This window comes from Miscanthus floridulus, chromosome 4, assembly GCF_019320115.1.
Source record: "Miscanthus floridulus cultivar M001 chromosome 4, ASM1932011v1, whole genome shotgun sequence".
Lineage (NCBI taxonomy): Eukaryota > Viridiplantae > Streptophyta > Magnoliopsida > Poales > Poaceae > Miscanthus > Miscanthus floridulus.
Window position 1 is genome coordinate 29313193 of NC_089583.1, and position 144179 is coordinate 29457371.

The following is a 144179-nucleotide window of genomic DNA, read 5'->3' on the forward strand; positions in this document are numbered from 1 at the left end:
AGTACCGGCCGCCCCTACAAACAGGTATTTGTAGAGGCGGTTCAATCTAGAACCGCCCCTACAGTACGTTTTCCCGTAAAAAAAATTCAAATTTATAATTCAAAATCTCATTGCCGAACGTCCCGCGACCAACGTTCCGAACCGCATTCGCATTGCCAAATGCCCCGCGACCAACATTATGAACCGCGTTCGTGTTGCCGAATGCCCCGCGACTGCGACTACAAGCACAAGAGTATTCTATAAACTACAATTACAAGTTCAATTCACAAGAATATATACAATCCATCATTATATATACAAATTCCATACACATTGTTATCAACGTCCTAGAGCTAGCCTTTCAGTCTCACAAAGGTGTTGGTACTGAGGATTTGTACCTAACTCAGACTCTCGGTCATGGTAGGTGCCTCTGACGTGTACAATCTGGTCCAATATGAAGTTGCAAAGGTCGCCGATGAGCTCTAAGAGTTGGTCATCCTTGTATGGGTCTCTTTTTATTCTTTTCTCTTCTCTCCACTACAAGAGAACAAGTTTTGGTTTAGTATTTCATACCATGTATGAAGTTTTTATACTATGGGTGAAGAGGTTCAAACTTACCCTTAAGGGGTGTCTCCTGTAGGCACCGGTGTTACTCATCATAGAACATATATAGTATCCACAATGTACACTCCCAAGCTTCTGCTTGGGGCACTGTGTGTTTTGCATATGAAAATATTAAGTAATGCTTTTGACAGCCATGTAACGGAGGACTGAAGAAGTAAGTTACACTTACCGCACATAGTGTTTTTATAGCCAGCTTTTCCTTCCTTGCTGGATCATGCCTTCCATGATGATTAGTGACATAGAACCTAAATGCCCTGTTCGAATTATTTTAGCAAATACAACTTGTTAGTATCCAAAAGTGAACGTTACAAGTATATATACAAACATATAAGCTAATGAGGATTGTCGATATGTATACGTCTTGAGAATCGATATGAAGTCTTTGTATGTCACCGTGTCCCTATCTAATGAATCAAAGACCCATGCCATGCTCCTCCTGACATCGATGGCTATACAAATCCAGTGGTTGCTGCATGGATTTAATCATAGAACTAGATAACCTCTTTTGCATCGAATAAAATATATCGAACAAAGCTTTAAGTATAGAGTTGAACTTACTCGAAGTTGTATGGTATCCATATAGTAGAGTGCTGTTGGAGATTTTTGAAAGCAAGGGCAATGTATGCCGCAACCTTAAGGGACACTTCCCTTAGTTTCACCGTATGGATGCGCTCTTTCTCCCGAAGAGTCTTTGCAGCAGCTGGCTCTTTGGCATCCAGTGTCCACCATTTAGGGTAATTAAAATTTGTTTGGGCTATAGCTTGAGGGTCTACATACCTGGCTTTCACACTTGGCATTTGTTTGACAATGTGCACTTGCATTCTACAAATCATGGTGTGGGTTAGTTATAACAAAATTCAAAGATTACATTCATATCATATCGGGAGGACAAGGACTTACAGGCACCACGTGCGAATTAGATTCATCTCCATTGCTCTGAGGTGAAAGCATGTCTGCATGTCATTGAAGTCAAAGACAATTTTCTTGGCTGGGCTTCCAAATGTGCCGGCGGGGAAGCATGCTTGTACGAGGTCTATGCTCATTGGGAGAACACGCAAGTACCAATCATAGAAACTTCTCATTCCAAGTGGTAGGCGCTGGATATCCCGGTTTGGTAGGAAGGGCTTGCCTCTTTCATATGTTTTTGGGCAATCCTTTGACCATTTGATGGCATCAATATTTGGATACTGCTTTGCAGTTTGGTGGAGTTTGCTAGTGACGTCCTCCTCAAAAGCTCATGATGGGACTTTTTTAACTTGGTTCTCAGGCTTGAACTAGTCATGGGAATACCACTTGTGCACCGATGAGACATCTTTCATCAGAACATAAATTAGTCTTATGGTGATTGGATGCTTCTTTCGAAGTTCCCATTTAGACACGTCCTCATCTTCTTGTGCATCACCTTCTTTAGGAGGCACTCATTGTTCATGTATCGGCTGTACTTGTTGAGAAGACTATGGCATCTTATGATGCACTTGCTCGGTACGAGCTGGAGAAGGTTGTGGCATCTCATCAGGCACATGCTCGCTAGGAGGCGGGGAAGAATGTTGCATCTCAGGAATGTGGGGGTCACGAGATGGTGAAAATATCTCCCCGACCTCAACAACTCGCTCCAAATTTGGGAGAGGGGGAGGCGGCGAAGCAGCAGTCAATATAATGTCCTATTTGTGCCAGAGGATGAACTGCCTGATAACGTCTTTGAGTAACACCAGCCCCTCAGGAGTTGCATAGTCTATCCTCCACTGCATGAACTCGGGCTTCACTGTATGCACCTCAACCCTAGTGTGGTCCGACGGTATCTTATTATTGTGGTGTAAGCCACCGAGAGGATGTGCTACACCCGTTGCCACCTCCATCATAGTGTTCTGCCGGCTGCTGAGAAACATCAAGGTGCAACTAGCTGGTTCTCGTATGCAATCGACGGAGGTTGTGGCTGTAGTGGAACCTTGGCTGCTAGGAACTTTCGGAGGGCTGCCAACTAATGCCAGTTCTCCCAACAATGTCACTAATATCTGTGGCTCCATAGATAGTCCTTGCTCCTCCAGTGCCTTCGCAACTAGAGCCTTCACATGGAGCTCAAGACTAGTCTCCCGGTCTCTGCCATGTTTCTTGTACATGTGCCTGTCCTCTTCAAATCCTTTCTTCCATGTCATCCTTTTCCCTAGCCCCCTGGTGCGGCCTGTGTGCTCCTTGTTTCCCAAGCAAGGCTAAGCTCGTCCCTCTCTCTAGAAGGATTGAATGAGCCCTTCTCCTTGTCTTCAGCATATTTCAGTATCCTTGATACTGCCTCTTGGGTCTTTGGCTTATCAAACTTAAGATTCCCGTCGGATGATTCTGTACTCCTCGTATATATCTAGTTCCTTGAGCGTACCTTCAAATTCATCACATCGATATTCCCAGTAGCTATGGCCTCTTCGTCCATCTTCCTAAACTACTCTTCCTTGGCATAGTAGCCACCGAGGCCTAGATGATGGTGGTGTTTGTTCCTCTTTCGCCAGCTTGGTGTTACGGGCACTGAGCTCCAATGCCTCCGGTGAAGTCTTCTGAGCCACGAGCTCCTCTCATTGACTAGGAGTTATTTTGCCGAACTCGTTGAAGGGAGTTAACCCCTTTTGGATATAATTCATGTTGAGCTCCGACCTCCAACGTCGGAATGACTCTCCCATCATCCTGATAGCATTTTTTACCAGTTCGTGCTTACCCTCCAGAAATCTAAAATTGAGCTTCAACTACCTATCCCATAGTGCATTCTTTGTGTTCTCTGGTACCTCTTTCTAGTTAGGGATTGCTGGGTTCAATTTATCTCTTACTAGGGCCCCGATCGCATTACAGAATCATCCTCTTAATTCCTTCGGCTCAAGGATCTCCCCTGCTGGCTCGACCTCCGTTATCACATAGCATGCCTTATCTGGATATAGATTTCCTTTTCTATCCCCTCGTTTCCTCTTAGGCTTGGTAGTCGTGGTTGTGTCTTGAGGTTGTGGAGCAGAGGCATCATGATCCGTCTCTGTGGCTATTGCCTTTGCTCTCCTTTCCTCTACCCCGTCTTGTCCAGCAAGATGTCGCGGACGTCGACATCGTCTTTTCCGAGTTTCAGGAGGGACCTGTATATACGACAGGTCAAAGTGTTAGCAGAGGTAACACAACCAAAGCTTTAGCAAAATTTATAAGCTAAGGCTTTTCCCTACCTCCTCGTTCGGGTCAAAATCCTTGTCCAAATCTTCCTCCGTTGGCCTCCTTCTGGCTTCACGTGGGAAAGGATCCTTAGGACTTTCATATCCCTCTTCTGAGTCATCATCATCATCCTCTTCTTCTTCGCCTTCAGCAGCCTCTCCTGCTCCCCCTTTCTCCTCGTCACACAGCTCCTGAGTAAGCATCACTTCTAGATCCTTTTCTACCTCATTATTGAACTGCTCCTGAGTAACCTGGTCCTCTAGTACTTGCTCCTCATAGGTTGGCTGCTCATCTTGCTCGGGGCATCGGGCTGCACTGTCTGGTGTCCGCGACATTATTTCGCGCTTTGTTCTAATAGATGCAAGAAAGTGTGTTTTAGGTACGCGAGAATGTATAAGAAATCAAAAAGGTCTATAAACCAAAGTAGTCCTATAAAACAATAATATATAAAAAACGAGAAGTAGGAGTGGTAGAGGCCTCAGAAACATGTCAATCATCATCTGATTTTGAACTTGGAGCATCAAGGCATCATAACAGAGAAGAGAGGAGAAGGTAATGTAGGGGCGGCTGCTAATGATGCCAAGTTCCTCATAAGTTCTTGATCATCAGCTCGTATTCCATATAATGTATGGACTTAGACAATTTTATCATCGGCAAAACAAAGGAGAGGAGAGGAGAGGGGAGATTTGGCAAAAAAAGGCAACAACTGCTTAATAAACATAGAGAGGAAAAGGTGTAAAAATAAGCAGTTGCTGCTTCCCAAACATAGAGGATAGGAAAAATAGCCAAAAAACAGTTGACTGCTGCCACATGGTTGGAAGACCCCTACAGATCAAAATCTGGTAACTTAGATAGCCAGCTAGTAGTAGTAGGAGAATAGCTAGCAGTAAGTAGAGTAGCTAGCAGCCAACTAGTACCAGTAGTAGTTTCTAAGAGTATAGGGAAGAGGGCAGAGCAGCAGCCAACACTAGAGTAGTATACAGTAGTAGTAGAACAGCAGCAGCAGTAGGAGGACAGTAGTTTCTAAGAGTATAGGGAAGAGGACAATAGCAGTAGTAGAGCAGAGTATAGGGAAGAGGACAGCAGCAGAGTAGTAGTAGTTTCTAAGAGTATAGGGAAGAGGACAGCAGCAGTAGAGCAGCAGCAAGAAGACTCACTATGCATATATAAAACAGTGGGCATATATAAGCATATATTAAAACAGTTGACATATATAAAACAGTCTATTTTCAAGAATTCAAGAGCCATCTAAGTTTCATGCTGGAATTAATAATACAGCAAGCAATCAATTTCTTAGTAATACAGCTCAGTAATATATCCCAGTTCCAACCTAGCAGACCTATCTTATAATCATCAAGATCACACAAGCCAACTTGAGACAGTTTACACTGGGACCGATTAGAACTCAATACCTCACACGGAAGCAAAACAACAGTTCACAATTTCCAAAAGATTTGACTGTATGCTATGGCAGCAATTGGACTGCTACCTACATAGACAAATGACAACAACAACAGTTCAGGTCACAAATATTTAGCAATGAGGACCAGATACATGTTCACTTAATCATGCAAAAGAAATAGACTAATCCTTCAAATATCAGCTAATGATTACTTGAATAGAGTATTCACAGTTGCACAAAAGTGACACTTCACTTCACAAATTCAAGCCAAGCTGCTGCACCATCAAATTGCAATAAAACATTGTTACTCCTAACTTTCACATAAAAAAAAGACAAACTGCTATTGCTACTGCACAGCCTAAAAGTTAAGCAACAGGTAAAACTATTGTCAACACTAGCTCAAGTAAAATGGATTTAACTAATCAACTCATGATTAGCTAATGATGATTTAAATAGTTGATACATTATTGCTTGATAGCTGGGGCCCCTAGTAGGAAATTTTCAGGTATTTCTACTCTCTGGGAATAATTCAAACTTCCTTGTTTTCTGAACCAGAACAGATTGGTTTTTTTTCTTGAATGCACAGGAGGGTTGTGTATCATTTTATTAAAGAATAGAGTTCTTATTTATATAGTGATTTGCAAATAAAGTTGTATATAGTGAATTAAAAAAATGTGTCATGTCTTCTTTTTCGAACTTCATGTTTACTTCTCTCTGTTGTCATGCTTCACCTTACTGTTCTGTTGACATCTTTTTTTCTAATTTGATTCTTCTTGAGCACACGACAACACCAAAAAGTCAGTTTTGAGGATCTCAAACTACAACATCTGCTACCGGTACTAATTCACCGCATCTGAATCAGTTGATTTAGTAAAACTACCACTACTATTTTTCGTTACTGAGGTTCACTCCATTTGTTTTCTTCTTAGTTCTTATCGTTTTTTCCCCTTCCATGCTCTTGTTAAGGCCATCGCTTAATTTGCTACTAAGCTACTGGTCCCAATCGTGATGGGAATACAGATGGGGCATATACATCCGGGTGCAGTTTAGTTATATACGACCTATGAAAATATAATCTAGGCGAGCAACAGAAAAGATATACATCCTGAGAAACAGAAAAGATATTTTTTTCTTTTGAGGGTCTCAAACTGAGAAACAGAAAAGATATTGATGGCACACCGAGATTGCTCCGCAAAGGAAGGAAGGGGAGAGAAGGGAGCGGGCATACTTGATGGGTGATCATCGCCGGTGAAGAGGTGGCGATGTGGGGCGGGGTTCGCCCAGCCGTTGGAGGGGGTGCGCGGGTGCCGAGATGGGGCGCACGGGTGTGCCGCCGGATTTTTAGATGTATCAGGAGCTTACCCGGAGATGAACAGCCCGTTGATTGCGTTAACCATCTTGTCTGTGCTCTGGACAGGAAAACTACCTGATTATATTGCCAAACAACAATAATGCAGTTGGAGTAGCAAGCAGCACAAGGACTACAAACTTTCGCAGAAAGCCAGACTATATAAAGGTGATAAACTGGTAATGCAGTGATTGTGGATCCAGCTGTAAACATAGTACTTAGGAACAAAGATTTATTAAGGACCAAATAAAGGGTTAACAAAATGCTCCTTGTACTGCGACAGGATTATGAGGCATCATGATCACACGAGGACCAAACTAAACTAAACTACCCGGCCATGAGCTCACGATTCCTGCAACTACCATGATACAACTACAAGTTGCAAGGATGCTATTTTGGCATTTTCAGAATAGCGGAACCATATGTAACTACCTATGAGCAGTAAAAACTCTGTCCTGCCTTGTTGACCACAAAATTAGCACAGTGTGTGCCTTTTGTATGTCTTTTCCTCCCTGAGCATAAGTGCAGAATGCCAGTTTGCTACATTTTCTACCTCTGACAACATGAGCAGCAGTAGAAAAATCCATTTTTTTAATTGCCAGGTAAGCGGGGAAAAAAGTCGGCAAAATTCTTTTCGGCACATAATTTCAGCAAGGATCTTGTAATTCCGAGCACGAATTACACCGAACATCTGCAGAACACACTGGAATTCCATCCAGTAGCACATACTTGGCAAACAACAAACATAATCTCTCTCTATAGCAGCAAGTAGGCCAATCATCAACCGAGGTCAGTTGAATCGGAGGAGGAAGTGGCCCTTGGGGGGTTCCATGATCCATCTCGATTCCCAACTCTCTCTTGCTGTCACCATGTCGCTTGAGAACGAGGGGGGGGGGGGGGACAAAAACAAAAAAGTTCAGATCAGGGACGACCTCACCGTTGCTTGCGCGTCGACGACGCTCATTGTGGTCCTGTGTCCCTCGCAGCCGCAGGTTTCAGGTCTCTCGCTTCGGATTGGATCCTCCACCAAGGCTGGACCGCTGGAGGCTGAAGGCTCCTCGCTCGCCGGCGGCGTCGCCACTCCTCTGGAAACCCTAGGGCCGGGAGGAGCAGGCGCGCGGGTGCAGAGATGGGGCGCGTAGGTGCGGGGAAGAGGCGTAGGCCGGCGCCGGCGGGGAAGGGGCGTGGGGCGGCATTGGCGGGGTAGCCTGACGGCGTCGGAGGAGAAGAGAGCGCCCAACAGCAGACAACATCCGTGCACCCGTGGTTTTATAGTCGGGATGATTTGTAGGGGCGGTTCCTGATCCAGCCACCCCTACAAATGCATTTGTAGGGGCGGTTCCTGATCCAACCGCCCCTACAAATATTTTTATTTATTTTTAATTATTAATTCTATATTATAAAAACAATTGTGACCAAAATAAAAGTAATATAAAAACAATTGTGTATATGCACAAATATAATATTTTCTATTATTCTATATATGAAGAAATATATATATAAACAATTATAGTCAAAACAATATAGAAAACAAAAAAACAAAAATTAAGAATTTAAATTTTAAAACTTGAACTATAATTTTATGACATTAAATGAAATAAAACGAAAATGTTGTAAACATAAAAGTTGTATAACTTATCAACATGTACAACTTTTAGTTTGGTCATCTTGTCATGTGACTTTGTTTGAACGATTCAATTTTGAAATTCAAACAATTTCAACTTGAAACAATATTTTGAAAGAGTAAATGATTTCAGATGAAAAACTCATGAATACCAAAGTTGTAGAACTCATCAATATGTACAATTTTTATTTTGATCATATTTTTATTTGACCAAATTTGAACCGTTGAAATTTTGAATTTCAATAATTGACAACTTCAAACAAGATTTTGAAACCTTAAATGATTTCAAGAATAAAAGTCGTGAACATAAATTTTAGAAAATGACAGCTTCAAACCTGATTTTCAAGTACTAAATGATTTCAGCTGTAAAGATGATGAATATAAAAGTTGTATAACTCGTCAAGATCTCCTACTTTTATTTTGGTGATTTCTTCATTTCATAAAGTGTTAAGTGATTTCATAAAGTTTTAGTAGTAATAGAGTGGATGTTCAAATAGAGTCATCTGGATGTTGCAAAGGCTAGTCTCACACACATGCATAAATGTAGTCTCACACACATACAAAAATATGTAGTCTTACATACGTACATAAATATATAGTCTCACACGCATCCATAAATGAAGTCTTACAAACACACACTTACATAAACACTCCACGTTCAACAACTAGCTAGCCCACTGTAACGACCTTTTCCTTGACACCTTTTCGTTCCCATGGCAATATATCTTTGGGAAGGTTCTTTTCCACAACACTGATCTTCTTAGGAAAGTCTGTGAATAGCGGCATCTCATCGTAGTTATTGTAAGCTTCAACATCGTCCACGCCATCAACTCCAATAATGTGATGTTTCCCGGAGACAACCACATGCTTTGTCTTCTTCTTCGGGGGGATGTTACTTTGTGGGTCAGACATATAGAAAACTTGTGCGACACGTGAAGCGAGCACCTAAGGGTCATCTTGGTAGCCTAGATTCTCGAGGTCCAGGACTCTCAATCCGATCTCGTTTAGTTGGTGTTGTTTGATCCAGCGGCATCAAAACAGGGCCACCGTTATATCCCTTCCATAGTCAAGTTCCCATATCTCTTCAATGATGCCAAAGTATTGGATCTTTTGTCCCATTCCATCGAGAGCCTCTATTCGAACGCCGCTGTTTTGGTTCACATATTTACTATCCTTTGCATGGGTATAGTACGTATACCCATTGATGTCATAAGCATTCCAAGATGTCACTTGTCTCAATGGCCCCTCCGCTAACCTACTGATGGTAATAGAGTCTATGGTTTCTCCATGCGGTATGTTTTGGTCCTTCAACTATGTAGTTAGTCATTGCTTATCAATCGTCTTCTGTGAGATCTTCGAAAACAAGTAGCACATGTGGGTGATGGCCATTTTCAAGAACTTTGGCTTTATAGCCCTGATTGCAATAGGTAGAAACACTATCAGCATCACATGGCAATCGTGAGCCTTGCAGTGTGTTATTGACAAGTCCTTCATCGATACTAACTTCTTCACATTTGCTGAAAACACAGTCGGGACTTTGATCCCCCTCAGGAAAGTGCATATAGCTCTCTTCTCGTCTGGTGTTAGGTTGAAGCACGCCGCGGGCAGTGTGTATTTTCCATTAGCCTCAGGTACCAGGAGAAGCTATGGCATCACGTTTAGCTACACCATGTCTTTCCGTGCTTTTAGACCATCCTTTGACTTGCCTGTGTCCATCAAGGTAGCAATGAGACTCTCAAAGACATTCTTCTGCATGTGCATAGCTTCAATGGCATGGGGGACCTCCAAGTCTAGCCAATAATGCAGATACTGAAAGAAGATCGATTGTTTCTTGAATGGTACTCCTTCGACAGGAGGTGTGCTTCTATCTCTGTTCGTCCCCTCTAGTCCCGGTTCCCCACCCGGGAGCAAGCATCCGGGACTAAAGGGGGGGTCCTTTAGTCCCGGGTCAGGAACCGGGACTAAAGGAGGACTTTTAGTCCCGGTGGGTAACACCAACCGGGACTAAAGGTGCCTCCTGACATGCCACGATGGCCGGCACCTTTAGTCCCGGTTGGTAATACGAACCGGGACTAAAGGTTTTTTTCTTTTTTGTTTTCTTTTCATTTTTTTGTTTTCTTTTCAAAATAGGTTTTCGAAGTCGTATTGTACGCTGCTAATTATACATTTATACGCGCATATAGTATGTTTCGGTTCAAGCACAATGAACGTATTAAATCACACAATTCAAGCATAGAAATATATATATATATATATATATATATATATATATATATATATATATATGCATGCATCATATATATATTTACATGCATGCATGCATATGTGTATTTTACATTATATTATTTCATGTGCATATATTACAAAAGATTGCATTATAGTTGTTGTGACATAACAAGTTTCTTCTCATCCTCTAGCTTGGCTTCAATGGCAGTGTTGGGTCGAAGTAGAACTCGCCCTTGGAATCGATGACCTGCTCATTAAAAAATCCGGCTATAGACTCTTGAATTGCTTTGATTTGGTCTTGCCGTATGACCTTTTCCTCCAACCATCGAGTCTACAGGTTTGAATTAAAGGAAAATAAATTAATATATGTACATATATATATATAAAGACATAGTAACACAATCAATAATAATAATTAAATGAATATATAGTGTATTTTTAACGTACTTTGAGTCTCTCTGTAGGAGTTCTTTGGGAGAGCACCTTGATAAACTTGAAAACATAGTAACCATAGTAGTTGTTCCCCTGTTCCTGCCTCAGACACCACTTTACGAGAAAAAGATTTGTCATCCAATCTGGTGATCCGGTGAAAGCTATATGTTTAATTAATAAAGATGATGCGATTCAGGGGACTTACTTTCAATGGGATTACATTCAGTGGCGCTTTGCATTTTTCCATGTGTTGCTTCTCAATAAAGGTTTTCCAAACACTGCTCAATAAAAAATTTGCCACGTCATCAGATATAGTTAATCATCATGTTTGTGTGTATATATAGTTGCTAGAGATCCCGAAATTACCTCTGGATAATATCTATCATATCTTGGTAGTCTTGTTGTGGTTTTCTCATCGAGTCATAGATTATCAAGTGACTTTTCACCAGATCGATGTCCATCAATATCCAGTGATTGCTGCATGTGTTTATAGGATATAACGCATAACACTCATTAATTAACTAGAATCAACATATGAGCCATTAAGGCTATGATCGACATGATTAACACTCACTTGAAGTTATAGGGAAAGAGTATATCCTTCTTGTGGCGTTGGTTCACTAAGAAGTTCATGAGGTTACTCTCTGACTCAGACTTCCAATTAGTTATTGGAGTAATTGGGTCTTTGAATACTATATGGGGATCAACAAAACCAATTTCATTGCAGCCTTCCTTTCTGAGCTCTGTCATTGTAAATCTGCATATATATAGTACTTGTTAGGATAATTTATATGCATATACACACATATGATGAGTTTAATAATAGATCGAAAGAATTATTACTTACAGGCAATAGCAGCTAATGATAACTTTGTCCAGAGAGGTCAGGTGGCATAGTTGATGAAATTCTGCAAAGTCAACATACATAACATCATCGCCACGGAACCAATGTTCGTCTCTAATTCTGACACCAACGCAGAAGTCTCCACTGGTAGACGCCTGCATGTACCACTTGTTTAGCAGGTACATTTGCGTCCCCAGATCAGATAAGGCTTGAGGGTTGTATAGACTCTGGCCTAGTACAAATTTTTTCTTCCAAATATCAACCTCCGCCGCACTCTCAATGTTTCCATCACCAAACATCTGGTAAAGGTCGAGACCAGTCTCATCAAGAAATTCACCAAGGTGATCCAAATCGACATCCGGAGGTATGTTTGCCTGATGCATTAATCCTAAATTCGAACCATATTCATTACCAACAACTAGCGGGGGGATTGATTGGTGCGCTTGTTGTCCGAGTTGGGCAACTCCTTTCCCTGCCCGCTTCTTTTTCTGTGCCGCCTCAATTGACTTGGTGAGAGTGCGGTCATAGTCTGATAACGTTGATTTGGACGGCTTACGAGATTCCCGCTGTTGATGCTGGTAAGAAGTCACCTTTTTTCTTAAAATATCCGGAGCTACGAAGAAGTACGGTTTCTCTGGGTTTCTCCTTGCTTCTTGATTCATTTTAAGTTTGTCATAGAATCTAGACATGTCTTTTTTATATGCATCAGTTCCTTCTTCCTTCTCTTCAGATATTATTTTGGGAATAGCCCTTGGTTTCACGGTGGCTTTCTTTGCAGGCGGGGACTGGTTCTTCGTTTGAGGGGCTGGCCTCTTGCTAGGCTTCTTGGTAGGCGGGGGCGGGGGAGGCGTTGGAGACCTCCTTGGAGGTGTTGGCAGCGGCGTTGGAGACCTCCTTGGAGGTGTTGGCAGCGGCGTTGGAGACCTCCTTGGAGGTGGCGGCTGCGGCGTTGGAGACCTCCTTGGAGAGGGTGTGGATGCAGCCTCGTCTTCCAACACAATGTCATCGTATAGAGCACTATGATGATCTGGCGATTGAACAATTGGATTTAGGTTGGGGGAGGATCTGCTACAAAAAAAGGAATGACATATTATTATGAGCAGATTGTTAATTATTTAAGCCAATACAAATTAATGATGTAGTGTTTTCATCCGCACGTACCTATGGTGAGGTAGTTCAGAAGGAGGTGGAGCCGACATCCCTGGAATGATGATGTAGCGCTTGCGCCATAGAATGAATGTCTTCTCCGCTTCTCCTAGAGTCTTCTCGCCATCACCTCCAGGAATGTCAAGAGGCAAATCACTAAAACCTTTTTCAGCTTTATCTACCGAGATGGTGGCATATCCTTCTTGGATTATATTCCCATGAATCCTTGGTGTCTTGGTTCGGTCGATAAGATTAACAAGACCGATAGCCACCTTGATTGTGGAATTCTCCTTCGGAATGTGTAGCTCACACGTTGTACAAGGTTCAGTGACGTCATCCACAGGGAAGCGCAGTCCTGTGTCCCCTTGATTTGGTATCTCCGTGGAAGCGCAGCTGCTTTTCAACTGAACAGATTGGCTAATGTTGATTCCTGGCTCTGATGCCTGCTTGCTTGCACTCACTGCTATTTGCACTTGCCTTTTGATTTCCTCCTGCATTCTCGCTTCAAGGTTTTTTTCCCGCTCCTGTGCTTCACGCACCGCTTCCTCCAACCTCTGGAGCCGGTGTGCCTCTTCTTCCTTCTTTCTCTGGCGACTTCTGTAGGAAGGTCTGTCCTGAGGGAATCCATGCTCCCACGAGACACTTCCTTTGCCTCTAGTTCGGCCACCATGTTCAATAGTCCCGATGGCGTATGTCAGCTCATCCTTCTCTCTGTTGGGCCTGAACGCACCACTAGCAGTAGCTCTCTGAGCATAAAACAATCTTTCTGCTGCTTCTTGCAGTCTTGCGCCATAAACGCACTTCCCTGTCTCCTGGTCTAGTGTTCCCCCATGAGCGAAAAACCAATTCTTTGCACGTTCTCCCCACTCGAGTGATTCTGGTCTGATACCCTTGGCAAGAAGGTCTGCTTCCATTTTGTTCCACTTCTTAATGGCAGTCGGGTAGCCACCTGATCCCAAGGTATGGTGGTATGTCTTCTGTTGGGCATTACGTTGGTTCTTTATCACCCGACTCACACCCTCTTCTGAAGTCTTGTACTGTACAAACTCATCCCAATAGGGCCTCTGCTTTGAGATCGGGCCTGGGACAGTAAAATCTGGTGCTATGTTCTTCTTGACATACGTCGTGTATAGGTGTTTCTTCCAAGTCTGAAACTGGGTGGCCATCTTCTTCATTGCCCAATCCCTAACTCGCTCCTTCAATTCATCACCATCTATTATATCATCATAATCATCTGTTTGGAGCGTGAAATGTACCAAGACATCATTCCAAATTAACGCCTTGTCACGATCGGAGACAAAACTGATATGAGGAGCATTGGTCTTCTTCTTCCATTCACGGGTACTAATCGGGAGCCGGTCCCGTACAAGGTAACCACAGTGGTGCACAAATTTCATTTTATTCGGCCCCCCCGGTTCTCCTGTATCCACATTGAACTCCGAGATGATGAAGCGACCCTCCAATGGCTTTTTGGGACCTCGAACATTTTTACTCTTCGTTGTAGTTGTTGATGTCGATCCAGAGGGCTACAAAACATAAACATTATTTTTAATGTCATGAGCACACATAAGACATATGATAATATATATATATAGCTAATAATAAAAAATATATACTTGGCCAATATGTTGTTGCTCATTTTGTTCAAGAGCTAAGTACTGACTCCCGTCATCTACATCCTCTTGCACGTTATTTTTAGCACCATCATCGCCGGCAACTTGAGTGCCAGTGTTGATCAAATTCATCATCAACTCCTCCTCATCCATATTTCTCGGGTCGGCCATCTAGCTTCAAAAAACAAAACCAATATATAGTACGTCAAATCTTTGCTTATTACATGCGTAAAATCTACAAACAATATGCATTATTAAATCTTGCCCCTCGATCACGGACGCAATTCGCCACACTAGGACGAACTACGTCGGTACTAGGGCGAATTAGGGCACGAGAAAGGGCGGTGTGACAAGAGTGGCGGTGCTCCACTCCGCCGTATATATGTCTGTACACATGGGTGAACGAGGGCGGCGGTGCTCCGCCATATACATAGAAACGCATGGACGAAATGCATATGAATACAAATGACGTATATATACGTGTCGGCGCGGTGGCCGGTGTGCTGACGACGATGACGTGAGGCGGGCCGGCGTGCTGACGACGACGACGACGTGAGGCGGGCCGGGGCGGTGTCGGTGCGTGATGTTGTGATCCTATGTACCATGTGATCAACCATGTAGTCATTCATCATATGAGAAAATTCTATGTTAATAATATAAGTATAAGTCATTATGAAATGTAAGTATATGTGTCTTATTGCTCATATAACCATTACTATTTCCAAAATGATAAGAATTTATTTTCTTCTTCTACAGGCGATCTCTGATGCTATGATATAAAGTTTGAAGATAGTCTTCCCGGAAAAAAATATGTAATGCTCATATTACTTTAGCAACATTAATATATTATATCTGTATATTCAAAGTTCACAAATGAAGAAACATGTGATATTTTTGATAAACTAAAAAACGCATCTTGAAATAATGGCATATCATATAGTGATGAATATATGGCGGTTGATGGGCTGGATCATTAGCGGATGGTTCGTAGCGTTGTTTCCAAATAATATATAGCGTGTTTATTATACAAGCCATGGATTTACATCGATCTAATTAATTTCTAAAGTAATTTCATTGGTGATCCTTAATTATACTTGTCATTTAGAGTTCCAAATATTCAAAACTTGCCTTAAGATATGTTTTTATTTAAAATCATTTAGAGTTCCAAATATTTATTTTTAGTTTCTAGATTTTGTGATTCAAAATTTGGAATTTTCAATCGACCTCGACCGTTGACACATGGCTTACACCAAAGTTGTAGTTTTCGACGTGATCTATAACTCGGCAGTGGAGGGCTCGGACGAATGTACAAAGAGATCGACGAATATATCACCTCGAAGCTCGGCAGTGTACGTACTGGAGGGCCTCGGGCCGTCGCGGTGGGGCAACCCGCGGTGGAGGGCCTCGGGCGCGGAGGAGGGCGCGGTGGAGGGCCACGGGCAAGCGCGGAGGAGGGGCACGGGCGCGCGCGGTGGAGGCCGCACGAGGAAGAAGACGGCGGCGCCGGTGTCACGGAAGGCGAACGGACGCGGCGCGAGGAAAAAGAGGGCGGCGGTGTTCGACGAGGAAGAAGACGAGCAGATCGATCTGCCAGGCGCTGGAGGTTATATAGCAGAGGAGAATTACTCCCGGTGCCAGCCACCAACCGGGAGTAAAAACCCTTTACTCCCGGTGCGTATTACCAACCGGGAGTAAAGGTGCCTTTACTCCCGGTGCGTGTTACCAACCGGGAGTAAAGGTATACCTTTACTCCCGGTTGGTAACACGCACCGGGAGTAAAGGCTTTTTTTTGGCGGGCCACGAAACTGCAGCCCACCTTTACTCCCGGGTGGGCTTCCCACCCGGGAGTAAAGGTGGCCTGCAGTTTCGTTTCCCGCCTGTTTTAAGCAATAGTCTTGTTAAATACAATAGAAATGCAATAGTTTTTATTAAATACATAGTAAATTAAATAAAAGGCATAAAATTATTTTGTTAAAAATATGAATTTTATTTTTGTTTATTGCACATAGGAAAAATCGATAACCAAACTTTTTTTATTTTTTGTTAGAATTATAAAACATAATGTAACTAATATTTATTATTTCGTTAATGCAAAAATGTAGTGTTTAATTAAAATTATTAAAATTATTGGTTTTGGACAGGAAATTTGTTTTCACATCATTTTAACGTTAATATTTTAATTTTTCATCACTCAGTATCCTAATTTACCTTTTTGAGAGAGAAATCCCACCAAATCAAACATTGATTTAATTTGAAACATGACATAATAAACATCTGAATTCACAATTATTACATAATATCTCAAACACACACTATATTAAATCACTATATCATCAAGTGGGCACAGCAGTGAACTTCTTCTTTACGTATGTCCCTTGGTTATGATCGCTTCGTAACCATGGAGTGTCCTCATCATTTACCAAGATGCTAGGGTCTTTGTTCACTTTGAAGGGCGGAATTCGGTCATCCTTTTCATATTCTTCTGACATGTCTGACTTGTCCTCAATTCCCACGATGACTCTTTTCCCTGAAAGAACTATGTGGCGCTTTGGCTCTTTGGTTGAGTCATTATCGTTTTTTCCTCTTTTTGGTTTGGTAGACATATCATTGACATAGAACACCTGATTCACATCCTTGGCAAGGACGAATGGTTCGTCTTTGTACCCAATATTACTAAGGTCTACTGTTGTCATTCCATACTCATTGTCTACTGTTACTCCGCCTCCGGTCACCTTGACCCATTGGCACTTGAACAATGGGATCTTCAAAGTAGGTGCATATTCTAGTTCCCATATTTCATCTATGCGTCCATAATATGTCTGCTTATTCCCATTCGGGTCTGTGGCATCTATGCGGACACCACTGTTTTGGTTGGTACTCCTTTTATCTTGGGCTACTGTGTAGAATATGTTCCCATTTATCTCGTACCCTTTGTATGTGACGATATGCCATGATGGTTGCATAGCCAATAAATACAGTTGCTCATGGATGCTCTCATCACCTTGACATTTTTTTCGCAACCAACCGCCGAAAGTTTCCATGTGCTTATGCGTAATCCAAGCTTCAGTCTTCCCTGGAAACTCGGATCGTAAGAGATCCTTGTGTGTCTCAATATACGGATCTACCAAAGAGGAGTTCTGTAGAACTGTGTAGTGCGCTTTATTGAAATAATCATCATCCGTACCAATATATGTTTTCCTCCCTAGTGTCCCCTTTCCGCTTAGTCTCCCCTCATGTCTCGATTCAGGAACACCAATCGAGTCAAGGTCGGGAATAAAGTCAACACAGAACTCAATGACCTCTTCTGTTCCATAGCCCTTGGCGATGCTTCCTTCTGGGCGAGCACGGTTGTGAACATATTTCTTTAGGACTCCCATGAATCTCTCTAAGGGGAACATGTTGTGTAGGAACACAGGACCGAGAGTGAAAATCTCCTTGACTAGGTGAACTAGGAGGTGTGTCATAATATCAAAGAAGGAAGGAGGGAACACTAACTCAAAGCTGACGAGACATTGAACCACATCATTCTGTAGTTTAGCTAGATCAGTTGGATCAATTGCCTTCTGAGAAATTGCATTGAGGAATGCACATAGCTTTACGGTGGCTAGACGTACATTTGGAGGTAGAATTCCTCTTAATGCAACTGGAAGTAATTGCGTCATGAGAACGTGACAGTCATGGGACTTTAAGTTACAGAATTTCTTCTCTGTCACATTTATAATACCCTTTATATTCGAGGAGAATCCAGATGGTACCTTGATGTTGTTTAAGCATTCAAACATGATTTCCTTCTCCTCTTTGCTTAGAGTGTAGCTAGCAGGACGTAAGTAATGGCGTCCATCATCTGTCTTCTCTGGATGCAGGTTGTCTCTTTCTCTCAAACAACGCAGGTCCTGTCGTGCTTCAAATGTGTCCTTAGGCTTTCCATACACACCCATAAAGCCTAGCAGGTTCACACAAAGATTCTTCGTCAGGTGCATCACGTCGATCGAGCTACGGACCTCCAGGACTTGCCAATAGGGTAGGTCCCAAAATATGGACTTTTTCTTCCACATGGGTGCGTGACCGTTAGCGTCTTTCGGAATAGGTTGGCTTCCATGTCCTTTTCCAAAGACGACTTTCACATCATTGACCATATCGAGTACATCCTCACCGGTTCGGTTGCGAGGCTTGGTCAGGTGGTCTGCTTTCCCTTTAAAATGCTTACATTTCTTTCTTACGGGGTGATTTGCAGGAAGAAATCGACGATGGCCAAGGTACACGACCTTTCGACATTTTTTCAAGAATACACCTCTAATATCACCGAAGCAGTGTGTGCATGCATTATATCCCTTGTTTGACTGTCCTGAAAGATTACTTAGAGCAGGCCAATCATTGATTGTTACGAACAACAATGCTCGCAGATCAAAGTGTTCCTGTTTGTACTCATCCCACACACGTACACCTTCTTTATTCCACAAAATGAGAAGTTCATCAATAAGTGGTCTCAGGTACACATCGATGTCATTGCCAGGTTGCTTCGGGCCTTGGATGAGCACAGGCATCATAATGAACTTCCGCTTCATGCATAACTAAGGAGGAATGTTGTAGATACTTAGAGTAACAGGCCAAGTGCTATGACTACTGTTCTGCTCTCCAAAAGGATTGATACCATCTGTACTTAAAGCAAACCTTAAGTTTCTTGCGTCATTTGCAAACTCCGGGAATTCTCTATCGATTGCTCTCCACTGGGACCCATCAGCAGGGTGTCTCAACATATTGTCTACCTTACGGTCTTCTTTGTGCCATCGTAACAATTTTGCATGTTCTTTGTTTCTGAACAGACGTTTCAAGCGTGGTATTATAGGAGCATACCACATAACCTTGGCAGGGATTTTCTTACGTGGACGTTCCCCCTCAACATCACCAGGGTCATCTCGCCTGATCTTATACCGCGACGCATGGCATACCGGGCATGCATCCAATTTCTCGTACTCTTTGCCACGGTATAGGATGCAGTCATTAGGACATGCATGTATCTTCTCTATTTCTAGCCCCATAGGACAGACAACTTGTTTTGCTTCGTAGGTAGTGGCGGGCAATTCATTGTACTTCGGAAGCATCTTCTTTTGGATTTTTAGTAACTCTCCAAATCCCTTGTCAGATACACCATTCTTTGCCTTCCATTGCAGCAATTCTAGTGTGGTTCCCAACTTTTTCTGCCCTGCATCACAAGTTGGGTACAACAATTTCTTGTGATCTTCTAGCATCCGCTCGAACTTGATCTTCTCCTTTTCACTTTCACATTCTCTTTGTGCATCACGAATGACCTGACAAAGATCATCAGCCGGCTCATCTTCTGCGGTTACCTCTTCTTCAGCTTCTCCCATTGCAGTATCATTGAAGCACGCACCATCAGGAATAATATCATTGTCGTCCCATTGTTCTTCTTCATCTTCTTCCATTACAACACCGGTTTCTCCGTGCTTTGTCCAACAAATATAGTTTGGCATGAAACCCGACTTGAACAAGTGTGAATGAAGAGTCCTTGAGCAAGGATATTCCACCGTATTCTTACATATGGCACATGGGCAGCACATGAAACCGTCGCGTTTGTTTGTCTCGGCCGCACGTAATAAAGAATGCACGCCGTCAATGAACTCTTGTGAGCATTATACATCCAATGACGGCTCATCTGCATTACATGACATAAATATCATATTAAAACCTAGATCATAATTAATTATTTATACAACATGCGTGCCACCACAAAAGATACAAATTTATGAAAGCATCGCTACAATGTAGACAATCCCAACTACCACTAAAAGAACTAAAGCTAAAATACATTTCAGGAGCACAAGGATTTTGCAACCAATCTCAACTAAAACAGACAGATCCCCCGATTGTGCAACATCTTTGGGCTTCTTCGGCTAGATCACTGCCTCATTAGCCGCCGTATCTGCCTGTTGTGCAAGATATTTTTGCACGAGTTCAACATACTCTTCCTCCCAGTAGAAGCCTGAACATCGTCCACTGCCATCCCACTGAAATTAAAACAAAAAACTAGAACTTTAATCACAACCATCATGAAAATAGGTATAAACTAACCATAATCATTAAATACGATAAAATAACTCACATTGCGATCCGGACACTTGTAGAAGATACGATCCTTGTTGGGACCCTCCTTCTTCACTCGGTACTCCATCACAATCTTCATCTCATCACGACACTTGCCGCATGGAATGAGAGGAAGGCCCGGCCTAAGTCGCTTTGGAAACCCATGAGAGGCCGAGGACCCGGAAGCAGTTGCCATCTACTCTCTATACTCATTTTTTAATACACTATAAATTTCTTCTTTTATAAACAAATAAAATTAACAAACTATAAAATTATCTAGATCTCTAAACAATGATATTTTTAATGGTCATTGTGTTCTCGTCTTTTACTGCAGCAGGTAAGTAATTCATATGATATTTCCACAAATTAACAGAAGAATGGGAATGTACACACATAACAGACTACTACGACGATATCGGGACGTGTGAATAAATAACCATCCGTACTAGTTGACCTTGCTTACGTGATCATCTCGGCGAGCATTTCTCCACCGGACAGCACCGTACTTGGTCAAGGAAGAGCTCCGATTCTATGAGGAAGGGAACACGGTCTCCCACGACCGTTGTCGCTCTCCCTCGTAGAATCAAAGCTCCTCCTTGATGTCCGTTACCGCTCGACAGAGAACATGCTTGCCGAGCTGAACACGGTCCGCAAGTTCAACTAGTACGGATTTTCTATAATTTTCTAACTATTTTCTAAGTTTTTATTTATATATACTACGTTTAGGTACGGTGATTGACAGACTACTACGACGATATCGGGACATGTGAATAAATAACCATCCGTACTAGTTGACCTTGCTTACGTGATCAGCTCGGCGAGGATTTCTCCACCGGACGGCACCGTACTTGGTCAAGGAAGAGCTCCGATTCTACGAGGAAGGGAACACGGTCTTCCACGACCGTTATCGCTCTCCCTCGTAGAATCAAAGCTCCTCCTTGACGTCCGTTACCGCTCGGCAGAGAACATCCTCGCCGACCTGAACACGGTCCGCAAGTTCAACTAGTAAGGATTTGCTATAATTTTCTAACTATTTTCTAACTTTATATTTATATATACTTTAACCTTCTTTTCATGTAAATATGCAAGCTTAAAGTGATTTTGAGCTCAAATTGCTTACAAATGAAAAAAAACCACAATAAAGAACCATAAATATATATAGTGAATAAAATGGCATAAGAAAATGGTAAAAAATGAGAGTATGAGATTGGTAACCTTTACAACTGAAGAATCGACGGAGGAATCGAAGAATGGATGGAGGAACAATGGAGGGAGGGAGGAAGCAAGAACACTACTGCAGTGAGCTTCAAAATGTGCTGAGCTCGGGCTCGGGGAGGAAGGAGGAGACGGCCGATTTATAAAGGGGGAACATTTAGTCCCGGTTGATAGATCCAATCGGGACTAAAGGTAACTTTCCAACCCCGGGCGCAGCCACGGCCCGGGAGTGGACCTTTACTCCCGGTTGGAGCCACCAACCGGGAGTAAACGTATACCTTTAGTCCCGGTTGGTGGCTCCAACCGGGACTAAAGGTCCCTGCCACCTCTGTCTGGCGCAGTAGCCGTTGGGCAGGGACCTTTAGTCCCGGTTGGAGCCACCAACCGGGACTAAAGGTATTTCTAGTCCCGGGGGCAAAAAATTCTGGGACTAGAGCCCATTTTGGCCGAGGATCAAAGGTCTGTTCTCTACTAGTGGTATGTTTTTTACCATTCTGTACACGTGTTCTCCGTTGTGACGTCTCTTCGGAGGGGGTTCAATCTCTAGGGCGTTGTCATAAAATCAAAATAATAATTTGCTATGGTACTTGTGACTTGTCTTTAAGAAGCGTCGGTTCCTTAGGTAAACTATCTTCTTGGATGCATCCAGGTACACCCATGTAGTACCATCCAAGCAAACCAAGCATCATGTCTTCCCTTTGATCTGTCCAGACAAAGCAAACAACACGGGATAATCATTGGTAGTTACAAATATTATTGCTCTACATATGAAGTCCTCCTTTCAGAATGCATCATACATCTGCTCCCCATGCTTCCATAGCCTCTCCATTTCTTGCAACAAAGGCTCGAGGAACACGTCTATATCAATGCCTGGTTGTTTAGGGCTAGAAATAAGAATAGTGAGGAGAAGGTACTTTCTCTTCTGACACAACCATGTTGGGATGTTGTACATGGTCAAGATCACTGGCCATGTGCTATGGTCGCTCATCCTCTCATTGAAGGGATTCATTCCATCGGTGCTCAAGCCAAACCGTACATTCCTTGGGTCATCGCTGAATTCTTTGTGCTTCTCATCAAACCTTTGCCATTGACTACAATCAGCGGGGTGTGCAATCTTATCATCATCTACCTTGCGCTCATCATCCCACCATGTCATGAGTGCGGCTTCTTTAGGGTTTAGGAAGATACGTCTCAAGCGGTCGGTCACTGGCAGGTACCACATTACCAAGGCAAGAATTCTTCTCTGCTTTGCATCGTTGCCTAATGGAGTGTCCTCTGGGGGCTGAGATTCTTGTACCACCTTTTTTGTAACCTTGTTATTCCTCTTTTTCCCTGTGGAGGCTTTGTCCCCACCGTAAAGGTTATTGTTCTTGTATCGGCTGGCCCCACATCGAGGACATTTATCCAGTGACTTGAACGTTTCGCCACAAAAAAGTATACAGTGGTTGGGGCATTCATGGATCTTTTCAACCGCTATTGTCAATGGACTTATGACCTTCTTCGCTTGGTATATGTTGGCGGGAACTGAGTTTGGTTGTGGCAGCACCCATGACAGGAGATGCAATAGATCATTGAAACTACAGTCTGAATAGCTGTAGTTAGCCTTCATGATGAGCAACTCAAGCATAAAACATAGCAATGTCCAATATGTCAAACAACCCTTTTCAACATCATACACAGTCTTCTTCGATGCTTTTGTTACCCTTTCCAAAATTTCTAGACTTTTCGGGCTATTTAGTAAAATCTTTGGTCCAAGGGCTCGAATCATGTCCTCCAAATCATCTTCATCCCCAACACGTGCTCCACCATCATTATTGGCACCACCTTCATTGTTACCATCCCAACCACCAGCATCACCACCTTGTTCATTGCCAAACTCCAAATCCATTCGTGCATCAAGCTCTGCCGAATATTGGGACAGGGATTCTATGGTTTTGTCATCGTATTCCTCCTCATCCTCGTCGTTAACAATAATTGTTTCACCATGATGAATCCACACTGTGTAGTCCTCAATAAATCCTCACATAATCAAATGTGATCTGATGATAGTCACACATCTGTCCATGCCATACGGTTCTTGCAATCTTTACAGGGGCAAATAATTGTATCCTTATTCTCTTTCAATATCGTTGCATGCTTCTTTGCGGCTTCAATAAATTTATCCACCTCTTCACAAAAACCTGCCTTGAACCTTAACAAACCATACATCCAAGAGTTCATGTACTCCATCTTTTACAACAACAACAAAATAAACATTAAAGGACTACTTATTCAGATATATATAAAAATGAAACAAATTTATAATTACTTGAGAATAATTATATATACTTCAGATATATATGAATATAAATCTAATATAATTACATGAAGCATACAAACACACCATGGTAGAGGAAAATTAATTAATGGCCCATTTATCCATAAATAATTAAAATACATATTTATTGATTACAATAAACAATTTCAAAGACAACAATTAGCAACAATTATATTTTACCTAATATCTTTCATACAAACCCTAGTCCAATTTCATCAAACATAAACTTACAAAAATGAAATTAATAAAAAAACCAAACCCTAGATCTAGATCCACATGCACATGCACATAAAACTAATTGTTCACTAAAATCAAGAAACATGGACCAAATAAGGGTATGATCTTGTTCCCCTCCCTAGTTTACCCTAGTACATTTAAAACTTGGGTCTAATTTGCTTCATAAGTAGCTCAAGCACCATAGAAGAGAGAGAAAAACAAAGCTCTAATTACTCCCTAACCAACCATTAAAACTTCAATAAAAAGTGTGGAATAACTTTTTCTTACCTTCTACAATCTCTCCATCAAAGGATTTGAGGCCAAAACCTTCCCCCCTTAGTAGAGCAATTTTTGGGAGGTGCCTAAGACCTCCCCACCTTTCTTTCACGGGTTGGAGTGAGTGACCCGAGGAGGAAGAAGGTGCTACAGCTGTTTTATATGTGGGTCATTTGTAGAGGCGGCTGGTGATTGAGCCGCCCCTACAAATATGAGCTATATATACGGGGGCATTTATAGGGGCGGCTCAATCACCAGCCGCCCCTACAAATAACAACTCTAGGGGTGGCTGGTGATTGAGCCGCCCATACAAATCAGACCCCATTTGTGGGGGCGGCTTGTCTCACCAGCCGCCCCTACTGTTCTATTTGTAGGGGTAGCTGATGTTTGGCCACCCAAGCACGCGACTATAGGGGCGGCTCCATCACCAGCCTCCCCTACAAAAAAATCGAACCGTTGCTAAAAATCGTTTTTTACGTAGTGTGTGATTCAATTTGCTTGTTAGCTTGTTGATGTCATGGTGACATCACTCGCATTTATGGCCGTTTTCCTTTGAAAAAATAAATCTAGAAATACAACTCCAAATACACCCTTGTGGACATGGTCCATGGTGGACTGCTCTCACAGCACCTCCACTGGTTCACGGCCCGCAGACTCGGTCCACAGCATAGTGCACGTGCACTTTGCGTTCTAACCCCTGTACTTTTCTGTGATCGATCTACTATTTTGTGAGTCTTGTATATCTTTCAAGCTAGCCCCTGTCATCTACTTTAATTCAAGAATAAGTTTAGTTTATTTATGGAAATGTCATTGCACCTTATTTCATGCGTAACTTCTCTATTTTAACTACCATTTGACCCGTTCAACTTGCGTTAGGTTCGTAATTTCATAATCTGCATGTTCATACTACTATTATATATGTTTTGAACTTTTAAAATTCGAGGTTAGATTTAATCTATTAGTTTAATAAAATAAATCTTGTTTATTTCATATCTTCTACGTTTTAACTCCGTTTTAGCCCATTCAAGTTGCGTTAGATTCATAGCAACGAGATCTACACGTTAGTAACAGTGGTTACCATGTTACTATTTCTAAAATTTCATGGTTTAAATCATATCTTGATTAATAATTGTGCAACTATGTTTTGTAAATAAAATATGATTTGTTTTACTTTAGTTTTGTAATTCAAATCTAAATTTGATTTAATTCAATTTATATAAGCTTTCATATAGTTAAAATAAATGAAGCCTATAGTTTTCTTTTTCGCTTATTAAGAAGATTTATCGGTAGATGTATCTTTTTCACCGTAGCTCCGATTAGAGTGCTTTTCGCGGCTGTGTGTTCGTAGCGAGACGTAGATTTATTTTATAAACTTTTCATCTTGATTTTATGATTGGTGTACTATTCTAATTTAGATCTATTGTTTGCCCGTGTATGATTGTATGGATGCTTGTGTGGTGCTTTATGATTATATCCAGTCGGTGAGATATACGTGGTGATCAAGAAGAAGAAGAACGTGGAAGATTAAAGCTTACCGAAGGATCGGTGTTTAAGGCAAGTATAGCATGGGATCTTCCTTGTTGTCCTATACACCTTTAATCATTTAATTCATACTGCATGTGTCTACCCTGACTACTACTAAGGATTTCCTAGTACTTTGTACCTTGTGCCTTGATACCTATGGGGTATTGCATTGGGTAGTTTGATGCTAGTGCTCAACTACAACCATGATCTTGTAACTTGACTAATGGTATATGCAATAAACATTTAAAAGATGCTTTTTAGCAACATGGAACGAGGGGGCTAGAGCATTGGGCTATTTTTATGGTGCTCTAGATTCCTCTCCCTAAGGACTTATCTGTAAGTGATTATTCGGTACTTACAGTACAATTATGAGGGCTACATGGCTCTGGCTTTAGCTTAGTATGAGGACCTTTTCTAGCTTGTTAGTGGTTACCTTTATTGGCGTAAGAATGGCTTGACGAATCGGGTATAGGACAGCCTCTACTCTTATGTGTATAGCCGTGATGGAATTATGCCATTCGACAGGGGGTTCCTACATCTGTTTGTCGAGTGAATCTAATGACCCTAACTTGTTAGACGAACCTTTGAAAGGCTTCATAGTGAACCCTGCCGACCTTCCTTGGTAGTGGGTCAAGAGGCTGATCACCTCGGGCGAAAGGGTAAATCACGACTCACAGTGAAAGTGTACAAGCTCTGCAGAGTGTAAAACTAGTATATCAGCCGTGCTCACGGTCACGAGCGGTCTTGGAACCCTTATGGAATAGATGATGAACACTGATGATACTGATAATAAAGATGCTCAATAATGATTATTGTTTATGCTATTCATTATTCATGTTTACCTGATCACGTGTTTATGGACTTGTGATGAACTTGTTGCTACTCAATTACTAAAATTGTGACATTTAAAAGCTAATCGCATTAAAACCAGTGTCAGCCTTTTGAGCCTTATGAACCCCATGTTATATTTGTTGAGTACGACATGTACTTACGCTTGCTTTATTTTTCAATTATTTGGATAAAAATCCCGGATGGGTACCAGATTGCTAGTTTGGAGGAATTAGGCTTGTGATCAACCAGTCAGTTGTCCCTGTGGATTTGAAGTACTCGCCTGAAGATCAAAGTTGTCTTTCCGCTGTCTATACTCTGAGGTTATATTCTTTACACTAATACGTTCTGTATTTAAGCATTGTCTATTGATATTACCCTTATTTGTAGCTATATGTGAGATTTGACTTTCTGGGCTCACATATGGTGCGTATCTGGTTTTGTTCTTAAAACCAGGCGCTACACATAACTTTGTCCTTCAAAAATATTTAGTCAAACCTTGAATAATATTACAAACATGGCAATAACTACTACTACAAATCATGAAAACATGTAAGTGTAGATTTGCATTCAAAATATTTTAAAATATCTCAAATTTCGATGAATTTAACAATATATTCTAGAAAAAAGTGGTCAAATATGAGCATCAAAGACCATCCAATTTCAAATGTGAAATATTTCTTTTACCACGTGGTAACATATTTCTAATAAATTTATTTGCAGAAAAGGTTTGATGAAAATCAGTCATCGCGCTTCCCTTCTTGTTCACTTCTGACAACTGTCCATTGAATGGACAGAAAATAGCAGACACCTTTATTGCTATCAACTACAATGTGGTTAATGACACTAGTGGGATGGTGTGTAGCACACATATATATATGCTGCACCAAAAATGAAACTACAATATGTATACGGTATACCAGATCCAAGAGCGCCAAGAGCCAAGAGCGCCACCAAATGAAGAATTCCCCACTGTAGAAACGAACTGTGCTGGTAATTTTCGCAGCTCACATAGGATTGGGAGTAGGGTGCATCAGGATTGTAGCTACGACCTGTTTAAAGGGATGTGCTGTAAAATCCAATCCATTGTCTGGCGAGGCTATCAGAATAGCACCCATGGGATCACAGAGCGGTCTGAAAAGCCTAGTCATGTCACACAAATCTTCTGTCTTTGTTGGACAGTGGATAGTTAACAGAGGGTGAGGAAGTGGGACAAGTCAATGGTTCTCTTGGCTGGCATCATCAAAGGCAACAGCGTGCACGACCTTGGCACTCTCATCAGTCTTTCTTGAAGTTTTCTCTTTAATTTTCGCCGTGGAACTTGACCAGTAATGAGCACATTGATGCCATACTATACCAAAGTATGATCCCTGAACACTGGTCCCAATTGTGCATCATTTGACAGATTCCAATGCCATCTTCTTTCATCAGCTATGCACTAAATAACAGCAGTTCCTATGAAAAATTAACAATGACCAGCGGGTTATGCTCAAAAAAGCTCCCTACCCAGATGCTCCTTCTCCACTGCTTCCCCCTTTTCCCCAGTCTCAAATGTTCTTCAAAATATATTGATTTGTCCATGCTCTAGCCAGATCCTTGCTTTTGGTGGCCAAATCCATGATCGTGGGGTGCGGATCTATGGAGGAATACTGTTGCTTGGTGTCGCGGGGTCAAAACCGCAGCAAACATTGTTGTTCGTCGGATGTCACTGAGTGTGGGTCTCCATTGGCTCGGCTAGACTCAAGAACACAAAGAACACAGAGGGGATGCAACGGTTTATCCTGGTTCGGGCTATCAGGGCCCTACATCCAGTAGCAGATGATCCTTGTACTCAAGAGCACCCAAAATCGAGGGCTACAATAGAGTGTAAGAGAGATTTAGCAGGGGATCGCTCGGAGCTAATCCTAGGCTTGTCAGCGGTGAGGTCTCTTCCTCCTTGGAGAAGAAGAAGACGATGGAATGGGGAGCAGCTCTCAGTACTCCTCTCTGGGTGGCTCTGCTCTCGGTGTATAGCTCTAGCTGTTGGTTGTGAGGACTCGGTTGATCTATTCCATTTTTGTTTGTCCTCCCCCTTCTGTAGGATCCGATCTCCCACATATATCAAGGTAGATCGGGTACATGGAGGTTTGGGGGTTTATTCTATGGTCTAGATGCACCGGAGTCCCAGAAGGCGTTGCTGCGGCGCGGATGGACCTTGTGTTGTTGTGGAGCTGGAGAAGCTCTGGGTGTCGTCTGGCTGCTCTGCTCTAACAATCTGACTGTCAGGCCTTGCCGGCTTGGACCAGCCTCCACTAGGTGCACCTTCTGGAGGCTTCCTTGATGGAGAAGGCATCCGGCTTGATGGGCTGACGAGTGGGCCTAGGAGCCTCTGAGCCCTTGAAGCCAGCGGAGGGTTTTTTGTCCCCTTGTGCACGCCCCATGCATGACCTTATCGGAGGAGTGGTTGACAACGATGCGCCCGTTGGGCAGCGCTAAGGAGCCCCTGGTGCGGGTAGGGCCAACCCTTAGGCACCCCCGGGCACGGACCACTGCCCCCCCTAATTAGGTGTTGCCATTTAGCAATGGCAAAATGGCGGCAATGTTTCTTTTGGGATACGGAGTACGCGATTTCGCCTGGGTGAAGGCATTCTCGCCAAAGCTGGGATATTGTCCGCAGGAGCCATAGACGTTTCGCTGTAGCAGAAGTGACAGCCACATGCACGAAGTCAAGGGGAATCCATATTCAGGCGCCACCCCATTTTGTCTTGGTGAAAAGGCTCGGCGGGGCGAGGAACATCATTTTGTACCGGCGAAATGGCGCTCCCGAGAACACTTACGATGGGAGCTATGACAGAGTGCCGAGCTGCAAGTGTATTTTCGCTTTAGTGAATTGTTAAACCCGTATTTTCAGGTCCATTGTGGCTGCGCATGTGTAAGGCGCTCCGGGACTCCGACTGTTCGCCTTGGTGAATAGTCAGAGCAGTGCATGCTCGCTTGAGTTTGGGGATTGGTACCCGATAACGGTTGCATGTGTGATTGTGCTTGCAGGTTTCATGCTGGAGGAGGCCACCGGGGGACAGGACGTCGACAACTCCTGCCTGGCTGGACCGACAGGGTCGAAAAAGTGACGACACAGCGTGGGAGCTAGCAGGAGCCCAAAGCCCGGTGGCATCTGTGGCAGGAGATATCTGCAAAATGTGACTAGGTCTTGGACAAAGAAGAATATGCCCCGAATATGTAGTAGTTGCGGTGGCATTTAGGTCCATGAAAAGCCTATGGGCGTGTATAATAGCCCCTAAGGCCGGGATTGTAAAAGGGGTTGAAAGAATGATTCCTTGAATCAATTGCACACACTTCGTTCCTTCTATGCTCAATTCGTTTACTTGGCTTATCTATTCATTTGTGCGGCACCCCGTTGTTCGAAGACTGAGGCCTAGAACAACATTGGCGCCCACCATGGTTGTTGCTCGAGCTTATCATGCCACCAAAGAAAGGAGAACCGAAACCACCGCGGATAGAGTGGTGCCGTCCAGGGCAGCAACCACAGCAGCAGTGGAAGCAGCCCCACAATCCGGCGCGACAGGGGCAGCGCCGATGGATCTGACAGCACGACAGCTGCATGGAGATGACACGATGCTGCCCCGTGGTTGAGAAGCTCAAGACGTACAACTTGATCAAGACAGGAACGAGATCGTGGACGAAGATGAAGACAGCAAAATCACCGAACCAGCAAGAGACCTAAGGAAATTGGATTAGTACCAGCAAGAAATCGTGAGGCGACAACAAGAGAAAGAGCAGCTGTTGCAGCAAGCGGTAGTGCAAAACAGAACCGAACAAACCCAACTGGCCATCCACGAAGCCAAAATTCAGAGGGAAAGATTGCTAAGGGAGATCAAGGGGATGCAACGAGCAGGAGCTGCAGGTGCGGTTCAGGGCAGTGAAAATCTAGTTATGCCTGAAGCGATCATACAGGGTGAAGATGCAGAAGCATATGATCTCACTTCGCCCCTGTCAAAAGAACTTCAGCAGTACCCTTGGCCACTAGGTTACAAACCACGCATTCCAGCTTTCGACGGAAAGACAAATCCAAAAGAGTTCTTAGCCAGCTATGAAACCGTTGTGGTTTCCTCCAGAGGAGACACCCAAACTTTGTTGAAATCACTCATCATGGTAGTTGATGACATTGCACATGATTGGTACACCTCATTGAAACCCCTCTCGATCGACTCTTGGCAGCAAATAAAAGCAGAGCTTTTATCAACTTTCCAAAGTTATCAATTAGGGGCAAAAACTACAAGGGACCCTCTTGAACTGCATTCAGCGAGATTATGAGCCCTTATTTGAGTATTTAGAAAGGTTTATTCAGATCAAGGCCCAGGTGCCAAATGTGCCAGAAGCGACAGTGAGAGCAGTGACAATTGAAGGTCCTGGCCATAGGCCAGTGTGTAGCTCATTTCGCCAGAAACCAGCCCTAGACCGTAAAAGAGTTGTTTGAACAGTACAAAAATAAAACTTAACCGAGGCGTTTGGCAAAAGGGATCGGCGGCGGGCGGGGCGGTTGCCCTGCCTCCATTATTCGGTGGCCAGGGCAACCAGCCCAGCAATCACCTCGGTTAATCATTAATGGAGGTGGGCAACCTAGTGCAACCTAATCATTAACGAAGTAATGGGTCAGTATGCAAGATCCGACGATGATCTCAAAAAGCCAAAAGTGTCACAGCAATTCATGTAGGCAAGCAAACAAGGCCTTAAGACCACTGCAGATGCCCACACAACAAGATTTTTGGCCTTTTTGCTCTATTAACAACCTCCAAGATGTGTCAGGGCAATCAACACCAAATCAAGTACTTCCCGAGACACCACCAAACCAACAGTATAGAAGTTTCGATCAACCTGCACGTGGTAGCCGGGGAGGTGCGACTCGCGTGGTGGACAAGATGGCAGAGAAAGGGGCAGAGGCTCAGGCTCTTGACCTGTGCTAGGAGGCCTGGACTATGGATCAGGCTCGAGTTCCTGCTGATCAAGAGCCTAGGGCTCGGGCGAGCAACCGGGCACCGAGCAAAGACCGAGGGCAGGCCTGATCTTTTGCCGGAAGGTGCATGCGAGCACACCTGATGAGTGTAGCCCCCGAGCCCTTGAGCAATCCTAGAGGGATCAGTCAGGAACCTCTTACCCTAGGACTTAACATATCCCTATGTTAGAACATCTCCAACAGTACTACCTAAAATAGACTACCTATTTCTCTATTTGGTAGCCACCCATTTTCATAGTACCCAAATTTTGCTCCCAACTCCAACAGTGGTACCTAAAATAGACTACCCAAATTGATCCTAAGTAGAGGATGACATGTGGGACCCACATGTCATCTCCCTCCCAGTGCCTAACTCGGCGATGTTGGTTGCGTCGGGAGAGGGCAGCCCGCGGCAGTCACTACCTCGTGCTGGGAGGACCTTGCGCCGGGGAGAGCCGCCCCTGCCGGGATATTCGCTGAGGAGTGCCACCCATGGTGGAGATCGCCCCCGCCATGTCGGTGGGGAGCAGAGCCATTTAGGGCAGCGCCAGTTGGGAATAGGGGCCATCAGGGAGCGCCGGTGGGGAGCAGGGTCATTCGCAAATGTGGGGAGCAAGGGGCGATTGCGAACGCTGGGGAAAATGCGCCGAGGAAGGTTTCCTTCATCGATAAAGCTCCTGATGCGGCAGGGATGACCACCGCGAGTGCCAGGGATGGCCGCACTTCCTCCCACGCTAGTGTAGGGATGCCAGTGGCTCCCAAGCGGCGGTGTGGAGGAGGCCCCTGCAGTGAACTGACAATAGTGGTCTTGTGCTCGGTAGAAGAAAGGGTGGTGCGGGAGGAAAACGGACGAAGGAGAAAAATAGGTAGTCATCCTTGGCCCAACAGGAATGGCTAGTGGGAGTGGGGATTTGGGTAGCCAACAAATTTGTTGGGTCTAATAGGTAGTCTGCTAGAGTTGATTTTTTTGCCCCCATTACCTAAATTGGGGATATGTAGTTTATTTGGGTAGTCTGCTAGAGATGCTCTTATGTTCTCATCAAGAGCCCCCGAGCCCTTCATGGCCTCACAGATCGAGTTCGTGATGGCAACGTGGGGCTCAGTCCGATCTTTCGGCAACCAGGACCAGCTACGGCGGGGACGACTTCCACTGAGATAAGTCGGGTGCCCTTCGAAGGGCTCCCAAGCATGGTAAGAGTGCTCGGCTATTGGGGCCGAGCATTTGTGATGGCCCGCGCAGCATTAGTCTAGGGCTCGAGTGAGGGCCCAGTGAACTCGTCTAGGAGGTGTTGGCCTTGGGCCTGGGGGAACCCTCCATTCTTGCCTAGGCCTACCGTGTGCGGGTGATCGAGAGCATCGAGGCTCTGGCTTAGGGCCATCTGATCACCCAGTGTGCCACGCCCTTCTAGGGTCTTAGTAACAGGCCCTGATGGCTCGGGCCAACTTCAGTAGCATTGGTTGCGGTGTGGGCTGCGCACCGAGCGTTGATGGGGCCCTTGTTGGTCCGCTGCACAGTGGATCCAACCCCAACACTAGGGAGTGATTTAGGGGGTGTGCCAGCGGGCGCTCGTCGATCGGGAGCCTGGGATCTCCATCGGAGGAGTTGGGGCAGCCCCTAAGGCCATCGTGGGGCCTACTTGTTAGTGGGTGAGACGGTTTCTCGACGCGCCGCTCCCTTTGACGCTCCGTGCAGGTGGTTGATGGCGCCTGGGTTGCCGTGCCGGTTGCAGGAGTTAAGGCGGGGGGTTCCCGTACGGTCCCGCTTCCTCGGAGAGATGGGACGTCGCACCACGTGGCATGGATCTGATGGAGGAGAGGCTATGGCACTTGGTGTACTCGGATCCGAGCCGTCGGTGAGGCCCGGTGGTACTCGAGGGGAGTTGAATCCCCTCGAATCCTACGAGGAGGCATGCACGGAGTGGGCGGCGCATCTGACAAAAAGTGGAGTGGGAATCATTGGAAGGACCGGACTGGTCTGTTGCTGACGGCATGGTCAGGCGTGTGTGCTGTTGATGGCGTCTCACGGTTGGACCTTGAGGTCCACCAGTTGGACCATCAAGAGAGAGGCATTGACGGGTGGGTCCCCATCCAAAGAGGACCATTAGGGCAGCTCGGGGTGACCATTGGAGCACCCCACGGTTTGACAAGTGGGATTACCGGTCGAGCCGTCAGGACAGAGGAGCTGATGGGTGGGACCAGTGAGCAATGATGATCGTTGGGGGCACAGACGAGAGTTGCTGAGCTCACGGTCAGATTGTTGTTGCTTGCGGTTGGACCACCAGGGTCTGGGCACGGGTAGAACTGCCCAATGGCCATATTGGAGTTAGGAGGCCGTAAATACCTCCTAAACGGGCCCACTGCAAAATGAAAGAGTAGGGAAACAAATCTAAGGTGTTGTTACTTTGTTTTAGAGCTCTTGCCACACATAGTGCTGAAAGATCACTTGGTGATTATTTTAGGTGCTTTGCGAAATGATTAGGATAGTTAGACCACCCCTAAAAGCGCTAGACCTAGGTTTAGACCTAGTGTTAGTGCGGTTTGCATACCTCTTGCTTACTTGGTGCTTGCATGCACCATTGTTGTACATTGGAGGGGCTTGTAATCTTGCAACACCACAACACAACCGCATTTGTAGAGTGGCCGCCACCATGCAGTAGAGTGAATGATCCCCATGGCGGTTCGTCTGGAAACTCAATACTCAAGACGGCGAGGAGGGTCCATGAGAGGCTATCTTGGAGACCCACTTGTGTGTGGGCGAGAGGTAGGCTCTACTGTGGTGGCGCGGGTGAGCATAGAGAGCGCTAGGAGATGATGGGCCCACGTGTTGTCTCGCATGGCTGGGATTCACCTGGCAGAGCGAAGGCGGGGGCGAGGCGAGCGAAGCCGGGGGACGATTGCTCTACATATGTATATCTCTTAAAATCTAGCCTGTGTAAGAGCACGGGTTGATGGACTTGTATCTGAAATTTGGATGAATTTAATAATATATTATAGAAATAAAAATTAGTAGTCAACAATGTAAAATCAAACGTGAAGTATTTTTTACCATACAGGTAGCAACATACTACTATTTCTAATAAATTTATTGGGGGAAGGCCTTGTCAGTGATATCAAGTTTATGCTATCCATTAAATTCACAGAAAATAGCAGAAACAATTTATTGCTATCACGGTAGTTAAGGACTCTAGTGGGCTGGTGTGTAGCGCACACATATATATTACCACACCGGAGCCAAGAGCGCCACAAAATGAAGAATTTCCCACCGTAGAAAGTGCACTATCAAAATGGCTGGTAATCTTCTCAGCTCACATAGGACTGGCCGACTGGGTGTAGGAGGCATCAGGATTGTAGCTGGTACGAGGTGAAATAGACTGTGCTTTAAAATCCGATAGATTGGCTGGCCAGGCTATCAGAATAGCACCCTTGGGAACGAAGCAGGTCTCAAGAGCCTAGTAAGGTAGCTAAAGTCTTCTGTCGTTGCTGGACAGAGGAAAGTAAACAGAGGGTGAGGAAATGTGACATGTCAATGGTGTTCCTGGCTGGCATCTCCAAAGGCAACAGCGTGCACGAAACCTGAACTCCGATCGGTCTTCCATGAAGCTCTTTCCTTTAATTTTCGTCATGGAACCTGACCAGTGATGGGCACATTGAATGTCATCTTTTATCAAAGCTCCATCCATGAACTGTTGTCCCAATGGTACATCTTCTCTTATCAGCTACCTTTGTAAAAATCTTGAAGCTCACTTTCAATAGACAGATAGGTCTGTACTGTTCAATTTGCTACACATCATTATTCTTCAGTACAAGGATTATTGTACCAAAATTTTTGCTACGGATTAGAGAGTTGGTTGTGCATCCATTAGATTGTAATATAGACTAATCAGGGAATCCTTGTGTAATGAAACAGGACAACTCAGGAGTTGACCCTGCGCCTTGTGCCCATGTTGCGCTCAGAGCCCACCTTTCCCCTGAAGCTTGACGATGCCTGCACGATAGCAGTTGTGAAAGCGCCGGCCGGCTCCTCCCCACAGCTACTCCCTACGATCCCTCGTCTCCAACAACTTGGTATCAGAGACCATGCCGGGTTCTTAGGATGGCGACCAACGGCAGCAAGCGGGCCATCGTTCCATCCAAAGTGCTCGAAGACCTGACGAGAATGGTGTCGGATGTCTCACCACACATCTCGGAGATGGATCGAGTGATAGCCGCCTCTTCCGCCTCCTCCGCCTCCCTTGATGCTGCCTCCACTGCCTCAACACGCGGCCGCATATTCCTATGGCATGTTGGCTTCATACGTCTATAGGTTGGCGGCTATGGGTTGGCACTTGGCAGTGGCTTCTGTGAGCCACAGCAACTTCCTTCCACCCTCCACCATACCTCCAAACACCACCTTCTCACAGTCCATCACTCCACTGCCAAATCCAGCACCGACCACGAACCGCCCAGTTCAATCCACCAAATCCAATTTCCCCATCCCCTTCCCAGATCCTTAGGTGGCAGGGACCAACACAGCTGATGCCGCCTGACTTCTCGAAACGCTGGAGTTGCCGTTGCTCGCTATGACAAGCTCAATTGTTCTTCAAGGCCAAACAGAGGACCCAGTGCAGCACCACAACGCTTAGATGGTGGATCGGCACAAGCAAGGACTGTGTCAGAATTGCCATGAGCAGTATGTCCGCGGCCATCGCTACCAGCTCCTGTTCTACATTGAGGTTGCTGATTATGAAGATGAACTGGGTGCTGACTACGATGCAGCTGAAACAAATGTGGAACCAATGGTGTCCCTTCATGCTAGGTATTCGCACCAAAGATACTATGCAGGTTCCTGTCCGCATAACTTCATCAATATAGATGTGGCCTTGGATGTTGGGCTGCCGGTGTCCATGACCGGGGGACTCAACATCAAGGTCGCCAATGGTGACAAGGTCTCCTGTGCTGGCAGAGTTCCTGCAGTAACCATAAATGTTGTCAAGGAGGCGTTCAACACCGACAGCTACGCCATTCTGCTTGATGCCATACTCAGTGTGGCATTCCCCCACACCTTGCGGCCAATCCTCTTGGACTTCAATGAGCTCTGCTTGGCATTCAGGCACGTGAATGTTTTTTTTTTTACGGTATGTCCTTGCTTTGGATGGCATGTGAATGTTTTTTTTGACGGTAGGGATTGAATTATAGACTTGGTGGCTGGAAATTTTCCTGTTGATGCCTAGGAATTTTCCTATTGACGCGGTATCAACTTAGAAATTGGTGTGCCAAAAGGAAGAATAGTCAACCAATAGAGAAATTTTATTTTTCTATCGCTTTATTTCTGTCGATGTTGTTCTATCGGTATACCGACAGAAAAATTAATTGTCCTAATTTCATTTTCTGTCACTTTATTTCTATCGGTGTTTTTCTATTGGTATACCGGCAGAAAAAAAATATTTTTCTAATTTCAGTGTCGGTATTTCTCATTTTCTTATCGGTTTCGCACCGATAGGGAAATTCTTCTTTTGAGTAGTGAAAGATGAGGCCATTTCGCCCTCTACAAGTAACTGGACAAAAGTGGTCTACAGTCAATGCACAAAAGAAGTCTCTTGTCCCTACACATTCACCTTAGATTAATGTCATTGTCTTTAATGTTGTTGCTATGATGAGAAGCAGTTACAACTTCTAGCATGGGATGACTTGGTAACCTACAAGATGATGTAACTGCAAAGAGTGAGTGGCTGAAAAATTGTAGTTTATTAGATGGAGAAATAATTTTGCAGATATGTCCGTGAACTGAAATGGATTGTTTTTTAGGTTCGATAAAGGTAAGGTGACCTCCAACAGCTCATGGTTTCACAATCAGTGATGCGGCTCAAACATTGAATGTCATTGATGTGCCTATATATCAGACACTCGTCTTGGTGGAACGCATCACCGATAAAAACCCTTGTTATCAAAGAGTTGTCTAGTTAGGAAGAGACTTTGGTGTGTGTGTATATGTCAGGAGTTGGCTTAATAATAAACATCTATAATGACTGCCATATAAGCAGAGATTCTATTTATGTACCAAGAGTCTGTGATGTGCTAATATAATAGAGACTCGTCTCGGTGGAACATGTCATTGATAATGTCACACCCGATTTCATAGCGCCAAAATCGGGTGCACATCATATGTGTGCCAGAATCAACTTCCACACGTATGACTTAACATCATCAGTGATAATCAAAAATAGTGTACGAAAAAGAGTATATTATTATTATTACATGGTCATCAGAGTTTGATTACTGGTGAAGCATCTTATTATAGAGAAAATACGAAACATCAATGCCCTCCACTAGAAGGTCGATGATAGCACACGCACCTAAAACTCGGGAATATCCTCCGGATGCCCATCCCAAGCTTCATCTTCTGAGCAGCCTTTAATTTTATTTGAGGAATAGCAAGGGTGAGTACTTGTCATACTCAACAAGTACGGGCGGAAAGTAATACTAAATGCAAGGCTTAAAACAAGGACAAAGCTGACTCGGGCTTACTGCAGGTTCGCATTTTTAGTTGGCAAGTTTTTATTAAAAATAACCTACATTCACTAAGTGATTAAAGAGGTATCCCAAGCCCTTAATTAAATGAGAGTGTCATCATTAAGTTTTAAGAAACCATTCCAAAGATTTTCATCTCCATTATTATACGGCATAGCCATGCCCGAAATCTAACCGATGTAGCCACCTCATCAGCAAAGGACATAGCAATGCCTAGAAAATTCCTAGAAATTCCATTTATAAACATGTGAGATCTATTTCTAATCATGTGAGGGTCCAGGCCGCTCGTATCCGTGAGCCCGGCTGATATATTAGTTTTACACTCTGCAGAGGTTGTACACTTTCACACCAAGTTGTGATTCCCATTTGCCCGGGGCTTGCAAGACCCACAAACACTTCCAAGGTGAGCGGGCAGGGTTTTACTATGAGACTTTTCACAGTTTCTACTAGTAGGAAGCAACCCGCTAGGTTTTAGTCTGGCTCATGGTTAGCCATCCCCGTAAGGTGCCCATGTAGCCACCCACAACATCCCTCACGAGCGAGGACTACCATACTTAGGAACTAAGACCCCCTTTTGTGCCTACCTATTAAGCTGCCGCACTACTAGCAGAAGGTCTGCTAATACGTCAAGCCAGAGCCATAATAGCTTGGGTTGTACGGTATATCCTGGGTGATCGCTCCACGAACCGATCCTTAGGGAGGGCAGACATAAGTACCCAAAACCACATGCACTTATTTCCCCTATGTCGCTAAGAGCCAACTTTTAAATTAACCATCCAATGCAGTGAGCCATTAGTCAGGATTACATTATCATAATATAAGTAACCTGATCCTTTGTGAGTTGCAGCAGCTAAGCATATCTAAAAGTACCCATGTGAAATCCCCAGGTGCAAGGAAGGACTTAAAAGACTAGTCAGAATTCTTAGGGCTTAACAAATTAAGACACATGCATAAAAGTAAAGTGTAATTAAAGTTAAATAGGCAAACAATATGCTTCAAGGAATGTGCCTGTACTTGCATTCTCCAAATGCGGGCTGCTCGGGTTCCTGCAAATCAGGTTCTCCTTCTCCCCCAAAGTGATCCCCGTCTATACGCGCCAATCATCACATACAAGGAAAACATATAATTTTAATGAGAAACATTACACCAATACATGGAACAGGTCAAGACAAGCCTACTAAACTATTCTACGCGTCGAGACGATCTCGTAGGTTCGAGAACCGCTAAAATCGAAGCTAAAACAGAGAAGTTGTCATTTTATGTGACAAGGGCAAACCTATAAATAAGGTAAACTAAATTCGGATTTAAAATGAATAAAAATAGAAATTCATTCTGAATCTAGGACTGCGGTTTAATTTGCGAAAAGTGCAGGGGCATTTTTGCTAAATGACTAGGGCCTGTTGGCAAAACAGCTGGCGGCTGTTCCGTGGATCGCCGTGGACCAGGACTGAGGGTTAATTTGCAAAAAGTGCGGGCGGTGACGGCGCGCGTGGGCACGCGCGGCTGATGGGTGGGGGCGGCGACGGCACATGGTGAGCGAGCAGCAGAGCTGGGCTTGCGCAGGCGTGAGACGTGGGGGGAATGCGCAGGCATAGCTGCTGCATGCCTAGGTGGCCACGCGGCGTGGCCGGGTAGCTCTGGGCGGCCGACGACGGCATGCAGGCGCGCGGGGAGTGGGGAATGGGACGATCTGGGGGAAGGGCCACTGACAGGCGGGCCCCACCTAGCGGTGAGTGCGAGAGGGAGAGGTAGCAGGCTAGATCACGTGGGCGCTGCTGCTGCGGCCTATGGGCTGGCTGGTCATCTGGGCTGCGCAGGCACGAGGGAAGGGGGAGGAGGGCCGCAGCCGCTGGGCCGAGTCGGCGCAGGCGGGCAGGCCGTGGGCCTTGGCCTTCGCGCGGGAAAGGAAAGAGGGGGAGAGGGAGAGGGGAGGTTGGCTGGGCCGGGTTGGTGGAGGGAACGGGCCAAAAGCTAGGGAGAGGGGTGGAGGAGAAAAGAAAAGGGTTTAAACATTTTCCAAAAGGAGTTCGTGAAAGGGATTTCTATCCTAATTTGGTTTAACAAAGCTAAGCACTCATGAGCAAGCAATAAAACTGTGCAGCAACATAAATGCAACAAAACATTGTTTCTACCTTATATTTATTTTTAGTTTATTTATTGTAAATTGTTTATTCATCCCTAGAAAAACAAATACGACTAACCAAAATAAATTCAAATTCATTATAATTTTCAGAATTTAAAAATTAGGGTGTTACAAACCTACCCACTTAAAATGAATCTCGTCCTCGAGATTTGGACGGTGCCTCAAAGAGTTATGTTAAATCTGCTTTTAACTCATCTTCTCTTTCCCATGTGGCTTCCTCCTCTGAGTGGTGCTTCCATTGCACTTTGAACATTCGAATGGCCTTACTCCTGGTGATCCTCTCAGCTATTTCTAAGATCTTGACAGGTTGTTCTTCATAAGTGAGATCATCTTTTACCTCCAGTTCTTCCAGAGGCAATTGTTCCTCTAGAACTCTTAAACACTTCTTGAGTTGTGACACAAGAAACACATCATGCACATCGGACAATCTAGCAGGTAAACCCAATTGGTATGCCACTTCTCTCCTTTCGAGAATTGGGAAAGGACCAATGTACCTTGGTGCTAACTTTCCTCTGACCTTGAATCGTTTGAGTCCCCGGATGGGAGATACTTTGAGATAAACATAATCACCCACCTAGAAAGTCAACTCTCTACGACGCACGTTAGCATAGCCCTTCTATCGAGATTGAGCTGATTTTAGGTTCTCCTAGATAATTTGGACCTGCTCCTCTGCCACCTTTAAGGATTCGGGTCCAAAGACTTTTTTTTACATGTCTGATCCCAAAATAGTGACGTCCTGCATTTCCTGTCGTACAATGCTTCAAATGGGGACATCTCTAGGATGGCCTAATAACTGTTGTTATAGGAGAACTTAGCATAGGGTAAGGTGTCATCCCAACTGTCTTTGAATTGTAAAGCACATGCTCTCAACATGTCTTCTAGTACTTGAATAATTCGTTCCATCTGACCATTCGTCTGCGGGTGATAAGCTGAGCTGAAATATAATTTAGTGCCCATAGCTTCATGTAGCCAAAATCTAGAAGTGAATTGTGTGCCCCTATCTGACACAATTTATTTAGGAACCCCATGCAAGCATATAATCTATTCCATGTATCTCTCCGCCAAACGGGCACCCGTATATGTAGTCTTGATGGGTACGAAGTGAGCGACCTTGGTCAAGCGATACACAATGACCTAGATAGAGTCATATCCTTTTTGAGTGTGGGTCAGCCCAACTATAAAATCCATACCTACCTCATCCCATTTCCATTCGGGTACCTTCAAAGGGTGCAGTAACCTGGCTGGTCTTTGGTGCTTGGCTTTTACCCTTTGGCAAGTGTCACACAGTGCCATGTACTCGGCTATATCCCTCTTCATACCATACCACCAATATCTCTCTTTTAGATCCTGGTACATCTTGGTACTCCTTGGGTGAATGGAATAAGGTGATTCATGAATCTCACTTAGGATCACATTCTTGATGGGTTGGATGTTCGGTATGTAGATTCGATGCTTAAACCATACTGTCCCTTCTTGGTCTAAATGGAAACTAGGTGCCTTGTACTCTTTGATGAGTCCTGCAAACTCCTGGATTTTCTCATCCATTTTCTAACCCCTGCGGATATCCTGTTCAAGGGTAGGTTCTACTTCCAAGGTAGTGCCTTGTGTGTTAGCTACAAACCCCAAGTTCAAGTGCTCAATTTCTGTCAGCAGTTCAGGTGGTAATTCGATAGCTAGCAGCATGTTTACATGGCTCTTCTAGCTAAGGGCATCTGCCACTACATTAGCCTTGCCGAGATGATAGTGGATCTCCAACTCAAAGTCCTTGATCAATTCTAACCATCGCCTCTGCCTTAGGTTCAGCTCGCTTTGCGTGAAAATATACTTTAGGCTTTTATGATCCTTATAGATTTCGCACTTGTGCCAAGAGTGTAATGCCTCCAGATCTTCAGGGCATGAACCAAGGTTGCTAATTCTAGGTCATGGGTAGGGTAATTTTGTTCATGCTTCTTCAATTTCCTTGAGGCATAGGCAATTACTCTACCTTCTTGTATCAATACACATCCCAACCCTAGGCATGAAGCATCACAGTAAACAACAAAACTCTTGCTGAGATCAAGTAGAGTCCAGATAGGTGCTGAGGTTAATATGTTTTTCAACTCCTCAAAACTAACTTGGCTGTCATTCCTTTTTCTAGTAAGGCTGTCATTGGCTTGGCTATGCTGGAAAATCCTTCGATGAACCTCTGGTAGTAACCAGCCATCCTAAAGAAACTCCGGGTCTAACTAACGATCTAGGGTGGCCCCCACTTTAACACATCCTCGACCTTACTAGGGTCAACTGCAACTCCCCCATTAGAGATCACATGCCCAAGAAATGCAACCTCCTTCAACCAAAATTCACACTTGGTAAGTTTGGCATATAATTGGTTTTCCCTTAACTTCTGCAAGACTAGTCTCAAGTGCTCCTTATGTTCCTCCTCATTTTTGGAAAATGTCAATATGTCATCAATAAAGACTACTACAAACTTGTCGAGATACTCCATGAAAACTTTGTTCATAAGGTACATGAAGTATGCGGGGGTATTGGTCAGGCCAAAGGACATAAGAGTGTACTCATATAGCCCATATCTGGTAGTGAAAGCTGTTTTGGGTATATCTCTAGGCCGAATTCTCAATTGATGATAACCCGATCTCAGGTCGATCTTGGAGAACACATAGACACCATTCAGTTGGCTAAACAGATCCTCAATTATAGGGAGTGGGTATTTATTTTTGATGGTCACCTCATTTAGGGATCTATAGTCTACACACATCCATTGAATTCCATCTTTCTTCTCTACAAAGATGACAGGGGATCCCAAAGGTGAAGTGCTAGGGTGGATATACCCCTTATCTTGCAACTCCCTTAGCTATTTCTTTAATTCCTCTAACTCATTGGCGCCATACTATAGGGTCTCTTGGATATGGGTGCAGTGCCAGGTAACAATTCAATAATGAGCTCTATTTCTCATTCAGGTGGCATACCTGGCAGATCATCAAGAAAACATCTGGGAATTCACATACGATCCAAATGTTCTCGGTCATAGTGTCCTCCAAGTGATTAACTTCTCCCTATATAGGTGCAGGTCTGGTGGCCATAACTTCTACTCTCTCCTTGGAGGGTGCTGTCAAAGACACCGTCCTCTCAGCACACTGGATCAACCCCTTCCATCGGGCAAGCCAACTCATCCCAAAAATCACATCAATCCCTTCTGACTCCAGGATAATAGGTGTAGTAGGAAAATTTACCCCCTTATTTTTATGCTAATTTGTGGACACATGAGATTAGTGTTCATCTTTCTCCTAGGTGATGTTACTAGCATATCCTTTTTATGGGGTGGGTGATGTGGCTATGCTTGGCTACAAAATGGGCACCTATGAAGGAATGCGATGCACCTATATCCAACAACTGTAGCTGGTTATGAGTTGACAAGGAACATACCGGGCACCACATCCCGCGCCACCTCTACTGTCTCCACCTTTACATGGTTCACCTTCCTGGCCTACTATGGTGGACTTTGCCATTGGTTTATATTACGGCCTTGTTGTGGTTGGTCGTTTTGTATTTGATGCTGGGGGCAGGCATTAGCATAGTGTCCAATGGCACCACACTTGAAGCAAGCATTGCCTTTAGGAGGATTGTTGGCATTGGCTCTCATTTGGGCATTGTTAGGTGCTTGTTGGCGAGGTGCTCGGTTATTAGGGCATGGAGCTTGGGGATTATAGCGTTGTTGTTGCTGGTACTGTAGCTGCCGGGTTTGTTGTTGTTGTTGGGTGGTTGGGTAGGCAGGATGGTGTTGAGATCCCTGCTGGTAGGTGTATCAAGGGTGATTGCTGCTGGTCTGAGGCTGGGGGGAATTGAACTTCCTCTTTTTCTCCTCTAGCTTGCGGCGTTTACTCTCCACCACAATAGCTTTGTCCACCATCTTCTAGAAGTTATCAAAAGTATGGGCAGTCAGCATGTACTAGATGCCATCATTGAAGCCTTCCAAGAAATGTTCCTATTTCTGTTCATCTTCATCCACTTCATTTAGAACATATCGCGACAATTGTGTGAACTTGTCGCAATACTTGCACACAGACATCGACCCTTACTTCAAGGCCAGAAACTCCTTTTTTAGCTTGATGAGGCCAGCGGGCACGTAGTGCACCCAGAAAGCCTCCTTGAACTGATCCCATGTGATCACATCTGGGTTTTTCTGTGCAAAGTGATAGGCGTCCCACCAATCTGACGTTATGCCCTGCAGCTGTCCTGCCCCATACAAAACCTTCTCCCGATCATTCAACTAAGCTATGTCTTGATGCTTTTCAACAACCTTTAGCCAATTATCAGTGTGAAGTGGCTCAATGGACAATGCATAGATGGGAGGGTGCCCCATCATGAATTCTCCCTTTTTGTCTCTTGGTGGGGATGGTGGGGGTTAGCGTTATGGTTGTGGTTTTGGGTGGGTTCTGGTTTTTGTTCTGGCTTTGCTGTACAGCCATTAATACTTGGGCCATGCTTTGCATGAGCTGGGTCTACATAATCATCATCTACTTCATTGCCATTTGAGGTGGTGGGTTAGGGAGGTTATGGTTGTTGTCGTTGGTGTTGCTAGTGTTGTTGTCGTTGCTGGCATTGGTGTTGCCATTATTGGTGTTGCCTGCTCCACTCCTGGTGTTGGCCTTCTGAAGTAAAGAGAGTGATAGGGCTTATGAGCACAAAGTAGTGAGCAGGAGAAACTTCTTCTTGAAGATAAACTTTCCATGGGACTAGCAGGGTCAAACTAAGAGTGGAAGAAAAGAAGGAACTAGGCAATAATATAGATGAAACCCAACTAAAACTTTTTATTAAACTTATAAAGGGGAAAAAATGTGGACAAAATGCCACATTTCTAGCCGTCATTACAAAAATAAGGAACTCAAAGAAAAATCATAATGACAATCAATCAAACAATTGAAAAGCATAGCCTAATCAACCCCTAGTGATCTCAGCGTACTTCCAAATTCCTTAATCCATTTTATGTGTCGAGCCAATTCTCGTGCGGCCCTAGATGCTACCATAAGGGGGTCCTCATGATGTGGTGGAGAGGAGGCTAGCCAAATAGTCCTTGGGACTTGTTCCTGCTCATTCAAGATGGCCTGGAGATTGTCAAGCGCATCCCAGTCCTGTTCCTGTTGTAGATGCACTCATCTCAGCTCCAACAAGGCAGCATTTAGTTCTGTGTTTAGGATGGCTAAGAGCTCCACTGTGTTTAGGATGGCTAAGAGCTCCACTGTCTTGTCTGCACCCGTGACGGGTGCAATTTGGGCCGCTATTTCCCCTCGGCGTCGATGGGGGTAGTAGCGGTCCTCGTCTTGGCTGATGGTGGCCCAAAAGTTGTCTCAATAGGCGAAAAACGCCTGGCGGGCAGCATCAGCGAGGGCTACCATCTGGGTGGAGCGGGGAGATAGAGTGTTATGTGTGGACATCACCTGAAGGGCCCGAAGATACAGGCTTGGCCTGACAATGTGGATGCTAGCTGTCCAGAACTGCTCATGTCGGGGGGTGGTAGTAGTAAATGCACTCATATTGAATGATATACATGCCAAAGCCATAGTGGTGGAGCAGGGGGTCATGGAGCCTCTAGTGGTAGAAGTCGTCTCTGGTGTCTCAGAAACAGTGGGTGGCGATCCAGCCTCTAGGGGCGTTGGGATGATTTCCCCGCCCCCGAGGTTGTTCCACCATCATTGTTGTCGTTGTCATTTGGGTTGTCACCCCCATCATCGCCGGAATCCCCAGCCGGTGCTAGCAGGGGTGCCCCCTGTGCGGCTGGTACTCCCCCCTAGGGCTACTCCTAGGATGGTGCCTGGGGAGGCACCTCTCCTGCCGATTCCCTGATAGGGAGGCTAGCCTCATTGTCCACTTGCTGGCTGGGGACGTGGAAATCAACTGTCTCACCCATAAGTAGAAACTCGATTGGGCGGTTGCGATGATAGCGAACTGAGCTCCTACGGCGCCATCTATTGATAATAAAACAAGGCAAAGGTCAAAAGATGGTCAAGATGGATGAACATATTTAAAATTGGTGTAAGGAAATGTTATGTGGAAAAATGGGTAAGCTCCACCTAAAAGAAAAGGATGATTAGAACCTGGTAAGAAGCAAAAGTAGTTAGGTAAGACCATTTCTATAAGGTTGCATGTCCTATGGTCAACACCGCTCTGATGCCACTTCTGTCACACCCGATTTTGTAGCCCCAAAATCGGATGCACATCATATGTGTGCTAGGATCAATTTCCTCACATATGACTTGACATCATCAGTGATAATAAAAAACGGTGTACAAAAAATAGTATATTATTATTATTACGTGGTCATCAGAGTTTGATTACAGGTGAAGCATCTTATTATAGAGAAAAGACAAAACATCAATGCCCTCCACAGGAAGGTCGACAATAACACACGCGCCTAACACCCGGGAATATCATCCGAATGCCCATCCCAAGCTTCACCTTCTGAGCAACCTTTAATTTTATTTGAGGAATAGCAAGGGTGAGTACTTGTCGTACTCAGCAAGTATAGACGGAAAGTAATACTAAATGCAAGGCTTAAAACAAGGACAAAGCTGACTCAGGCTGACTACAGGTTCACATTTTTAGTTGCCAAAGTTTTATTAAAAACAACCTATGTTCACTACGTGAGTAAAGAGGTATCCCAAGCCCTTAATTAAATGAGAGTGTCATCATTAAGTTTTAAGAAACCATTCCAAAGATTTTAATCTCCATTATTATACGGCATAGCCAAGTCGAAAATCTAAACCGAGGTAGCCACCTCATCAGCAAAGGTCATATCAATGCCCAGAAAATTTCTAGAACTTCCTTTTTTAAACATGTGAGATCTATTTCTAATCATGTGAGGGTCCAGGCCTCTCATATCCGTGAGCCCGGCTGATATATCAGTTTTACACTCTGTAGAGGTTGTACACTTTCAAACCAAGTCGTGATTCCCATTTGCCCGGGGCTTGCAAGACCCACAAACACTTCCAAGGTGAGCAGACAATGTTTTACTACAAGACTTTTCATAGTTTCTACTAGTAGGAAGCAACCCGCTAGGTTTTAGTCTAGCGCATGGTTAGCCATCCCAGTAGGGAGCCCAAGTAGCCACCCACAGCATCCCTCACGAGCGAGGACTACCATACTTAGGAACCAAAACTCCCCTTTTGCGCCTACCCGGTAAGCTGCCGCACTACTAGCAGAAGGTTTGCTAATACATCAAGCCAGAGCCATAGTAGCTTAGGGTTGTACGGTATATCCTGGGTGATCGCTCCACGAACCGGTCCTTAGGGAGGGCGGACATAAGTACCAAAATCCACATGCACTTATTTCCCCTATGTGGCTAAGAGCCAACTTTTAAATTAACAATCCATTGAGTGAGCCATTAGTTAGGATTACATTACCATAATATAAGTAATCTGATCCTTTGTGGGTTGCAGTAGCTAAGCATGTCTAAAATTACCCATGTGAAACCCTAGGTGCAAGGAAGGACTTAAAAGACTAGTCAAAATTCTTAGGGTTTAACAAATTAAGACACATGCATAAAAGTAAAGTGTAATTAAAGTTAAATAGGTAAACAATATGCTTCAAGGAATGTGCCTATACTTGCCTTCTCCAAATGCGGGCTGCTCGGGTTCCCGCAAATTTGGTTCTCCTTCTCCCCAAAGTGATCCCCGTCTATACACGTCAATCCTCACATACAAGGCAAACATATAATTTTAATGAGAAACATTACACCAATACATGTAACAGGTCAAGACAAGCCTACTAAACTATTCTACGCGCCGAGATGAGCTCATGCGTTCAAGAACCACTGAAATCGGAGCTAAAACGGAGAAGTTATGGTCATTTTATTTGACAAGGGCAAACCTGTAAATAAGGTGAACTAAATTCAGATTTAAAATAAATAAGAATAGAAATTCATTTTGAATCCAGGATTGTGGGTTAATTTGTGAAAAGTGAAGGGCCTTTTTGCAAAATGGTCGGGGCCTATTTGCAAAACAGTCGGCGGTTGTTCCGAGGACCGGCCCTAGGGCACGGTGGTGCGGCGGCGGCCATGGGCGGTGGCGGGAAACTTGCCGGGGAGGTGTTGGGAACCTCCCCAGCCTACGCGGCTGACACGGGGCAGGATCAGGTGACATGGTGCGCCCGATGGGGCACTTGCCCATGGCAGGAGCAGGGAGGCGGTGGTGCAAACCTTGTCATTGAGTAGAAAGTGAGAGAGAGGAAGCAGAGGGCACCGACGGGAAGCTTACCGCGCGACAAAGCTTGGCGGCGGTGGGATCTCGGTGGGCGATGGAGAGAGAGTGAGAGAGAGTGTGAGTTGGAGTGAGGGCGGGCATAGCTGCCTTTTATAGGCACCCAGCTGCCACCAGTGAGCTGGCAAGCGAGCTTGGGGGTGTGGGCGGCGAGTGCAGCTGGCGGGCTAGGGCGGCGACGGCGCATGGCTGGCGAGTGGTAGGGCGAGGTGTGCGTAGGCGCATGACACAGGGGGTGCGCAGGCACGGCTACTGCATGCCTAGGTGGCCATGTGTGCGAGCGCGTGGGGAGCTGGAAAGGTGACGACCAGGGGGAGGGGCCGCTGACGGGCGGGCCCACCTTGCAGTGAGCACAAGAAATGGAGAGGGAGTGGGCTGGGGCACTCAGGCGTTGCCGCTGCGGTCTATGGGATGGCTGGTCATCCGGGCCGCGCGGGAGCGAGGGAAGGGGGAGGAGGGGCCCAGCCGCTAGGCGAAGTCAGCGCTAGTGGACAGGCCACGGGCCTGGGCCTTCGCGCGGTAAAGAAGAAAGGGGGAGAGGGAGAGGGGAGGCCAGCTGGGCTGGATTGGTGGCGGGAACGGGCCAAAAGCTAGGGAGAGTGGTGGAGGAGAAAAGAAAAGTGTTTTAACATTTTCCAAAAGGAGTTTTGAAAGGGATTTCTATCCTAATTTGGTTTAACAAAGCTAAGCACTCATGAGCAAGCAATAAAACTGTGCAGCAGTATGAATGCAACAAAACATTGTTTCTACCTTATATTTATTTTTAGTTTATTTTTTGTGAAATGTTTATTCATCCCAAGAAAAACAAATACGACTAACCAAAATAAATTCAAATAAATTCTAATTTTCAGAATTTTAAAATTAGGGTGTTACAGATAACCCCTAGTTATCAGAGACTTGTCTAGTTGGCAAGAGTTTGTGATAACTTCTCCTTAGTGACATGTTTTGTTCATTGACAGTGGCAACCCATGACATTCTTGTTTACCCATATCTCTAACCTTACATATTGGAGACTCATTTAAAGTTTGTGTCGCTGATTAGTGTCTTCTTTGTGGTCTTTTCACTACAAGAATCTTGTTAACCATGATGAAAATTTTCTGTCACGGATTTCCAAAAAAGCATCACAAAGTTGTGTCCATGATGGTTTCAGATATATCATCATAGATGGAGCATCATGTATTGGTTTGGGTGATAGTTTTTCGAAAATCGCACAACCTATTAATTGTGACGGCGCATGCATGTGGCTGCTCAGTGGGGTCTCTCCTAGTATTCACAAAATCTTTTGCTATTTTTAAGACCATTTGTTAACATCGAAAGTGATCCGAATCACACACCAACAGGGCCTTGGACGTCCGGAGCGCTATGGACCAAAGAATGTAGTGAGGATGTCACGCTTTCATATTGAAGAACGGAGAGGATTACAAGCAAACCACCAAAGGATAACCAACATGCTTGCGTGATGAAGAACTAGATAGTTTTCAGGCAAACTAGCAAAGAAACCATCGAAGCTCTCATCCGAGAGGGACCCCATCAGGGCAAGGACGTCGCTGGGTTGCCCTAGGTCGGCCGGCAAGCCTAGGGCACCATCCTTGGTCATCGGATCAAGAGATGAATAGCATGGGGGTTGGAGAAGAGAGTAAAAGAGTTGGACTAAAGGAAATAGATTGATTTGTTTGTCGATTGGATAGATGGGAACTCAATCGGCCATGATCCTCTCATATATATAGAGGAGGGTGGTCTTATCCTAGGAGGAAACCTCTTCAAGACTTATTTTTTAAGTTTCCCATGAGTTTAGAATAGTTCAGATCGGAATCCAAAAGGCCAGATCCGAATAGGGTTTTAAATTAGGTTCGCCGGAAGTCCCGACTCGGGTCGAAACTCCTGACAGTCGGAACTCCCGATAGTCGGAACTTCCGACCTTTGTCGGAACTCCTAATGTGGGGATAACCTTAGACACCGGAGCTTGTTTCTTTAGGCTTCCTGAAAGTTCCAACACCTGTCGGAAGTCCTGACTTGGGTCGGAACTCCTAACAATGGAGCATCTTTCTGGGGCATAACTATTTCATCCGGACTCCGAATTAGACGTTCCATATATGTTTTTTGACCATATCGACAAGAGGAATGCAATCATGAAGTTTGTTCTATATTTTGACAACTTCACAAAATGGACAATTTTGGTTGTCAACATATATTGAACTAATAAGAGCTGCAATTATTAAACAATGATTAGGCAATGGAATTTAAAAATCCCCCTACAGTTCGAGTTACACTTTACCTGCACACCAAACTGAAATTTAATGATAAAAAAACAGTACATTGCTTCTGAACCAGCAAAGAGAACACAATTCACCCAACCAAAGTGCTGCAACCTAACAGTGAGGAGAACAAGTGAGCCGAGCTGCTGCTGTTGGGATGGATCAGCAGAGAAAGGAGGGGAGGAGATGAGAGTAGAGCATTGTGACTGATAGGGATGTACAGGTGAAGGGGACTACCAGAAACCACCTGGATCCATTGGAGGCTGCCATAGTCGCCGTCCACCTTGACGGATCCGGCTGTGGTTGCCGAATCCCACACTCTCCTGTATGTCTCTGGCCGTGGGCACCGTAATTTGACCCACACACAAGAACTTGCTGAGGGAGAGGCTAGAGAGTGGAGGCCAGCGTGCCATCGGTAGGAAGGCCCAGGCTACATTCCACCTCTAGAGCGACGACCGGATTGGGAAGGGGATTGGGAAGGGGTCAGCTCACTGGATTGAAGGCGCGTGACGGGTCGAAGACAGGAGGCGGCTGCTCACGTCACCACCCCTCGAGCCACCATGGAGTACCAGCTAGCATCCTATCACCGCCATGGAGCTTGCCACCGCCATGCTCGGCCTCTGGATCTAAGAGAGGATAGGAAGCAGGGAGAGAGAAGAGCGGAGAGGGAGGAGTCGAATCTGAGGGAGAGAGATGCGGAGGGCCACGAAGTGGTGGATGGGGCGCTGACGCTCGAGGCGAGGTGGGTCACGCGAGGCTGGAGCTAGCACTAGCCGATGGAGCAGTGATTTGTGGCGGTGCTAATTTAGGGTAGAAACGTTTGCCTCTCTACTCTATGGGCCTGACTAAAATTCACGCTCGAGCTGGGCTCAGGTGGGACCATTTTTTAGCGATAGACTGTATGACGATATAAGTCACTTTAGCAACAGACAAGCAAACGGTGATTGTGAATACGTATACCAACAGACATTGAATCGCTAAATGAGGATTTAGCGTCAGATGGTCTCTGAGTTATCTTTAGCGTCAGATCATCCATCACCAAATATAATTTTTAGCGTCAGATGTCTGACGGTGAAGCGGTGTTGTGGTGTAGTGATTAGCAATCCTCTTTTAGCTAATGACTCAACTGTGATTGGCCTTTTCTCATTGGTCTTTCCAAAATATTGATAGAATTGCTCCTCTAATTGAGACCATGAACCAACAGTATATTGGGGCAAAGATGTAAACCATGCAAAGGCAATACCAGTAAGAGATATATATTTCGCACTCTCATATTGGGGCAAAGATGTAAACCATGCAAAGGAAAATTTCGCACTCTCATATAGTCTTCTTTACCGGCAAAACCCAACTGTGAGAGATATATATTAATGTGTTCCATAGCTATTTTATCATCTTCACCACTAAATTCATAAAAATCAGGTACACACCAGCCATCAGGAGTTTTCAAGTAATCATAACATAATGGGTACGGTCTATGATAAGTGGGCACCTTCCATTTAGAGGAACCATATGGATTCCTATCATGGGCTAAATCTTCATCAATTTGGCTTGATTTGAGAGTAACATATAAAGCTGAATCATGATTGTTTGCACCTGCACACATTGCTGAATTTTCATTGATTTGGCTATAATTATTAGCAATACATGGAGTTGAATCATGAGTTTTAGCACACGAATGCCTTGCTAAAATTTCACTAATTCGGCTATGGTCATGAGCAAAATATGAAGCTAAATTATGGGCATTGATCTTTGCATAAGTTGCTGAATTTTCATTAATTTGGCTATGGTTACTAGTAACACGTGAAGCCGAATCATGAGTATTAGCACTTAAATACCTTGCTGAATTTTCATTGATTCGGCTTGAGTTGGGAGTAACATGTGAAGTAGAATTATAAATATTAGCATTGGCATATGGTGCTAAATTTTGAGAGCAATTGGCTAAATAATTAGCATTATAATAGCTAATTCGCTCATTCATCGGCATGTCATATGGTGCAACCACATATTGTGAACTTATAGCCGATGAATAAGGATCTACATATTGTATGTTGCTAGTAGCATCAAAACTCGAAGAATTTACAAATGACATCGGCCCTTGACCATAATATTCATAATCATAATGTGTATTATGAGGAGCATTAACTAAAGTATTAGCCGATGTAACATATCTAGTATCATTACAGCTAGCAACACCAACATGAGAGCTCATAGAACTTGCAAAATAACTATTGGAATCATAAGATACATTTGCAAGTTGTACCTTAGGGTGATTGTAGTAATATTGTGATGCAACACCTTGGTACTCCATGGTTTATAACTTGACCGCCTTGTTAAATTTTCCAATAAGTAGCGCAACTTGTTGTAAAGTCACAAATGAGATCACAAGGGGTCAAAACCAGATGCGATCAGCCTTTTGGGCCAGATGCAATGGTAATGGCAAGCATGAGAAGATAGATCAATAAGGAGTAAGGCTAGGTCAGAGATATCAGCTATAAGAGATAGCCGAACTAATCATCCCCAGTGGAGTCGCCAAAAAGTGTGTTGACGTCGGAAGTGATCTGAATCACACACCAACAGGTCCTTGGATGCCTAGGCTACTATGGACCAAAGAACACAGCGAGGATATCATGCTTTCATGGTAAGGAATGGAGAGGTTTATAAGCAAACCACCAAAGGATAACCAACGTGCTTGCTTGACAAAGAACCGACAAGTTTTTAGGCAAACTAGCAAAGAAACCATCGAAGCTCTCACCCGAAAGGGACCTCATCAAGGCAAGGACGTTGCCGGGTTGCCCTAGGTCAGGCGGCAAGCCTAGGGCGCCATCCTTGGTCGTTGGATCAAGAGATGAACAGCATGGGGGTTGGAGAAGAGAGTAAAAGGGTTGGAGTAGAGGTAGTAGATTGATTTGTTTGTCGATCGGATAGATGGGAACTCAATCGGCCATGATCCTCTCATATATGGAGGGGGTGGTCTTATCATAGTAGGAAACCTCTCCAAGACTTATTCTTTAAGTTTCCCATGAGTTTAGAATAGTTCAGATTGGAATCCAAAAGGCCAGATCCAAACAGGGTTTTAAATTAGGTCCGCCGGGACAGTCGGAACTTCTGACCTTTGTCGGAACTCCCGACGTGGGGATAACCTTAGACACCCGAGAAGTTTTTTTTCGCTTCCTGGAAGTCCCGACACATGTCAGAACTTCCGACAATCAGAAGTCCCGACTTGGGTCGGAACTCCCGACAACATAGCATCTTTCTGAGGGCATAACTCCTTCATCTAGACTCCGAATTAGACATTCTATATATGTTGTTTTGACTGTCTCGATGAGAGGAACGCAATGGTGAAGTCCATTCCATATTTTGATAAATTCACAAAATGTACAATTTTGGTTGTCAACACCGTTTTTTGGGTTTCCTGGAAACCTCATCACTGTCGACAGTGATGGGGTTTTTGAACCAGCAGTGATGTTAAATTCTATAGTAATGATAGTGCCCTAGTACTCACAGCACGTGTAAGCCAATAATGGCTAGCAATTAAGGCCTCTATTGCCATTCACATATGGCAACAACAACAACAACAAAGTCTTTTAGTCTCAAGCAAGTTGGGGTAGGCTAGAGTTGAAACCCAACATGAGCCCCTAGTCACGGTTCAGGCACGTCAATAGCCGCTTTCCAAGCACTCCTATCCAAACAAACTCTACGTACATCCTAACCCTTTAAATCTCTTTTTATTGTCTCCCCCAAGTCAGCTTCAATCTTCCTCTACCTCTCCTCAGATTGATACCTCGACTTAGAACTCCACAATACACTGGTGCCTCTAAAGGTCTCCGTTGGACGTGGCCAAACCATCTCAACTAATGTTGGACAAGCTTTTCTTTAATTGGTGCTACCTCTAGACGGTCACGAATATCATCGTTCTGAACTTGGTCCATCCTTGTGTGACCATAAATCCAAAGCAACATACGCATTTTCGTGACACTCAGTTGTTGGACAAGTCGTCTTTTTGTAGGCCAGCATTCTGCTCCATATAACATAACGGGTCTAATCGTTGTTCTATAAAACTTGCCTTTAAGCTTTTATGGTACCCTCTTCTCACAGAGAATGCCAGATGCTTGGCGCCACTTCATCCACCCTACTTTGATCCTATGGCAAACGTCTACATCAATATCTCCATCCTTCTGTAGCATCGATCCTAGATAACGGAAGGTATCTTTCTTAGGCACCACTTGACCTTCCAAACTCACATCTTCCTCCTCATATGTAGCGTTGCCAAAGTTGCATCTCAAAGTACACAAAAAATTGTCACCTCGAGAGCTACTCCAGTTTCTAGCTGTGAAACCCTATATATACTCGCTGCTCCATCTCACAAGATAAACTATTCTTGGTGCTGGGCATACTGAAGACTTTGGCCATCAAATAATTAATTGAGTCTACTAAATTAGTTGATCATGCTCACCGCAAACATTGGATCAGGATACCAGCCAGTACCTACATCTGCACTTATGGTGTTGTGAAAAACAGAATAGTGCACTAAGCCTCGAACAGCCGAATTTCACTCCTGTTGCCATCGTCGGGGATGTGATAAGCAGCATCCGAACATGTTGATGTCAGCCGTCCAGCCAACTCACTTGCATTGACCAACTGATCATAGATTTTATTCATTCATGGATCATTTGTCCAGTGATTTTTGGTTTTGTTCGACTTTGATCTTTGGGGAAACAAAAGGTTTATCACTTTACTAACTGCGTTATCAAATCATCTTATGAGCTCTGCAACATACACACATGCACGCATCTGCTTCGCATTGAAATTGCACTGCTCCATATCTTCTGTCAGTACATGCTAACTTTATTACTAGCTTTGTCCCAATATTCTCATGACACCACATTGTAATGAGGTATTCAGGGTTCTTTCATTGGGTGGGTCTCATGACCTGCCATGTGTGAACTAACACGAAAGTTTGAAACCTCACGGAAGGAAGATATTGATGTCATAGTTTGCTGGTGTGCTAGAACATATTGTGGTATTCTAAAAAGCTCAATAATGGAAGGAACCACTGGTGAATATGCAAGGAAAACTAAATTTTGTTAGCTAGTCACTATCCTATGCATTTGCATTGGCTAGTGGAAGTCATGTTGTGATGTTTGATAAGGCAAGGTAGAGCATGGTGATGTTTTAGTGAATATCTTGACTGTAAGCAAAATAACCGACTTGATTATGACGCTTGATTGCCAATGGTCAAATCTATAGTGATATTGTGTTCTACTGTAATGTGGCTGAAATATTGTTTGTAAGCTGAGTTTGGATAAACAGAAAACGAGATATAACATAATTAACATGAGCTTCTGAAACTATTAAATAAAATTACTGGTAATAGAATTCTCATCTATTACTGCCTCATGACACAAAGCTTGTCCTTCAAGATGATATTTTGTCAAACCATAAATATTTGAAATATCAATAACTATTACAAAGCATGAAAACACATGTACGTGTAGGTTCGCATTAAAAGTACTTGAATAATAACACAAATTTGGATGAATTGAATAATATATTCTAGAGAAAAAATAGTCACTAACTCTGCCTATGCATTTGCTCGGGCTAGTTGAAGTCGTTTTCTGAAATGGCAGGAACCCTTTATTGCTCAGAAACTACCAGCACTACCGGAAACAATGAGTTTGCCGTGTGCCACAGGCACTCGGCGAAGACCAAAAAACACTCGGCAAAAGATTTGCTGAGTGTAACACTCGGCAAACAGCACACAGCATCTACAGTGTCGGCAAACGCCTCTTTGCCGAGTGTTTTCTATCGGACACTCGGCAAACACTTTGCCGAAAGCTGAAACCGACGCTCAGCGAAAAAAAGTAACGTGACGGCACAGAGATGGTCACGGCGCCTTTGCCGAGTGTCAACTCCCAAACACTCGGCAAACCTGCATCCTGTGCTAAGTGCCAAATCCCAGACACTCAACAAACTTTCCTCATTTTGCCGTGTGTCAAATTCCAGGCACTCGACAAAGCTTCCTGCTTTGCCGAGTGTCAACTCCTAGACACTCGGCAAAGATTCCTCCTTTTGCCGTGTGTCAAACTCCCCGACACTCGGCAATGTTTTCTTCTTTGCCGAGTGTCAACTCTGAGACACTCGGCAAAGGCTGGCTCAGAACGTACTGATGTTGGCTTATTTGCCGAGTGTCACAGCGCACACTCGACAAAGAAGCCATTTTAGTCCCAGAAAGCACAGATTTTTGCCACATGTCCCTCTTTGCCGAGTGTATTTTCATGGCACTCGGTAAATAGGGCTTTTGCCGAGTGTAACACTCGGCAAAGATGCCACAAATAATCAGTTTATTTGTTTCGGTCACAGCCACGTGTCACATTCAAATAAACATCACATCCATCATAGATAGTTCACAATAGGCATCACAGGCAGTTCATATATATATATCGACAACACATTAATGCAGATAAACTTCAGAATCACTAGTAGGTTCATTCACAACCACAAATAATCACAAGTAATCCACAAATGCAAATGCAAATAAAACCACAAGTCTACTTAGGCCACGAGTTCCACTATGACCACGCTGGGTCATGAGGCTCATTCGATGCCGCCGATTGATGCTGCACAAAGGAGAAGAGATTGCATGTGTGAGTCAAGATTGCACAAAATGGAAGAGATTGCTGCACAACTAGTTGGTAATAAACATATAGCATTAGTCACTAAGTTTCTAGTGTCTGGGCATCTTTGTAAGATTGATTCTGTATAAACTAGAAACGGTGATTATAAGGTTGTAAAGTGACTTAGTGCCTGAAACAGTGTTTGTAGCAGGTTGAGGATGAGGGACTGGCATCGGTGGCGGAGGTTGACAGATTGTAGTGTAAACACCCCTCATATATTCAAACATCTGCTACTCCATCCTCTGCCGCTCTGCCTCCATCTTCACCTCTAGCTCCTCCCGGCGCCTTGTTTCTTGTTCCAGCTGAGCCTACAATATTTCATCCCAATGTTATAATACAATGCAAAAGTATGTAAAAATTAATGAACGATGAATAAAAAAGAAATAACCTGGAGTGCGTTCATTTGGAACCGTGTAGAGTTGGGCCATGGGATTATCGCCGGACTAGAACCCGTGCTCCGTGCTCGAATCTGGAGTGAGAGTGGGAGTACTGGCCATGTCGATTGTGCCGTCACCAATCCAGAACTGGCCATGCTTCTTGCCTCCTCCCGCCCTCATGACCACTTCTCCATCAAGGTCATGGGCGCTCGGATCGTACTCTGGGCCATGGACCACCCTTGACATCGATGTGTATCCATCGAGGCGGCTGTGAATGGACTCATTGCTGTACGCTGAGGGTGGGTCCTCCGGGTTGTAGGCGACGTCGGACGTCGCCTTCCCCTTGTGGGCCAAAGCATATGCCATGAACTAAGTGCAAGGTTCGCCACCTTGTGCCGCCAACTACAAAAAAAGCAATATGATTAGAAATTATGCAGAGTTGAGTGTTAGAATAAAGAAATAAATTCACGTACCCATCTACCCATTCTTGCCTCATACGGGAGGTGCAAAATCAAATGCTGCATCGGATTGAAGAAGCCAGGTGGAAAGATCTTCTCCAACTTGCAGAGCAACACATGCGCCATTCTTTCCATGTCTGCAACCACGGTACGAGATAACTCCATAGCACAAAGTTGGCGGAAGAAATTGCTCAACTCTGCCGGTACTATCTAGACATGCTCAGGGACATAGCCTCAAACCATCACCGGTAGTAGCCGCTCAAGCTATATGTGGTAGTCATGACTCTTGAGCCCATTGATTCGCAAAGTAGCTAAGTTCACTCCCCTCTTCAAATTCGTTGCATACTCATCAGGGAACATTAACGTTTGGAACTATTCTAGTACTTCCCTCCTTTGGGCCCTCGTCAGAACGAAATCGGCCTTAGGCTTTCTCCATGACTTCCTGCCTCCAGGAGGCGCCATGTCTGAAGAGCATAGGGAGCTACTACAAATCTTGCGACTTTCTTGGACAGACCTAAACTACCAGAGGGTCCGGAGATGTACGATGCTAGAATAGAGGAAGTAGAAGTGCCAATGGTATTATCATAGGCAATAGCTTACACATTGTCGGCACTCTTACTAGTCTTCCATCCGTGGGTTATATGTGTCCTTAGAGCTAGAATCTTTTTACTAGGACTAAAGCCCTGCAAACTGGCTCTAAATATCTTCGTTGACCTAAGTGGGAGTTTCATCTGTATTTAATAGGTTTGCCACATAAGCATTTTTTTGGATGTGATAATATTTTTAAAAAGAGAGAAGACGTAACTCTATTGACTGGGTTTGCAACTCTAAATGAGCCATCAAACTAAATGTTTATGAAATAAAAGAATGAACTCAATGTCTTAACTGTTTTTATCTCTACAACGATTAATATTGGGGCTACCAAAGCGTTGATAATTGAACACAATGATTCGAATCATCCATGGAGATGGACCACAGGTGGCACATGCTCAGCACCACAAATCAGCCAAAAGAATGGCTTTTCTCACCTAGGGTTGGAACTTGGCCCTCGTGTGAGTGAGCATCTCCTCTGCTACACTGTAGCCACTCACTTTTTAAAAAATTTATGCATTGAGAATGGATGTACAACCCTATGTTTCATTTAATTTTACATATGTGGCAGTCTTGCAAACAACGCCATGATATTCTCCATTGAGAATGGCCTTAGATGTCTATGCGTGAGAAGGAAAGAACTTGCTGATAGCAACCCAATCTATGGACTATACATGTCTTTAGAGCTAGAGCCTTATTAGTCGGACCAAAGCCCTGCAAACTGGCTCTAAATATCTTGTGGTCATTGAAGTGAGAGTTTTATATGTATCTGATGATGTGACAACTTTTTTTAGAAAGGGAAGATAAAACTTTGATGACTCAATTTTTAACTCTAAACGAGCCATAGAATTAAATATCTACGATATAAAAGAATCGATTCAATGTCTTAACTGTTTTTATCTCTAGTGACAATATGCATGGGATAGTAATTTTGATAAATGTAAGTATTATAAATTCATAAATTTAGTTAGTTCTATGCTAGTACAACAAAGGACATCCAGCTATTCTCTACTCGTCCTAGAATGATTGCATATTTTTAGTTTCTGAGGAGTTAATTAGGTTTGAATTAATAAATATATAAAAAACACCAATATTTATGATATAATAAGCAAGGTTCAATTTACCGGTAGGGAAAAAATACCCGAGGTCACCGAGAAACGGGTTTATCAGTAAATCTAGTGGTTTATCATTTTCTTTTCACACAAATTTAAAAAAAACACCTGAATTTGCACAGGATAACGCATAGATTATGTCCAAATCGGCTAACATTGAAAAATACACATATAGAAATGCAAGAATATCATTTTTCACCCAACACGTCATATAGTCATCTGACTTCTTCCCTTCCATAGTCCATTGGATTAACAGTCCCAAATCCCAACTATTAACCTAACTTAAAAGTAATCCATATCCATAATCCATAGTCCCAAATACTACAGACAGTACATTAATATAAAAGTACATGAACCAAGATAGCACAATATGCTTGTGGTAACTGGTCAGGCACTAAAGCAGTATGTTGTCCAAAATATTACAACCACATGAACCAAAACAACAAATATACTCAAAGTGTGGTCAGCAAAACACCACAGACCTCAGGTGCCCAAATCACTTTAAATGTTGATATATGCTCAAAATTTCGTGAGGAAATTTGTAGTCCAATTGTAGATGAGGGAAGAGATTTATCTAACCTTTCCATAGAGGCCCTTGACAGAGACTTTCTTCAGCCTTGTCGATCTTGGACGGAGAGGGGCTGGTTGCACATCTCTAGCACCTACAAATATGTACAAAATATAAGCCTCCTAGCACACATATGTACATGTACTAGAGCATTCAAGCATAATACTATTGCTTATCATCCAAAACTAAAAATTCTTTAATATCTAGAGTATAACTCATGGACAGAAATAGAACCTACAAACTAAATTTAGACCTGTAACTACATTATTACCAGCTTGACCTCCATTAGAGTCTTCACCATGACTAGGCTGACCAACAACACCAGTATTGCCACAAGAACCACCAGCATCACCACAAGAACCACCAGCATCACCATCACCTTTGACAAATATTTTCGACAAAAGCACATTACATCGAGAAAACTTACGACAGGATATGCCATCAAATTCATTCAAAATTATCATTCAAATAGCTTGGTGGTCATCAACATGTGCACAACAATTGAGAAAGTTAAATATTTACTATGAATCTCCCATAGTCATAAAACAATGTGTTGATTTACCATTTTTTGCAACCACCTCAACCGCAACACTCTGTGTCTATCATCGGCACTCTACCAGCAACACCACTCGACGAAGCATCACCCTCGCCTCGAGTAGCAGGTTGACAAGCTAGAGGGCGTGAACGTGCATCATCATCCCTGCCCCTAGTCACCATCACAGAAGAGATGCACACATCCTGGCAGTACACACACAAAAGCTTGAAATGAACACGTCAAATAGTAGACTCTCAAAATCAAATGGAAATAGAGCTATTGTACCTATGGAAACCGAGCAGTGAGGTCGTGAGGATGGAGGACAACATTGGGGAGGGAGACGAGTGGCACCAGTGCAGCAATGTTGGGGAGGGAGATGAGCAGCAAACAAGAACAAGCAGCATTGAAGCACCAGTGCAGCTCCTGCACGACCAAGCAGCCTTGGTGAGGGAGACGAGTGGCAGGTGGCGGCGATGGCGGCGGCGGCCGCAGCGATGAGTCTGGTGGATGAATGGATAAGCTTTAGGGTTAGAGAAGGACTGAGGAATATATATATGGAGGTGGGTATTTGGGTCGGCCATCCAGCGGGCTTTTTTCGCGGGCCCAAATTCAAAATGGCCGAAAAATTTAAGCGGTAACTGAAATTACCGGGCCCAGGTGCACTACGTAGAATATGATTTTTAGGGGCAGCTCCAGAGGCTCTGTAGGGGCAGTTTGCCCAGCCGCCTCTATGGAAGGGTCTCTACAAATCATGCATTTGTAGGGGCGGTTCCCAGGCCGCCCCTACAAATCGATTTGTAGGGGCAGCTGGTGTTTCCAGCCTCCCCTACAAATCGATTTCCAGGGGCAGCTCGTATTACTAGCCGCCCCTACAAATTGATTTGTAGGGGCGGCTGGAAACACCAGCCGCCCTACAAACAGGTATTTGTAGGGGCGGTTCAACCTAGAACCGCCCCTACAGTACGTTTTCCTGCCAAAAAAATTCAAATTTACAATTCAAAATCGTGTTGCCGAATGCCCAGCAACCAACGTTCCGAACCACGTTCGCGTTGCCGAACGCCCCGCGACCAACATTCCGAACCGCGTTCGCGTTGCCGAACGCCTCGCGACCAGCGTTCCGAACCACGTTTGCGTTGCCGAACGCCCCGCGACCGCGACTACAAGCACAAGAGTATTCTATAAACTACAATTACAAGTCCAATTCACAATAATATATGACGTTTTATTTATGTGATAGACACGTTTTATTTCGTCTCTACAAGATTGTAGGCATGTTTTTATAAAGCGTGTTAGAAGCGTCTTCGCATGGACCGTGTCAGGACTTGTAGAGACGAGTTCTCTATTCATGTCAAGGTGATAAAGAGACGTTTGTTGCATGCCTACGGACATTGATACACTTTTATAGATACATTTGTATAACGTGGTTATTTGTGTTGTTACGTTATATAGCAGCGCTTCATATGTGCTAAGAAATTTAGAGACGTTCTCATAGATACATTCGTATAATGTGTGTACTAATGTAGTAACGGTGTGTAATGATGTTGTATTGTGTATTAAAAAGTGTAGAGACGTTCTCATAGATATATTTATGTTATGTGTGTACTAATGTTGTCACGTTTTGTAATGACATCAAATTGTGTATCAAGAAGTATAGAGACGTTTAAGTAATACATTTATATTATGTGTCTAACAATATAGATACATTTTTTAGTAACATCATTTTGCTTTTCAAGAAAATAGAGACAAGTTTACACACATTTATATTTCGTGTCTACTAATATAGAAACATCATATAGTAACGTTTTATAACGTCATCTAAAAAAAGATATTTATCCATTTTATAATGTGTATATTTTTATTATAGCCATATTTACCTCTGACGTGTACAATCTGATCCAATATGAAGTTGCAAAGGTCGCCGACGAGCTCTAAGAGTTGGTCATCCTTGTATGGGTCTCTTTTCATTCCTTTCTCTTCTCTCCACTACAAGAGAACAAGTTTCGGTTTAGTATTTCATACCATATACGAAGTTCTTATACTACGGGTGAAGAGGTTCAAACTTACCTTTAAGGGGTGTCTCCTATAGGCATCGGTGTTACTCATCATAGAACATATATAATATCCACAATGTACACTCCTAGGCTTCTACTTGAGGCACTGTGTGTTTTGCATATGAAAATGTTAAGTAATGCTTTTGACAGCAATGTAACAGAGTACTGAAGAAGTAAGTTACACTTACCACACATAGTGTTTTTATAGCCAGCTTTTCCTTCCTTGTTAGATCATGCCTTCCATAATGATTAGTGACATAGAACCTAAATGCCCTGTTCGAATTATTTTAATACAACTTGTTAGTATCCAAAAGTGAATGTTACAAGTATGTATACAAACATATAAGCCAATGAGGATTGTCAATATGTATACGTCTTGAGAATCGATATAAAGTCTTTGTATGTCACCGTGTCCCCATCTAATGAATCAAAGACCCATGCCATGCTCCTCTTGACATCAACGGCTATACAAATCCAGTGGTTGTTGCTTGGATTTAATCATAGAACTAGATAAGCTCTTTTGCATCGAATAAAATATATCGAACAAAGCTTTAAGTATAGAGTTGAACTTACTCGAAGTTGTATGGTAGCCATATAGTAGAGTGTTGTTGGAGATTTTTGAAAGCCAGGGCAATGTATGCCGCAACCTTAAGGGACTCTTCCCTTAGTTTTGTCGTACGGATGTGCTCTTTCTCCCAAAGAGTCTTTGCAGCAGCTAGCTCTTTGGCATCCAGTGTCCACCGTTTAGGGTAATTAAAATTTGTTTGGGCTATAGCTTGAGGGTCTACATACCTGGCTTTCACACTTGGCATTTGTTTGACAATGTGCACTTGCATTCTACAAATCACGGCGTGGGTTAGTTACAACAAAATTCAAAGATTACATTCATATCATATCGGGAGGACAAGGACTTATAGGCACCACGTGCGAATTAGATTCATCTCCATTTCTCCTAGGTGAAAGCATGTTTGCATGTCATTGAAGTCAAAGACAATTTTCCTAGCTGGGCTTCCAAATGTGCCGGTGGGGAAGCATGCTTGTATGAGATCTATGCTCGTTGGGAGAACACGCAAGTACCAATCATGGAACCTTCTCATTCCAAGTGGTAGGCGCTGGATGTCCCGGTTTGGTAGGAAGGGCTTGCCTCTTTCATATGTTTTCGAGCAATCCTTTGACCATTTGATGGCATCAACATTTGGATACTGCTTTGCAATTTGGTGGAGTTTGCTAGTGACGGCCTCCTCAGAACCCCGTGATGGGACTTTTTTTAACTTGGTTCTCAGGCTTGAACTGGTCATGGGAATACCACTTGGACACCGACGAGATGTCTTTCATTGGAACATAAACTGGCCTTATGGTGATTGGATGCTTCTTTCGAAGTTCCCATTCAGGCACATCCTCATCTTCTTGTGCTATAGCTTCTTCAGGAGGGTTGTTCATGTATCGGCTGTGGTTGTTGAGAAGACTGTGGTATCTCATGATGCACTTGCTCGGTACGAGCTGGAGAAGGTTGTGGCATCTCATCAGGCACATGCTCGCTAGGAGGTAGGGAAGAATGTGGCATCTTAGGAACATGGGGATCACGAGATGGTGAAAATATCTCCATGACCTCAACAACTCGCTCCAAATTTGGGAGAGGGGGAGGCAGCGAAGAAGAAGTCAATATAATATCCCGTTTGTGCCAGAGGATGAACTGCCCCATAACATCTCCGAGTAACACCAACCCCTCAGGAGTTGCGTAGTCTATCCTCCACTGCATGAACTCAGGCTTCACTGTATGCACCTCAACCCTAGTGTAGTCCGACGGTATCTTATTATTGTGGTGTAAGCCACCGGGAGGATGTGCGACACCCGTTGCCACCTCCATCACAGTGTTCTGTCGGCCACTAAGAAACACCAAGGTGCAACTAGTTGGTTCCCGTATACGATCGAATGGGGTTTGTGGCTGCTATGGAACCTTGGCTGCTAGGAACTTTCGGAGGGCTGCCAACTAATGCTAGTTCTCCTGGCGGTGTCACTAATATCTATGGCTCCATAGACAGACCTTGCTCCTTCAGCACCTTCACAACTAGAGCCTTCACTTGGAGCTCAAGACTAGTCTCCTGGTCTCGACCATGTTTCTTGTACATGTGCCTGTCCTCTTCGAATCCTTGCTTCCAGGTCATCCTTTTCCCTAGCCCCCTAGTGCGGCTTGTGTGCTCCTTGTTTCCCAAGCCAAGGCTAAGCTCGTCCCCCTCTCTGGAAGGATTGAATGAGCCCTTCTCCTTGTCTTCAGCATATTTCAGTATCCTTGATACCGCCTCTTGGGTCTCCGGCTTATCAAACTTAAGATTACCGTCGGATGATTCTATACTCCTCACATATATCCAGTTCCTTGAGCGTACCTTCAAATTCGTCACTTCGATATTCCAAACATCTATGGCCTCTTCGTCCATCTTCCTAAACTGCTCTTCCTTGGCATAGTAGCCACCGAGGCCTAGATGATGGTGGTGTTTGTTGCTCTTCGCCAGCTCGGTGTTACGGGCACTGAGCTCCAATGCCTCCGGTGACGTCTTCTGAGCCATGAGCTCCTCCCATTGACTAGGAGTTATTTTGCCAAACTCATTGAAGGGAGTTAACCCCTTTATATATACTTCGTGTTGAGCTCCAACCTCCAATGTCGGAATGACTCTCCCATCATCCTTATAGCATTTTTTTATCAATTTGTGCTTACCCTCTGGAAATCTAAAATTGACCTTCAGCTGCCTATCCCATAGTGCATTCTTTGTGTTCTCTGGTACCTCTCTCCAGTTAGGGATTGCTGGGTTCAATTTATCTCTTACTAGGGCCCCGATCGCATTACGGAATCGTCCTTTTAATTCCTTCGGCTCAAGGATCTCCCCTGCTGGCCCGACCTTCGTTATCACATAGCATGCCTTATCTGGATATAGATTTCCTTTTCTATCCCCTTGTTTCATCTTACACTTGGTAGTCGTGGTTGTGTCTTGAGTTTGTGGAGTAGAGGCATCGTGATCCGTCTTTGTGGCTGTTGCCTCGGCTCTCCTTTCCTCTACTCCATCTTGTCCAGCGAGATGTCGCGAACGTCGACATCATCTTTTCTGAGTTTTAGGAGGGACTTGTATATATGACAGGTCAAAATGTTAGCAGAGGTAATACAGCCAAAGCTTTAACAAAATTTACAAGCTAAGGCTTTTTCCCTACCTCCTCATTTGGGTCAAAATCCTTATCCAAATCTTCCTCCGTTGGCCTCCTTCTGGCTTCATGTGGGAAAGGATCCTCGGGACTTTCATATCCCTCTTTGGAGTCATCATCATCCTCTTCTTCGTCGCCTTCAGCAGCCTCTCCTTCGGGGCCTTCCTCCTTGTCACACTGCTCCTGAGTAAGCATCACTTCTAGATCCTTTTCTACCTCATTATCGAACTGTTCCTGAGTAAGCTGGTCCTCTAGTGCTTGCTCCTCAAGGGTTGGCTACTCATCATGCTCGAGGCATCGGGCTGCACTGTCTGGTGTCAGCGACATTATTTCGCGCTTTGTTCTAATAGATACAAGAAAGTGTGCTTTAGGTACGCGAGAAGGTATAAGAAATAAAAAAGGTCTATAAAACAAAGTAGTCCTATAAACAACAATATGTCCAAAAAACGAGAAGTAGCAATAGTAGAGGCCTCAGAAACATGTCAATCATCATTTGATCTGAAACTTGGAGCATCAAGGCATCATAACAGAGAAGAGAGGAGAAGGTAATGTAGGGGCGGCTGCTAATGATGCCAAGTTCCTCACAAGTTCTTGATCATCAGCTCATATTCCATATAATGTATAGACTTGGACAATTTCATCATCGGCAAAACAAAGGAGAGGAGAGGGGAGATTTAGAAAAAAAAGCAACAGTTGGTTAGCAAACATAGAGAGGAAAAGGTGTAAAAAAGCAACAGCTGCTGAGTAGAGGAGTAATAGTAGATAGAGTAATAGTAGAGGAGTAGAGTAGAGGAGGAGTAGAGAAGTGTAGCAGCCAGTAGTTAAGAGTAGCAGCCAGCAGCTAGGGAAGAGAGTAGAGTAGCAGCCAGCTAGTAGGAGTAGGAGTAGCTAGCAGTAGCAAGTAGAGTAGTAGTAGTTCAGTAGAGTAGAGTAGTAGTAGTAGTAGTTCAGTAGAGTAGTAGTAGTAGTATATACAAATAGTTGTATCCAAAACAATCAGCTATAAGCACCAGTTCATTAAGAATTACAAGATAAAAACAGTGTCATCCTGGGAAAACATAGGTATTTGGGAAAAATGAAGTGGAGTAAGTAACGAAAATAAAAGGGTTAGAGAGCAGTTAACACGTAAAATGGAACTTATATGTTTTAACCTAAGTTTATATTAACAAAATATTTACATAGGCTAATTTCAATGTGTATGACTCTAAATTGAAATGAATTTGGTCACATAGGCTAATTTATAATGCCAAAGTGGAATAGTAAAGCAAATTGCTTTGCTTATGACAGAAACAATACCACAATGAAAATATATTATTTCCATGCCGTGGCACAATGATAAAATCATGGCATGCCTCTACCGAATATAATCGACAGGTGGTTCCTAAAATTAAAATTGAAGTATTCACAAAAGTGTAAGCAGCGGCTAGCCGATCCTGAGTTTTACTTCTCAGGTATTGCACCAATTTTTACCTTGCAATATACAAGCACTGTATTTGATTTGGTATACGTATGTAAGATGTCAACAAGTTGTTTATATATCTGGCGTAGAACTAGTCTGGAAGAAAAAAAAACTTGTGCGTGCGTAGGTAACATTTTCTTCTCTTGTTCAAGTTCAAATGTCAAGTAAGCTGTCTATTTAAGTAGTGAGGATCCCCATTCAAAAATCAAAAGAAACTGCCGGTATTCAGTTCAGTGTATATGCTGGTTGACCAAATCAAGCTTTATCTAATTTAAGTAATCAGGCTAGCTAGCTAATGTGGAACATTGCTTGCTTGTAGCCGACAGACTGAAATACAACAGATCAACTAAGAGATTCCTGGGCTGACTAATCACCAGCATTTGTAACACGTATGCGAATTAAGATTGATGCATCATCCCAACCGTGCTGCATATCTACAGAGGATATCGAATAATCATCACTAATATTATCCAATTCCCATTTCTCAGCATGAAGAATCCTGATGCAGAATATGCTCACGTCGGAGAGCATGAATGATCCATAGTAAATCACAAAGATTTTCATTCAACAAAATCAAGAGCCCTAGCTACTAGGTACATTTTATTTTGGCTCCTAGCTTGTTCTGGTATCAAGGGCCATTGATCTAGAATGTTTAGCTGAAAATGACAGGCATTCAACAGGAGTGAATTTACCATGTATTTCAATGCCATGATAGTTTTTTGTTAAAGGGCGAGCTGGGTCTGCCCAGACACCTAAGCCTTTGAAACAGATGTTAAACCGTTGAAAATTGAAGTGCATGTTGGAACTTAGCATGCAAATATATGCTCATGACAGTGATTTGGTAAGGGTGGCTCAGATATTGAAAGTAAATAAGCATCACTTCCAATCTTTCATCATTACACAATTTGTTACAGCTAGTTTGAATTAGGGTTCACACCATACTTTTGGATCCGTATTACCCAGATATAGCTAGTTTGAATTAGGGTTCGGGTGCTTAATTTTGCCCAGAAGGAAGGGAAGAGAGGGGGGCGGGCATACCTGGTGTGTGACTGGTGGATGCTCGTTGCCGGCAAAGGGTCTGGCGAAGACCTAGGCAGCTGGGAGTAGGGCAGCGGCGGTCGGCAAGGCTGTGTTCAGCCGGCCAAATCCAGTCCTGGGGCAGGCGAGGTGAATGGGAGCGGGGCGCCGGGAGCCTGCGTCGTCGGCGTGCGGGGGTGGGGCACCGGGAGCCTGCGTCGTCGGTGCGCGGGGGTGGGCGTCGGGGGCCAGGTGCGGGACCGCTGGAGGTTGAAGGCTCCTCGCTCGCCGGCGGCATCGTCTCTCCTCTGGAAACCCTAGGGCAGGTGCGCGGGAGGGGGCGCGGGAGGGGGTGAGGGGGCGTGGGTGTGGGGAGGTGGCGCGGAGATGGGGGTGAGTAAAAGCACAACTGTTCATGATGATCAATGATGAACAAGTGTGATTTCTTTTTTTAATCTATGGCAGAAACTTGTAACTAGTTTTTCTCCCTCATACTAACTCCAAATGTGATGGTTTTATTTCCTAAAATTTTCTAAAATCATGCTCTATCATTTTAGTCTAGTCATATGTCTTTGTCACTAATTTTGAACAATTCAAAGGGTAGTCTCACACACATGCATAAATGTAGTCTCACACACATACAAAAATATGTAGTCTTACACACGTACAAAAATATATAGTCTCACACGCATCCATAAATGAAGTCTTACAAACACACATGTACATAAACACTCCACATTCAACAACTAGCTAGCCCGATGTAACGACTTTCCCTTGACACCTTTTCGTTCCCATGGCAATATGTCTTTGGGGAGGTTCTTTTCCACAACACTGATCTTCTTAGGAAAGTCTGTGAATAGCGGCACGTCATCGTAGTTATTGTAAGCTTCAACATCGTCCACTCCATCAACTCCAATAATATGCTGTTTCCCGGAGGCAACCACGTGCTTTGTCTTCTTCTTCGGGGGGGGGGGGAGGTTACTTTGTGGGTCAGACATATAGAAAACTTGTGCGACACGTGCAGCGAACACCCAAGGGTCATCTTGGTAGCCTAGATTCTCGAGGTCCAGGACTCTCAATCCGATCTCGTTCAGTTGGTGTTGTTTGATCCAGCGGCATCGAAACAGGGCCACCGTTATATCCCTTCCATAGTCAAGTTCCCATATCTCTTCAATGATGCCAAAGTATTGGATCTTTCGCCCCAATCCATCGAGAGCCTCTATTTGAACGCCGTTGTTTTGGTTCACATATTTACTATCCTTTGCGTGGGTATAGTATGTATACCCATTGATGTCATAAGCATTCCAAGATGTCACTTGTCTTGATGGCCCCTCCGCTAACCTATTGATGGTAATAGAGTCTATGATTTCTCCAGGTGGTATGTTTTGGTCCTTCAACCATGTAGTTAGTCGTTGCTTGTGTTGTTTCATGACCCAATCATCTGAACGGTTATTTCTCTCTGCCATAATGATAGACAAGTGTTCATCAATGTACAGTTGCATTAGTTGTGTACTCTGCAAGACACTGTAATGCGCCCAACTCACCTCTTTGTAATCATGGTCGATGAACACTTTTCTACCATTAGTGCCCTTCCCAGCCAGCCTACCCTTGTGACGAGAATTGGGTTTACCAATCCCTTTCTGTACTTTTAGGTACTCTTAACAACACTCGACGACTTCTTCAGTACTGTAACCCTATATCATGGAGCCCTCTGGGTATGCTCGATTATGCACGTATTGACTTAGAACCGACATGAACCGCTCGTAGGACCACATTTCATGCAAGTAGCAAGGGCCCAGCGCCTGTATCTGATGAACCATGTGAATCATGAGATGTGGCATTATATCAAAAAAGTAGGAGGTAAACACCTCTCCAGATGATTTTGTGTCTCCACCACAAATTCATATAGGTCACTCAGCTCTTGCTTATCAATCGTCTTCTGTGAGATCTTCGAAAAGAAGTAGCACATGCGGGTGATGGCCATTTTCAAGAACTCTAGCTTTATAGCCCTGATTGCAATAGGTAGAAACACTGTCAGCATCACATGGCAATCGTGTGCCTTGCAGTGTGTTATTGACAAGTCCTTCATCGACACTAGCTTCTTCACATTTGCTGAAAACCCAGTCGGGACTTTGATCCCCCTTAGGAAAGTGCATATAGCTCTCTTCTTGTCTGGTGTTAGGTTGAAGCACATCGCGGGCAGAGTGTATTTTCCAGTAGCCTCAGGTACCGGGTGAAGCTGTGGCATCACGTTTAGCTGCACCATGTCTTTCTGTGCTTTCAGACCATCCTTTGACTTGCCTGTGTCCATCAAGGTAGCAATGAGACTCTCAAAGACATTCTTCTGCACGTGCATAGCATCAATGGCATGAGGGACCTCCAAGTCTAGCCAATAAGGCATATACTAAAAGAAGATCGATTATTTCTTGAAAGGTACGCCTTCGACAGGAGGTGTGCTTCTATCTCTGTTCGTCCCATCCGGATTCTTCTTTCCATAGATGACGCGTATGTTTTTCACCATTCTATACACGTGTTCTCCGTTATGACGTCTCTTCGGAGGGGGTTCAATCTCTGGGGCGTTGTCATAAAATCTGAAGAACAATTTGCTGTGGTACTTGTGACTTGTCTTTAAGAAGCATCGGTTCCTTAGGTAAACTATCTTCTTGGATGCATTTAGGTACACCCATGTAGTACCATCCAAGCAAACCAAGCATCCCATCTTCCCTTTGATCTGTCCAGACAAAGCAAACAACGTGGGGTAATTAATGGTAGTAACAAATATTATTGCTCTACATATGAAGTCCTCCATTCAGAACGCATCGTACATCTGCTCCCCATGCCTTCATAGCCTCTCCATTTCTTGCATCAAAGGCTCGAGGAACGCGTCTATATCAATGCCTGGTTGTTTAGGGTCAAAAATAAGAATAGTGAGGAGAAGGTACTTTCTCTTCTGACACAACCATGTTGGGATGTTGTACATGGTCAAGATCACTGGCCATGTGTTGTGGTCGCTCATCCTCTCATTGAAGGGATTGATTCCATCGGTACTCAAGCCAAACCATACATTTCTTGGGTCATCACTGAATTCTTTGTGCTTCTCATCAAACCTTTACCACTAACTACAATCAGCCGGGTGTGCAATCTTATCATCATCCACCTTGCGCTCATCATCCCACCAGGTCATGAGTGCGGCTTCTTTAGGGTTTAGGAAGATACGTCTCAAGCGGTCGGTCACTGGCAGGTACCACATTACCAAGGCAGGAATTCTTCTCTGCTTTTCATTGTTGCCTAATGGAGTGTCCTCTAGGGGCTGAGATTCTTGTATCACCTTTTTTGTACCCTTCTTATTCCTCTTTTTTCCCGTGGAGGCTTCGTCCCCATCGTAAAGGTCATTGTTCTTGTACCGGCTCGCCCCACACCGGGGACATTTATCCAGTGACTTGAACGTTTTGTCACGAAAAAGTATACAGTTGTTGGGGCATGCATGGATTTTTTTCAACCCCCATTGTCAATGGACTTATGACCTTCTTCGCTTGGTATGTGTTGGCGGGAACTGAGTTTGGTTGTGGCAGCACCCATGACAGGAGATGCAATAGATCATTGAAACTACAGTCTGACCAGCCATACTTAGCCTTCAGGATGAGCAGCTCAAGCACAAAATGTAGCAATGTCCAATGTGTCGGACAGCCTTTTTCAACACCATACACAGTCTCCTTCGATGCTTTTGTCACCTTTTCCAAATTTTATAGACCTTTTGGACTATTTAGTAAAATATCTGGTCCAAGGGCTCGAATCATGTCCTCCAAATCATCTTCATCCTCGACACGTGCTCCACCATCATTATTGGCACCACCTTCGTCGTTACCATCCCAACCACCAGTATCACCACCTTGTTCATTGTCAAACTCAAAATCTATTCGTGTATCAAGCTCTACTGAATATTGGGACAGGGATTCTATGGTTTCGTCATCGTATTCCTCCTCATCCTCGTCGTTAACAATAACCGTTTCACCATGATGAATCCACACTGTGTAGTCCTCAACAAATCCTCGTATAATCAAATATGATCTGATGATAGTCACATCTGTCCATGCCATACGGTTCTTGCAATCTTTACTGGGATAAATAATTGTATCCTTATTCTCTTTCAATGTCGTTGCATGCTTCTTTGCGGCTTCAATAAATTTATCCACCTCTTCACGGAAATCTGCTTTGAACCTTAATGAACCATACATCCAAGAGTTCCTGTACTCCATCTTTTACAACAACAACAAAACAAACATTAAAGGACTACTTTTTCAGATATATATAAAAATGAATCAAATTAATAATTACTTGAGAATAATTGTATATACTTCAGATATATATGAATATAAATCTAATATATTTACATGAAGCATACAAATACACCATGGTAGAGGAAAATTAATTAATGGCCCATTTATCCATAATTAATTAAAATACATATTTATTGATTACAATTAACAATTTTAAAAACAACAATTAGCAACAATTGTACTTTACCCAATATCTTTCATACAAACCTTAGTCCAAATTTACAAAAATGAAATTAATAAAAAAACCAAACCCTAGATCTAGATCTATATGAATAAAACTAACTAATTGTTCACTAAAATTAAGAAACATGGACCAAATAAGGGTATGATCTTGTTCCCCTCCCTAATTTACCCTAGTACATTTGAAACTTGGGTCTAATTGGCTTCATAAGTAGCTCAAGCACCATGGAAGAGAGAAAAACAAAACTTTAATTACCCTCTAACCAACCATTAAAACTAAAAAAAAGTGTGGAATACTATTTTCTTAGCTTCTACAACCTCTCCACCAAAGGATTTGAGACCAAAACCTCCCCCCTTAGTAGAGCAATTTTGGAGAGGTGCCCAAGGCCTCCCCACCTTTCTTTCACCTGTTGGAGTGAGTGACTTGAGAAGAAAGAAGGTGCTGCAGCTGTTTTATATGTGGGTCATTTGTATATCGGCTGGTGATTGAGCCGCCCCTACAAATCAGAGCTATTTATACGGGGGCCATTTGTAGGGGCGGCTGGTGATTGCGCCGCCCCTACAAATCGGAGCTATTTATACGGGGGTCATTTGTAGGAGCGGCTCAATCACCAGCCGTCCCTACAAATAGAAACGCCGGGGGCGGCTGGTGAGTGAGGCGTCCCTACAAATCAGACCCATTTGTAGACACGGCTCATATCACCAGCCGTCCCTACTGTTCCATTTATAGGGGCGGTTGGTGTCTGGGCACCCGAGCACGGCACTATAAGGGCGGCTCCATCACCAGCCGCCCCTACAAAAAATTCGACCCGTTGCTATAAATCGTTTTTTACGTAGTGGTGAGAAACGGGATTATCGGAAATCTCGTTTTTTTCTGGCCGAGATTTTTTCCGGTGATAATAAGTATTATTATGTTAAAAATAAAAACATATTTTTGTAATTTATAAATCTAATTTATCTGAAAAAATCAGATGTGCACTTCTTTTAATTTGGATCGGAGCCAATAAGCCTATGTCAGCTCTTGGTCTCCATTATTGGAGTGCATGCTTCTTTTCCTGGCAACAATGATGCTTGCTGTCCTCCCTGTCCTCTTGCTCACCAGCACCACCGCCCTGGCAGCAGCATCCTCCCATCCCCACCCGGCACCCGCTCGACCCACTCTCTGCCGCCGAGATCATGGCTGTCCGAGCAGCCGCCGTGCTCGCATCACCGCTGGTCCCCGCCCGCCCGCTGCACTTCCACTACGTCGGCATTGACGAGCACGACAAGGCGGTCGTCTTCACCTACATACGCCTCTGGCGCGGGCGCCTCCACGGCCCACCTCCCGCGGCGCGCGCTCGTGATCGCTCGGGCCGATGGCCAGTCGCACAAGCTCCTCGTCGACGTCACCGACACCTCGGCGCCGTCCGTCCTCTCGCACGCACTCCACTACGACGCGGGCTTCCCGATGATGACGGCGGAGGACCAGGTCGCGGCAATGGCGCTGCCGCCCACGTACCCTCCGTTCGTGGAGTCCGTGCAGCGCCACGGGCTGAACGTCAGCGACGTAGGCTGCGGGGTGCTCTCCAGGGGCTGGTTCAGCACCGGTGGCCAGCCGGACTACGGCGGCGCCAGGGTGGCGAAGATGCAGTGCTTCGTGAGCGCCGGGTCGGCCAACTTCTATGCGCGGCCGCTGGAGGGCGAGACGCTGGTGGTGGACCTCGACCGCGTGGCCATCGTCGGGTACCGGGAAAGGGTGGTGGAGCCGGTGCCCAACGCCGATGGTACGGACTACAGGGCGGAGAAGCTCGGGCCGCCGTTCACCAGGCCGGCCACGAAGCCCGGCGTGGTTGTGCAGCCGGAGGGCAGTGGATTCCGGATTGGTGGCCGTGTTGTCAGGTAAGGTGTCAGAGCCCACACCGTTCGTGATCTACTTGTTCCTCTGGACAGAGCCCACACCGTTCGTGATCTACTTGTTCCTCTGGACCACGCTAGCGTTGCATCATTCAACAGTAATGCGACTTGCAATTTGCAACGAGATAGAAAACCAGTTCGCTGACATCATTGAGATTTTAAAATAATCTATAAATGATATATAATTTTAAACGCTCACTTTTATTATGTCATTGTTTCGAATGACAAGCTAAAGGATGACACTATTTTTTCGTGCCTAAAGTTATATTTTTATTCCGCCCGTTACCATTTAGAAATGGCTGGTCCAAACTACATAAAGAAAAAAAAAAGTGGAGTTCAAACAAGAGAAAATTTCCTAATTGACAGAACAGCTTTCTTATTAGGCACCTAAACTCAAATTCAACGAGATAGAATCATAGAAAAGCTACTTCGCTGACATCATCGAGCTTTTAAAATAATTTATAAATGATCGAGCTTTTAAAATAATTTATAAATGATCTATAATTTAAAATGCTCACTTTTATTATGTCATTGTTTCTAACGATAAGCTAAATAATTGGAGGATAATGCTATTATTTTGTGTGTAATAAAATAATAAAATAATATTTTTATTTTGCACGTTATTAGCATTTAGAAATGGGAGGTCCAAAATCAGATCTAGAAAAAAGTGGAGTCAAATCAAAACAACAAGAACGAATGGGCAACCAACAACTCTAACACCACTACCTAAAATAGGCGCCATACTTTAGTCCTCATATTTTCTACGGGTCTATTTATTAGAGTTGTCTTCTCCATCACTACCTAAAACAAGGCCATCACTACTGGAAACAGAGACTTTGCTGAGTGTAAAATTTTTTGTCGAATGTCAAAAATCGGACACTCGACAAAGATCTTCTTTGCCGAGTGCTACACTCGGCAAAGATTTCTTTGCCGAGTGCCGGGCACTCGGCAAACACGGGCACTCGGCAAAGGACTTCTTTGCCGAGTGCCAGACTCTCGGCAAAATCTCTCCACTCGGCATAGGCTGCCCGCGAAATGGCGCCCTGCCACGACCTTCTTTGCCGAGCGCCTGCGGTTAGGCACTCGGCAAAGATTTGTTTTTTTGTTTTTAATTTCTTTGCCGAGTGCCCCAGATCTGGCACTCGGCAAAGATTTAATTTTTTTTTAAATTCTTTGCCGAGCGTCTCAGATCTGGCGCTCGGCAAAGAAATTTTTTTTATTTTTAAAATACTTTGCCGAGTGCCCCCTGGACGGCACTCGGCAAAGATTTAATTTCTTTTATTATTTCTTTGCCGAGTGCTCCTGTGGATGCACTCGGCAAAGAGGAAATTTTAAAAAAAATTAAAACATTCTTTGTCGAGTGCTTGATGGCTGGCACTCGGCAAAGACACCCTTTGCCAAGTGCCATGCCCCGGCACTCGGCAAAGTTTTTTTGTTTTTTTTTGTTTTTGGCCTCCAATTTTTTTGTGCAGCCTTTTTAAAGCATCAGGAACTCCTAGTTACAATTTGGGGATTTTTTGTGGCTTTTTGTTATATTTAGTTACTTTATTTCGTTTACTTGAATTTTTTCGGAAATTAAAAATTTGAACTGCACGTGGTACGAATAATGGAGTTTAATGATTCGAAAATTAATAGTCATGTTAGTGAGTGTTCTGAGAGGCCGTATCCAGGAACAGACCCGAAATTTCGGACATCTTGTTCACGAAACATGTCCGCAAAATTGCGTGTGAAGTGTTTATAAATTCTATAAAAAGCAAACGAAGTCCGAAAATCATGAAACTTTTTGAGATGTCGTGATATCATATGTGGAGGCTATGATAAAAATTTCAGAAGATTTCATGCACGTTGTCACGTACGATGATTACAAACCAGGACATCTTCTTTGCCGAGCGCCAGATCTGAGACGCTCGGCAAAGAATTTAAAAAAAAAATAAATCTTTGCCGAGTGCCAGATCTGGGGCACTCGGCAAAGAAATTAAAAACAAAAAAACAAAATCTTTGCCGAGTGCCTCCCTAATCCGGCACTCGGCAAAGCCGCGGACTTAGCGGTTTTTGACCGGCCGGGCAGTCACTGCCAGCCATCCCGCGCCCACGCCTGCCCGCCCACGCCTGCCCGCCCTGCTCGCCCGCGCGCCCGCGCCGCCGGCGACGTGCTGCCTGAGCGCCCTGCGCCCGCGCCGCCCGGCCGCGCGCTGACCGCGTGCCGTGTCACCCGGATGCCGCGTTTGCACGCGCGGGGGCCGCGACGCCCGGCCAACCCGCGCGCCATTGCACTACGCCTTGCCCACACCGCCCTGGCCGCATGTCCGCGCGCCATGCCCTCGGCATGGCCCTGCCCCCGGCACAGCGCCGCCCGCTTGCCTTCGCGCCCTACCGCCGGCCGAGCTGCCGTTTGCCCCGGTCCGACACTTACTAACCAGACGCGCCGCACGCTGCCCTGTGCGCCAGGGCCACGCCGTGCCCCCGGCTGGCCCTTCCCTCGGCCGCGCCCGCCCTGACCCCCGGCCGGCCCTGCCGCCCCGGCCGCGCCCCCGTGGACCACCCGCCCCGACGCCATCCGTGCTCGACCCTGTCCCCGACTCCGCCCGATCCCGACGCCGCCCCGCCCCTACCCCGTCGCCTGTCAGGTATCCCTTCTCACTTATTATTGTCGACGTAGTGGTAGTTGTAGTAGTATTAGTTGTACTAGTGGTAGTATTAGTACAACTAGTGGTAGTATTAGTAGTAGAATTAGTGGTAGTAGTAGTAGTACAACTAATGGTATTAGTTGTAGCAATAGTGGTAGTAGTAGAAGAACCAATGGTAGTAGTAGTAGCAATAGTGAAAGTAGTAGTACAAGTAGTGGTACTACTTGGATATATTCTTCTGCATGGATTGATATCCAAACTACATGGCTTCTGTTGAGCCATATGTGCTTGTCGGCCATCATGCCGTTGTTTTTTGCAGGTTTTGGAAACCTCACCGTGCAGGGGAGGTTCTGCCGAATTTTTTTGTAAATAACAGTATTTTGTTCCATTTTTGTAGAGAAGAGCCCGTCAGAGTTGAGTCGGAGTTCTCGCCACCGTGTCGGTCTGCCTGCACTATGTCATCTCGCCACTACACTGACCTGCCACGGCCCCGCTAGCCTGACTCCGTCGCCACCCTAGGTATAACCCCTCTTTTCGTATCATTGTCGTAGATCGCGTAACCCAGTTAGGCATCTCCCGTTCGAAAGAGATACGGTTGGAGGTATGCAGATCTTTGCATATCTATGACCGTATCTATTTCGGATTGTCTACGCTTTTTGGATAGCCCACGGATGCGTAGATGGGTTAGTTTCCATGTTCTTCTCTAGTCCGAGACAGAGTTTCGGCATCACCTCCCTGTTGTTCTTCGGATACACACTCTTCTTTGGCAGGACGTGTATCTGGAGAACAGCGGGGAGGTGCTGCCGAAATTCTATCTCGGATAGGAGTAGAGCATGGAAACTAACCTCATCTACACATCTACGGGTGGGATTAGGACCTATCCTCACCTATTAGACAGTAGGAACACCATGTAGATGCAATTAATGGTTACATTACTCGCCGATACATATGTTAGAGGATGGATGACCGTCAGTGGATGTACACGGGCTGGAGAAGTCAGAGTGATTACACCACGGAATGGATGAACAAGACTGATGCTTTCTTGAACAGTGCATTTGGCAACGCTGCTAAAGGACATTGCCTAGTTTTGTGTCCTGCAGCAAATGTGGAAACAGGAGAAGGGTAAACAAGGTGGAAATGGGTAAACATCTTGTGAAGAATGGATTTACGCTGGACTACACCCGGTGGGTCCACCATGGTGAAGCCCATCGTATGAGAGAGGAGGTGGTGAGACCTCGGGTGGAGGCTTTTGATGCTGATGCGGGGGTAGCAGACATGTTAGATGACTTTCACCAAGGACAATTCGATGAGGGACGTGAGAAGGAGGAGATGGAAGCAGCCACACAGGCGTTCTACGATATGATGGACTCGGCATAGAAACCCCTTCACGATCAGTCAACGGTGTCTCAACTGGATGCCATTGGACGCTTAATGGGGTTGAAGTCCGAGTTAAACTTAAGTCGACCTGGCTTCGATAAGATGTTGGCCGTGTTTGGCACCTTGCTTTCGGAGGGCCACATTCTGCCGAAGAGCATGTATGAGTCACAAAAACTCCTTCGAGCACTTAAGATGACGTGTGAGTAGATACATGCTTGTCCGAAAGGGTGCCTCCTATTTAGGAAAGAACACGAGCATGCAAAGTTCTGTCCAAAGTGTAAATCCTCCAGGTACCTAGAGGTAGACTCTGATGATGGCCAGAAGAGGCAACTTATGATCCCCATGAAAATCCTACGGTACCTTCCGTTCCTACCGAGGATCCAACGGCTATACATGATCGAGGAATCCGTGAAACAGATGACATGGCACAAAAATGGCAAATGGTACAATCCTGACAAGATGGTACATCCATCCGATGGTGAAGCTTGGATCCGCTTTAATGACAAACATCGTGATAAAGCAGATGAGGCTCGTAATGTACGTGTCGCGTTGGCAACAGATGGGTTCAATCCTTACGGAATGATGGCTGCCCCATACACATGTTGGCTCGTCTTTGTTATCCCCCTTAATCTCCCCCCCCCCGTGTCTCCTTTCAACGACATAACGTATTCTTATCGTTGATAATTCCTGGACACCCAGGGAGTAATATGGGTGTGTTCATGGAGCCCGTGTTTGATGAATTGGTCCGTGCTTGGGACGAAGGGGTATGGACATACGATCGAGCTACAAAGACAACCTTCAAAATGCACATTTGGTACAACTACTCCCTGCATGACTTCCTGGCGTATGGGACATTCTGCGCCTGGTGTGTTCACGGGAAGTTCCCATGCCCAATATGCAAGGAAGGTGTGAGGTTTATTTGGTTGCAGAAGGGTGGCAAGTATTCGTCGTTTGATAGACATCGTCAATTCCTACCTCTTGACCATCCATTCAGACAAGACATCAAGAACTTTATGAAAGGCGTCAAAGTGACAAACCCTGCACCGCGGATGATGAATGGTGCCGAGGTTCATGCTCAGATAGGTGCTCTCGTGCCCAATGAAGAAGGTGGTTTTGTGGGATATGACGAGACTCATATCTCGGGCATGACGAGGCTCCCCTATTTCGATGACCTTCTTCTACCACATAACATTGATGTAATGCACACTGAAAAGAATGTCGCCGAGGCACTTTGGGCAACACTCATGGATACTAAAAAGTCTAAGGACAACCCAAAGGCTAGAGTAGACCTAGCAACATTGTGCGATAGACCAAATCAAGAGATGCAACCTCCTAGTCGTGGCAAGACCTAGAGAAGGCCTAAGTCTAATTTCGTCTTGAAAAAGGACCAAAGGAGGGAAGTACTTGAATGGATCAAGAAGCTAATGTTCCCTGATGGGTATGTAGCGAATCTAAAGAGGGGAGTTAACTTAGGCACTCTACGAGTCAACGGGATGAAGAGTCATGACTACCACATATGGATTGAGCGACTTCTTCCAGCGATGGTTCGAGGCTATGTCCCGGAGCATGTCTGGCAAGTGCTGGCAGAGTTGAGCTACTTATTCCGCCAGCTTTGTGCCAAGGAGCTCTCTCGAACCGTCATTGATGACTTGGAAAAAGCGGCACCTGTGTTACTCTGTAAGTTAGAGAAGATCTTTCCACCCGCCTGCTTCTTGTCGATGCATCATTTGATTGTGCACCTCCCGTATGAGGCACGGATGGGGGGCCCGTGCAGAACCGTTGGTGCTATCCAATCGAGAGATGTCTGAAGACTCTTCGCAAAAAATGTAGAAATAAAGCCAGAATTGAGGCTTCCATTGCAGAGGCATACATTCTAGAGGAGGTGTCGAACTTCACAGAGAAATACTACACTGAGAAACTTCCTAACGTTCATAATCCACCCCCTCGTTACAATGCTGGCAAAAATGAATCGAACCTCAGCCTTTTCCAAGGGCAACTTGGAAGCGCAAGTGCATCGACCACTAAGCAATTGAAAAATGAAGAGTGGCGCAGTATCATGCTCTATGTGTTGACCAACCTTGTCGAGGTGCAACCGTTCATTCAGTAAGTTCTAAACGAACTTGTTTCATTTCGCTGTATGTCCTTGTTTCGTCATCCAACCCCCTTGTTTCTCGTTGGTACTGGGAATTTCTTCGTCAATCCTGGCATGGATCAAGGCAACCTACCCCGTTAGAAAATGATACCCTTCTTTCACGGGGTGTGGGACCAAGGAGCCCTGATTTCATTTGTTAGTTCAAACAGAAAGCCCAAACTGATGCGCCTATAAGTGATGAGTTAAGACAGGTTGCAAATGGCTGTGCCATTAGGGTCAAGTCATTTACCGGTTATGACGTGAATGGATATCGTTTTCACATAGCAAGCTACGAGCAGAGTCAGCCCAATCAACAAACCACAAACAGCGGAGTTGTTATGCCCGGCACTGATGGACTTGACTATTATGGAAGAATTGAAGAAATCTATGAACTATCATTTTATGGTTCCAAACCTCTTACTCCTGTCATATTCAAATGCCACTAGTTTCATCCTGGTGTAACGAGATGAACCCCTAAGCTTGGGCTAGTCGAGATTCGACAGGATTCCGTCTATCCAGGAAAAGATGTCTACATTGTGGCTCAACAGGCCGTCCAGGTTTATTATATGTCATACGCATGCAAAGACGTCGAGCATCTTAAGGGTTGGTCTATTGTGCACAAGGTTTCGCCACACGGTAAACTACCTGTCCCAAACGATGAAGATTATAACTTCAACCCAAACACATATGATGGAGAGTTCTATCAAGAAGAGGGGCTACAAGGGAGGTTTGACATAGACTTAACTGAAGAGATAGGAATGGAAGTAGATAATGAAAGGGATGATGATGAGGACGCTGGAGACGAGGTGCGAAATCTGAAGGACATACAAATGCTTGAGCGATTACATTTCGGCAATGACAATGAAGACAACATTCCTCCTTCGGATAATGTTGATGAGTTGGACAATGTTGATAGTGATGACGAGACCTATGATCCAGCTAATTTCAATCATGAAGATTATTTCTAATACATGTAATACTATGTTTTTTGTAATTATGTTTTGTTCATTTTTGCATATATTTCTAATACCTGTAATACTATGTTTTTTGTAATTATGTTTTGTTTATTTTTGCACCTATTTCTAATTATGTCTTGTTTTTCTTTTTTATTGCAGGTGATTGAGCAAAGATGGTGGGCGACCATCATAGGTCTGTGAACTCGATTTACCAAAGACCACGCCGGTCGCAGGAGGGGGCGGAGGGGGCGGCAGAGGGATCGAACAGGAGGAGGAGGACCGCTAGCCACAGAAGGGGGCCGTCTCCTCCCACGCCACGTGAGGAGGACCGCCAGCCGCAGGAGGAGGTGGCGCCCGTGGACGAGTCAGATGAGGAGTTGGTTCGGCAGACGGAGGAGGAGGAGGAGGAGGAGGAGGAGGAGGTGGAGGAGGAGGAGGAGGGGGGAGGTGGTAGGCACGGGTTCCGCTTCCTCCAACTCCTCTTCGAGTGTCTACTTGTGAGGTCCCGCAAGCCTCCCACAGGTTCCGCTTCCTCACCAACGCCCAGTGATTCACCCCGAAGGACAAAAGTAAGTAACTGTATATGTTATCACCACTACTTCATATGATATGATGAAAAAAACTAATATTTTTTCTTAATTACTTGTGCAAGAACTGGGTGGTTGTGTCGGGTGGTAGCGCACGGCTAGTCAACGGCATCCTGGGTCTTCTGTGCAGGCAGCACTTCCCCGGCATTATCACGTACGCATCGAAGACGGAGCCGGCCTACTCGTTTGACCACTACGTCGTCGCCTCCGATGCGGAGTACCCCAACAAGGCAGCGCGGGTGAAGGCAGAGTTTTGGGTAAGTCTCCCTTGCACAACATTGCTCAATACGTCGCATTCATTAGACTTTTCTTGAAATAATGAATCGATACATCGCTTTTGTATGCAGACTTATTACAGATGCGAGGAGGGATTTGAGGCCAGGGCGGAGCAGGCGACTACCAAAGCCTGTAAAAAACTCGTCACCGACATGCATCAAGAGGCGCGCATCCAGGCCATCGTAACCTACTACGGGTCAAAGCTTGGAGAGAGGAAAACCAAGAAAGACGCAAGAGAGATGCAGCTGACCCAGGAGCAGTACCTTGAGGTAAATGAAGAACATCAACATTGATTCGATTTGAGATTAAGTTGGTTTAATTTGATCTTCTTATATGTCCAATACTTGATGACGTGTAGGTGATTCCCTGGTGGTGCCAAGCGTATCCCAAGTGCTGGGCGATGATGGTGGACAGGTGGTTCACGGAGGAGTACCTCAAGATGCACAGGGATGCCCGGGACCGTCGTTTACTGATGCAAGGTCCAGCACACCATCAAGGTAGCCGCAACCTCGCCGGATACAAACAAGCATGGGTACGCGAATTGATTTATCTATTGTCACGCTCAGTTCTGTCTAATTTCTAATCATCGTGCTGTCTTTCTCGTAGTTGGCGTCACATAGTGGCCAGGCTTGCTCGGACTTCCAGGCATGGTGTATGGCCCACAAGGGTAAGGCGATGTCCGACGTCTCCTTCAACCTGGAGGACCCGCCCGAGGCATACACGAACCCGAGCATCCACTCCCGCATCAGTGAGTACACTGAGGTGGCGAGGTCGCTCCATGGGGCAGACCACGATCCGAGCACCCAGGACTTCGATGGAGAGGCCGTCATGAGGGCGGGGCAAGGCAAGAAGCATGGACGGTTCTGGCTTGACGACGGCGTCATCGACACGGCCTCTACTCCCTCTCTCTCCCAGATCCGAGCACGGAGCACAAGCGAGAGCCCGGCCATTCGCACACGGCCGACCGCTGCACAGCACCGGGTCGACGCACTCGAGGTTATTCCTGTTTTACTCGTCATACATTGATCTTTACACACCTTAATTAGCTTTGCATTACTGAAACATTGGAGTGAAATATTGCAGGCCCAGCTGGAACAAGAAATGAAGGAATGTCAGGAGCTGGGGGCCCAGTTGGAGGCCGAGCGGGCCGAGCGGTAGGCCTAGGCGCAGAGGCTGATGGACATTACGGATTTCCTACAAGGGCTTGGGCAACGTATGGGCTTGTCTCTGCCACCTGGGCTGTTGGTTCCACCTCTGCCTCCGCGTCCTGCAGCTGCAGCTACTCCTGTGAGTATCAAAGTTTTTTACTTTCACTTGTGCTTTGCTTGTATGGCCTCTATCGTCCTAGATTAGCTATCAAAATAATCTTGTCTCACATGCAATCTTTTCTCCTTTGTGCAGTCTCCATCTAACGGTGGTTTGAATAATCCACCTCATGCACCTACGAATGATGCATCTGGGCCTTCACCACAGTCGCAGTGGCCGAGATGAGTGCATGTTGTATTTTTTACATTTGTTGTTCACTTGGTGATGGACTTGTGATGCACTTGTGGACTTTGATGGACTTGTAAACTTATTTGGATGGACTTGAGCACTTATTATTATATATTGTGATGGATGTGATATGGGCGGATGGATGTGTGGATGGATGAGATATATATGTGATGGATGAGATATATATATGCGATGGATGAGATATATATGTGATGGATGAGATATATATGTGATATATGTTTGTATGAATGTATTTGTCATGATGGAATGCAAAAATAAAAAAATATTTGCCGTTTTGGGTCACTTTGCCGAGTGTTGCACTCGGCAAAGGACCCCTTTGCCGAGCGCAATGGTCACAACGCTCGGCAAAGCTGGCAAAATGGGCGACCAGAAAATAGATTTTCCAGCTTTGCCGAGTGCTGTGACTCTAACACTCGGCAAAGAAATTTAAAAAAAAAATTTAAACTTTGTCGAGTGCCTGCCGTGTTAGCACTCGGCAAAGAGTTTTAAAAAAAATCTTTGCCGAGTGCCTGGAGTGGTGGCACTCGGCAAAGAAAATTTCCAAAAAAAAATAAAAGCTCTTTGCCGAGTGCCTTCCGGGTTGACGCTCGGCAAAAATTTTTCAAAAAAAAATAAAAAATGTTTGCCGAGTGCCTTCTGGGTTGGCGCTCGGCAAAGAATTTTTTAAAAAAAATAAAAAAGCTTTGCCGAGTGCATGGAGGGTTGGCACTTGGCAAAGAAAATTCTAAAAAAAAATAAAAGCTCTTTGCCGAGTGCCTCACGGATTGGCACTCGGCAAAGTGACCGTCAACGGGACCGGCGCCGTGACGGTTGCTTTTTTTTGCCGAGTGTTTCCGGGGCACTCGGCAAAGCCTTTGCCGAGTGCCCGATAAAATACACTCGGCAAAGAGTGCTTTGCCGATCAATTTTTTGCCGTGTGTGCTTTGCCGAGTGCAATATAGCCTTTGCCGAGTGCCTCAGGCACTCGACAAAGAACCTGAATCCAGTAGTGCATATGGCCGCCATGCCCCTACTCAATGGTACCCTCGATGATGGTTGGAATTCTTTCTCCATATAGGGAATCAAATGGTGAAAATCTTACCGTCATCGGGGACCATGGGGCGATGATGGTATGCATGCCCATGATCGCCTACATAGTACATTGCCTCATGGGGACCTGCCTACATAATCGCTGAAGGCCCGTGAATGCTATTAAAGCATAGTATACCTACATATATACAAGCAAGTTATAACCCTAACCCTTAGCCTCGGTACATCACTCAGCCCTTCACCCACTCCCACAACTATCACCGGCCACACCCAAGTCCAACTCGCCCCAACCCCCTAAACCTCCACCCCATCTCCCCTACTCACAAGCCCTGTACAGTGTCCAGATCTAGCAATTGGACGCTCGGACCACCGTAGGTAGCCACCAGCTAGCACCTAACAACATAGGGCTGGGCGCAGTTGGGAGGGTAGATCGACCACCATGGATTCACCGTGGGCACACTCACCTGCTGGGAGTCCAAGATCGACCACCATGGACTCATCATTCATCCACCTCAGCGGCCATGGTGGATTGGTGGTGGTGGTCTAGTGGAGGAGGAGTAGACAGCAGGAGCTGGTCCAAGCAGATCGCACACGGACTCTCCTACGGGGATCTGAAGCCCAGGTGGGTTCCTAGAGTAGTAGATATGGAGTTCGACCACCATGGCTCCATCCTCCCTGACAAAAGTTGTGGTAAGTGGTAATCTAGCGAAGGAGGAGCAGGCAAGAGGACAGAGGAAGGGTAGGAGGGGTCAGCGGAGATGGAGGAGCCAAAAGAGATATGAATTGTGCCAGATTTAGGTTTAGGGGTTACTTTATGATGCTTTTAAAGGTGGATAATTTTAATTAAAAACAAAATATATCCAACAACTATCATTGAATAATTTATGGCCAGTTCGTTATAGATCAGTATGCTCGTCTCTGTTAATCGTGGTTCTAGAAAACTCAAAAAACCAAAAAAACATTCTATTTCGATCTCAAGACTTCAACTCACGATCTACCACTCAATATTAACACCTCCCTACCACACAATCATTTGTGAGTATATATAAGATGATGTTATTGTTTTGTATCAACCTTTCATAATCTTGTATTGAATATTTTAGCTACTAAATATACTAAAATAAAAGAAGCTTCAACTACAATGTTTTAAATATTGTCAAACAGTACAACTTTGGTATAAGATGTGTGTACACACAAGATTGTTTAAAAAATCAAATATTTGAATCAAAAATCAGTGAATGTTAATTTTGTCTCCTAAAATTATTTACAGAGGCTATCAGATAAATGTGTTGCCTTCTAAAATAAAAACATCTGTCTAATAAAATTATTTCAATTCGATCTTTATTATTTTTGGAACTGCTGGATTTAACTGGACTATATTCGGAAGTGATGGGGAGTACCACTCTACCTCGCTTGCGTGACTGCAGATCGGCCAACTGGGAGTTCCATGTTGGCTTCGACATGCGCGCCAGCATGGTCATCTCACTCACCTCGATCCAAGACGCTGATACCACCGGGGGGCCAGCGGCATCGGCGGGTGCTCTACGGTGGTTTCGTGTTGGAGGTGTTTATCCCTACATGGACACGGTGGAGGAGTGGTACTTCCACACGTTCATAGACTCCGGTGACTACAGCCCGGGCGTCTCGGCGTCGCCGCTCCTTCGTGGCGCCGACTGCCCCACGAATGCGGCCTACTTTCGACGGCTACTACGCCAACGCGGACGGTGAGCCCGTCGAGGCCAAGGACGTCATATGCCTGTTCGAGCGGCATGCCGGCGATGTCGCGTGGCGTCACACCGGGTTTGGGCGGCATGGTGTGGTATGGTGTATATATATAAATATACGTCCTGTCCACCATCTCTCTTGTTGTCCCTTTGCGTCACGTGATGATGGAGCAAATCATGAAACCCAAAACATGCACACTAACCATAAGCATGCGCTGCAGGTGTCACTCAGTGGCATCCTTGAGATGAAGGCGACGTCGTATACACACGTGGAGCAGATCAAGTTGAACGCGCACGGCACGCTGGTGGCCGGTGGGTGTCTACCACGACCACTTCATCACGTACCACCTGGACCTGGACGTGGACGGCACCAACAACTCATTCATCAAGAACACCATCGTCCCCGCGCGCAACACCAGGGACCCGGTCACGGGCGGGGCCGACACGCCGAGAAGGAGCTACTGGACGGTGCGCCGCGAGGTGGCCGAGACCGAGGCGGATGGCCAGGTGGACGTCAACAGCCCACCGGCGGACCTGCTGTTCGTGAACCCGAGCAAGAGGACCGCGGTCGGCAACGAGATCGGGTACCGGCGGGGGCGGGGGCGACGGGTGCGTTGCTGCTGGCGGACGACGACTACCCGCAGCGCCGCGCCAGCTACACCAAGCAGCAGGTGTGGGTGACGCCCTACGAGAAGTGGGCGACGGGGCTGTACGCGGAGCAGGGCACGGGGGAGGACAGCTTGGGAGCCTGGAGCAAGACGAATAGAAGCATCAGGGACGGAGACATTGTGCTGTTGTACACGGTGTGATTCGACCACATCCCGTGCCAGGAGGATTTCCGGTGATGCCCACGCTGAGTGGGGCCTTTCAGCTGCGCCCGGCCCAACTTCTACCAGAGAAATCTGTTGGTTCCGACCAGGTCACCCGGTGATTATAACTACCCAAACTGCTCCTGTGGCATTGCGTCGATGTAATTGTTTTTTTTTTTTTTTGAAAACAGCGTGGATGTGATTGTTACTGATGTGAATGATGCATATGCTGCACGGCTCACGTAAAAGCATCATGTAGTAGCGTTGTTGTATTGACCATGATGGCAGATCTATGCAATGCGGATGCATATGATTTATATAACACTTGTTCTAATCTATCAGTTGCCTGATTTCCTTTAGTCCGTTCAGGCGATGTAGCCGTGCACCATAAAACTCTGTGTGGGGCTGTATATGTGCTTCGGGATTTTATCCACTCAAGCTCAGCCAGACCCGGTACAGCAAACGGCACTTCCTGCTCATCTTCTTTTCTTTAGCCATTAATTTAGCACTTGCCCTATATATTAGGTGTTTAATTTTATTGTTGTTGCACAAGTAACAGGTAATTTTGTCATTGTTTAATTGTAGAAATAATTTAAAATTGTTCTCTTATAGTTTGTCTTTTTAAATTGTACTCGTTATTAACAAGTAATTTTAGTATTCTTTGACTATAGACAAAATTATAAATTGTCGTCTAATGATTTGCTAATTGTCTTTATGTCATAACGTATCAGATTTTTGGCCTTATCTGACTAAAGAAATAATTGTAATTTTGTTAATTGTATTTGTGACAACATAGATCATGTTTTTGTCCTTGGCTGGATATCTTATCTTACTATTACTTGTTAGAGGCCCCAACGGAAGCACCACGTTAACTCTCACTAGACGCGCTAGAAAATAAAGATATATTGTAGAAATTCTCACAATAATTAGAAACATCTGGCCTTTAATTTGGTAGACTCTAATCATCATCTCCGATAATAGCCATTAGATCTATTGTAATTTTTTAAATAAATTACCCACCTCTGCCATTAAGGAAAATACATAATGTAACCCCCATAATTTTACATCGAAATTACCCACATCTGCCACTAAGAAAGATAATTCTAAATAACCCCATAAATTTATATATAAATTACCCACACTTGTCATTATGAAAAGTAATTTAAAATAACCACCTAAGTTTGTATCTAAATTACCCACTTTGCCATTATGAAACATAGTTCTTAATAAACCCCTCACATTGCATCCAAATTACCCCACCTCTCTCAAATCTATATGTAAATGCTAATATATGTTATTTAAAAGATCAATATCCATAAAGTACGAGACATATATATTTGTAAATTACAAACTTCCCAAACTATGAAATTAAATAACCATAATGCTATGTTTGACCATCTATACCAAGTAAAGATATATATACATTAGGATAATTATTTATTTTAATACCTTATAGGCATGGAAAATGTTTAATTAACAAACCACATAACAATGACATAACACTGACAATTCACTTTATATTATACAACAAAAGTAAATAAGCATAATGGTATGTTTAATCATCTATACCAAGTAAACATATATAAATCAGGATAATTATTTACTTTGATAGCTTATAAGCACTGGAAAATGTTTAATTAACAAACCACAAAGCAATAGCATAACATCGACAATTCACTTTAAATTATATTAAGTACTCCGTAATAATCAATTTCATAAGTTTTTATTTTAAATAATTTTATAGATTTTAATTGAAACATTATGTCATATGAATATTGGTAGTTTAATTTTTAGCATTCTATAATATGTAAAGCAATACTACACATATATAACTCTATAATATGACGAATTCAACAAGTTCGTTGCTAAGGTGTAATTTGAGTTTCAACTTAATTAAAACATGAGAAAAACAGCACTACTAGGACCTAACCTCTTCTTAATAAAAAAATAAATTTTAATAAAAAAAATAAACGCACTAGAGTTTGAACTTAACATGTGGAAAAAATTGTACAACTTGATTAAAACTTGAAAGCCAAACAATAATTCGTGTGGTCATAGAAAAGGATGCAATTATATATCTTAAGATTAGATTTCAACTAAATACATATCACACTACAAAAGAAAGAAAAATACTAGAAATGATGACGACATGTCCCTAATTGAGCTTCCACTTTAATACTCATGAGAAACAATACCAAGACAAAAAACTTCGAAATTCTCACAAAAATCTAAAACATTTTACCATCAATTCGATATAATCTAATCACCATTGATAATAATATGTATTGGATCTATTATGTTTTCTAAATAATTACCCACCTTTTTCTATTGCGAAAAACAACATAAAATAATTCATGACTCTATATTTAATCTACCCACATGTACCGTAAAGAAACATGATCTAAAGCACACGAAAATTTGCATCTAATTATCCACATACTCCTATTACAATAGATAATTTATGTAACCCAGTTTTCATCTTATTATTAAAAAAATAATTTTGCTCTCAAATGGACATTTAAAAGATAATCAATATCACCTACTAACAAATTGTTTAAATAACCATACAGAACGTATATTTGAGTAAAAATACGATCATTACAAAGCTTAAGATTTAAAATTCTCTTGAGGTTGGCACTTCTACCCCATCCAAGATCTCATTTCAAGCTCCCTCACTTATCTTAGGTGATATAATGCAAGATTCAAATGATTGAATATGGTATTGTAGTATTTAAGAATATACTAGGACCTAAAATCCTTATTTTAAAACAGTGCAAAACGAGAGTTAGTAAAAGATACAATAAGCACAAGAATTTCAACTTGAGGAAAAAAAAAACTGTAGCAGCCAATAAAATTTTTTCCCCAAAAACAAAAAAAAATTAGATTCACGACTTCGTAAAATATGTGATGCAACAAGGGCCTACCATGATTAATGACAAGGTTTCAAACTAACTGCATATTAAAATACACAGAGATGCCATGCAAATTAAAAATATGAATATGGATGAAAAATATATAAGTCAGTCCCTTGCAAAAAAGTAATAAGTTTATGATATATTGTCTACAATGTATCTATTATGTTTATTTTGTAGAAAATAAACTAAGAAAATACATAGTTAATATAAAGAATTTATTATTAGTCAAATGTATTAAATAGTATATCTTTTATAATTCTAACACGTGCGAGAGCATGTGTTGATGGACTAGTAAAGTAATTATAATTTGTTAATTGTTTTTGTGCGAACACAGATTTTTGTCATTGTTTAACTATAGAAAGAATTGTCATTTGTCAATTGTCTTTGTATCATCACAGATCAAGCTTTTTGTCATTGTTTGAGTACGTGTAGAATCAATTTTAAATTGTTGATTATCTCTGTATCAATATAGATCAAGTTTTTATGATTATCTAACATAGAAAAATTGTTTTTTTTTCTTAATTGCCTCGGTGTCAATACGTATCAGGTTTTAGTTTTTTGCTTAGTATTGTTTGCAGCGATGAGCAGGCCTGGCCAGAGTTAGAGGTAGGTATGGATTCAGCATGGGAGGCGATGGTGCTGCTGGCCAGTCGCAGGCGGCAAGTGGATGACCGGCCATGTCCTTGCCGCACTACTGGAGGCGCATGCTTTGCCGAGGGCTGCCCTCGGCAAAGGCTCCTCGGGGAATTTTTAGACGGCGAAGGGGTCTTTGCTGAGGGCCCTTTATCGGGCACTCGGCAAAGCCTTTGCCGAGGGCCAGGACGGCCCTCGGCAAAGAAAAGAAGCCGTCAGGCGCCGGCGTCGTTGGCGGTTTCTTTGCCGAGGGTCGGGGCCCTCGGCAAAGAAAAGATGCCGTCAGGCGCCGGCGCCGTTGGCGGTTTCTTTGCCGAGGGCCAACCCTCGGCAAAGAAATGGTTTTTTTTTAATTTTTTTGCCGAGGGCCGGCCCTCGGCAAATAATTTTTTTTATTTTTTTTAAAAAACCTTTGCCGAGGGCCTCCTCCCTGGCCCTCGGCAAAGAAATTTTCAGGATTTTTCCAAGAAAAAATTCTTTGCCGAGGGCCGGCCCTCGGCAAAGAAATGGTTTTTTTTGAATTTTTTTTTTAAAAACCTTTGCCGAGGGCCTGCTCCCTAGCCCTCGGCAAAGAAATTTTCAGGATTTTTCCCAAAAAAATCTTTGCCGAGGGCCTTAGTCATTGCCCTCGGCAAAGAGGCAGAAATTTTTTTTTTTGTTTTTTGCATTCCATCGACACAGGCATTTCATATATATATATATATATATATATATATATATATATATATATATATATATATATATATATCACATAGAACCCATTTTCTCACAATATATCACAACCATAATTGTGAACTACAAATCACAATATATTATAACGACAAGTCACATGTTCATCATCATTCACATGTTTATTACGACAAGTTAATGAAATCCAAGCACAAGTCACGACCATAAATCACAAATCACGCTAAAGTCCAACCACATCACCTAGCACGAGTCCTCATCAAGCTAGCCTATGAGACGATGGTGAAGGAAAAGCAAGATCACCCGGTGACGCACTAGCGGGTTGATTGGAACCCACAGACGGAAGCTGCACAAAGGAGCAGAGATTGCATGTGTGAGTCATCCGGGAAAACAGTTTTGGAACTTAGAGATTGCATCTAGTATTCTAGGAATACAAAAAGATTAGACTCAATTGAAAATTTCGGCCGCACCTCCCCTGCACGGGGAGGTTTCCAAAACCTGCAAGAAACGACGGCACGAACGCCGACATCCACAACGGCACAAACGCCGACATCCACAACGGCACGAACGCCGACATCCACAACGGCACGAAGGCCGACATACATGCAAAGCACAAGCGAAAAGTGAACTTTCATACTTACAGGAGTAGCTGCAGGAGTAGGAGGTTGAGGAGCTAAAAACTGCACAGGTACACCCGATGCTTGCCCAAGACTTTGCATGATCACCATCATCTCTGTCATCTGCTTCTGCGTGGCCTCGAACGTGACCTTCTGGGCCTGCAGCTGTGCGGTCATCTCCGCGTTCTGCTCTTGACTTTGCCTTTTTGTTTCTTGCAGCTCGGCCTGCAATATTTCACTCCAATGTATCAGTAATGCAAATCAAATTTAGGTGTGTAAATATCTACGTACGACGAGTAAAACAGGAATTACCTGGAGTGCTTAGACCTGCTGCAGTGCTGAAGAAGGCCGTGGACGTATGGGCTAGGCTGGAGCTCATGCTCCGTGCTCGGATAGCGTCGAGGGAGGGAACAGTGGTGGAGTCGATGGCGCCGTCTGCAATCCACAGCCGCCCGTGCTTCTTGCCTCCTCCGAGCCTCATGATCGCCTCTGCATCAATGGGCTCAGTGCGCACATTGTAATCTTCCCCATAGATCTCCCTTACCGTTGACATGTACTCTTGGACTTTAGTGTACATGTTCGGGTCGGAGTACGCCTGGGGCGGGGCAGTCGGGTCGAAGGAGATAGAGGACGATGCCCTGCCCATGTGGGACATAGCCCACGCAGAGAACTCCGAGACCTCCTCGCCCAGGTGCGCAGCCTCCTGCGAGAAAGACGGGAAGACTGGTGAGAAATCAAGCAGTAATTGAGCATCAAAATAAATGAAAGAAATCACTTATGTATGCTTGTTTGTATCCGGGGAGGCTACAACTGCCTTGATGAATATTATTCGCCTACCTCAAGGTACTGGTCCTAGGTCAGCGTAATCCGTCTTGCTTGAGGCTTGGGGAGGGACTGCCTAAGTACCGACCTGTAGTAGTCTATGTGGGCCTGGACGCGCCCATGGTGGTGCATCTCGGTGATGTACTTCCTACAAGCTGCGGCAGCCGCCCGATCCGCCTGGGCCTCAAGTCCTTCTTCGGCCTTGAAATATTTCTGCATACAAAACCGATGTATCCATTCATTATTTCAATAAAAGATTTAACCAATGAATGCGATGCATTAAGCAATGTTGTGCGAGAGAGACTTACCCAAAACTCTGCCAATACTCACTCCTACTTGTTGCAGTAAGTGTCATCCGTGACCAGCGCGTACCTGTCCCAATTGGAGGTCCGGCTCCCGCACCACCGGCTCTTCAGGACAGTTGCACAATGCTGGGGTACCATTTCCTTGCACAAAACACCAAGGATGCTCGTGGGGGTGCGTGCTGGAGTACCCGACAAAATCAACCAGGCCCTGCACAAGTGATTAAGAAAATTTATCAGTTTCTCTTAAGATTTCCAACATATCTTATGAAGTAGTTGTGATAACATCCATAGTTACTTACCTCTTTGCCATAGGCCAAATCACTGGGTGGTTGTGAGGAAGCGGAACCGGAGGGAGGCTCACGGGACCTCGCTCGTAGAGAGTCTAGGGTAGCGGTACCCTCTCCCTCACCCTCGAGCGCCTTCGCCTCCCTCGCCCTCGAGCGCCTCGTCTCCCTCGCCCATCTGCTGACCCCTCTCATCCTCCGACAAGGACGTGGCCGTGGCCGTCATGTGCTCCTCCTCCTAGCACCTCGTCACGTGTCGAGGGAGGAGACCGCTGCCTCCTAGTGGCGGCTATCCCTGGTCCTCCTCTCATCACCTCCTATGGACGCTGCCCCGGACGACGACCCCTCACCTTGAAGGAGAGGGCGGTCTCTCCTGTAAACCGAGGGCATGTCACGGCGTGGACGTCTGCTCGCCATCTTTGTCCAATCACCTGCAATCACAAAGAATGAACAAGACTAATTAGTACATATATTAGAAATAGATTCAAAATATATAAACAAAACACAAATTAAAAAACCATAGTATTACATGTATTAGGAATAATCTTCATGATTAGGATCATAGGTCTCATCATCACTAGTCAAAATTGTCCAAATGGGACAACACTATCCGAAGGTTCTATGTTGTCATCGTCGTCATTGCCTAGAAGTAATCGCTCAAGCATTGCTATGTCCTTGGCATTTACCACCACATCTCCATCGACCTCAGTCATCAACCGTTTCGTTGTCTACTTCCATTTCGATTGCTTCGGGTAAGACTATCTCAAACGTGCCTGGTAGCCCATCTTCTTGATAGAACTGTCCATCATATGTGTTTGCGTTGAAGTTGTAATCATCATCGTTTGGGGCAGGTAGTTTACCATGTGGAGATATCCTGGTGCACAATAGCCCAACCCTTAAGATCCTCTTTGTCTTGGTTGGCGTATCGAGTATAATACACCTGCACGGCCTGTTGAGCCACAATGTAGACATCTTTTCCTAGGATAGATGGAATCTTCTCGAATCTCGACTAGCCCAAGATGAGGGGTTCGTCTCAGTTGATCGAGGATTAAACCAGTGGCATTTGAACATGATAGGTTTAAGAGGTTCAGTCTCCATGAAATGAGAGTTCATAGATTTTCCTCAACTCTACCATGATAGTCGAGGCCATCAGTACCGGGCGTACAAACTCCGCTATTTGTGGTTTTTCGTTTGGGCCGAATCTGCTCATAACTTGTTGTGTGGAAGCGATATCCGTTCATGTCATAGCCGGTAAATGACTTCACCCTAACGTCATAGCCGTTTGCAACCTGTTTCAACTCATCACTCATGGACGAATCGGTCTGGGCCTACAAGGTGAAGCATGATAGATCGTTATATTAATCAAACGTACGATCACCTTGGACGATCGAACGTACGAGCTAAATTGGACATTACCTTTTGTTTGAACCAAGAAATGAAATTGGGCCTCCCCGCTCCCGCACCCCGCAAAACAAGGGTGTCTTGTTCATGCGAGGTAGGATCCCTTGATTGATGCTAGAATTCACGAACAAATTCCCTGTCCGAATGAGAATCAAATGTGGTTGGATGCAGAATAGTGACGGCATATTGAAATAAGTTCATTGAGAACTTACTTGATGAACGGCTGCACCTCGGTAAGGTTATTCAACACATATAGCATGATACTGCGCCACTCTTTATTTCTCAATAGCTTTGGGGTTGATCTACTTACGCTGCTGAGTTGGCCTTGGAAAAGGCTTAGGGTCGATTCATTTTCGCCAGTATTGTAACGAGGGGGTGGATTATGATTGCTAGGAAGGTTCAGCTTGTAGTATAGCGATGTGAAGTTTGCCACCTCCTCCTGAAGGCATGCCTCTGCAATGGAAGCCTCAATTCTGGCTTTATTTGTACATTTTTTGCGAAGAGTCTTTAGACATCTCTTGATTGGATAGCACCAACGGGCCTACACGGGCCCCCTCCAAACGTGCCTCGGATGGGAGGTGCACAATCAGATGTTGCATCGGCAAGAAGAAGCCAGGTGGAAAGATCTTCTCCAGCTTACAGAGCAACACAGGTGCCGCTTTTTCCAAGTCCTGAGCGATGGTCTGAGATATCTCCTTGGCACAAAGCTGGCGGAAGAAAAAGCTCAACTCTGCCAGCACTTGCCAGACATGCTCAGGGACATAGCCTCAGGACCATCACCAGAAGAAGCCGCTCAATCCATATGTGGTAGTCATGACTCTTCATCCCATTGACTCGCAGAGTGCCTAAGTTCACTCCCCTGCTAAGATTCGCTGTATATCCATCTAGGAAACATTAACATCTAGGATCCATTTTAGTATCTCCCTCCTTTGATCGATTTGCAAGACGAAATTGACCTTAGGCCTTTTCCTAGTTCTTGTTTCGGCCACTAGGAGGCTGCATCGCTTGATTCGGTCTATCGCACAACGTCACTAGCTCCACTCTAGCCTTAACATTGTCCTTAGGCTTGTCAGTGTCCATGAGAGTTCCCCAAAGTGCCTCGGCGATATTCTTTTAGTGTGCATTACATCAATGTTATGTGGTAGAAGAAGGTCATCGAAATAGGGGAGCCTCGTCAAGCCAGATTTATGAGTCCACATATGTTCCTCACCATATCCCACAAAACCACCTTCTTCATTGGGCATGAGAGCATCTATCTAAACAATGAACCTCGGCACTAGTCCTCAAGTGCGGTTTAGGGTCTATCACTTTGACACCTTTCGTAAAGTTCTTGATGTCTTCTCTAAATTCATGGTCTAGAGGGAGGAACTGACGATGCTGGTTGAACGACAAATACTTGCCACCCTTCTTCAACCAAATGAACCTCACGGCTTCCTTGCATACTGGGCATGGGAACTTCCCATGAACACACCAGGCGGCGAATAACCCATACGCTAGGAAGTCATGCAGGGAGTAGTGGTACCAAACGTGCACTTTGAAGCTTGTCTTTGTAGCTCGATCGTATGTCCATACCCCCTTCTCCCAAGCGTGGATCAATTCATCAATCATAGGCACCATGAACACACCCATATTACTCCCCGGGTGTCCAGGAATTATCAACGACAAGAATATGTTATGCCGTTGAAAGGAGATGTCGGGAGGGAGATTGAGGGGGATAACAAAAATGGGTCAGCTTTTGTATGGGGCAGCCATCATTCCATAAGGATTGAACCCATCTGTTGCCTAGTGCGACACGTACATTACGGGCCTCAGCTGCTTTGTCACGATGTTTGTCATTGAAATACGTCCATGCTTCAGCATCAGATGGATGTACCATCTTCCCAGGATTGTACCGTTTGCCATCTTTGTGCCATGTCATCTGTTTCAGTGGATTCCTCAGTCATGAATAGCCGTTGGATCCTCGGTAGGGAAAGGAAGGTGCCGTAGCACTCTAGCGGGGATCGAAAGCTGCTTCTTCTGACCATCACCAAAGTCTATCCTCCAGGTACCTGGAGGATTTACACTTCGGACAGTAATTTGCATCCTTGTGTTCTTTCCTAAATAGGACGCACCCCTTCGGACAAACATGTATCTTGTCATACGACATCTTAAGCATACGAAGGAGTTTCTCTGCCTCATACAAGTTCATCGGCAAAGTGTGCTTCTCCGGTAGCATGGTGCCAAACATGGCCAACATCTTATCGAAGCCTTCTTGACTCAGGTTTAACTCGGCCTTCAACCCCATTACGCATCCAATCGCATCTAGCTGAGAAATCATTGTACGCTCATGAAGGGGTTTCTGTGCCGAGTCCAACATTTTGTAGAAGTCCTTTGCGGATTCCTCCATCTCCTCCTTCTCACGTCGTTCAACGAAGTGAGCTTGGTGGGCGTCATCTAGCATGTCTGCTACCCCCGGCATCATCATCAAAAGCCTCGAGGCGTGGTCTCACCACCTCTGCTCTTATACGATCTTGCTTCACCATGGTAGATCCACTGCTGGTAGCCAGGCGTATAACCATTGAACACGAGATGTCTACCCATGGTCTTCTCATCTACTTTTCTCTTGTTGTCACATTTGCTGCAGGGACACCAAACTAGAGAATGTCCTCTTGCTCCTGGGCCAAATGCATGTTTCAAGAAACCATCTGTCCCCTTCACCCATTCATAGTCGTAGTCACTCCCGCTTCTCTAGCCCATGTACATCCACTAACGGTCCTCCATCCTTTAACATTTACATCATAGAGTATTGTGACCATCAATTGCATCTACGCGATGTTCCTACTGTCTAATAGGTGAGGATAGGTCCTAATCCCACCCACGGATGCATAGATGAGGTCAGTTTCCATGCTCCGCTCCTCTCCGAGATAGAATTTTGGTAGCACCTCCCCGCTGTTCTCCAGATACACGTCCTACAAGGGAGAGTGTGTATCCGAAGAACAACAGGGAGGTGTTGCCGAAACTCCTTCTCAGACCGAAGCGGACAATGGAAACTAACCCATCTACGCATCCACGGGCTGTCCAAAAAACATGGATAATCCGAAACAGATACGGTCGCAGATACACAAAGATCCGCATACCTATGATCGTATCTCTTTCGGACAAGAGATGCCTAACTAGGTTACGCGCGGGCTACGACAGACATGCGGAAAAAGAGGTTATTTATACCTAGGGTGTCGGTGAAGTAAGGCTAGCGGGGCAGTGGCGAATCGATGCAGTGGCGAGGCAACGTAGTGCAGGCAGAACCGCGACGTCGACGAAGACGATCGGGGTCCTCCGGGTCCCCTCCAACATACTCTTCTCCTGCATAAAAAGACAATAGGTTATTGTTTGTTCAAAATTTCGGCAGCACCTCCCCTGCACGGGGAGGTTTCCAAAACCTGCAAAAAAACGACACGATGGCCGACATTCACAATGGCACGAAGGCTGACAACCACATTGGCACGAAGGCCCTCATATCAACTTACGGCACGAAGGCCCTCATATCAACTTACAGCACGAAGGCCCACACAACCACATACGGCACGAAGGCCGACAATGAGAGTTTTACCTAGGGTTGCGGTGGAGTCAGGCGTCGTGGTGCGAGGGTCACTTTCTTCTCTAGCGAGGTCGAGCAGCGTTGGAGTACTCCTCTCCCCCTCTTCCGTTTCTTCTCTCCTTTTCCTCTTCTTCTCCTTCTCTTCCCCTTCCTCCTTCTCCTCTTCTTCTCCTTTTCTTCCCCTTCCTCCTTCTCCTTCTCTTCTTCCTCCAACTTCACCCTCTCCTCCTCCCCTCCAATAGCAGCCGGCGATGGGGGCAGACTGAGGGCTAGGGTCGGGGCGGGAAGGCCAGCGAGTGGGGGCCGCCGGAGGGCTAGCCAGGGCGGCCGACCTCCCCTTGCTCGATGGAGAGGGGGGAAGGGAGGCAGGGCGCGACTTCGACTGCCACTGGGCGTGGTGGGGTGGGGGGCATGCTGGGGGAAGAGCGGGGGGGGGGAGCGCAGGGTGGCCAGGAGAGCAGCGGCGGGCGAGGGAGCGGGGTGCGTGGCGGTGGTGGTGGAGGCGCGGGGTGGCCGGGTGCACGAGCGGTGGTGGGGGGCTAGGGCAGCCAGGCTCGGGGCGGTCGGGGCAGCGCGGCAGTGGGGTGTGCGGGGCGGCCAGGCTCGTGGCGGAGGTGCGCAGCGGTGGGCGCGGCGGGGGGGGTAAGAGGCGGCGGTGGTGGAGGCGCGGAGCGGCGGGGTGCGCGCGCGCGGTGGGGCGCGCGGGGGCCGGGCTCGGGGCAGCCGGTGCGCGCGGCGGCCGAGCGCGCAGCGGCGGGCGCGCGGCGACGGTGGTGGAGGTGCTGGGGCCGGCCGCGATCAGGCGCGTGGGGAGGGAGATGCGGTTTTGATCGGTTTTTTTTTGACAGGCTGCGGCCCAATTTAGGTTTCGGCCCTTTGCCGAGGGCCCAGATCCAGGGCCCTCGGCAAAGATTTTTTTATTTTTTTTAAAAAATTCTTTGCCGAGGGCCACGGGCTAGGCCCTCAGCAAAGAGCCCTCTATAATTTTTTTTGGTTTTTTGAATCCAGTTTTTTTGTGGGGCTATAGTACTTTATTTAAAATTTAATTTTAAAATTTGGGCCAATTTTGACTTTTTTTGTATATTTCCTTAATTTATTTCGTTAATTTGATTTTTTTCGAATATGTCAAATTTGAACTGCAGGTGCATAGAATATTGCAATGTAGTGTTTCGAAAAATGTTATTCATGTTAATTGGTGCATGCTGAGTCCCTATCCATGAACTCGCATCAAATTTCGCGCATCTTCTTCGTGTAACATGACGACCGACTTGCCGGAAAAGTGTTTTAAAATTATATAAAATCCATACGAAGTCTGAAAATCACGAAACTTGGCGAGATGTCATGTTATCGCATGTGTAGGCTGTGGTAAAAAATTGAGAAGGTTTTGAGCGAGTTGCGACGTCGGATGCCTGAAACCCAGACATGTGATCACATGTGGAGATGTCTGGGTGCAGGCATCCGATGTCGCAACTCGCTTGAAACCTTCTCAATTTTTTACCACAGCCTACACATGCGATAACATGACATCTCGCCAAGTTTCGTGATTTTCAGACTTCGTATGGATTTTATATAATTTTAAAACACTTTTCCGGCAAGTCGGTCGTCATGTTACGCGAAGAAGATGCATGAAATTTGATGCGAATTCGTGGATAGGGACTCAACATGCACCAATTAACATGAATAACATTTTTCCAAACACTACATTGCAATATTCCATTCACCTGTAGTTCAAATTTGACATATTCGAAAAAAATCAAAGAAACAAAATAAATTAAGGAAATATAAAAAAAAGTCAAAATTGGCCCAAATTTTAAAATTGAGTTCAAAACAATGTATTATAGCACCACAAAAAAACTGGGCTAAAAAAACCAAAAAAAAATCTTTGCCGAGGGCCTAGCCTGGCCCTTGGCAAAGGGCTTCTTTGCCGAGGGCCTCGCCTCGGGCCCTCGGCAAAGACGATTTATAAAAAAAAAATTTGGCCAAAAAACTGGTTCAAAAAAAATCTTTGCCGAGGGTCTGATCTAGGGCCCTCGGCAAAGAATTTTTAATAAAAAAAATTTTGCCGAAAAACTGGTTTCACAAATTTTTTTTTTGCCGAGGGCCTAACGGGTAGCCCTCGGCAAAGATTTGATTTGCCGTGGGCCTGTCTTTGCCAAGGGCCGGACCCTCGGCAAAGGCCTCTTTGCCGAGGGCCGTTCTTTGCCGAGGGCTCCTGTGTGTGTGGCCCTCGGCAAAGAGTGTCTTTGCCGAGTGTCCGAGATTTGGCCCTCGGCAAAGCCTCAGACCCTCGGCAAAGCATGCGTTTCCAGTAGTGCCGCTGGGTATGGCCGGAGGAGAGATGGTGGTGGAGTCAACCATGCACAGGTGACACAAACAAAAAATATCGAAGGAACCAGCAGCAGCTGCGCTACGGGTTGAAGGCGGTGATCCAGCCATTCAATCAAATCCAACGGCTGTACAGTGTTGCATGAGATGGCTACTTTTGAGTCACCTGTGAATTAGCATCTCAATAATTATCTGTATGGGATCCAACCGATTTATTTATAGTCATTATGACACTCAATGATTGAGTATGTGAAATACATAACAACCCTGAATTTGAGATCACCTTTTATATATATTCATACCACAACACAACACAAGAGACAGACAAGTGAAAAACTTGGTGTACAAGAGCGTGACCGGACCCAAAAACTTCAAGCCATCCACGCGAGGTACAGACATCTTATTTCTCATTCCTGCAGCTTATAGAAACGGCTAATATTATCCCACTATAGCACACCGTAGCCAGCTGCGTTTGTGAGTTCGTCAGTGATTCTCTATGCCATATACACCAGTACGTACTCAGTTCCATCAGCATGCATTGATGCACGATCACGCTAATTTTGCATCATATTGTGGGAATGGGATGCATCGAGATGTTATGCCCGCCTACTATGACCGCAGTGCTGTGTCCTCACCGTGACATAGCCATTTTGTCTCATTCACTCCCATGGGATCCAAGCGCGACATAGTCATTGTGTAGTAGTGTCCTTGCCGTTTCGGGCAGAGCTCCAGAGATAAGCAAAGTCTTCGTGTCCTACAGTGCACATCTGGTTGCAGTTAACGAAGTAAGTACGCGACATACGCATGACCTCCACTGCTGGTTAAGAAGCTGCAGCGGAGCACATAGTTCTGATTGCACCTGCGATGCTAAGAGAATATGACCTGTGAGCTAAAACAGAGGATTAGCAGGATACGTATTCCAGACCTGCCTCTAGTTTGGAGCGTAGGAATTTCTGATAATAACATTTTGCTGCTGGGACAGTGATTTCAATTAGATATCAAATTTAGTTGTCTCCGTTGAAGTTGAAACGTGCCGAACATCGCCAGTTCTAGAGCCTACATGGGTTCACAGCAATCACCGGTGCTTCCTTGCAGTTTCGGATACAGGCATACAGCACCAAGTTTTGGTGTCCCAATAGGCCTCTGCTATTTCGGAAGCCAAAGTAGAGAGTCTGACCTGTGAGGTAAACCAGAGCATCAGCGGGACACGTATATGTATTCAAGACATGCCTCTAGTTTGGAGCGTGACAACTTCTGATAACATTTCGCTAATGGACACTAATTTCAATTGCATATCGAAGTTATTGTTTATTTGTTGACATTGAAACGATCATGTGACTACTACGGAACTGACCTTCACTGCCGGTGCTTGTTCATGGCTTCAACCGGCAGTAATAGGCCACCTGGCAGTGATATAGGGGTCATCACTGTAGCACCCCAAACAACTGTTTATGTCATTGTAGTAACTAAAACAGCACTCTAGGGCCCATAATCTATTTGCCGGATACAATATTTCTTTGTTGCTATTTGGGAAATCTGCATCCTTTCCTTGTTTGTTTCTCAAGTCTCAGGACTATTCTATTGAACGTAACAAAGACAGCTCCTTGAAATCCTAATTTTCCGGAACTCTCTTTCCTATGACAAATCACAAGACAAGATCCTTAAGCAAACAAATTTTCTGGAGATGACTAAACAAAAATGTATATTACTCTTGCGGTAACTTTCTTTTTATGGAGTGTAATACAAATAAAATACTAATTAGATATATATGCGTTGCTTGCTAATTGAAGGCAGGAAACTGAGCTGTACCACACAAAAACTGCCCCGAATTACATCTTTCACCATGATTTACAGCTACGCCAAGTTGCAAATACCAGCGTCACCTTCCAAAGATGCCTCACCCATCCGGTTGGTGTTCACGTCCCAGCAGGGCAACATGAAGAGAACGGATTTTTCCAGCCAAATTTAAATGGAAAAAACCATACACCATAACAGGCACTGGCCTCCTCTCTCGTCGGTTACACTGACTGAGGAAAGAAATAGTTTTTCATTTTTCGGTGGAAACGGGCTGTTTGGGGATTCGACCTTGAGTTCGTGGCAGCGGGTGGGGTGGGAGCAACGTTGAAGCCATGTTGGGGGATGATACAAAGAACCATGGCCCATGTATTGAGTTGAAGCCGCTGAGGGAGGATTGTGAGCCTTTGATTTTAATGCAGTTGTATTCCTGGGTATAAATTGTGTGATACACAAAAGTCGAACTATGTCACCGGATGACACAATTTGGGGTGTACCTAGCTTTTGTTTTTATTGTAACTATATAATGTAGATAGATAGATTAGAGGTACTAGTGTTGCATTGGTGTGATGTAATGTCTTGTCATGGATGTGCCTGCATAGTGTACTAGTGTTGTGTTGATGAAGGTAATCGCTCTATGGAAAGCGGATGCATGCGATTTATATAGATGAAACGCAATAAATATCTGTATAGGATCCATCAGATTAATTTATTTACAGTGTTTATGACACTCAATAGTAGTTGAATAACATGTGAAGAATGTGACTGCCCCTGGACTGAAATCTTCCTATATATGTTGATACCAAACACAGCACACATACATTGCGAGAAACTTGGTGTATAAGAGCAGTTGACCCACACTTCAAAGTTCAAACCATCTATATGTATGAAATACAGAGATCTCATTTCACATTCCTGCAACTTATACAACAGCTGATATTATCCAAGTATGCATAGTATACCCTACTACCCTAGCTGGCTAGGTGCGTTTTGTGAGTCCAGTGATTCTCTATATATGCTATACTACTCAGTTCCATCAAATAATCTGATCAACATGGATCATGCCATGACTGGATCATATGCATGGTGGGAATGGGATGCATCCGGATATTATGTGGTGCCTACTATGACTGCAGTGTTGTATCAGCAGCGTGACATAGCAAAAGCGCTTCCTCACAATGTCTGCAAGAACACTAGAGATGCACAAGGTTTTGGTGTCCGACAGAGTACTTCTAATTGCGCCTAACAGGGTGAGTACTCCAGTTATGCTTGACCAGGGTAGCTGGTTCCGAAGCTGCCGCTACAGAGAATCTGACCTGTGAGCTAAAAAAGAGGATCTGCAGGACATTATTCCTGACCTGCCTCTTGTTTAATTTGGAGGGTAACAACTTCTGATAATATCATTTTGCTGCTGGACACCGATTTCAATTGGATATCAAACTTATTATGTATTTGTTGAAGGTTAAACCTGTGGAACATCGAGTACATCACTGCCAGTTTTAGAGCCTACGCAGAATGTGACGCCCTATGTTTTGCCTCATTCTAAAAATAAGTTAACATATGAATTTTTTTATTTTGAAAGAGAACAGTTCGATTTAATTGACATGAATAAAATTTTAACCTTACGAATAGGAGCCAAATAGATTTTTTTAATAATATTAAAGTGCATCATAGACAACCATGTGCAAGTTGAAATGGTTGGTTTGCTGTTTGATTTCTTTTGTGAACCTATGGTAGTATTCAGCTCTAGAACAAATTCAAAGGCTATATGGATTTTGTTTCAAACATATTCACAAAAAGGCAAACATTTCTTTCATTTCTCAGCGGGGCCCTATTCTTCTCCTCTCCCTCCAAGACAACAAATTATGTTGCTACTTTAGATAAGTGTATACGTTGACCAAAACATTATAACATATATATTGATAGCTCACAGATCTGTTTTCTTAAAAAAATACTAATACACATTTAATTCTTTGATAAAGGATATTCAATATCTTGGCATTTATTTACATTGTTTATGGCACTCAATAATTGAACGACTGCCCCAGGATTGGAAATCACTGCTTATATATATTCATACCAAACATGAGACATGTACAGTATGAAAAACTTCTATATATAAGAGCATTTGACCCACACTTCAAACCTTATTTTTCATGCCTGCAGCTTATACAAACAGCTGATATTATCTCACTATAGTAAACCATATATAGCTAGGTGCATTTTGTGACTTCAGTGATAATATTCTCTGCTATATATATAACACTCAGTTGCATTATCATCATGCATAGATGCATGATCATGCCAAGTTAATTTGGATCATGGTGGGAGTGGGATGCACCGTGTTGTAACATGGCTTTGGCGGGTGGCGAAGGCCCCCGGCAGCGGGGTGTCGCCAAGGCGTCTTCGAGCATCTTGGGGCGGAGACCCGGCGCTGACTAGGAAATTTCCCGACCATGCTCGAGGGGTCATCGCGGACTCCGCCAAGGCCAGGCACGCATCCCGCCGACCGCTCAGGCGGGCGTCTCCGGTATTACGGGCGGAGGCAGCATTATCTCTAAACTAATCAAACAAACGATCTTGCCTAAGTGTGCGCAGGTACTCAAGCGCGGGCGCTCACAGTCCGCGCAAGCGCGCCAGCATGGCCCCTGCGTGGCCGGGCGGAGACACTCTCCAAGGCGACGGCGCGCCCCTGAGGGCGGAGGCCAGCGGCCAGGCGGAGACATGCGGGTGATGCCTCCGCCCAGACCGGCGGAGATTCTCCGAGGCAACGGCGCGCCCCTGAACGCGGAGGCCGGCGGCGAGAACCATGGCCCCCGCACGGCCAGGCGGAGACCCGTAGAGAACGTCTCCGACCATCCGGTGGAGACCCACCGAGGGAGCGGCGCGCCGTGGGAGATGAAGGCCAGCGCCGGGGACCCAGGCCTTTGGGCCGAAGACCAAGCTACAGTGGGCCGACTGCTCATGGAAGCCCATTACTTGGAGACGGTGTGGCAGGACTGCCCCGCGAACAAGAGGCTAGCGATAGAATATTCCAGGAATGTACTGTAGCAGTTGAGGGGCATTGTAATAAATTCTGTTATGTGGTAGTCGACTTCTATAAATAGGGGACACTTGTAACCATGGAGGTTGGTTGGTGGATGTATTAATGAAACCATAGCTTTCCGTGCCTTTCCCTTTACTCACCACTCTTCCCCCTGTCACTCCTTTCCCGATCCTCCGCCCTAGGGCGGCGTCCGACGAGCGGAGGCCTCAGTCTCCTTCACGTTGCTGAAACCGCCCGTTTCAACATTGGCGCCCACCGTGGTTGAGCCAAAGCAAACCAATGATGGCAGGGAAAAGAAAGACCACCACCAGAGCAGCAGCGACCATAGGTCAGCGAGGAAGGCCTAGGCGCAACATTCGTAGCGCCTACGCAACCTCACCAGCAGAGGATGACACCAGAGCAGACGCCTAGGGTCAACCACCGGAACCCCAAGACCAAGAGATTCAAGATCCGGAGGCCCAACCAAACTCAGCCATAGCACCCGAGCAAGAACTGCAATAGCTGCAAGCACAGTTGCAAAGAGCGCAACAAGAGAGGGACCGAATGGCAGCAGCATTCACAGCTAATCAGCAAGCTATTCAAGCGTCAGCACAAGCAGCAGAAATAAGGCAGCAGTTGGCAGTCCTACATGCTGAGATGCTAAGTATGTAGCATGCAGTACCAGCAACAACCTCCGCAATCCCAGCCTCCGCAGCAACACCAACTACAGCCATGCTTCAAGGTTCTACGCCAGTGATCAGCCAACCGACAATGCCATCTCAGGTGATGCGGAGGCCTATTGATCCCAAGTCCTCACTATCTGAAGGCATACAACAGTCGCCATGTCCAACATCATACAAGCCAATCACACTACCCAAGTTCAATGGAAAGACTGGACCCCATCAGTTCATTATGAGTTACGAGGCAGCAGTAGCCTCCGCCGGCGGAGACGATGCCGTCTTGGCAAAGTCATTTGTCATTGTGGCCAAAGGCGACGCACTGGCTTGGTATTCTATGCTCAAACCAAACACAGTCTATTCTTGGGAGAACCTTCAGGACAAGATATTGGCAAACTTCAAAGGGCTAACAGCACAGTCGCTAACTTCCACAGATCTGTTTTAGTGCAAGCAAATGCAGGGAGAAACACTACATGACTACTTCCGGAAATTCGTGCAACTAAAGGCGAAGGCACCAGATGTCCCAGATGAGATCGCCATTGAAGCAGCGATCAAAGGCCTCCGAATTGGGCCATTCGCAGCACACTTAGCAAGAGAGAAACCAACCTCCATTCAGCAGTTGTATGACGAGTTTGAGAAGTACTGCAGATCAGACAATGACCTACGCAAGAGGCTGGAGGAGCAAGGTCAAAACAGACAACAAAACAACAGCAAAAATTCCTAGAAAACCTATACGAACCAGAATGTATCAAATCAGAAGTCAGGGCATGGGCAAGTGCTTAGTATCGAGGGTCAACCCCAACACGAGCAAGGGCAACAGCCAGCGCCAACACGGCCGGAGACCCAGACAAGGAACCAAGGTCGGCAAGGTTACCAAGGCAAAAACTAGAACAGAAACCAAAGCCAGAAACAACACAAGCCATATTGCGTCTTTCACGGTGAAAACGCAGGGCACAGCACCAAAGATTGTCCGGAGACAAAAGAAACACAAGAAAGGATGAAGAACAAGCAGACTGCCCAACCACCGACACAGTAGAGCGCAAGAGAGGTCAACACCACATACACAACTGGCCACTAGCAGTACTGCCCAATGTACCCAGCGCTAAACGCAACCCAAATACATCCCTCCACACTGGCCTATGCCTATTACCCAAACTTCCTACCAGCATGGCGGTCATCACCTTCGCAGCAGCCTCCGGCGGGCAACTACAGGTCGAAGGCAAGCCTGACCTACATAAACCCAAAATCTCCCCATATAACCTACCTTGAAACAAACCCACCGAAGCAAAACCGAATAAGGTTCGAGCCTCCGCAGCCACAGCACCACATGCAGCAACTGCCTCCGCCACCACCACACAACCAACCCACAACACCAAAAAATGAGCCAAACCCAGAAAACCAAGTCAACCCTCATGGAGCACTGCCAACAATAGGCATGATATTGCCAATCGCCGGAGGATCATCGATGGAGTTTCAAACGAAAAAGCAGAAAAAAGATCACCTCCACCTGGTAAACAATGTAGCAGTCCAAGGCCCGGCGAAACACATAGATTGGTCCAGAGTCCCAATCACCTTCACAGAAGAAGATCTCCAGCTAGAGAGCTACCCTCACGCAGATGCAATGGTGATCAAGACAAACATAGCAGCATGGGAGATAAGCAGAATACTAGTCGACACGGGCAGCTCAACAGATATCATCTTCGCAAATACATTCGACCAAATGAAGCTCAGCAGAAATCAACTACAACCCTCCGAATCCCCTTTAATAGAATTCGGAGGCAAGCAGATACAAGCATTAGGAAAAATCTCACTCCAGTGTCATTCGGAACCCAAGCGAATGCTAGAACCGAGTACATAACCTTCGACGTCGTCGATCTGTATTACCCATACAATGTCATCTTGGGCAGAGGATTTACAACCAAATTCAACGCAGCACTGCATATGGCCTACCTGTGCATGAAAATACAAGCACTCCATGGTATTATCACAGTTCGAGGCAGCCAGAAAGAAGCAAGAAACATAGAGAAAGCTATCTACAGAGCCCAAAGAAACATCAATGCAGTCGAGTCGGCGAACAAAGAACTAGAGCCTCCGGACATGTCCAAAGGAGAAACAGATATGGTAGGTCAAGAAGAGACAAAGCTGATCCCTCTAGAAAAAGAGTTACCGGACAGAAAAGTAACAATCAGCTCAAAATTGTGCAAGGCAGAAGAGGAAGAGCTCATGGCAACCCTAGTCAAAAACAAGGACATCTTCGCCTGGTTAGCCTCCGACCTCCAGGGAGTCAGCAGGGACATCATACAGCACGAACTAGATATCAACAAAAATATGAGACCAAGAAAGCAAAAACAGAGAAAAATGTCAGAGGATAGAATCCTGGCAGCAAAGGCGGAGGTGCAAAGACTGCTAGATGCAAAAGTAATCAGGGAAGTCAAGTATTCAGAATGGCTTGCAAACGTAGTCTTGGTATCAAAGAAAAATGGCAAAATGAGAATGTGCATAGATTTCATAGATCTGAATAAAGCTTGCAAGAAAGACCCTTTCCCATTGCCAAGAATAGATGCCTCCGTCGACAAGGCAGCCAGATGCCAGAGGTTCTCCCTCCTCGATTGTTTCTCTGGGTATCACCAAATCTGGATGAAGAAAGAAGATGAAGACAAGACAAGTTTCACCACCCCATTTGGGACATACTGCTACACCAGAATGTCGGAGGGACTAAAGAACACCGGAGCAACCTTCGCTAGAATGACAAAGGAGGTTTTGGGATCACAGCTAGATAGAAACATCATAGCCTATGTCGACGACATAGTGGTCATGAGCAAGAACAAGGATGATCATGTCTCCGACTTACAGGAGACCTTCGCCAACCTCAGGACAGCTGGCCTCCGCCTCAACCTAGAGAAATGTATATTCAGAGTTACAAAAGGGAAGATGCTCGGTTATATCATAAGCAGCGAAGGCATCAAAGCGAACCCGGACAAAACCAGAGCAATAATGGCAATGGCAGAGCCCAAAAACAAGAAGGAAGCACAAAAGCTAACGAGAAGAATAGCAGCGCTTAACAGATTCATCTCAAAATCAGTAGAACGCAACCTACCCTTCTTCCAAGCCCTGAGGGGTGGAGACAACTTCGAATGGGGGCCCAAGCAGTCAGAAGCATTTCATGACTTGAAAGAGTATCTGGCAAACTCACTGATGGTCTCCGTCCCAGAATCGGACAGCCACCTATTGCTGTATGTGGCGGCCTCCGACCATGCAGTCAGCGCAGTTTTAGTCCACGAGCTGGAAAAAGAATCAGGCAAAACTCAAAAACCAGTTTATTTCATCTTAGAAGCACTGTCCGGAGCCAAGCTAAACTATACAGAGGTAGAAAAAGTCGCCTACGCAGTGCTGATGGCATCAAGAAAATTAAAGCATTACTTCCAAGCCCACGAAATCTCAGTTCCAACATCTCTGCCACTACAAGACTTGCTCAGAAACAAAGAAGCCTCCGGCAGAATAGGCAAATGGGCTATAGAGCTATCATAGTTTGTAATCTCATATGTCCCCAGAACAGCAATCAAATAACAAGCATTAGCTGATTTTGTAGCAGATTGGACACCTCAGACAGAGCCCAAGACGCGACCAACAGCTCAAAGCTAGATAGCATTCACAGATGGAGCCTAGGGCCAAGCCAGAGCAGGAGCCTCCACTGTCCTAAAGGCACCTTCCGGCGTCAGACTGAAATACACAGCAAGGCTAGAGTTCAAATCAACAAACAACATAGCAGAATATGAAGGCCTGATCCTAGCGCTGAGCAAAGCAAAGGCCCTAGGGGCAAAAACATTGACAGTCAAAACAGATTCTCAAGTGGTCACTGGCTAAGTAGAGAAAGAATACACAGCAAGAGAGCCAGAACTCATCAAATACCTATCCGTTGTTAGAAATTTAGAGCAGAGATTCGAGGGTTTCACCCTCAAGCACATCCCAAGATCAGAAAACGCACAGGCAGATGAATTGGCAAAGGCTGCGGCAAACAACCTCCCACTGCCTCCAAACACTTTTTACCAGATCTTGAAGGCTCCGGCAACTGCGGAGACATCCAAGGCACAAAAACCCATACTACACCTGCAAAATGAAGATTGGAGAAAGGTGATAACAGAATTCCTAGAAAGGCAAAACAACCAAAGAAGATGAAGCAAAAGCAGCAAGAATACAGGCCAGGGCAAGAAATTACACAATCGTAAACGGCGTACTATACAAGAAAGGAGTAGTCCAGGCTCTCCTCAAATGCATATCGCAGAGCAAAGGCATAGAATTGCTTTAAGAAATACACTCAGGAATTTGCGTGTCGCACATTGGCTCCAGAGCTTTATCAGCAAAGGCAATAAGGCAAGGCTTTTATTGTCCAACACACATATAAGACGCAGAGTAGACAGTCAAAACATGCAAAGCATGCCAAACTTTCTCTCCAGGATAGTCAAAACCATCATCGGAGACCCAGCTTATACCTCCGATATGGCTGCTGCAAAGATGGGGGATGGACCTGGTCGACCCATTACCTCCATCCCAAGGAGGAAACAGATTCGCAGTAGTGGCAGTGGAATATTTCACAAGATGGATAGAGGCAAAGCCACTGGCGAAGATAACCTCAGAAACTATTAGAAAGTTCTTCTGGCAGAACATCGTTTGTAGATTCGGTGTACCAAGGATCTTGACAGTAGACAATGGAAAATAATTCGATTCAGAGAACTTCAAAGAATTCTGCAAAAGCATAGGGACAAAATTAGCCTTCGCCTCTGTATACCACCCAGAGTCCAATGGAGCAGTGGAAAGAGCAAACAGAATAGTCTTTTCAGCAATATCAAAGACACTGCTAGGCCTACGCAAAGGAAGATGGATAGATGAATTACCTAGAGTTATTTGGTCACACAATACATCGGTCTCAAGAACAACAGGATTCACACCATTCAAACTGCTTTATGGAGAAGAGGCCATGATGCTAGAAGAAATAAAGCATGAAAGCCTCCGCGCAACAAGTCAGCTGATGTTGCAAGATGAAGAATATGCAAAAGAAACAATAGAAGCCACCAGACTGGAAGCAGTCGACAACATTGAAAAATATCAGTCACAAACCAAGAAGTGGAGAGACTCTCAGGTGGTAAGGAAAGACATAAAACACGGAGACCTCATACTCAGGAGAAAACCAAACGCACAACTTGTCGATAAGTTGCAACCGAAATGGGAAGGCCCATACATAGCAACGGTAGCAGGCCGACCTGGTTCCTTCCACTTGACTGACAGCGAAGGTGTCATGACAACCCACACATGGAATATCGACAGCCTTCGCAGATACTACATCTAGGCAATGTACCAAAGGGCAACCTCCGCAAAATATAAGCGGAGGCCCCTACATGCAATTACCTTAGTTTTTTTTACTTCATTAAAAAAATGTAAAAGAGCCTGCACTCTTTTCCTCACAGGGGAACTCCAAATGGAGGTGAGGTTTTTAACGAGGCAGGCTCAATGTAAAAATCCTCTACAAGTATAAAGAGGTAATTCCCCAAAAGAACACCACAAAGAACCCAAAACCGAAAGCGGCCAGCTCAGGCGCCGCAATATTCGGTAAACAAAAAACATAGGTCCTTTCAAAGCGCCAGCCATAGGCAACGGCAATTTGAAATGACCTCTATGGCCAAAAAGGCCTCCGACCCTTGACAAAGACCTGACCAAAGTCAGGCATCAAGGAAAAAATCTTTGGCCAAAAAGGCCTCCGACCCTTGACAAAGACCTGACCAAAGTCAGGCATCAAGGCAAAAATCCTTGGCCAAAAAGGCCTCCAACCCTTGACAAAGACCTGACCAAAGTCAGGCATCAAGGCAAAAATCCTTGGCCAAAAAGGCCTCCGACCCTTGACAAAGACCTGACCAAAGTAAGACATCAAGGCAAAAATCCTTGGCCAAAAAGGCCTCCGGCCATTGACAAAGACCTGACCAAAGTCAGGCATCAAGGCAACAACCTTGGTGGAACAGGCCTCCGACCTTAAAAAAAACCTAGCGTCAGGGGAAACAAAATTGTGGCGCCAGAACTAGGAAAAAGGTCTCCGCTATCCGAAATAGGAAAAACAGAAAGTGCTTGACAAAACACTGCCACCACTGCGGTGCCAGGCCTCTTTACTTCAAAGATCTCAAGAAGAACGATTAATTCAGGCAACATATAGGCCATTAAAGCCAAGATACGTTCCACCTAACAACGTACAAAAATGCTAACGCCCGAAAGCCCCCCCCCCCATTATAAAAACGGATTCCCCCGTGCCCTTGAGAAACTCAGTCAGCATAAGGCGCAAGAGCGCAAGAGGGGAGCAAGGCATAGTGCAGGCAAAAGCAAAAGCAATAGCCATGGAGGCAGGGGTCTCCTTAGATATCCAAATCGGCCGTAGATATTATATGAAAACTCATAAAATCGGAGGCAACGGTAGACAGTTGGAGACAGTGGGAAAAGAGAGAGGGCCCACGGCACGGTGATGAACAGCAAAGGCCTACGGGAGCAGGGGGATATCGCACGAAAACTCGTAACATCCCCCTGATGCCGGAGACCTAACCTGCCATCTCCGAAGATCAACCTTATCCCACGGGTGTGCAGCGTCGGAGACCCACGCCTCCAGACAGCTAAAACACCCAGCTAAAGAAATATCTTGAGCCTCCGCCGTCTGCACAAGCTGCGCTAAACCCCCAGCCGGATCAAACAACGAATCGGCGAACCTCGCTAGGTGGACATCAAGTACGCCTCCGCCGATCAAAAAGCTACGGAGACTTCCGCCTCGGCCGTCAAGCAAACACAGAGAATGAGAAAAAATGGGGCGAGGTCCTGGCCACCACCTCTGTATCGCGCTCGATCACCCAAGCAAAGGACAACGGTGCACGAGCTTGGGACTAGACGAGATATGTAAACTACCACGATGGGCTCAAGCCACCGCACAAACAATCAAGAAAGTGAACCTATCTTGCATTCCATAAAGCGTCGAGAAACATTCTTACAGGACACCAACTTGAAATAAAATCCTAACTACTGTGGCGAAGGTCCGCGCCAAGCAAGCGCGCGAGTAAACCCCGTGCGCTCGTCATCTATGTCAAACCTAACCGACTCAAATACGTCGTGCGCAAAGCTACGGGGGAAGGCCGAATGCCAATACTCCCAAAGCTCTCCGCTCACGTAAATACCGTCGTTGTAGAGAGTAAAAGGAGCGACGTCTTGCGTAGGCTCCCGATTCGGAACCTGCGCAAGGTTAAAATTTTGCACAAAATCATTCAGAACAAAATAAACTTTATTCACAAAAGCCCAGTTGGACTGCGAGGTACACGCTAGAACAGCTAAATGCTACAAAGAGCCTAGACCTCCGGCGCATTAGCCGTGGCAGAAGTCCCTGGAGCGGAGCTTGCATCAGCGGTGGGCGGGCACGGCGCCTGCGGCCTCCGACCACTGACTCCGCCGATCGTAGATCCCCCTGGAGCGCCACCAGTGGCAGAGGCACCAACCGCAGACGCCGAGCACGGAACTGACGGAGGCCTGCCCGCGAGACCCTTCTGCGCGTCCTGCAACGTAGGCTAGAATGTCAGGGGCAAAAGCAACGAAAAAAGGAGAAAAAGGGCGACTACAAAAACTGTAAGTACCTTCGCCCTTTTGTCCTCCGCCAGTTTCCGGGCAGCAGATCTCCCAAATGGAGCCCAAAAGTGCCCGATGAAATTTCCCAAGGTTTTTCGCAAACCAAGAGAGGTCTCACCGAGCTCCTTCGGACCAGGTAGTGCCCCCTCCGGAATACTTTCGGTGTGCGTACACTCGCCGCGTGCCAAAAGTTTGGCATAGTTCGCCACTCCCGCTAGTGCCCCATAGTCCGTGCAACCATTGATCAGACCAGGGAGCTTCACAAGATGACGCTTTAGCCAGGAAGCGAGGCGTACACGCTGTCTTCTTCTAGAGGAGCGGAGGTCTCGCCTCCAAGCTCAGCGACGGTGGCCCGGTAGTGACCAATGGTCGCAGCAAGGACTCCTTTGACCGAGTCCAAACGCCTCATCGTCAGAGAAAACTACTCCCTCACCGCTGCTGCAGACTCCTTCTCGGAGGCAAGCTCTCGCCGGAGACCCTCGGCCAGCTCATTCGCCCTACGAGCCTGCTCGGCAGACAAAACCTCTGCCTCCCGGGCCTTGGCAAGATTGACCCTCAAGCCATCCTTTTCTCGCTCCTTCTCCGTCAGAGACAGGCGGAGAGCTGTGAGAGAGTCCGACAGACCCCATTTTTCACCTTCCAGGCGCTCGATTTCCACCTTGAGCGCTTCGATCGTGGTGTCATGATCAGAGACCTCGCGGGTGCAGCGCTCTTCCATAACAACGCCCGTGTGATACCCCTACGACCAAAAACCCAAAAGCGATCAACAGCGAAATCAAGAACAAGTCTAGAAACGAGCGTACACAAAAAATAATAAAACAATGAAAGGGGCAAAACCACCGGAGGCGCACTAGGCTCTGGTGTTCCAGGTGAACACGAAGAAGCTGGAAGAAATCCATATCCCTCAGACACTGTTTGAAGCGATCTGTTCAAAGAAGAACAAACAAACAAGAAACGATGAGGTGAGAAAAGCAAATCTCACGTTAAACACACCAACAGCCAAAGACCACCTCCGACGTCTCCAAGAATGGCAAGATAACACTCCTCCCAACCTGAGATAGAAGTGTCAGAGGAGCCTACGTAGAAAAAAACACAACAGCAGCTTAGGTCGGAGGGCAGATCACAAACAGACCAGATGACCAAAATGAAAACATTTTTACTTACTTGGACCTAGCGCCGTCGGCCCCGGTTGCCCCAGACTGAACCTAGCACTAGCGGCGGTTGCTCGCTCCTCTGGGGTGAGAAGTCCAGCCATGACATCACCTGCAAAGTAGCAGGTGCATAGTATTGGCACTTAGCACGACACACAAAGGAATGAACTGGGCGAAGACAATAAACATAAGGATGTGCACCAAATGAGCTTACTCATAAAGAGCCCAAGCAGAGCAGCTTGCCACGCCCTCTGAGCAGAAGTCTCCGCCGTATTGTGTGGCGAAGGCCCAATGGGGCGGACTTCCCTAGCCAGCGGCCCGGTGGGCGGAGGACTCGAAGAAGGCCGAGCCACTGGAGCCTCCTCAGCAAGAGCGGCCTCCAGCCGCCCTATGTTGGCCGCAGGTATGGGCGAAAGCGTGACATTGGCAGAGGGCGAAGGAACACACCGCAGGATGGCCTCCGTGTCCTCTTCAGATCTTGAGCACAGCCCGCCAAGAACGTCGGGCATAGACTCGGCGGCGCTATCCTTCGGCCGTTCGCTGACTCTCGTAGCGCCATGCGAGGAGCGCCCCAGGACAACGCCAGTCTCCGAACGCCCGGCACCGCTCACCGCCCCGCTCATCGGGCACACTAGAGTTACGGGAGAACCACGATCCCCTCTGCTCGCAACCCGAGCATCCACTGACGGGGCGGAGGAGCTCTCAACGTCTTCGCTGCTGGTGGAGGCAGCGCCCACACTGCCAGCGGAAGACAAGGCTGGCGCGATCAGCGGGGCTCCGCTTTTCTTTTTCTTTTTCACAGGCACCCGAGATACAGCGGCGCCCTTCCTCTTTTTGAATTTGGCCTCCGCTGTAACATTCTTTGCGTAGGCCTTCTTCTTCTTCTTTTCAATCGAGGCCAGGACCTCAGCAGGAACCTCGCGCTCCCGGTATATGATATCGACCTCCTCAAAAACTCGATTGAGCTGCGGCATGATGCCTGCCATGGCCATCCGAGACGTGTAATCACGCTCAGAAATCTTGCCAACCAATCCTATGGCGGCCTCCTCGACTTTGGAGACGAAACCATCCTCCGTCACCCCCTCCCCCAAAGACTGACCGAAGCGGGGGAACGGAATCCCGGCCTCTGGCCTGAAAACGGGAACCTTGACCTGTTCCAGCTGAAAAGCTGGGTTGTTTTTGCCCAAGGGCCAGTAGTTGGAGGCCATGATCTCCTCCACCAGATCGCGACCACCAGAGTAGCGACACACTGCTGCAAAAGCCCGATCATAGGCCTCCTGCGTCGGAGACACCTCCTCCAGCGGATCCACGCGCGTGTGTGGCGTCATCTCCTCCATCCGAGAAGTCAATGGATACTCTGAGACTTCCTCGCCATCCTCGGTTGTGCTGCGGACCCCATAAGTCTTCACGTAGAACCATTGCTCGAGCCAGCCACGGTCCCACTTGCCCTTCTGGCAAAAAGATATCTCTAGGCGGTCCACGCCTTGGTTCCTCTTAGACATGAAAGTACAACTACCGTACTGATAGCTCACTTCCACCTCCTTGCCATCTCGCACCTCCTTCTTCGGCTGCTTCTGCAGTTCATAGTACGTGCAAAAGGTGTCCACATCCGGCTCAGCACCGTAAGAGATGCACGCCCAGCAAAATTTGCTAAGTGTCAGGAAAGCAGTGGGAGTCAGATGATGGAGCTGAACATTGAAGGTCTCCAACACCCGGCGAAGGAAGGGAATGTAAGGAAACCAGAGGCCGTAGGTGAAGAAGTCCCAAAAGACCACCGAGTATCCTTCCTCCGGCTCCGGAACAGTCTGACCCGGTGGAGGGATCTTCACCCTAGAAGAAGGAAAACATGACTCCTTCAGCATCTCCGTGATGGCCTCCTCAGTAATAGAGGACGGGCCAAAGTCCCAAGATTTTATTGCCATGTCTCCGGAGTCCGCGGCAACTAGGTCTCCGATAGACACAAAGACGCTCCCCAAATCCTCCACCAGTTTTTCCAACTCCAACACGGAGGCGGAGGCAAGCATGCACTCCTCAAAGCGTGCACCCCAGCCGACGGCCCTAACACCGAGAAGGTGGCGGTAGGGTCCGGAGAAGGCGGGCCGGCGAGTTTGGGCGGATGCGGAAAGGAAAGCCACCGCGACTGCAACCTAAGCGCGAGACGCGAACAGAAAGACAGAACAAGCAAGGGCAGCAAGAGGCGAAAGTGAAGAGGGTAGAGAGCGTTTTCTCGAACGCAATGAAAGCGAGTGAGCGGTGTGTGGGGGGACCCCGCCGCCAAAAGCACCCTTATATAGGCAGCGGGCAGGCGGTCCGACTCCCGCCATACAACGGTCGTCTCCGGAAGATTCGCCCACTGCACAACGGTCACCTCCGAAAAAATTGCGGGGAACGCAACGGACACTGACACAGCGGAAACAGTCGGCAATGGCTACATTTGCCGCCCAACGGCTACTATCGACGAGACCAACGACTACGCCAGAGTGGGCCAGGGGGGAAGTAGCGGGGCCTCGCTCGAAGACACCGAAGGCGGCCTCCGCCCCCGCGGACGCCTTCGGCTAAGGCGTTTTGAGCTCACGGCACGCTCCGGCGAACCATGGTCTCAAAAGGGGGGAACTGTTGTAACATGGCTTTGGCGGGTGACGAAGGCCCCCGACAGCGGGGTGTCGCTAAGGCGTCTTCGAGCATCTTGGGGCGGAGACCCGGCACTGACTAGGAAATTTCCCGACCATGCTCGAGGGTCATCGCGGACTCCGCCAAGGCCAGGCACGCATCCTGCCGACCGCTCAGGCGGGCGTCTCCGGTATTACGGGCGGAGGCAGCATTATCTCTAAACTAATCAAACAAACGATCTTGCCTAAGTATGTGCAGGTACTCAAGCGCGGGCGCTCGCGGTCCGCGCAAGCGCGCTAGCATGGCCCCTACACGGCCGGGCGGAGACCTACGGATGATGTCTCCGCCCGGACCGGCGGGGACTCTCCAAGGCGACTGCGCGCCCCTGAGGGCGGAGGCCAGCGGCCGGGTGGAGACATGCGGGTGATGCCTCCACCCGGACTGGCGGAGATTCTCTGAGGCAACGGCGCGCCCCTGAATGCGGAGGCCGGCGGCGAGAACCATGTCCCCCGCACGGCCGGGCGGAGACCCGCAGAGAACGTCTCCGACCGTCCGGCGGAGACCCGCCGAGGGAGACGCGCGCCATTGGAGATGAAGGCCAGTGCCGGGGACCCAGGCCTTTGGGCCGAAGACCAAGCTACAGTGGGCCAACTGCTCATGGAAGCCCATTACTTGGAGACGGTGTGGCAGGACTGCCCCGCGAACAAGAGGCTAGCAACAAAATATTCCAGGAATGTACTGTAGCAGTTGAGGGGCATTGTAATAAATTCTGTTATGTGGTAGTCGAGTCATATAAATAGGGGACACTTGTAACCATGGAGGTTGGTTGGTGGATGTATTAATGAAACCATAGCTTTCCGTGCCTTTCCCTTTACTCACCACTGTTCCCCCTGTCACTCCTTTCCCGAGCCTCCGCCCTAGGGCGGCGTCCGACGAGCGGAGGCCTCAGTCTCCTTCACGTTGCTGAAACCGCCCGTTTCAACACACCGGAATATTATGTGGAGCTTACTATGGCTGCAGTGTTGTATCATGGGCGCGACATAGCCATTTTGTCTGATCCAGTCCAATGGTAACCAAGTCCTTCCCTGCATTGTCTGAGAGAGCACCGGAGATGTAGAGCTTTCGTGTCCTACAGAGAACCTCCGTTCACGCCTCACAAACATAGTAGTTGACTTACGCATTACCTGCATGGTTGTTTCAGAAGTTAATAAACCAGAGAATCTGACCTGCTGAGATAAACCAGAGAATCAGCAGATTGCAGGTGCGCCTCTAGTTTGGAGCATAACATTTTGTTGCTGGAGGTGTTGCTTTGGAGACCGCCCACAATCTCGAGGTCATTCAATCATCTCTGTGCACATTCAAGCCCACCTTTGGTGAGTTGGCCCTCCACCCCCACCCCTATGTTTGCACAAGTTCTAGCAAGCAAGTTGTCGCTGCTAGCGCCCTTGCTCTACCATTCTCCATGCATGTTCCTTGATATGTCTCACCAAATGTCAGTTTATCGAGACCATGATTCCATCTCTTGGATCTCCTCGTTCTCCTTTTGGCCAGCCCTTCCTCCTTCAAGTCTTCCTATTGGATCCCAGATGTGCTTCAAAGATATGTAATCATGACTATCGTCTATTAGAATTGACCCAAAGCTTAACAGTTGCTTTTGGAATGGAGGTCGCTAGAGTACAGCAACTTGGTGGTGATGTTTTGTCAGTGAACAATCACATGATCTTGGTGTTTATGTTTTTGTTTATCTTCTCTTCTTTTCTTACCATCTTGGTTTGTAACCTCTGGGTTCATGACCCTACCATGTAACTAGAGTTTGACGCCCTCCAATCTTGGCTGCTGTAACACCCTAAAATTTGCAATATTTTAAAATAGAGGAAATTGATTTGTTATGAAAATTTTGTGGGCATTTGAATTTAGGAAAATAATAATTTTATTAAATTAAAATCAAATGTAGGTTCACAATCATGTGTGTGCATTCATGCTGCTGCATAATGATTTTTGAATGGTTTGATTTGAAATCAAATTTCTACTTAATTGAATTTTGCCTTCAAAATTAGTTTGAAGATTAGAAAAGGGCTTCTTTCTCCTTCCTCTGTATTCGGCCCGGTCGGCCTGCCCCGCAGCCCGTTTCTTCCCCTACACAGGCCGCTGCTCTCCCTTTCCTTCCGCTCGGGCCGAAGCCCAGCTCGGCTTTTCTCCTGCGCCGCGCCGCAGCGGCCCAGCAAGGCGCTGGCCCAGCTCTGCGCGCCCGCTGACGCGCCTGGGGCCACCTGTAAGGGCGCCTTCTCCTTCCTTGCACCAGTGTCCACCTCGGACACTATCCACGCCGACGCCACCCAAGTCCAGCCTTGCTACGCCTTGTGCGCCATGCCTCCAAAGTCTTCGTGCCCTTAAATAGCCGCCAAGATTGCTCTGCCTCCCTATCCCATCTTGCAGCATGGTTTTTGTCCCCACGCGAGCTCGCAGCGCCTCGCCCTAGCGCTACCGCGAGAGCCGCCGACCGCCGAAGCACCGCGCCGCCTCCTTACTCCGCCCTCCAGCGTCAAAGCTACCCTCGCTGAGCCGCGGCATAGCCCGAGCGCCCGCGGCTGCGCCGCAGGAGATCCGCCACCGACCGATTCGCCGCTACGTCATCTCGTCGACTCGATGTGCCACCTGCCCTACTTCGTGTGAGGGTAAGGAAGCCTCATGAGTAGCGCGCTCATTCTCTCTCGCTCACTGTTATTACTCGCGCCGTCGCCGGTGTTGCCGAGCCGCCCCTCCGCGTAACCCATCGCCGCCATGCCATGTCGGGCCACACTGATGCCCTCATCGGGTTCGCCATCTCCTCCTCTTGCTCCCCATCCTCTTCCCATGTATTATGGGGCTCGGATTTGCCCAAACCAAGCTCGCCACAAAGCTTCTCGTCATCGTCAATGGCGCCACCACCGTCCCTATCAATGTCGGCGTCTAGCTCTCTCTCTCTCCCCCGCCGATCCAATCATGGCCGCCAATTTCTAATCGGACGGCACCAGATGAAAGATACCCCTTGGTCTGGGAATTTTGCAAAAGAACCTGTCTAGTTTTTCGTTTTCAAACCCGCAGTCCCTAGTGCCTTTTCTCGATTTCGTTTTCTTCTTTTGAAAGCGTATTTTGTTTCGGTAAGATTGAAAATACATTTTCAGCTATTTACAGTTTTGCCACTAGATTTGTTAAGGCCATAACTTTTTTCGTTTTAACTCCGATTTGACCCGTTCAAATGGTGTTAGGTTCGTAATTTTATAATCTACATGTTCATACTACTGTTAAGTATGTTTTCAACTTTTAAAATTTGAGGTTAGATTTAATCTATTATTTTAATAAAGGAAATCTTGTTTATTTCATATCTTCTATGTTTTAACTCCGTTTTAGCCCATTCAAGTTGCGTTAGATTCATAGCGACGAGATCTACGCGTTAGTAATAGTGGTTACAAGTGCCACTATTTCTAGAATTTCATGGTTTAAACTCTAATTTGAATAATAATTATACAACTGGATTTCATAAATAAAATATGATTTGTTTTACTTTAGTTTTATAATTCAAATCTAAATTTGACTTAATTCAATTTATATAAGCTTTTATATAGTTAAAATAAATGAAGCCTATAGTTTTCTTTTCCACATATAAAGCAAATCTCTCGGTAGTAGTATCTTTTCAACCGTAGCTCCGATTAGAGTGCTTTCTCGCGTCTGTGTGATCCTAGCTATGCGTAGAATTGTTTTTCAAACTCTTTTACTTATTTTTCTATGATTGGTGTACTATTTTGATTTAGTTCTATTGTTTGCTTCATGTATGATTGTATGGATGCTTGTGTGGTGCTTTATGATTACGTCCAGTCGGTGAGATATACGTGGTGATCAAGAAAAAAGAAGAACGATGAAGATTAAAGCTTACTGAAGGATCGATGTTTAAGGCAAGTATAGCATGAGATCTTCCTTGTTGTCCTATACATCTTTAATCATTTAATTCATACTACATGTGTCTACCTTGACTGCCACTAAGGATTTCCTAGCACTTTGTTACCCGGTACCTTGTCACCTTTGGCTTATTGCATTGGGTAGTATGATGCTAGTGCTCAACTACAACCATGATCTTGTAAATTGACTAATGGTATATGCATTAAAGACTAAAAGATGTTTTTTAGCGACTATGGAATCAGGGGGCTAGAGCATTGGGCTATTTTATAGGTGCTCTAGATTCCTCTCTCTAAAGACTTATCTGTAAGTGATCATCCGGGACTTACAGTACAGCTGTGAGGGCTACATGGCTCTAGCTTTAGCTCAGTATGAGGAACTTTTCTAGCTTGTTAGTAGTTACCTTTATGGCGCAAGAGCGGTGTGTTCCGGGTTGGGTATAGTGTGGCCTCTATCTGTTAGTGTATAGGTTGCGCGTCATTGTGCCTATCGGAAGGGGAGCCCTACATTCGCAGGCCACAGAAACCTAGCGGCCCTAACTTGTTAGACGAACCTTTGATAGGCTTCATAGTGAACCCTACCGATCTTCCTTGGTAGTGGGTCAAGAGGCTGATCACCTCGGGCGAAAGGGTAAATCACGACTACAGTGAAAGTGTACAACCTCTACAGAGTGTAAAACTGGTATATCAGCCGTGCTCACGGTCACGAGCGGCCTTGGAACCCTTATGGAATAGATGATCACTAATGGTTAATGATGATGAACACTGATGATACTGATGATAAAGATGCTCACTAATGATTACTGTTTATGCTATTCATTATTCATATTTACCTGATCATGTGTTTATATGGGCTTGTGAATAAACTTGTTGCCACCCAATTGCTAAAAGATGACTCATTAAAAGCTAATCGCAGTTAAACTAGTATCAGCCTTTTGAGCCTCATGAACCCCATGTTATATTTGTTGAGTACGACATGTACTTACGCTTGCTTTACTTTTTAAATATTTGGAAAAATCCCGGATGGATACCAGATTGCTAGAGTTTGGAGGAATTAGGCTTGTGATTAACCAGTCAGTTGTCCTTCTGGAATTGGAGTCTTCACCCGAAGATCGGAGTTATCTTTCCGCTGTTTGCTATCTAAGGTTATATTATTTATACTAAGTACGTTATATATTGAACATTGTCTATTGATATTACCCTTATTTATAGCTATATATATGAGATTTGACTTCCTGGGCTCACATATGGTGTGTATCTGGTTTGTCCTTAAAACCGGGTGCTACAGCTGCATGGATTCTTGTGGGGACTATCGTCTATCCTAGTGACTTCTCAATCAAATCTGGATGAATTTAATAATAAATTCCAAAAAAAATAGTGGTCCAATATGATCATGAGTACTATTATCTAATGTGAAGTTTTTTACCTGGGTAGAAACATATTTCAAATAAAGTATTTTTACCGGGGTATTAACATATTTCTAATAATAAATCGGCTTCACCTGTACACCATCGTGAGGAAATATATTCTAGCATTGATGGCCTCATTTTGTGCCAAAATATGTCACGTTTGCGGTGTTTGACGCAACCAATGCAAAGCGGCTCAGGGTGCACCAGTTCCCTGATCCTCTTCTCGTCCATTACCAACCAAAGAATCCATTGAGAATATTGGCACAAACGCACTCTTTTTTCGTGCTATTTAGGTATAGTCGTTGTCAACTTCCTACAACTGATGGTGTACAGGTGGACGTTCAAGGTATATACAAGCCAATTGTTATTATATACACAGGAAAGGCATATATAGCCTTCCAAATGCCCCACTATGTATATGATATATAGTCACCTCTTTGGAATTCATGGGGATATACATAGACTAGTCTTGGAAACAAATCAACCTGTCAACTTATTAGGTGATGCTTGAAACCAAAATAGGACCATGTGGGTGTGGGATGCATCGGGATTTTAGCGAGTACCTGCAAACTAAAACAGTTGCTGTTAGCGTGTTGCATAGAATCATGTGGGATGCGTGCTTACAACTGCAGAAGTTGGACTGGGTGTGATGTGCGAATGTCCACAAAAGTAAATGCCGATTGATCTGGAGATGATGAAGAAATATAAAAATGAGCAGAGCATGCGCGTGAAAGACTGACAATAGGCTACCACAGGATCTCTGCATTCTCCTAGGTCTAGCTTATCTCTGTCTTCTTTCCGCAATCGAAGCACACCCATCATTGAATACAATCCCAATTTAAAGTCAAATTCTCATTTTCAATTTGCATCATGTTTGCCTTCACATGGCACATGCATTATCTAACGAGAAGGGGCAAATATTTTGTCAAGTGAGTTGTCAACATTTTAGCCAATGATGGCACTATACAAAAAAATCTACTACTTCGCTTAAACATGTCCGTGTTTACTACCTTTATTTCAGTACTCAGATGATGGAAAAGAAAAACCTGATCTAATTTACTCCCTTTAATCACTAAATACAGCCCCTACGATTACGTCTGCAAAGCAAAACGAGGTGGTCACATTAGGCTGGCCAGACACGGGAGCCAGGTATCCTTCAGCTCATCTGCTGCAAAGGAATTACATCGACATTATTGAACCGCATTAAGTGAATTAGATGCGGTTTCATGCCCAACGTTGAACTGCGTTACTATGTGTGATGACGATAGGCAAAGCATTTGTTAATAAGCAAGCTTGGGATTAGACGTTGTTTCCGTGGAGCCCTCTTAAATCTAATAAATATTTAACAGAAATAACTATTGTATGCAGCTGCAGAAGCTGGATTCCTTTTTCATTTACTAAAGAAAATTTCCAACATCCGACCACATTTCAATGCAATAAACCTAACTCTTGATGGTAGCTGGAAATATATAACGCTTTTCAAAACAGACAATCAACATAACATACACTACCGGAAACCGGCGGTTTGCCGAGTGCCAGAGGCTTTGCCGAGTGTATTTTATCAGACACTCGGCAAAGACCGTCTTTGCCGAGTGCCAAATAAAATACACTCGGCAAACAAAAACACACGGCAAAATACGTCTTTGCCGAGTGTTTTTTTTTCTGGCACTCGGCAAAGATGTATTTTGCCGAGTGCTATGTTTCGGCACACGGCAAAATACGTCTTTGCCGAGTGTTTTTTCTGGCACTCGGCAAAGAGCCATTTTGCCGAGTGCCTTTGTTTTGGCACTCGGCAAAGAGCCATTTTGCCGTGTGCATTTTTTTTGGCCCTCGGCAAATCAGTTTTTCGAAGCAATTTTTGAGGCCCTAAATGAATTCAAATGAAAAACTTTTCAACTACAAAGTTGTATAACTTCTCAAGATCTACAAAGTTTATTTTAGTCATTTCTTCATTTGACAAAGCGACAATAACATTGTTCATAAAATCTACATCTCTCGTATCTCTTATATTAGTTTCATGAAAGTAGAAGACAAATATATAAGATTTGTGAACAATGTTACTACCACTATGTCGGATGAACAAATGACCAAAATAAACTTTGTAGATCTTGAGAAGTTATGAAATTTTGTAGTTGGCGACATTTTGATTTGAAATCATCTTGTCATGCAAAAACGACGTTTGAATTTGAAAATTTTAAAATTTGAATTTTTCAAAAGACCTCGGATGGAAAAACTTCCTAAATAAAAATTGTAGATCTCCAAAAGTTATGAAACTATGTAGTTGACAACTTTTTGATTTGAAATCATCTTATCATGCAAAACTACGTTTGAATCTCTTAAATTTAAAATTTGAATTTTTCAAACGACCTCGGATAGAAAAACATCCTAAATGAAAATTGTACATCTCGAAAAGTTATGAAACTTTGTAGTTGACCACTTTTTGATTTGAATTCATTTAGGGCCTCAAAAAAGCAATTTACTCTCAGTTTGCCGAGTGCCTTTTTTTTTGCACTCGGCAAAGCTGTATTTTGCCGAGTGCCTTTGTTTTGGCACTCGGCAAAGAGCCATTTTGCCGTGTGCATTTTTTTGGCCCTCGGCAAATCAGTTTTTCGAATCAACTTTTGAGGCCCTAAATGAATTCAACTGAAAAACTTTTCAACTACAAAGTTGTATAACTTCTCAAGATATACAAAGTTTATTTTGGTCATTTGTTCATTTGACAAAGCGACAATAACGTTGTTCATAAAATCTACATCTCTCATATCTCTCATATTAGTTTCATGAAAGTAGAAGACAGATATATAAGATTTGTGAACAACGTTACTACCACAATGTTGGATGAACAAATGACCAAAATAAACTTTGTAGATCTTGAGAAGTTATGAAATTTTGTAGTTGGCGACATTTTGATTTGAAATCATCTTGTCATGCAAAAATGACGTTTGAATTTGAAAATTTTAAAATTTGAATTTTTCAAAAGACCTCGGATGGAAAAACTTCCTAAATAAAAATTGTAGATCTCCAAAAGTTATGAAACTATGTAGTTGACAACTTTTTGATTTGAAATCATCTTATCATGCAAAACTACGTTTGAATCTCTTAAATTTAAAATTCGAATTTTTCAAACGACCTGAGATGGAAAAACTTCCTAAATGAAAATTGTACATCTCGAAAAGTTATGAAACTTTGTAGTTGACCACTTTTTTGATTTGAATTCATTTAGGGCCTCAAAATAGCAATTTACTCTCAGTTTGCCGAGTGCCTTTTTTTTGGCACTCGACAAAGCTGTATTTTGCCGAGTGCCTTTGTTTTGGCACTCGACAAAGAGCCATTTTGCCGTGTGCATTTTTTTGGCCCTCGGCAAATCAGTTTTTCGAATCAATTTTTGAGGCCCTAAATGAATTCAAATGAAAAACTTTTCAACTACAAAGTTGTATAAATTCTCAAGATCTACAAAGTTTATTTTGGTCATTTCTTCATTTGACAAAGCGACAATAACGTTGTTCATAAAATCTACATCTCTCATATTAGTTTCATGAAAGTAGAAGACAGATATATAAAATTTGTGAACAATGTTACCACCACTATGTCGGATGAACAAATGACCAAAATAAACTTTGTAGATCTTGAGAAGTTATGAAATTTTATAGTTGGCGACATTTTGATTTGAAATCATCTTGTCATGCAAAAACGATGTTTGAATTTGAAAATTTTAAAACTTGAATTTTTCAAAAGACCTCGGATGGAAAAACTTCCTAAATGAAAATTGTAGATCTCCAAAAGTTATGAAACTATGTAGTTGACAACTTTTTGATTTGAAATCATCTTATCATGCAAAACTACGTTTGAATCTCTTAAATTTAAAATTCGAATTTTTCAAACGATCTCGGATGGAAAAACTTCCTAAATGAAAATTGTACATCTCGAAAAGTTATGAAACTTTGTAGTTGATCACATTTTCATTTAAATTCAGTTTAGGGCCTCAAACAAGCAATTTACTCTCGGTTTAGTATAATATATGAGGATAGATAACGGAATCTAGACACAAGTGACAGTGTAGTGTAGTGATAGAGCAGTGGATACACGAGGGAGAGGTCGTGAGTTCGAAACTTGCCGGCCGCGTTAGCCGCGGATTTTGTGCAAAAAGTGCAGCGACTTCGATGGAGGCGGGCGTGCGCTGGCCGGTGGTGGCCTCTCCCGAAAAAAAAATTCGGGTTTTTTTGCTATTATTTTTGGGGTTTTTTCACATTTTTATTTTGCCGAGTGTAAATCTTTGCCGAGTGTTTTTCCGGCACTCGGCGAAGTCTTTGCCGAGTGTCCGACAAAAAACACTCGGCAAAGTCTGTTTGCTGACTAAAATTCGCCGAGTGTCGTTTGCCGAGTGTCGACACTCGGCAAACCCTTTGCCGAGGATTTTTTGGGCTTTGCCGAGTGCCCTTGGCACTCGGCAAACCTCCTGATTCCCGTAGTGATATATAAGCCTATTGTTGCTGTTGCTGAGTGCTGAGAAACAAAGAGTTGAAGGGCACAGAAGTTGACAACACTTTTAGCCGAAAGAGAAAACAATCTACTGGAGTAGCTGATCATGCATGCTCGCTGCTAACAAATGGCACCCGAGAACCGAGCGTCGCTCGGGTGGCAAGGCCCGGTGGCTGAGACCGTGCCGGCCAGGGATCGAGCCCCAGTGGCTGCGATTTTCTGGTGTCTCACCGGGTTCGTCCCCAAATAACTCTGTTGCCTCTCGCGCGTGGAACCACAAAGGGAATGCGACGCACCTCGTCGTCTATGGATCCATGGATCCGGTGATCTCACAAAGGACGCGATCTTAGAATCTAGGTGTAGTTGTAGGATCTGTTTGTGTACTTATGGTGTGTGTGAGTGTGGTGTGTGTGGCGTTGGTGTGTGTCTGTTCACGAACAGATACTACAGTTTTACCTAGATGAGAGGTGCAGAAAAAAAAACAAATGGCGCCCTATTGTTGGTCATTCTTGATCTGCACTCTGATCATCATATGGGTGTGGGATGCATCAGGTTAGTAGCTTGACCCCGCCCTTATAGACAGAAAAAATCGTTGGGTGCTTTTGCACTGCTATTATTGCCCGGCTAAATTGTTGGGCGTTGTACAGAGGGCTTCATATTAATCAGCACTTAGACTGGACAAATCTCTGATTAGTGGACCTGGATATGCATTACGCTGTTGTGTCAGAACTGAAACCAAAAATCCGAGCATGCACTGTGTACATGAAGAGGATAAGATGGACAAATGAGCAGAGGATGATGTCCATAGCATGCACATTAACTCGTCCCCTGTACTGTAATCGCCCTCAAATAACAAAGTGTGGTTCGAATACGATCAATCCAATAGTTTCAGAGAGATGCTCCCTTGGATTATCATGTTGAGTTTCATGAACCTATAAAACCAACTATTAATATAAAACCACAACCACCTTTTACCTTAGCAAACATGAAACTAATCTGAGCCCCAATCTTTAGAGCACCTACAGAGCTTAGTAGTACAGAGCAATAATAAAAGCACCTACATGCCAATGCAAGACTTCATTGACAAGAGGAATCATCTATCAAATTAGCCAATCATGCTCAGAATGAACATAGGACTGGGTGTGGCACTACGTAGAAAACCTGTTTTAGGGGCGGCTGCTAACCTTCTGTAGAGGCGGTTTTACCAGCCGCTCCTATGAAAGGGTGGCTACAAATCGCTGATTTGTACCCCTACAAATCGATTTGTAGGGGTGGCTGGTGTTATCAGCCGTCTCTACAAATCAATTTGTAGGGGCGGCTGGATATTGAGCCGCCCCTACAAATCAATTTTCAGAAAAACGAAAAAGACAAAAAAAAATAGCAATTTTTTTAATTCGAGGAGGTCCCCACCGGCAGCCACACACACCCTCACTCTACCATTGCAGCATTTTTTCACGATTTTTGCACACTTTGGTCGGCTGTGTTTCGAACCCGCGACCTCTCGCTCGCGCGTAAACTCCTCTACCACTACACCTCACGATCACTTGTGTCTACATTTCATTTTGATTCCCCACGTATTATACAAAACTGAGCATAAATTGATTATTTGAGGCCCTAAACTAATTCAAATAAAAAGGTTGTCAACTACAAAGTTTTATAACTTTTCGAGATCTACAACTTTCATTTTGGTAGTTTCTCCATCCGAGGTCACTTATAAAATTTGAATTTCAAATTTAAGAAATTTGAACGTAGTTTTCTATGACAAGATGATTTCAAATGAGAAAGCTATCAACTACAAAGTTTCATAACTTTTCAGGATCTACAACTTTTATTTTTACTGTTTGTCCATCCGAGGTCGTTTAAAAAATTCAAATTTTAAATTTTTAGAAATTCAAACGTACTTTTCCTTGACAAGATGATTTCAAATCAAAAAGTTGTCAACTACAAAGTTTCATAACTTTTCGAGATCTACAACTTTTATTTTGATGGTTTCTCCATCCGAGGTTCGCAAAACATCAGCAGTTCCCAACAGATCACCGGGGTCGCTACCAACTAACACATCTAAATGGCTGGTCCTGCTCTGCACCCAGGAGGCTGCTTCATTGTTTAGCCTGGCAAAGATCTTGTCAGGTGGTAGCAATTTATCGCCGAAAACTCAATTGTTGCGTCCATTCCAGATGCACCAGATCAAAAGTATGATTAAGAATCACAGCTTTCGACAAAGATGCACCTGACTTTCAAGGGCTCTGGCTGATGCAACAGTCCTCCTGATTTGAAGTGAGGCACCAACTGTCTGGGTCCAGGTGTTCCAAGACTGAGGCGCACCAGTTGCTCACCTTTCTCCAGATCATTTGGGACACATAACACTCCTTGGACTGGTGGTGGTCTGATTCTGGATTTCTTTGACACAGAGCATGAAAATATTCGTTAGGCCATCCACGCTGTTACAAACGATTTGTGTCAAGTATTATGTTGGGGAAATAGTCTTGTTGTACGTATTCATGTTTCTTACAAAAGGCAATGATAATATTATGCTGGCAGTAGTAATATGATGTTTCTTTAGTACCTTCTCAGGGATTGTGTGTAGGCCTGGTTTTGTCAGGGTCCATCAGTTCTTTTATTACTGTGACTTCCACATATCAGTGAAACGAATGCAAAAAATGTCATTGACTTTTGAGCGTGTAGTTCAACTAGTGTGGTTTACATGTTGCAACAACTGACAGTTGAACCAATAATAATGTGCAGTAATGACATCTACCATGTTTCACTGCCCAGCCACTACGTATGATATATAGTCAGTGCCATGCATTCTTCACAAGCCACTGCCATACTTCATTTTCACAGTGTGAACTTAATTGGGACGAAATGCGCAGTGAAAGTATAGGATCCTATGGGCGTGGGAAGCACAGGGATAGCATCCAAGAGTTGAGATGCAAGTGGGCCTTGCTGCACGGGAATGAAGAAAAAGTTTCATATGTTGGGAGCCAGTCTTGTGTGCTAGTTTTGCAGCCGATTGGCCAGGCTAGCATCCAATTGCATCCTAGAGAATGTAGATTGCCGTTCAGGAGACTAGGATGTCATGTGTGCTACGCTGCGCATGCAGACATGATCGGAGTCGGTGATAGCAAGTATGATGGAAGCAAGTGGCCTCATTGCTTGGAAGGATGTTTTGCTCTCCAGGTGCCAAGTTGTGACTCCATGGGCACGACTCGCCATTGACTTTGTTCAATCTGTTCACACGCAGGCTCGAAATACTTTGGTGTGATGAAGCAGACATTTCACATTATATTCTTAGTAAAAGCATAGTGAATGTACCATTACATTGTACAAACGTATATGACATGGTCTTTTTAGCCTATGGAACCTTCAATGAAGAACAGACAATACATACCTATGTTACACGGATACGTCCAGGAAGCTGCGTATCGCGTATCAGATACGTATCAGATACGGATACGTGTCCGATACGCCCAGGATACGTATCCTCGGAGTATCCGAATTTTTTTTTATTTTCGCGAATTATGGATACGTGGGCTGATACGTATCAGCCTTGTGGATACGGCCTAGCCCAGTAAACAACCCTTCCTCTGCCCTCGACGCCCTAGAGAAGAACGAATCGATAGGGAGAGCAGAAAAAAGGAAGAGGAAGTGAGGAACAAATCGACAGGGTCGTAGATGCCGCACGCTCCGCTGCCCGCATCCGCGACATCCCCGTTCGGCGCTCTCGGCTCCGAGCTCCGAGCTCTCCGATTCGCCTCATAGGTACCGCCGCGCCGCTCTCGGCTCCGAGCTTCTTATCGCACTGCCGCCGATTCCCCTGGCCCAGCGAGCCGCTGCCGTCGGCCTCGACTGCCGATTCGCCGGAAGCCACGCGCCGCTACCTCCACTTGCCTGGCACCGCGCGCCGCCGCCGCCGCCTGAAGCTGCTCGCGCCGCGCTCCGAGGCTGGCCTAGGGTTAGGACCTGAGAGCAGATTGGGGATTTGGGGCTGGCTGAAGTCACGAGTGGTGGCGTGGTGCCGCTGGGGGCTGGCTGAAGTGAAGTCTGCTCTTTACGTGGACTTTGGTGGGCCGTCGCTGGGCTGGACCTGAGCGGATGCTGCTGTTTCTGTGGTCCACATTATTCTTATTTTTATTTTTTAAATAGTAAACGTATCCGCGTATCGAGTTTTTTAGAAAATTGCCGTATCCGCGTATCCGTATCCTTCCGATACCGATACACGTATCCGTATCCGTGCAACTTAGATACATACAGGCAATATTAACTCGGCTAGTAATACGGTTCACACAGATAGTCTAATTAAGCATGAAAGTAGATTGTGTTGTCATCTAAATATAATACAAACTAAATTTGAGAATGGGCCAGCTGCTTTTCGCCCTACCAGGACCAAGAGGCCGAACCCGAAGACATCCGGCCCAAGTTGGGTCCAGTGTCTTCATGAAGGCCTAACTGAGATGTCTTAATCACCATGTATGCACAATTAAAGGTGGCTAATCGCCCCTGTCCCGTGTAGAGGTGCGTTAACATGAACCCATCTTTGATTGCTGTCAATATAATCTAACAGGAACATACAATTTACATACTATTGTAAAGCATCATTTCATCAGCAATTAGCAACTCCGAAAGGTCACATCTGAAACATTAACGGCATTGATTCTAAAAATAAGTGTGGAAAATATCTGATCAAACAGTAAGAGTGAAGGTAAAAATTTCTGAAGCACTGATGAAACTAGACACCGAACAAAGAAGCTTTGAATTAAACAGCATGAATGTATTAATATTAATATGGAAGCGCAGAGTACAGTTGTTTTTTCATTCTTTCAAATCTTTAGAGCATCAGAGCCTTAGACAACATGTTCAGAGTTTCAAAGCCTTAGAGCAACATTCAGACTTTCAGAGTTTCAAAGCCTAAGCTACAGAGCAAATGAAGAATATATTAACATAAATCTAGAACAAAGGCGCCACAAGTTAAATTTGAGAATGACTAAACCAAACTTACATGCACAAGAACAGTTTGCATCCATGGCTTTTGCACCTTGCCATCACATCAGTACTAATACTCCTCTGCCATGGGGAAAGATTGTGCCTGTGATCATGTGCTACATAACGGCAGCCTACCAGTGTTATCCCGAACAACTATTGATTACTACTGGCCAAACAAAAGCATAGATCACAAACGTATGAATGTATGATAAGTAACCAAACCAGCGAATCCGAAAAAAGGACACTGTCGTCATGACTTCGATAATAATGATAAAAAGATAGGAACACTAACAAAAGCCAAAACGTTTAGGACACATGGTGGGAGTATATATTACACGCAGGGGAGATGGGAAGTGGGAAAATTTTAATTTGAATTAACAATTGAGTTAGGAAATCCTCAATCCGGCTAGCAAACATAATCTTGTGTGGGAAGTGGGGGTCAAGGTAATATGGTATTGTAGTAAAAAACAATTGATTTCTGGATAACACTGATAAAAAGTACCATTGATGCATGGAAGCTGAACAAATACATCTAATAGTTCTGTTATATGCAAGGCACTAAATTAAGAAAGAATAGTGCTTAGTCATATTGAAAATCTTGTTCCCCAAAAGAACCTATCAAGTCTGATCTTGGGGCACATAAGAAGATGATCTGATGTCAAAATTTTTACTACAAAACAGGCAGAATTAGGAGAAAAGATCAGGTTGAGTATCTCTGAAGGGAAATACGCTCATTCAAGAAAGATGAAACCTTAAATTTTCATTGGAAAATACATTAGAACAAAAATGGGTCATATCAGAAGAAAACAATAAATGCAACCGAGCCTATTTCACTGCTAGCAACATCCATTGTTAGTGTTCACTACTACATATATCTTTTCCCAGGCTGGCAAATTCACTTTTCGGAGGCGGGCTTCACGTCCACCTGTGACAAAAGGACTGCGTTAATCATTATTTTCGCAGGCGGTCACTCTGTCCGTCTGCGTTAATCATCTTTTCCGCAGGCGGCCATTGTGTCCGCCTGCGAAAATTGATTAGAAAAATAAAAAAGGCAGAAGCCCACCGGCGAGCCCATTTTCAAGCCTGCTGGCGAGCCCCGACGCGGCATCCGCCGGATCCGCGAGCCCCGGGTGGTGTTGTGAGAATGGTAACAGTGGACAAAGGCACCAAGTTTATATGCTAGGTGTTTAATGAAAATCTTCCCTTCTTTGTCACATCATATCCTGTAATTTTGCATTGAATTCACATAAAATGGCAGAAACCTTTTATTGCCATCAAATTCGGTGGTTCAAGACACTAGTAGGCTGGTGCGTAAGGCACAGATATATACTAAGAGGCAAGGGCGTCACAAAATGAAGAAATAAATCCCCACTGCAGAAATACACTATCAAAATAGCTGGTCATTTTTGCAGCTCACGTAGGACTTTGTGTAGGATGCATCAGGATTGTAGCTGGCACTGGCTGTGATGGACTGTGCTTTAAACTCCGATCCATTGGCTCGAGAGGCCATCAGAATAGCACTGTTGTGAAGGAAGCGAGTCTGAAGAGCCTTGGCAACTAGTCCATGTCTTCTGTCTTTGTTGGACTGAGGAAAGTAAACAGAGGGTGAGGAAGTGGGACATGTCAATGGTGCTCCTGGCTGACATCACCAAAGGCAACAGTGTGCACGACCTTGGCATGCTTCTTGGTCTTCCTTGCAGTTTTTTCTTTAATTGTTGTCATGGAACATGTCCAGTGATAACTGATAAGGGCATCCATGACATACTATGCAAAAGCATGGCCAGTGAGCACACTGATGCCTTATACTATGCTAAAGCATGAACACTGATGATGACGAACCAGTCTTATTACAGCGATGCACTAAACTACAGCAGTTCCTGTGAAAAACTAAACAACAACCACCTTTTACCTTACTACCTGTACCGGTACTCATAACTTAAGACAACCATTAGGAGAATTGCTAAGCAAATGAGCTGCTTTTATCTTGTTATGGACTTTGCATGGGAGCTCTGGTGGAGGGTACCAGAGGCAGGAGCGTCCTCAGCATCATAATTAATTCTCTCTGTTGAGTTCCATGAACGAGTAAGAAAATTGTAGAACCAGAGTGTAATTATGGAGGAGTGAGAGAAAACTGAAAATTTCCACAACTTTTTGATAGTGTGTTATTATATCATTACCACGCAACAAGCACTGGCAACTTAGAAGAACTCCAAGAGATTATGTGAAGTTATATTTCAAAATCCAAGATTTAACTACTAAAATGAAATACCCACTGGTAGAGAACCGAGCTTTACTCCCGGTGGGGAACCCCCTCTAGTCCCGGTTCCCCACCCGGGAGCAAGCATCCGGGACTAAAAGGGGGGTCCTTTAGTCCCGGGTCAGGACCCGGGACTAAAGGAGGACCTTTAGTCCCGGTGGGTAACACCAACCGGGACTAAAGGTGCCTCCTGACATGCCACGATGGCCGGCACCTTTAGTCCCGGTTGGTAATACGAACCGGGACTAAAGGTTTTTTTTCTTTTTTCTTTTATTTTCATTTTTTTGTTTTCTTTTCAAAATAGGTTTTCGAAGTCGTATTGTACGCTGCTAATTATACATTTATACGCGCATATAGTATGTTTCGGTTCAAGCACAATGAACGTATTAAATCACACAATTCAAGCATAGAAATATATATATATATATATATATATATATATATATATATATATATATATATATATATATATATATATATATATATATATATATATATATATGCATGCATGCATCATATATATATTTACATGCATGCATGCATATGTGTATTTTACATTATATTATTTCATGTGCATATATTACAAAAGATTGCATTATAGTTGTTGTGACATAACAAGTTTCCTCTCATCCTCTAGCTTGGCTTTAATGGCAGTGTTGGGTCGAAGTAGAACTCGCCCTTGGAATCGATGACATGCTCATTAAAAAATCCGGCTATAGACTCTTGAATTGTTTTGATTTGGTCTTGCCGTATGACCTTTTCCTCCAACCATCGAGTCTACATGTTTGAATTAAAGGAAAATAAATTAATATATGTACATATATATATATAAAGACATAGTAACACAATCAATAATAATAATTAAATGAATATATAGTGTATTTTTAACGTACTTTGAGTCTCTCTGTAGGAGTTCTTTGGGAGAGCACCTTGATAAACTTGCAAACATAGTAACCACAGTAGTTGTTCCCCTGTTCCTGCCTCAGACACCACTTTACGAGAAAAAGATTTGTCATCCAATCTGGTGATCCGGTGAAAGCTATATGTTTAATTAATAAAGATGATGCGATTCAGGGGACTTACTTTCAAAGGGATTACATTCAGTGGCGCTTTGCATTTTTCCATGTGTTGCTTCTCAATAAAGGTTTTCCAAACACTGCCCAATAAAAAATTTGCCACGTCATCAGATATAGTTAATCATCATGTTTGTGTGTATATATAGTTGCTAGAGATCCCGAAATTACCTTTGGATAATATCTATCATATCTTGGTAGTCTTATTGTGGTTTTCTCATCAAGTCATAGATTATCAAGTGACTTTTCACCAGATCGATGTCCATTAATATCCAGTGATTGCTGCATGTGTTTATAGGATATAACGCATAACACTCATTAATTAACTAGAATCAACATATGAGCCATTAAGGCTATGATCGACATGATTAACACTCACTTGAAGTTATAGGGAAAGAGTATATCCTTCTTGTGGCGTTGGTTCACTAAGAAGTTCATGAGGTTACTCTCTGACTCAGACTTCCAATTAGTCTTTGGAGTAATTGGGTCTTTGAATACTATATGGGGATCAACAAAACCAATTTCATTGCAGCCTTCCTTTCTGAGCTCTGTCATTGTAAATCTGCATATATATAGTACTTGTTAGGATAATTTATATGCATATACACACATATGATGAGTTTAATAATAGATCGAAAGAATTATTACTTACAGGCAATAGCAGCTAATGATAACTTTGTCCAGAGAGGTCAGGTGGCATAGTTGATGAAATTCTGCAAAGTCAACATACATAACATCATCGCCACGGAACCAATGTTCGTCTCTAATTCTGACACCAACGCAGAAGTCTCCACTGGTAGACGCCTGCATGTACCACTTGTTTAGAAGGTACATTTACGTCCCCAGATCAGATAAGGCTTGAGGGTTGTATAGACTCTGGCCTAGTACAAATTTTTTCTTCCAAATATCAACCTCCGCCGCACTCTCAATGTTTCCATCACCAAACATCTGGTAAAGGTCGAGACCAGTCTCATCAAGAAATTCACCAAGGTGATCCAAATCGACATCTGGAGGTATGTTTGCCTGATGCATTAATCCTAAATTCGAACCATATTCATTACCAACAACTAGCGGGGGGATTGATTGGTGCGCTTGTTGTCTGAGTTGGGCAACTCCTTTCCCTGCCCGCTTCTTTTCTGTGCTGCCTCAATTGACTTGGTGAGAGTGCGGTCATAGTCTGATAACGTTGATTTGGACGGCTTACGAGATTCCCGCTGTTGTTGCTGGTAAGAAGTCACCTTTTTTCTTAGAATATCTGGAGCTACGAAGAAGTATGGTTTCTCCAGGTTTCTCCTTGCTTCTTGATTCATTTTAAGTTTGTCATAGAATCTAGACATGTCTTTTTTATATGCATCAGTTCCTTCTTCCTTCTCTTCAGATATTATTTTGGGAATAGCCCTTGGTTTCACGGTGGCTTTCTTTGCAAGCGGGGACTGGTTCTTCGTTTGAGGGGCTGGCCTCTTGCTAGGCTTCTTGATAGGCGGGGGCGGGGGAGGCGTTGGAGACCTCCTTGGAGGTGTTGACAGCGGCATTGGAGACCTCCTTGGAGGTGGCGGCTGCGACGTTGGAGACCTCCTTGGAGATGGTGTGTCTGCAGCCTCGTCTTCCAACACAATGTCATCGTACAGAGCACTATGATGATCTGGCGATTGAACAATTGGATTTAGGTTGGGGGAAGATCTGCTACAAAAAAAGGAATGACATATTATTATGAGCAGATTATTAATTATTTAAGCCAATACAAATTAATGATGTAGTGTTTTCATCCGCACGTACCTATGGTGAGGTAGTTCAGGAGGAGGTGGAGCCGACATCCCTGGAATGATGATGTAGCGCTTGCGCCATAGAATGAATGTCTTCTCCGCTTCTCCTAGAGTCTTCTCGCCATCACCTCCAGGAATGTCAAGAGGCAAATCACTAAAACATTTTTCAGCTTTATCTACCGAGATGGTAGCATATCCTTCTTGGATTATATTCCCATGAATCCTTGGTGTCTTGGTTCGGTCGATAGGATTAACAAGACCGATAGCCACCTTGATTGTGGAATTCTCCTTCGGAATGTGTAGCTCACACGTGTACAAGGTTCAGTGACGTCATCCACAGGGAAGCGCAGTCCTGTGTCCCCTTGATTTGGTATCTCCGTGGAAGCGCAGCTGCTTTTCAACTGAACAGATTGGCTAATGTTGATTCCTGGCTCTGATGCCTGCTTGCTTGCACTCACTGCTATTTGCACTTGCCTTCTGATTTCCTCCTGCATTCTCGCTTCAAGGTTTTTTTCCCGCTCCTGTGCTTCACGCACTGCTTCCTCCAACCTCTGGAGCCGCTATGCCTCTTCTTCCTTCTTTCTCTGGCGACTTCTGTAGGAAGGTCTGTCCTGAGGGAATCCATGCTCCCACGAGACACTTCCTTTGCCTCTAGTTTGGCCACCATGTTCAATAGTCCTGATGGCGTATGTCAGCTCATCCTTCTCTCTGTTGGGCCTGAATGCACCACTAGCAGTAGCTCTCTGAGCATAAAATAATCTTTTTGCTGCTTCTTGCAGTTTTGCGCCATAAATGCACTTCCCTGTCTCCTGGTCTAGTGTTCCCCCATGACCGAAAAACCAATTCTTTGCACGTTCTCCCCACTCGAGTGATTCTGGTCTGATACCCTTGGCAAGAAGGTCTGCTTCCATTTTGTTCCACTTCTTAATGGCAGTCGGGTAGCCACCTGATCCCAAGGTATGGTGGTATGTCTTCTGTTGGGCATTACGTTGGTTCTTTATCACCCGACTCACACCCTCTTCCAAAGTCTTGTACTGTACAAACTCATCCCAATAGGGCCTCTGCTTTGAGATCGGGCCTGGGACAGTAAAATATGGTGCTATGTTCTTCTTGACATACATCGTGTATAGGTGTTTCTTCCAAGTCTGAAACTGGGTGGCCATCTTCTTCATTGCCCAATCCCTAACTCGCTCCTTCAATTCATCACCATCTATTATATCATCATAACCATCTGTTTGGAGCGTGAAATGTACCAAGACATCATTCCAAATTAACGCCTTGTCACGATCAGAGACAAAACTGATATGAGGAGCATTGGTCTTCTTCTTCCATTCACGGGTACTAATCGGGAGCCGGTCCCGTACAAGGTAACCACAGTGGTGCACAAATTTCATTTTATTCGGCCCCCCCCGGTTCTCCTGTATCCACATTGAACTCCGAGATGATGAAGCGACCCTCCAATGGTTTTTTGGGACCTCGAACATTTTTACTCTTCGTTGTAGTTGTTGATGTCGATCCAGAGGGCTACAAAACATAAACATTATTTTTAATGTCACGAGCACACATAAGACATATGATAATATATATAGCTAATAATAAAAAATATATACTTGGCTAATATGTTGTTGCTCATTTTGTTCAAGAGCTAAGTACTGACTCCCATCATCTGCATCCTCTTGCACGTTATTTTTAGCACCATCATCGCCGGCAACTTGAGTGCCAGTGTTGATCAAATTCATCATCAACTCCTCCTCATCCATATTTCTTGGGTCGGCCATCTAGCTTCAAAAAACAAAACCAATATATAGTACGTCAAATCTTTGCTTATTACATGCGTAAAATCTACGAACAATATGCATTATTAAATCTTGCCCCTCGGTCACGGACACAATTCGCCACACTAGGATGAACTACGTCGGTACTAGGGCGAATTAGGGCTATACATAAACGGCCGAGGGCAAATTGCGTCGGTGACTAGGGCGAACGACGTCGGTGACATCAACAGTGCGGTTCACGCTGGTGTGATTGTTTAGCATTAACGATAACGATAATACGAATGTTGATCAACTAGGCCACGAGAAAGGGCGGTGTGACAAGAGTGGCGGTGCTCCACTCCGCCGTATATATGTCTATACACATGGGTGAACGAGGGCGGCGGTGCTCCGCCGTATACATAGAAACGCATGGACAAAATGCATATGAATACAAATGACGTATATATACGTGTCGGCGCGGTGGCCGGTGTGCTGACGACGATGACGTGAGGCGGGCCGGGGCGGTGTCGGTGCGTGATGTTGTGATCCTATGTACCATGTGAACCATGTAGTCATTCATCATATGAGAAAATTCTATGTTAATAATGTAAGTATAAGTCATTATGAAATGTAAGTATATGTGTCTTATTGCTCATATAACCATTACTATTTCCGAAATGATAAGAATTTATTTTCTTCTTCTACAGGCGATCTCTGATGCTATGATATGAAGTTTGAAGATAGTCTTCCCGGAAAAAAATATGTAATGCTCATATTACTTTAGCAACATTAATATATTATATCTGTATATTCAAAGTTCACAAATGAAGAAATGTTGAAGTTTTCCTTCATTTGTCTGTAGCCATGCATGCAAGTCCAACCAAAACTGCTAACATCATCACATGTGATATTTTTGATAAACTAAAAAACGCTTAGTTTATAAACTGGGTATCAAAATTGAGTTCCTATTTGACCAGGATTTACAAATAATATATAGCGTGTTTATTATACAAGCCATGGATTTACATCGATCTAATTAATTTCTAAAGTAATTTCATTGGTGGTCCTTAATTAAACTTGTCTTGAGTTCAGGTCCCAGTGATCTTAAAATGTATTTTTGTACCATAAAATGCAGTTTTTGACACCCTAATTAAACTTGCTAATTTATCCATATAATATCCAAATATTCAAAACTTGCGTTAAGATATGTTTTTTATTTAAAATCATTTAGAGTTCCAAATATCCATTTTTAGTTCCTAGATTTTGTGATTCAAAATTTGGAATTTTCAATCGACCTCGAGCGTTGACATGGCTTACACCAAAGTTGTAGTTTTCGACGTGATCTATAACTCGGTAGTGGAGGGCTCGGACGAATGTACAAAGAGATCGACGAATATATCACCTCAATCGAGCTCGGCAGTGTGGAGGGCCTCGGGCGCGGTGGGGCAACGCGCGGTGGAGGGCCTCGGGCACGGAGGAGGGCGCGGTAGAGGGCCACGGGCGCGCGCGGAGGAGGGGCACGGGCGCGCGCGGTGGAGGCCGCACGAGGAAGAAGAGGGCGGCGCCGGTGTCACGGAAGGCGAACGGACGCGGCGCGAGGAAGAAGAGGGCGGCGGTGTTCGACGAGGAAGAAGACGAGCGGATCGATCTGCGCCAGGCGCTGGAGGTTATATATCAGAGAGAATTACTCCCGGTGCCAGCCACCAACCGGGAGTAAAAACCCTTTACTCCCGGTGAGTATTACCAACCGGGAGTAAAGGTACCTTTACTCCCGGTGCGTGTTACCAACCGGGAGTAAAGGTATACCTTTACTCCCGGTTGGTAACACGCACCGGGAGTAAAGGGTTTTTTTGGCGGGCCACGAAACTGCAGCCCACCTTTACTCCCGGGTGGGCTTCCCACCCAGGAGTAAAGGTGGCCTGCAGTTTCGTTTCCCGCCTGTTTTAAGCAATAGTCTTGTTAAATACAATAGAAATGCAATAGGTTTTGTTAAATACATAGTAAATTAAATAAAAGGCATAAAATTATTTTGTTAAAAATATGAATTTTCTTTTTGTTTATTGCATAAAAATATGAAGCAGTGTGTGCATGCATTATATCCCTTGTTTGACTGTCCTGAAAGATTACTTAGAGCAGGCCAATCATTGATTGTTACGAACAACAATGCTCGCAGATCAAAGTGTTCCTGTTTGTACTCATCCCACACACGTACACCTTCTTTATTCCACAAAATGAGAAGTTCGTCAATAAGTGGTCTCAGGTACACATCGATGTCATTGCCAGGTTGCTTCGGGCCTTGGATGAGCACAGGCATCATAATGAACTTCCGCTTCACGCATAACCAAGGAGGAATGTTGTAGATACTTAGAGTAACAGGCCAAGTGCTATGACTATTGTTCTGCTCTCCAAAAGGATTGATACCATCTGTACTTAAAGCAAACCTTAAGTTTCTTGCGTCATTTGCAAACTTCGGGAATTCTCTGTCGATTGCTCTCCACTGGGACCTATCAGCAGGGTGTCTCAACATATTGTCTACCTTACAGTCTTCTTTGTGCCATCATAACAATTTTGCATGTTCTTTGTTTCTGAACAGACGTTTCAAGCATGGTATTATAGGAGCATACCACATAACCTTGGCAGGGATTTTCTTACGTGGACGTTCGCCCTCAACATCACCAGGGTCATCTCGCCTGATCTTATACCGCGACGCATGGCATACCGGGCATGCATCCAATTTCTCGTACTCTTTGCCACGGTATAGGATGCAGTCATTAGGACATGCATGTATCTTCTCTATTTCCAGCCCCATAGGACAGACAACTTGTTTTGCTTCGTAGGTAGTGGCGGGCAATTCATTGTACTTCGGAAGCATCTTCTTTTGGATTTTTAGTAACTCTCCAAATCCCTTGTCAGATACACCATTCTTTGCCTTCCATTGCAGCAATTCTAGTGTGGTTCCCAACTTTTTCTGCCCTGCATCACAAGTTGGGTACAACAATTTCTTGTGATCTTCTAGCATCCGCTCGAACTTGATCTTCTCCTTTTCACTTTCACATTCTCTTTGTGCATCACGAATGACCTGACAAAGATCATCAGCCGGCTCATCTTCTGCGGCTACCTCTTCTTCAGCTTCTCCCATTGCAGTATCATTGAAGCACGCACCATCAGGAATAATATCATTGTCGTCCCATTGTTCTTCTTCACCTTCTTTCATTACAACACCGGTTTCTCCGTGCTTTGTCCAACAAATATAGTTTGGTATGAAACCCGACTTGAACAAGTGTGAATGAAGAGTCCTTGAGCAGGGATATTCCACCGTATTCTTACATATGGCACATGGGCAGCACATGAAACCGTCGCGTTTGTTTGCCTCAGCCGCACGTAACAAAGAATGCACGCCGTCAATGAACTCTTGGGAGCGGCGATCAGCATTATACATCCAATGACGGCTCATCTGCATTACATGACATAAATATCATATTAAAACCTAGATCATAATTAATTATTTATACAACATGCGTGCCACCACAAAAGATACAAATTTATGAAAGCATCG

The 144179-nt window shown here is 44.8% G+C and overlaps 1 pseudogene; it reads left to right on the forward strand.

Annotated features, from left to right (window-relative positions):
- The first annotated feature begins 36502 nt into the window (after positions 1 to 36502).
- LOC136548325 (primary amine oxidase-like) lies at positions 36503 to 88613 on the forward strand (annotated as a pseudogene).
- The last annotated feature ends 55566 nt before the right edge of the window (positions 88614 to 144179 follow it).